Here is a 144,179-nt window from a genome sequence, read left to right on the forward strand (position 1 = left end):
TGGAATTGGTCCTGCTCTTTTGCATTATTTATTCCTTACAAAGCAGCCTGTATTCTGAGATATTTCGCTTGTTATATTGAAAATCAATATTTATACATTTAAGTCTTAAACATATTTTTGGGATTTGACATTTTACTAGCAAACTCTTACTTATGTGTTATATTGTATGTGTTATATCGTAAAGCGCCCTGGCAGGTTTGTACATGAAGGATGCTATACCAGTGAAACTGGAATGGCAGATTGGTATGCTAATTAATCAAGATTTATAATATCTATGTATACACTATAGTTTGATTGAGTCCAGGCCAGGGTTATATTGTTTCCCCAGTTCTCTACATTCCAGCAATGCCCCTATGGAAACCAGTTTAAACTAGTAAAAGCTATTAAGTCTAATGTCTGCATTAATTAAGCTTGCTAGGTTTTAGAAATCTGCCTGAGGACAGGTAGTTGCCATCTTCCATGGTCTTTTGTAATATAGCTAACATCTTATTAAAGCCTGTTATTTTTGCTGATGGTCCGTCCTTCATTTCTTCTACTTCTTGAAATTTTTTGGACAGCAGCCTATTTTCTTCTATGCTGTGCTGCAAACAAAAAGCTTCTCACATCTTATTAGAGCTGAGAGTGTGTTTCTTCACAGACAACAGCAGCATTGCCTTACCTCGCTTTGCTCACATTCATTGCAGGAGTCGCGTTAGACTAGTGCACAACAGAGATATGTTTGTTGTTTGATATGAGTGTCCGGATCACTGGATATCAATGTGGATTTGACAGTTTATTCCAGCTGTCATGTCTTTTTTAGGTTTCTGCTTTGATCGATCTGGGCCATTTCGCAAAAGCAGTTACAGCAGTGCCTAGAAAATGTAGCTTTTGGGTAAGGTGTAAATGTGTGTCCCAGGTTGTCAATATCTTCGTGGCCCTCCCCTTACCGCTACAATTTCAAAGAGTCATGATCTTTTCAGTTGGGGTTGAAGTGTGCACGACCCACAAACATGAACACTAAGCCTAAATTAAATTGTACACCCTAGCTTTGACCGCTGTTATTGTATCAGTTGAAATCAATTTGTTTAGGTCTGCTTTTAATAAACTATGCTTGATTATTGTTGTTACTTAATGATTTTTTTTTGTTAATGTTTGATTTCTGACTAGAAAGTAAATGGTAAAGTAGATTAGAGGGATGAACCTGCACAAGTAAGGTACGTGCACATTTTAAACTATGCGTACTTAGTGGACACGGTGTACTGTACTTATATAATACAGTTAAACACTATAACATAAGAATAGTATTTGCTTCCGGATTGCAAGCAGTACATTCGATCAAGCACTCTGTTTAAATCTGTACTATTAACTCTAAACCAGGGCTCTTAAAATAGCAGTCAAAGCATGACAGACTGTCATTCTATGGAGTAACTTTGAGGCAAGCAGGAAAAGACCACCATGCAATCTCATCGCCTGTCTGCTCTCCTGCTCTACTCTGACTTAATGAGATTTGAACCACAGTTGTTTTTTTAGAAAAAGTACCAGATCCTTAAGATTGTTTCACCTGGTGTACATGCATCAATGATGGCTATCTTGACAAAAAATCAAGCCACAATCGCTTACCAGCTACATGCAATATCTATGCAGGGTTCTCAGGGTCATATCCATATGGATAAAACATCTTACAGGGCACCCAGGACATCCATCTTCCAACTGTCTTCAAGTAGTTTCAAGATCTGTAAGGGCTTCCTTGGAGATTTTGGCATCATCAGTCTGAGCAACAATGTTCTCTTCTTTTCTAAAACTCTGATTTAAAGCCCCTGCTGATAACTGTTGTGCCCTATGTAGGATGCTCTTACCAGATGGATTAGCAGCCTGTTTCTGATTCCCCAAAGTCTTTTAAGTTATGATAAAGGCACACCTGTGCTCGCTGTAGAATTTGCTTCTATATTTTATCCCCACTCCTAACCCGTTGGTATTTCCCCTGCTATTGAACTTTTACTGCATTAAAGACACCTCTCCACTGATCATCACTTCACCAAGTATGCCTTGAAAATAGCATAGGAAAGTAAAACACAACACAACATTAAGGGTTTCCTCCGCTTCCTTCCTTATCAAAAGGCAATTCAGTTGTACTACACTAGAGTGGAATCGCACTGGTTGCACACGTCATCTACAATGGTATAAGCTACTGGTGATTGTATCATTGTGGAGCTATCCAGCCTTTTTTGGCTAAAAGAACCAAGTTGATAACCAGACAGGTCTTGAAGAGCTTGCACAGCTAAGTTTGTTTTATGTTTCTTTCAATTTGACCTGATTTTACCAAAAACCGCAGAATGTTCAGCCTTCTTCTCTAAATGAAAAGAGCCATATTATAGAGCTCAGTGATCCGTACATGTCTCAAGAGCCATTGGTTGAACATGAACAGACCTGTACTAACGTATTGTGTTTGTTACTCGTAAAACTGTGGTCTGTTAATCTGTCAAGGTTTTTTCAAGGTAATTCATTGGTATTATAATGGTACCCCATTACTGTATAACCATACAGATATTTGCATGGATGTTTGGGTACACAGTATTTCTTGAGAAAATTTAGCTAATCCTTTAGTTTTATATATAAGTCCATGCACCTGTCTCTGAGTATAAGTCTCCACAAAGATGAGATAAGTTTAAGTACAAGACACCAGCATGCTGAATTGTGATAGCAAAATTGATAAAGACACTAAAATGTAAATTGATTTTTTTTAAAGCAATTTTTCCCATGACATAAGCCCATGTGCCTGTTTGCACCGTTTAAAAAGTTTCTCTTAAAATGATCTTATTGTTTAGTTCCTTCATTCATCTGACACATGTATCAAGTCACTGACCTAATAATACAATTTAGCCTTCAAAAGTGTACAAATAAAAACATTTTATTGATAAAGAAACAAGCACAACATTAGCATACCTGGACCTTACTGCAATCTACAAAGGTAGGTGACATTAACATTGTTACAGTATGGGGGAATTTTGTCCACATAGCATAATTCAAACAAATGTTAAATCAATGCATGACCTCTGCCAACACTGGCGAAGCCGGTGCCAATATTTATGCCACAACACAAACTGCAGGACAATCTATAGTACTGTATATAACTTTGTAACACCATCCATGGTTTGCCAAAACCATTTATTTTCTCAGTTGATCTTTTTATTTGTTTCTTTTGTAAATGTCTTAACTGCATACTTCATACATGATTGTCATTGTCTAAGTCATAAAACTCAAACAAAATGTGTGTATCTGCTCGATCCCTTAATCACAAATTGAAGCAGCAAGCAGATTTATGAGTGAAATTAAACATATGCTTCTATCTGACAGTATGCATTTGGCTTAGACCCCTGACAGTACAAATTACCGTACATTTGTATTTATTCATATAGTGGATGTAGTGTACCAAAATGATGTAATATGCAACTGTGACAAGAATATTCTTGGCACAGTTATTGCTTTCTGTCAGTATTTAAGCTTGTAATGTATTTTCTTTTTTTTTTTTTTTTTTGAGGGAATTGATTGCTGTAAATTAAAAATATGCTTCTATAAATGTGATGGAGAGAACACAGCTATAAATTTAGTGTACAGTAGAGACATCTACTATATGCCTTTATTTGTTAAAACTCTTGAATGCTGGAATGTCAGTAAACAGCTCCAAATGAAAGTTTAAATGGAATATTCTCAGCTTCTTCTTTCATACTTCCTTCAGTGATTCCTCTTGCGTTCATTCTCCACGTGCAAGTGCTGATCGTCATTGTTGCCGTGTTTGAAATGCAAGCTCTCTCTCTTTATTTCTAAAACCAAACAGTATGCTACACAACTATAGGAGCTACTACCAAATTGCATCCCCATTGCTTCACTGCCCCAGGCGTCGCTCTTGCCTATATAGGATACAACCCTAGAGAGGAACCATTGTGCAGCACTGGCTAACGTAACAGTCAGGATGCAATTTATAGCTGCTCTAAAACTATGAAGCTTGCAAAAAGGCCAAGTGTATCAGACTTAAAAGGTTGAAAAAAATAATTAAATGCTTCACATGGAGAATAAAAACAAGAAAGAGAATAAGAACATGAGAAGCAACCAGAATGAAACATGAGAGCGTCTTCCTTTATCTACTAAAACAGTAAAGCAGAAACAGGTGAACTTGTGTGCAGGCTCTGAAAACCCCCCTTAACCACTTTGTTATCACCTTTTTCTTTCTTAACCCCAAGGAATGATGTGCCATCTTTAGATGTTGGAGATGTAAAGCATAAAAAATTATTATCGCACAAAATACCATCGTCGCCATTTACAGAAGTGTTTAACTGGGATCGATGAAATCATGACACCTTTTAATTACACTCTCTTTCAATGTAATATCTGGTTCTGTTCTAAGGGCAGAGATAGTGGTTTCCAAAATAAAGAATAGAAAACTGCATGATTGGAACATCGAATACCCATTGCCTTCAACTTTCCAATTTAAGCCTCACATATTCTTTCAATGTAATTAATTGATTCGATAAGCATTACTGAATTCTGTGCTGTTTTGTGTGCTGTATCACAGCTAAAAATTGGGCAATGATGACTGTCAATCTCAAATGTGGGAGGTGGGAGCACTATTTCAGGGACAATCCTTGTTAAATAAACACTGAAGCACTGAAAAGTAATGCCAGAATTGTATCTTATGATGGGTTTAGCTTGACTCAATTCCGGTGACACGTCTTATCTAATGTCAATAATCAACAGTTATTGTCATTAACAGCAGTTTTGTGGTCCTGTAAATTGGTTTTAACCATGCTTCCCTGGGATCAAAGGCTATCACTGCCATTATCTTTCCAGAACTAAGGTAAATTCAATCTCTAAGTCAACATTTCTCCTGCAGTTCAGAGCAAGAGCAAGCCCACCAACACCCAAAGCAACAAAGCCTGAAAAACAAGGCCACATGGTTAATTCGTATTGAAGCACAAATGAAGCACAAGCTATTTTTAATTATCCAGGTCCATGCTGGCAAAATTATAATTGGCACTTTAAGCTTTAGAGAGGAGGGATATGTATGCCATTTTGTTTTCCTGTTCTTGTACCAGTACTCCACATCTTGCCTTTAAACATCGTCTTGTTTTCGTACATAAGAAATTTTTACATTTGAAGGGAAACACTTTTTATCAATACTCACAGACAAAATTTTTCACATTGAAGTGGCAGCCACATACTGCCAACTTCCAACAAGAAGAAACTGACTGAAACATTGCCAGTCAGAAAACCTATTTCAGAATACCAAAAAGAAAGAACTGCAGGTTTACACTGTACCTGCATTATATTTATATTTATATTTATATGTAATAATACATGTGTACATATATATATATATATATATATATATATAGTATATATCTATATATATATATATATATATATATATGTACATAATTAAATTATTAATATGTTACACAATTGTCTTATTCTAAATATGGATTTTATAAAAAAAATTTTTTTTTCTTTATTGGAAAGTACCTTTATAAATAACCAACACGAAAAAAAAAAAAAAAAGCAAGCACAGGGCCTGTTGGGGTAGGAGGTAGGGAGGATGGGTGACTTTAGTGTTAAATAAAATAACCCTAGGGAAATTCTGAAACTGCTACACACAGATGAGTCTCTCCACTAAGTTGGGTGGAAGGGGTTGAGGAAAATGAAACAATATGCCACAAAGAAGCAAAGTCTTTCAGTCAGTGTTCCACGAGCATTGCACTTGAGAAGGAAACAAAAAAAAACATCCGGCTTTACCATCCAAGTTAGCAATCGATCTACTGAGCTTCTAGGAAGAGAAAAGCCCAAGTGGTTTGCACAGTTTGGAGTCTATTTGACTTTGGAATCTAGTGCTAGCTTAAACTAGAACCAAACTTCTCTTCCTAACAATGTGGTCTGCAGCCTTTGATATGTCTTCAAGGAATCTCAGTTTCTAAACGAAAACATGAGAGAAAGTAGTTTCTTGTTGGTTATTTGTTAGATGTTGTTTTTCTTCTCAACTTTTTAGAAAGCCAATTTCACCGTCAAGCAGGAAAGCAGCACAAACACTGCATTGCCGTAGAAGATGACGGCAACTGATCTGTCGTTCATATCTCCTGTCTTCGGGAAGCTTTCCGGTTCAGCAGGAGTATTTGGGTTTGAGGGACTAACCTGGGTTAGTGGAGAAGAAATTAATCTAGTTGAATTGGTTCAATGGCCATTGAAAAAAAAGTGAGTATGGGTGCAAATATTACATGAGGCATGCACATCAATTCAATACATTAATTTCTCATTACTCTAGTTGTGGGGGGTGGCAAAATGAACCTTTATGGACAGCAAGAAAGGGTTGCAGTGGAACGCTCCTAAAATGCAATGCTTTCAAAGTAAAGTGCATTGTTTTTGTTTATCGTCATACTTACTTCAGGTAGGCAGAACGTTTGATCTTTGGCGAGGTTACACTTTGGTCCACTTTCCTGTAATGGCAAAAGGAAAATGTATTACTTCTAATCCAAATTATATAAGGGTCCACCCAATGTTAAAAATCCCGCCTGTGACCTGGCCCTTTAAATATTTTTACTCAGGCACACTAAGAGACAGCCCTGCTTGGGTGGCACCGATCAAAAAAGGAGACTTGGGGCTTTCCAATGAGGTCTTACTCATCTATTTTTGGTATTTGAGGGTGTCAGCAGATAACCGAGAATGCTAGTGTTTTTCAGTGTCACTGCTGCGCTTTACAAAAGAAGAGAAATGGCATCACTGAAGACACAAGGACCTATCTTCCTATAAATATATAATTGTTTTTCGTGTTGACAGTGGATCAGATGCACGTTACAAGTCAGCTGTTAGGGTTAGGTTGCCATGGTCACCAGACTGAATGGCTTGAAGCCACAGTAAATAGCTCCATCTTGCAACACATGATCAGGGTCCTTGGCATGAATAATTTGAACATGTTTTTTTGTTTTGTTTTTGTTTTTGTTTTGCACATTTTTCAATTGTTCAGTTTTTGTTTCTTTTTTTGGTTGCTTTTGGTACCTTTTGTACATATGACCATAATTCCTTTATTTGTTATTTAAAGTGTTCAAAAAATAACAAATATCTTGTTTTTTTATGGAAGCCCAGTGTGTGCACACGCATTTCATGAATGACATGTCCTTGTAACCTCAAACCCTAAATTAAAGTACTCCCTCTACATTTAAACTGAGTTCCATTTAATTTGCATTGGGTTCAGCTCATGAGTGCGCCCACTCACACTTATGTCACTATAACAACACAAGCAAAAAGGACACCAGAATTGCAGCGTTGACAATGCAAAATACTCTGTGATCGATTGCAGGGTGTCCTGGAAAAACATTTCACACGCTTTTAGATTCCGCTAATTTTGCTTCAAAATAATACAATCAAAAAGACCTGCAGATGTGAACACTGCACCTGCGGTCTTTCTCTATTCTATTCTTTACATTATATTAATGCTATATCCAGCTTAGTTACACACTTGAAAATGACATACCTCTGGTAATTATATACAGGATAATTACATATAAGTATATAATCAAATTAAAAACATATTATTCTTTTTTCTTTAAGTCTGTCTCAGATAATTACATATAATTATTAATTTTGCCCCCCTGCCCGCCACCCATAAAAAGAAAAAAAAAATGCTATGAACATTCATATTCTATAGCTAAAATATACAGAAATGCATTATAGGCGTCAGTGGAGCTTTGGTGGTAAACAAGAAAAAACATTCCTTTCAAACAGAAAGTAGATCACTTATATTTAGACGCAGATATTTACCTTGCGCACATCACATAGCAACACGCACGATAGCTCAATTGTGCACTTTATTTAATGTTCAACACTTGATTGTACACCAGATGTATCAACAGTAGAAAAACGTATAGGGATTGCAGTCAATAGGGTGTAAAGCTAATGCTTCACTTAAACTGCAGAGAGCAGAGACAAACTGCAGAGTGATGGCTGTGATGTTCAACCATACCATATAGATTTAAGACCTGCTGTCTATTTAAACTACCTTTAGGCTCCCCATTCAAAACTTGCACCTGGGCTATGTCAATCCCAGTGGAAGCAGAAGGCCATTCCCCAGACACCTTTGCTAATCGTTGCATAAAGAACAATCCTGTTATGTAGATGGTCAAACAGGAGTGCTGTATAGTCTTAATTGTAGACCCTTGAACAAAAATACTAAATGAGGTGCAGAGGCCCTGTAACAGCCACCATTTCATTTGTTTTAAGCAGCGTCTTTAAAATATCTGTATAGACCCAATTAACATAAAAAAGCCAATAATGAGCCACATCTAACACAAGAAAATAGTATCTAATACAAGTGAAGAAAATTGTACAAATTGCATCAGTCGTCCAATCTAAAATATGTATTTTTAGATTGGACAATTGAGAAAACAAAACAAAACAAAAAATAAACTTTTGTATTACTCTATTATTATTCCTCTCAGTGGCCACATGGACAGTTGAAACCGATTTATTTATTTATTTTTTTCAAACATATGTCAGTTTTGATTTGGTAGTTTGTGTCTGCGGCTTGGAATTAAAATACTTAATGTATTGTAAAATGGTAATTAGAAAACACAAGACATGTAATTACTCAAGCATGCAGTTTATAATTAGAATTTGCCCAAGGGTGACATTGCTGGGCCTGTCTTATTCCCCAGATTAATGCATGGCAATTAAAGCTCATCAGACAGGTGCTGGCTGGATTTATTGAAACAGGCAGAATATATCTATTTTACCCATGTGAATATATAGCCTGCCCATACAAGAGTCATCTGGCATTTTTTATATATCTCAATTATATAAATTAAAACCTGATCTATTTTTGTTTTTACATAATACCAAAGTCCATCGTGCAACTATACGGTTAATGACAAAATTACCTCTGTTTGAATTCAATAGCCAACCAATCAGAGGTCTGTGCACCATTGTGGTGACCAATCAGAATACAATAAGGCCCCTTATTCTGAATAAACACCTTTTTAGATGCAGACTTTGCTCAGTAATGCAGTAGATATGTATTGAAACAACATTTTGCATATTTTAACGGCAGTGTTACATTTTTGGTTTTAATAATGTATTAGAATCCGTGGTATTATTGTTACATTTGTGTTGTTGATTTGTGAATATAAAGCCAACTGTAAAAGTATTTTGTGGTGTGGACTCATGTTGACTGGGGTCTAAGAGGAGCTTGTGGAGCTAGTGAAACAGACTGTTGGGTCACTTAGAAACCCTGATGTTTATGGCTTATAGATTGCATAATAATTAAGTAGGGTCAGGATTAGGCCTAATTGATTATTATTATTATTATTATTATTATTATTATTATTATTATTATTATTATTATTATTGGGTGTGTGGATTATGGGACGAACACAATAAGAACTGTCGTGACGGCCATGTGTCACACACGGTGTGCCCCCCCCGGGGGGGGGGGGGGGGCAGGGAGGGAGTTTGAACTGCAGTGTTTCTGGTCTCTCAGTCTCCTTGCCAGCACGTCCCTTGACAGTGGTCTACAGTTGATTGCCAGCCGTTGACATCAGTTGGACAGCTATTTTTGAATTGGAAGCTTTTACAATGTTTCTAGAGTGTTTTATTTTAAATGAGCTGTCTAATCTTAGACATGTTTTCACACTTTGCACCAAAGGTTCTCACTAAGATCTGTGATACTGCTTTTGTCTGGAACACGACAGTTTTACAGTAAAACATATAACAACTATACAGCACAGCAATTTCCAAAAGTTTTCCACAGATCTGAAATTTCATAAAGACATAACTTCCAAGTAAGGGCTTCATTGTTTACTGTATTTTCCAGTTCTGAGCTCACTTCTTTATTTTCACATACTGGGTGAAACAGCTTATGCATTATAGCATAGGCATCTTTATCTCTATGCAGATGAATGCGTAAGCCATTTATTTCATAATGTCAGCAGCATCCTGCATACTTCTGTAGCAAACCAACAAGTCCCAGCTGAGCAAACAGACGGTCTAGATTTCATAGTGACTGAGCAAACAGTCACTGCACATGAATGATGTCCACATCTTTAAGAGTTATTGAATATGCAAAATAATCACAGTTCACAAAGTTTTACATATGATACTTAGTAACAGTATTGTTCCTTATGAAATGTTTTCTCTATTCCCCAGATAACCAATGATCTTAAATGGCAATGCAAAGCAGTAGTTATGTTCCCTATATAGGTAGCTCAAGGACAGATACAATGGTATGAGCCAGGGGTGTCCAATGGATGCCTCTTGTTCTATAGTTTCAGGACCACTGTGTCTTGGTCCTTTAATGCTTCTGCTAGGGTACAAGGTAATATATTGGAAGTGTAATGTTATACCAATGGTATTTTTTGTAAGGATATGCTATTTCAGATTGTGAAGTTGGTATCAGTGTTTGTAACCATGTTTGGGTTCAAATGAAGAAAAATCACATGGTCACACAACCACACAGCGGCAGTAATTTATATAGAGCAACTTCTATTGTATATTGACTATTAACCTGATACAATGTATTGGTCAAGAGAAACAAACGTAAGTCGTATTGTTGCAAATTGAAAATCAACCAGAAAGAATCAACTTAAACCCAGAACACAATCTGTGCCTATTGTGATTCACACATATAGTTAGAACTGCTCTCTGTGTAATCTGTTGATTATAACTATACGTTTTTGAAGGTGAAAATCTGCAATCTACAGCTATCAAGTCGTTTTATATAAACAGCACTTAGTGTTTTAAAGAGGATTTTGCAGCACTAGGGGTAGATGTACTAAAATGTTGCGTCTGTTGCAATCACTGCACACCACATGCAAACTAAACAAATGCAATGCTGTTAGCCTCATTTTAATGAATGATTTGCAGGTACACCCAAGTACCTAATTTTAACTAAAGTCAGGGTGTACTTACAAGCCTTGAAAACACATTTCTATGACATTTCTAGTTTGTGTGGGGAGCAAATAGACAGCACACATGTGACACTAACCCCTCCAGCTTTTTGGGGGTGAAGGTTGGGGGTCTCACTATTGAATTAAATTGCATTTTATTTATATATATATATATATATATATATATATATATATATATATATATATATATATATATATATATATATATATACATATACACACACACACACACACACACACACACACACACACACTTATAGTAATGCTATAAAAAGTACATTCAAAACACCTATGCATTTCTTTTTCTTGAAGAGTATACATACATATTTTAGGGAGTAAGTGACCCATCCACTGGAATAGCCCTAGGGAGTATAGAAATACTCTTCTCAAAATATTGAAAATCAGGGTTTTTTTTATTATTATTATTCAAATCTTTAGTAATATTTATACAAAAGTGCAGTCCAAAGCCTCCAAGTATGAATCTACACCAAATTAACGATTCTGTTCTTTGTTAGTTGTGAAAAAATCTATATCTGAAGTTTGGCAATATATATATATATATGGCAGAAAACCAAAGGTACCATCAGAAGCAATGCACACACATAATTATAATAATTAAACATTAACCAAATGATTAGAAATTACTGTATAAAACTAATGCAATCATAAGCGACAATCTGGCAAAATTAAGGCTATTATCGTGTTCACCCAGACAGAGACAATCCATCCCCGTTTCATTAATCCTAAAAACTCGATTGAGTCAAACATTTAAATTCCCAGTTTATTATCCTTTATAGCAAACATCAGGATGACTTAATAAGTTCTCCGTTTTACAATTGAATGGAATTAAACCTCTGTAAACAATTCCATTTTTCTAATTATTTTCTTGTAACCAGAGGATTATAATAATTACTTGCTGTGCTTGTGCTCACTTTAATTAGAATGTTAGTCACCGCATTTAAACTTTGCCACACTGATGTGCAGACAAGTTAAAGAAAATAAGAGCTTTTTGTGTTTAATTCTGCTTGAAGCTCCTCTGTGTTACTTATGCTACTTGTACAAAGTTAGTTTCTGTATTTCTGTGTTTCTATGTGTTGTTATGTCTTGCTCTCAGGGAATCTGTTACCTATGAAATGTTTTCTAGGCCAAAGCATGTTACTGGCTGAAAGCTTGTCAGTCAATAGGGGAAGCAACTGGTTGGTTAATGATTGAAGGGGGTGGAGGCAATTTCAGATATTTTGTAACAAGTAGTAGACACAAGCTGGGACTGTGTTAACAGGTTCATGCTGTGACTCTGTATATGTTGTCAGGATTTTGGCATTCCAGTTTGGTTATCTAAATGTAGTGTACCCAGCTATTTTACCATTTTAGAATGTACAATTATGATCCCTCACGACAGCAACAGCTTGGGAGAATTAAAGGTCAGTAGGGAATCTCCAGTAACACCAGCAATCCAATCACCTCTTTATATCCAGACAATCTACAGACTATTTTGGCAAACTACCGGCCATTCGAGGACAAAGGCCAGCCCTGCAGGTGTCTTCTTTTAAGCTCACTGGGAGCCTGACCAGAAATGCTTTGACCAGGTGAGCAACTCCATTACCTCTAGATTTTACATGTCAGAGTGCTGAACAATGCACATAAGTGTGACAGGCTTACCTGAAGGTTGGCACACGTTGGGAAGACACAGGCATCATCTCCTGGTTTAATATCGATGGGGTTGACAGATGGCTTAGGTATGGCTTCGGTGACTGTTGTCTTAATTGACTGAGTTACAGAACTGGAGGGGGTTTTGGGTGCTAGATTTGTATCTGTTCCGTTTCCAAAAGCCTGAATTGCATTTCCTACAAGAAAAAAAAAAGTTTTGATTTAGTACAGATTTTTAAAGAACGACTTATGTATTTTAAAAAAGTTATTAATATTACAAACTTAAGCACTTGAGTGCTTAATTTCCAAGAGTCTGTAAATGAAAGTAGCACACTGCACATACCTCCTGCAAAGGATAAAAACATTTTCTCACGTAGAGTATGTGGGGTAATTCATTAGCTCTAAAGAAAATATCAGATGATGACAAATACTTCCTGTTGCGACTGGAATTTCCGTTGTACTGATTATCTTACGATCGAATGTTTAAGTTATTGTGATATGTGATAATTTATATTAAATAAATGTAAAATCCACATTTTGACGAATGGTTCTAAAATACATCTGGGCATACCTTAACTTAAACAATGTCATATGTTCCCAAACTTCTTGTAACATAAAGGCATATAAATTCATTGCATGTATATTGCATTTTTTTTTATTGTACAAAGAGTGTCCATGCCTATCTAAATTTAAGTAGGAAATAATAAAAAGATTTTCAGTTATTGACGAAAAATCAATATCTGTCGGTTGTATTTATGTTTCACTTTTCCTAGAGATTGGATATTGATTGTACTTTACAGGATGTAATTACCACAACTATCAAGTGCAATTTACTTCAGTAATGAATGAAGAAAAAGGAGACAAAGAGGAATCCAGTTCCGTTATTGGGTTAATGGATAACCCTTGAACACACTTGTAAATATAGTTAAGGTCAAAGGGAATTGTACAGTAAATCTGGTCAAATATGTGTCCAGATTGAAGATGTTTGCTTGTTAATAAATACTTTTACAGTGGTTTCTGGACTTTAAAAACTGCAGTATAAGAATTAAGTTACTGGGGATCTGTGTTAATTGTGATGGTATTTTTTACCCAGGGTGATTCATTGACCTACTTCTTAACATTAATATAAATAATGAAAACACAGTGAAATGACCTGCAACAAATCACATATTTTAGGGTTTCAGTTCCCCACTGTTTAGGAATTAAGGGCCTTATTCATAAAAGTACTTGCCGACTGCCGTTATAAAAATAAAAATAAATGTTTGACGTCCATATTGCTATTCAGAAAATGAAATGATACCACGTGACCATAATACCCCACAAACCTTAGGTTTAGGGTTAGGTTATTGTTATGAAATAAACTTTGTTTTAGTGCCTACATTTGTCACCCATATCATGTGATCGGGCTGTAGAATATAATGATCCTATTGCTAGTTGCGCACACAGCACAACCCTGTGTGAGCTACCCTGAGGGAGCCTTCGTTCTGCAGCAATATCCCTCTCGTCAAGCCTCTCACTGAGGCTCGATCAGTGTTTTTTGCACTACCAAGCAAGCCCAAATTTCCCACTGGTATGCTGTATATTGTAACACTCCATGAAAATAAACAGGTTCACACAGGCAGTATTCATCCAAACTGTTTATTGTAAACACAGGTAAAAGAAATAAAAAGAAAAGGACCGCTGTCAGCCACGGATCATGGCAAAGAAATAATAATAATAATAAAATAAATGTCTATTCTCAGCCTCTCAGTTGCTCTCCACTTCACCGCGCTATTTCAAAATGATTACCAGAGAATATGTTATTGTATTAGTATATATTTATATTAAACATTTTCCCTCAAATAAAGCTACAGCTTTTTTTTTTTCATAATAGGCAGAGTTAATCATTGGTATGTCAAACTGTATAACAGAGCAAGTGCAGTAATAAAACATGTCTTAAAAAAAAAACTGTCTGCCTAGGCTGTCGTTAGTTTAGACTTGACTGTAGAAAGAGTTCAATAACTCCTAGTTATCAACAGTATTTTGCAGTCGTTCACTCTTATGAATAGCTGGTTGACTCTCAGAACTGAAGAAAACCTTATGCTAATGAGGTAATCGTTAACCTTTCTCTCAATTCGTTAAAAAAATGCCTTCATGGATGAAAATCATTGGGGCTTCACAATGCATCTGGAATTATCTCTTATGAATAGCAACTGCCATTAAATAGGTGGCTATGGACGAAATCCCATCATGTACTCCTGTTTTTTTTTTTTTTTTTAACAACACTAGCTGAAATACAAAGTTTACATGCTATGATATAAAAGGTATTCGAAATGTGCTTTTGCAACTTTTGTATTAAATTACATTACTATTGCCTGAAAGAATGCTGGTTGGCAGAGCCTTTTCCAAAATATCAAATAATAATCATTAAACAAAAAAGGATACAGACTTCCAGGATCTAAAGGATTACAAGTCTGAAACCCAATGTACTTTTAATGAGGATTCTGTCACTACAAACACTGTATAGCAAATCTATAAATTCCTCAAGGGGTAATTGCTGAAGCGTTGCTGGTGTTAGAAGATAAAGTGGACACTTACTGAGACAGCTGTTGTCCCTGAAGTCCCTCAAGAATTTTTCACACTCTTCTTCCCTGTTCCCACTTCCTTTGCAAGAGCACCAGGGGGACACGGTAATGTTAGTGCTGCTGGAGTCAACGTAGTTTGGGGTCAAATCAAACCCTGTGAGGGATAGAAAGGACAAGCTATGTAAACCAGTCCAGAGGAGAATCTATTTTTAATTTCAACAACAATGGAGAGAAAATGCGAATGGTGGACATGCTTGGAAATTGAGTGGAGACAGACTCAGAGGCAACACTGCTCAGAGGGTAGGAGATAATTTTCTTGTACAGGTGGTGGTGACTGTATGGAATGGGTTACCAAGCCATGCTGTCTGGGATGGCTGTAGATGACGATCACGTTCACGTTCACTGCTTTTACATAGAATTGAATATTACAGAACATACTGTTATCATTATAGATTACTTGATCGGCTGAATACTATATTTCATTACTGTATTATTTATATATTTATAATGATTCTTTGAGAAAGACACATGATACATCCATGGGTAATGAATAGGGATGCAGCAATTATTCTCAATTATGTGCCAAAAGATTACATACCAATCAGTCCAGAATAGGAAGCCAGACATGCCTGGTAGTTGTCATTGGGACAGCTGGTAACTGAATATAATGATGTTTGACAGTTCATATGAAAATCTGCCAGTCTTGACCTAATCACAAAACAGAGAGAATAAATCAGCCATGAGTATAGTTAATTCAAATGAATAAGAAGAGATTATGTATAAAATGGAATAAATAACACTATCTAGGCATTTTTTGTATTCAAATATGCATTTTGATAGGAGATTTCTACCTACATCATTATCTATATATGGCTCAGCTATTCAAGTTTAGAAATACTGTAAGATCAATCAGTGTATAAGCGAAGCTTGTGTCTTCCTTTGAGGAGTATGTTCGCAGTGATCAAATCTGTTTTCGTACCTCATTGACATCTCACAAGCTAAGCAAGGTTGGACCTCATGATTATGACTTGAATAAGTGCAAGTGTAACCAGATGGAGGTTGAGCGGGAAACAGCAACCCGCACATCGCAAGTGTGCGCCTTGGCTACTGTGCAAAAGAGCCGGGCTCCTGTACATTTGTGGTTATAGAGCTTTTAACCTCATCTCACTGACAAGGGACATACAACAGTAACAGTAATGTATCGCTGTGCATTGCATTAATGAGCAGGGCACTGTGTGCACACCCAGTGGCATCTTTCAAAATGTGGCTGTTCCAGAAAAAAAATCTTCTCCCCTTGGCTACTTCACAAATATCAGGAGAATAAAGGAAATAGATGTTTCATCTCCACCTTGATAATTTAGTTTGAATACATTAACACCTTTTAAAGCTAAGAATAAAAAAAGGGCTAAAATCTATACATTGTAGTTAGTCCTAGAACTGAGAGAAAGCCCAGGGCTTTAATATCTGCAGGCAATCCAGTAAAGTCCAGAAGCTTTTTCAATAGTGAGAAATATTGAAGCTTTACTCTTTCATGAAGTTGTGTTTGAAGTGCAGGCAAAGGCAAAGACAGAACAATACAAAATAAGCTCTTTCTTAGGCAGCAAGCATGATACTCAAGTGGGTTTCTTCTGTCGTCCAAAGGATTTAAACCAAGGCCTGATCAAGTTCTTGTTTATGGTCTAAGAGAAGGAATCAAAGACCATGAGTGAAAATGGTTTGTCGATGGTTGTAAATGTTTATTTATTATGATCTCATTGTTTTCTGTTACTAATTTCCCATAATAAATTTTAATGTTGTCTGCCTATGTGATGGCCTTCCGCTTTATAGATGTTATTGCAGCTCTCTATGCATTACCAAACCGTCATACGGTAAATGCAACATACTCTGAAACCTTCATCAGTACCCCAGAGGAAAAGAACAAAAAAGTTAAATTTCCACTTCAATGAAAATTCAAAGTGCTAATGATATTCCTGGCATGATAGGAAGAGTGACCTTTGAGGTCCAGGGTTCCTTTAATCCCAGGTGAGACTGGCATGATGCCTCTCTTATTTATTGAGGCATGCCACCTTTAAACGCATCTCACCCCCTGGGCAGGTTCAGCATCAACTCTTTCAAGAGAAACAACAGCAGGGATGTTGAACTAACTTAACAGAACTGTGGCATCATGCTGTAGCATCCTCCTGGCCTTGGCAGCTAGATAAAGCAATACATTCTGCATGCTGTGAAACCCAAACAGAAGAAATTAACCCAATCACCACAGAATAACCTGAAGGTCATTTTCATTTATCATGCTGTAAGTGCCAGTGGACTGAACAAAAGCCTGATGGGAGACAGAGGGAGAGAGATGTACTGAGCTGTTGTTCAATAAGCCCAAACAAATTGCATGCCCTCTGTATACAGTATAAGTATATTAATATATGACCTAAGAAGTGAATCGCTCCGAATGTCAATTTTATTTATTTATTTATAATATGATTTTATTTATAATATGTATTTTGTTTTGTTTTTGTTTTTAGAAACACAAACTTGACAAACATGTTGTTGCTGTCCTCATCAAAAGTCATGTTTCTGCAACCACTCACAGCTGAAAATGGCGCTTGCATTAATCACAGTATAATAAGCCATTTTACTGCTTCTTGGAAGTGCATACATCAGTGATGGAGCTTCGAACGTGGGAGGATTCACTCCACACTTTGCACACACTGTGTCGGACACCAGACCTCACTCCCTCCCCATTTTCTTTGCATTTCTACAAATAGGTCATTTAGGCAGAATTCCGTCAACAGACGGAAAACTTTCACCCATGCATTAACATGTATGGGTCCTCAATTTCCGTAGAGCAGGATTCATTCCTACTTACAAACACCAGTTATTTATTAGGGATGCTTTTTGTTCTCTAGCTGTTTTGTTTGTTTGTTAGTTTTTTACCCAGGGAGAGAAAGCTGCTTTAATGAAATTTTATTCTACTTAGAATTATAAGAAAAGCAAAACATGTACAACTCTTATTATCAAGTGAGGATGTGTGGAAAAAAAACAAACCCTTAATGATTTATTTACAATCTCTTAAAAATGTATTTTCTTTCTCACATCCAGAGACATTGAATATACAAGGCAGACAATGAACAAGTGTTTGTTGTTTCTGGTGTATTCCTAATGAAGTAATGTCATTGGAGGATATTGTTTTGAACCTGGCCTTGTAGTGAAACCGCTGGCATGTAAGTGCTCTGCTTAATTAGCATCGCTTGTAGCAGTGTGCATGATTTGCATGGTTAATTGGAACAAAACAAAGTGCTTGGAATGACATATGTTATGCAAATGCCTTCCATTATCATACCTATGAAAACTGGTAAATGAACTTAATATTTATCAATTCATTATTTATTCATCATCTGCATTAATGACCCCCACAGGCTTCAAAACTAGGCTTGCCTACTGTAAATGACTACATGTGTTTGTTTTCTTTATCAACATGCATTTAGGGATAAGCTAAACTTGGGCAAAAAAAGGTTTATAGTCACAATAGTGGGTACAAGAATTACAATGCTGCTTTGAGCTCACTGGGCGCCTCGCCAAAAGGGTCCTCTGTAGTGCCATGAGGAGAAACAGTATCCTCCGTAACCCACAGACATGCCAGAGCCAATGCATGCCCTTCCCTGGCTAGCTACTCTGGGGACCCCTGAGATCCATTGGCTTAAACAAAATTATATTTGTTTTGTTAATACTTTATATTTCATTGCTTCAGAAGTCAGATAATGCAATGCAAGATCGATTTAGTGTTGGTTTTATTTGACCAGCAGCATGCGTTATCTGTCACACCCTTTCCTTTTGCATTCCCAGAAAGAGCTTCACATTGTTTCTGCAGCTGTAAAATCGTGAATTATTTGACTCACGTGTTGAAGCTCTAGTCAGTGGCAAAATGGTATACAGTGAAGGGAAACAAAAAATTACAGAAACAGCAGCTTAAAATGGTTTTCATTGCTGAATCATTTCTATAATGTTTTATTTGCTGAAAAGGACCGTGCAGCTATTGCAAACATGGCTGTTATGACGTATGAATTGATGATTGTTCATTATTCTTAAAGACAACAGGACGATTTTATCATGGCCTTTACACCAGAATGTAAAATGAAACGTAATGTTGCAAAACATGCATACATCAAGCCTGCTGTGTTGCTTTGTCATTAGTTTTGCAGAACCCTTCAGAAAAAGAATAAAAACGTGCACATTGCTTTTTGGTGTAAAACCCTTCATTAAACCTAGGCCCATGTGATACTGCGTGGACCAGCTGTAACATTAACGCAGGCATTCTGTATACAAATGAACATCTGAATTACGCAATGCAATCAATATGATGGAATGAGCCGCTTTTAAGCGCACCATTTTCTGCAAACATCCTTGGCTTTAACCTCAGCAAGATTCAAGATTGGGCCTCCATTCCGAATTCGTTTTTGATGAAGTCAAGTGTTTATCTTGCCAAAGCTAATTAGGCTACCTTGATAAAAGGTTAATATGTCACCCTGATGAAGCTAGCCCAGTCTCAATAACAATCATTAAATTTGCATTGCATTGTATTGCTACAGTCAGGTTATTAAAGCAACGTTACAATGTTATTCATCGCTATATTTGCTTCTATAAAATAATGCAAATACATTTGTACAGTACGTTTCCCATTCAGTCTTGCTATTAAAGCGGCCTCACAATTAATTGTTACGCTAAAATGAAAATATTTGGTCTCTGTTTATTACGTTGATCTATAGTTCAGTCCTTTAGCAGCAAACAGACTTTGATTTTAATGATTTAAATAGGGGTGGATCTAAATACCACCGTTCTCTGTCCCAGTGGCGATTTAGACCAACTTATTAGCATCAGTGTTTAGATTAGGGCTGTCCAATGGCTGTAAAGGGGTTGAAAAGAAATGAAGAGAAAAAAATGCTTGCTTAGTGGTAAATACCATAAAAATAAAACAAATGTTAATGTTAAACAAAAAAAAAAAAAAAAAAAGAAACTCCTGTTTGGGTTTGCAGTTTTCTGGCTATTTAAGAACTCTGGTTGTTGACTCAACTCTTAACCAGATAAGCTAGATCAGATGTATTGGTATGCTCACTATGGTTTACTGTATATAACTCCCTGAACATATTGCCCTAACTGACAACAAATAGCAGAGACCCCTCGAAAAAAAAAAAAAAAACATTAATAGATGCCAAATCCATTTCCAGCATTGTCCATTATCTTGGTTTGAAGACATCTGAAAAATCTGAAATCTTGGACCATATAAAACACACACACACACACACACACACACACACACACACACAAATCAATCACTATAGTAACTTGAAACACGGTCAGTGCATTCCCGACTGTGTGTAGATGAAGAAATTCTAATCTGTTCTCTTTCGGAAATTCATTTGATCAATTTTCAAGATTGCCACTGAATTGATTCTCCCACACTTGGTAGTAATCCAAAACCTGGATAGGAATTAATTTGATCAAATGTGTAGATCGTCACTGAATTGATGCTTTCTAGCTTCTCGTTAGTTAAAACTAGGACTCTGGTTAGTGCTCTAGACTTAAAGAACCCAACAACAGCCCAGACCACGAGTAAGCAGTTTATATCGAATACTTTACGGGGTGCTGTACAGCACAAGCTGATAGTCTTTCGCTGTAATTACTATCATATAATTGTTTGGCTTACAGGAGCTAGAGTGAGTTAAAATCAGCTTTTACCTTAGAGTATACTATACTACACTGTGGTAGGGAAGCCAAAGTGAGGAGACTCAGTCTGACAGTGCAGCGAATAAAATACTTTTAATTAAATAATAATCAACACACAAAACAAAAGGGCACGATGGCCAAATAAAAAGACACACAAAACAATCTAAACAATAACTAATAAACAACTAGCAAAAACACAGCTAACACACTCTCCCTCTCCCTCTCCCTCTCCCTCTCCCTCTCCCTCTCTGTTTGGTGTCGGAGAGTGAGAGTGAGAGTGTTTGTTTGTGAGTGGAGAGGGCACGTCCTCTCACTCTCACTCTCACAAACACTTCCTCTCACCCTCCCTCTCCCTCTCCCTCTCCCTCTCCCTCTCCCTCTCCCTCTCCCTCTCCCAAACACGTCCTCTCACTCTCACAAACACATCCTCTCCCTTTCCCTCTCACTCTCACAAACACATCCTCTCACTCTCACTCTCACTCTAACAAACACGTCCTCTCACTCTCCCTCTCCCTCTACCCTCTCACTCTCACTCTCACAAACACGTCCTCTCACTCTCACTCTCACAAACACGTCCTCTCACCCTCACTCTCCCTCTCCCTCTCCCTCTCCCTCTACCAAACACGTCCTCTCACTCTCACAAACACATCCTCTCACTCTCACAAACACGTCCTCTCACTCTCACTCTCCCTCTCCCAAACACATCCTCTCAATCTCACTCTCCCTCTCCCAAACACGTCCTCTCACTCTCACAAACACATCCTCTCACTCTCACTATCACGCTCCCAAACACGTCCTCTCACTCTCCCTCTCCCAAACACATCCTCTCACCCTCACTCTCCCTCTCCCTCTACCAAACACGTCCTCTCACTCTCACAAACACATCCTTTCACTCTCACTCTCACGCTCACAAACACGTCCTCTCACTTTCACAAACACATCCTCTCACTCTCACTCACTCTCACAAACACGTCCTCTCACTCTCACTCTCACAAACACGTCCTCTCACTCTCACTCTCCCTCTCCCAAACACATCCTCTCACTCTCACTCTCACTCTCACAAACACATCCTCTCACTCTCACAAACACATCCTCTCACTCTCACTCACTCTCACAAATACGTCCTCTCACTCTCACTCTCACAAACACGTCCTCTCCCTCTCACTCTCCCTCTCACAAACACGTCCTCTAACCTTCAATCTCACTCTCACGAACACGAACACGAACACAAACACGTCCTCTAACCCTCAATCTCACTCTCACTCTCACTCTCACGAACACGTCCTCTCACTCTCACAAACACTCACCGACTAACATTCCCAACCACTCTCCTTTTATACAGGTGCCTGAACTAATTGATTCATTAACATCTCATTAGTCCAGGCACATTCCATGCATTCCTCACACAAACTCATTTACTCACAGATCCACCCTGCAGACTCACTCACATGTATTTGACAGGGAGGAATTTAACCCCCTCCCTGCCGATCCAAAACCAAAAATAATCCAAAAATCACAAATTATAGGGGCCGGGTGGGCACTCCATGTCATATACCATAAAATAAGAATATTTCAACAGTATCGCTAATGTGACATTTCCATCTGATACAAACTACCTGATACAAAGACATTTCAGAAGGTTGCGTCAGTATCAGGGTGTACTATATATAAGTGTTGTAAGGCAGGTTTTGATCAGCTGCCTCGATTGTATTTCTTAATAGAAGGTTGGCTTGTTAGATACATTGTGTCTTGTTCAACTAAGCCATCTTTGTGTCACCTTATTACATGGCTGATGCCTTTTTTGTTACTTACTACTGTATGAGGAAATACATATATAATACATATATATATATATATATATATATATATATATATATATATATATATATATATATATATATATATATATATATATATAGCATGTGTATGAAGGGTTAATTAATGGTGTTAGACTATTGAGAATTGTGCTAACAAGCTTGGTTCACAAGAGTTACTGGAATAGTTCATTTTAGGAAGACACAATGTGCTCTTCATTCCTTCATTCCCTTTAGTCACAGCTGCATGAATTACATTTCCCCTGGGTATTAGATAGAAAATCAATTTGATTAACTTTCCACTTAATACAGCAACTATATTAAACATCTATATCACTAGGAGTATATGTACAGATGAATAAATACAGTAGAATAGAATAGCATATCAGTACAGATATGACACTTAACTTATACCAGCTAAACTTTTTCTCATTCATTTAGACAGTAAACACAGAGCATAACAAAAAGAACACGGCTAAGTCACGACCCCCACGCCACCCCCTTCGTACACTATACCTCACTCCTACTCACCCGCCCATCAGCTGAGTCTCTCACAGATAGGGGTGCCCCTTCGTAGCTGAATAAAAAGGCCACCACATACTGTTGTTAGTCAGTACACTGAAAAGAAAAAGCACTAGCCAAAACATTTGTCGATCGAGTGTCTTACACAATCTGTTTTACCAAGAATTTTGATTGCGTGTTTAGAAGTTTTATAGATGATAAAAAAAAAAATAAGATGATCGGGATGGGGGGGGGGGGGGGGGGGGGGGGGGGTATATGGGATACTTCAGGGATTTAACAAAATAGCAAGCAAGGGGTCTGTGAAGGACAAGGCCCTACCCCCTGCTGTTCTTCAGACAGGAAAAGGATAACAGGAATACAATTCAGGATCGTCAAGGTATTTGGTTAGCAATGGGTCTCAGTGTAATAAAAAGGGCAAGATAAAAAGGATTTATCCCCACGTATTGCATGTTTGAACACAGCAGAACAGCTTTCAGATATTTCATGCTAAAGTATAGGTTACCAAAACAGCATTGCACTCACTGCAGCTCCTCACTACATAGGGAAGAAAATGAAAGCTCTGGAAAAGTGGATTCATTTAAAATGTCTGATGGTTAAAACACAGTTATCTGCAGCATGCCTAGAGTAGCTATCTATTTCTTTCAGCTATAATGGGAAACCGATGGTTTTTAGCTCCAAAACTTTATGACTATTTGTGGGAAGTGGGCTGGTATTTGATGATCTTCTAATAGCCATCTCTCTGCAATGGGCAGAAGCAGCAGAAAATGCATCACAATGATTGCTTGGATAGAGACACAGTAATAGCATCCAATATAAACAGCAACATATTTCTGGGCTTCTCATTAACAGTAAAAGGCTGCTGCTATAGAATAACCCTGATTTTTTTTTTTTTTTTCGTTTTCCAAATACTCAAGAAGAAAACAAGCTTACACAGCAAACAGCAAACCCCACAATCCTATCTCAAGCCAAGTGAGTCCGTCTGATCTTCTGTGGTTGTTGGTTGCTAGTGCTTTGCATTCCGATTTGCCTGTCCTCCAGGCATCATATATTTTACAGCTAACAGATCTAATTTAGATTTTTTTTCATCAGGAATTGGATTCTGGTAATGTGGGTTACCTTGGTAGTAGCCTTTGAATGATCTGTTTTTAGAGAAGGTTTATCAGATCCTCTTTCAAAGAGCTATATAACATAAAAACACAAAGCATAACATGTTATGAATAATGTACAGTCATATGGGGGAAACACAACTTCGTACGTTAAAAAGTTAAGGGGCTACAGCCGCTGGGCTGTTCTTAAACGACAGGACATAGGGCTTTACATTGAAGTATGCCAACACTTGCATGGAATGGGAGTGTAACCAAATCACATTGCAAATCTGATGTTTGATTTTGATTGCCAAAAAGGTGTTGTGAAAACCTGGTTTGAGTTGTCCCATAATAGATGCTGCATGAGTGATGCCTGTGACAGTACAAACTAAATGAATGTTGTTCCTGAGGTTTTTGTAGGAGAAACAGCTTTTTTTTTTTTTCTTAAATACAAAGGTCTTGTCTGACAGGCTATCAGCAGTTTAAGATAAAAGGAAGACAATAGAGAAATAGATGACTTAAGAACTGCCGTGATTGAAACAAGAAAATGGCTTCCTTTTTACACCTGCCGCTACACTAAATGATGCCTTATACTCTTCCTGCCAAGTGAGTCCACCTGATCTTTTTAATAAAGAAAAGAAAAATGAAAGCAATGACACCAAATGCCTCAGGTTATACTTCATCACAAGGGAATACGTAATCAAGGCACTTAGGTTTGTCACAGATTTACGCTGCAGATTTGCATATATTTGCATGTGAGATTTTTTAAAAACAGCGATGCAGCTCTCCAATGTGTATACATCCCATAATGTATGCAGCACTCACAATTCTCTCTCTAAACTAGGAAAGATGCTGGGATGTTAGTCAATGTTTAGAATACTACTGTCAGAATTCTTTTTAAATTTGATTTTTTCTTGAAGATCTTTCGTGATCTTGAACCAACTTCAAGCCCAGCTGGTTCCATGTCTTTACCAGATGTTACCCTCCCTACCTGGGCAGCGGTTGGCCAATTGTGTGCCCCCCACCCCCAGGAACTCTCGGTCACAGCTGGCTGTGACATAGCCTGGACTCGAACCTGCGATCCCCAGGCCACTCGGGAGCCCACACAGAGGCTGGTTAAAATCAGCTGGGAGAGGGATTTTGGTTGCCATGCCCCTTGCCTAATAAATTCAATCTCAACTGGTATCAAGAAAGCCAAATTAATTCAATGTCTAGATTGAAGACGTATTTGTTTGAATGTGCTTTTTTGATTGTGGAAACTGATTAGAACCACATGCTAATGTTAAATGAGAAGCTTATCGTGGCAAATGTCAGCAAAAGGTAAAGGAATACACAGACAGATTGGTAGCCAGTCAAGCAGTTGACAACATCATAAGATCCACTCACAGTTCACAACATAATGAGAGCGAATGACCCATGTCTCCTTCCTACTGTTAGTAATCAGGAGTCGCAGGCAGGAATTGGATTAAACTTCCTGATGGAAAAGCATTTGGCATTTTTCTTGTTTTCCTTGGTAACTTTAACGTTACTGTCTCTGCAGAGAATTGTTTTCTTTATTTGAGCAGGTATCCAATTTTAAGCCTTAATATCTGATGCTATAGGCATGTCTGGCTAGAACAAAGGACCTCAGGCCACTTGTATTGTCTGCTGTGTTTGCTAACTATTCCAGCAAAAAAAACTCCTCAGGGCTTTATTGCAAAGTGAGGTGGGGGAAGCATATTGATGTTGCACAGTGCACTGAAGCCTGTGCAACACTGATATGTTTTGGCACAATCGGATCAGAGTTGATCCGTGAGGTTCAGTTCACATATCCAGGGCTGGCCCACTTTACAGATTAGCTGTTCAAACTGAACACAGAAATGGGAAAACAATGTATATTAAACTCAAGACTACTTGCATTGTAATGGTCCATTCTTCTAATAATTTACATATTTATTTTTCCTTTTATATAAATCTGATGCTATTTAGCAACATTTAACATTCTTCTGCAGCTGCTTTGCCTCAGTGATTTCTAATATATATTTAATATATACAATTACAGCACTCTGTTATAATTTCAAAGATGTAAAAATCAATTAAGTGGATGTACTAAAATGGACATATTTACAGCAACAAATGTTTGCATATATACTGCGTATAAACTCATTGTAGTAATTCTGATATGTGAAATGATTGTAAATGTCATGTTTGACAGTTATCCCCACTAAAGTGATACAATATCAGTAGGCAATGGCCCTTTACTTCTTGTGCCTTTTACTGAAAAAGCAAGCGGACATATCCAAGATGTGTTGAGAATTATTGCTTATCCTACAACTGCCACATCAAACAAACAGATTGCACTGTGACCTTGGGCCCAGCTTTTCCCACACCTCAGCAAATAATTAAACAATGACCCAGTTCAAATATAGTCAGGTCTACCAATCTATACTTTGGAACGTGCACTAGCGGATCTCTCCACAAAGATCAATATATGATTTTTCTGTTTCGGATGATGTATGAAGCATGCCTCGCTGTTTATCTGAAGCTATCTGAAATGCTGTGTGTTTGAACTCGTCCTCCTGCTTGCTTGGCTGCCTTCCGGCTCCCCCTTGAGAAAGAGAGAATTTGGGGTAATGATTGCAAGTGGTTGAGAAGGTAGAACATAAGCGCTCACTGGTGTCTATTCATGTTGGCGGGGAAAAAAACAAAGAATAAAGACAATGAAAACCATTATATTATGGTGCATTTTGTGTAAAATGGGTTGTATTGATTATTTTGTTATGCAAAAAAAAAAAAAAAAAACACACACTCAGAATGGTTGAAAACAGTATAAAAATGTTAGGGAGCTGCTATTCACTTCTAGTTATTTGACATATGCATATGAACCATAAGCTAGAGATGTCTTTAAAGAAATAAGGGTCAGCATTATCTAGCTGATCTATCCTTGGTTACCGATGACAGTAACAATTTACATTAAGAGTCTCTAATTACTATGTATTTACATAGTAGTTACTTAGTAAATATGTGTGTACTTACACATACTTACAATGTTGTTATGCATTGTTACAATGTACTTAATGTGTAATTTTTTTTTGCATGATATAACCTTAACTCTAAACCGAACCCCAACCCTTTTCTGATACAATTGTGTGCTTTCATATAGTGTGCAAAAAAGATTCACACGTTTAAGTACATTGTAACGATGCACAATACCATTGTATTAATGTGTAAGTACACGTGTATGTATTAACTACTAGGTAGATACACAGTAATTTGAGACACAATGTTAAGTGCTACCCACCTTTCTGGTCCTGAAGAGCAGTTCATGAACTCAAGAGAAAGCTTCTCAACAAAGACTTCCAAGCTGGAGCTCGGGGGGTGTCAGGTGTTAAGTGATGGGTGCCCCATTAAACCACATTGAAGTGCAATTAAAGAGATGTGCTTATGTTTCAGTCTAGCTCAATTGAACACCATGCCCTCAATTAAATTTACTGTTTCTCACTAATACATATGTTATACTGTGCTTCTAGCATGCAATGGACAGTACAATTACTCATTATCGATAGACTGATACATTTTCTCTAAGTACTTTTACTGGCCTAACAGATCGTATCCATACTATTCGTTTACAAATATGTTTTAGGTTTTTATTGTATGCAGTATGACTCAACACTAATGCAAAAAGTGATGGGACGGTTTCTACAGTATATTGAACACTGTTTGATCTTGCAAATATGGAAAACTCACTATTGAGTAATTGTATTTTATTGTAATTAAAAGTCTTCTGGAAGTTGGACAGAAAATTAAAAAAAAAAAAACAGCAAGTAGTAAACTTTTTATGTAATAACTTATTAGGTTTATTGTTGGAAGAAACTAACTCCGAGATCAAAACAGCTATGACCAAAAGTTTTGCATCACCTTATATAATTAACTCATTTTGCTTCATACAGTCCAAGAAAACCTGTTGAATAATGTCATGTTAACATATTGAACTGCATATGTATATATACACACACACACACACACACACAGCATCAAAAGAAACGTTTCACTATTATAAGGTATATGAATGATGGACATTGACAAATATTTTTGGTTTCTTTTTATTCACTCGATCATTCATCTTTGACCATCACAAGCTTGAGTGACTCTGACTGAAGCATATGCACTTAATCATCTAACTAGTGAGACAGTTGATTGGACACTGGATATGGAGTGATTTCAGCTGCTGAATGGCAAGCTTAAATAAAAGCAATAAAGAAAATCACAGAAAAAAAAAAAAAAAAAAAAACAATCGACTAGGTACAGTGTACTGTGGCTCGCTGTGTCGGGTGCTCACAGCCAGCAATTTCAAACCTGGTGAGATGGTATAACCAGACATACTCTGTCAATGACAGGCCATCAACTGGGAGACCAAGAGTCAAAACACCTGCCCAAGATCGACAGATCATTTTGCAGCATCTTCGTGATTTGAGTTGTTAATCAGCACAATAAAAAATCATTGCACCTGCTCTAAAACAGAGTTTGTCATTTTTTTTTATCACATTTATCACATTTTTTTTTATCACTTTCTTTCGATGGTGAAATTTAAGTGATAAGTTTCTTTTGATGCGCAGTGTGTGTGTGTGTGTGTGTATGTGTATATATATATATATATATATATATATATATATATATATATATATATATATATATATATATATATATATATATATATATATATATATAGATATTTCAGCTGATATTCGTATTCTAAATTTAAAAAAGAAAACGTATTGCTTTTCAAAAATAGAAAACCAAAAACACATACAAAAAAATAAACAAACTCTCCAGTATGTTCAAGATACAGAAATACAAGTACCTGCATAGATGATCAGTCCTGCACAAGTTTCTCAGGTCCAGGCAGTTGGGTTTTACTTTCTCCTCGTAGGAGCAGAAGGGGACGATCGTCTGCCTTCGTCTCTCGGCACACGCGTGTTCCTGGCACGAGCAGAAAAGCAGCCGATAGCTGTACTCGGTCGACACGCGATCAAAAAACTGCCTTAGGGCCTTGTGGCATTTTCGACGGCTGCAGGGTTCTGCCGGAGAGACGGTCTTCATGCAGGTGGAGATATAGGTGCTTCGCAGCTTTTTACAATCATTGTTTAAATTGCAGGCTTTTGCAGCATCCAAGCACGCGTTACAAGGTTTCCCAGTATCTGTACAGTGGTTTCCTTTTGCGGCAGTAGGGTCCATTCCTGATGGCATAAAAACAAAATGTACAGTGATTAATCTACCCTCTTTTCTGATAGGGGTTCCCTGCTTTAACATGCATGTAAACAGGTCTAGGGAAGAAAACTATCAAAATTACAGACGGATTAGAAGGGTCCAAAAACTCCACTTAGTATTAAACTGGAACTACCGAGGGTTATCTGGTCTTCAATGCGGCTCTTTTCAGCCTGAGCAGTTCATTTTAACCTCTAATTCATTCCTGCATATGTGTCTGAATAGAATTATTATTAGTTAATTCTTAATTGGATTTCTAGTTATAACTAGAGGCAGTGCAAATCTGCAGATAATGGAATTTTTTGGAAATCACGAAATTCTCAGTCTTCCACATATTCACCATATTGTGAAGTTACATCAGTCATCATAATCATCATAAACAGACTTCTACAGTGACCTAAAATATATACAGTAACTTAGTTGTTCAGTTTTAGTTTTGTTAAATTAACAGGTGAAAAGCAGGAGTTAGTTAAAGACTAGAGTTAAGGCTTTGAAAATGTGGCCCAATAAGAAGTATCATGTGATGTAATGTTTTTGTTTGACAGTTTCTAAAGATTATACTGACAAAAAATCCTTGACATATTAAATTGAAAGTATTTAACCAAGACATTGTTTGATATGATTATGTTTCCTTGATTCACATGTTGCACTCTGCAGATATCTACTTAAGATTTTTTTTTTTTTTTTGCATGTTTTCTCGAATATTGGGACTGCCTCTAGTTATAACTTTAAAACATTACCACAGATTCATAAAAAATATAAGCGGAGCACCACAGAAACCGCAGGTATTCCTTTGGCTTTATTTTAAAGTTAATCATTGCTGATTCCTTTTATACTGTTTCTGCATTCTTTTATATCTAAACTTTAGTGACTTCAATAAGGAATCTTGCTTTTTGTGTGCCTTTTGTAAATAAGCATCACTTGGTCTCTGAAGCATTGTGAAACTTAAAATAATGACAATAAATAAAACAGTCCCCAGTGATATCTCCGACCTAAAGCCAACTGTGGCTTTTTCTTCTTTAATACTTTGAAGATCTTCTGTAGTTCTGAACAAACAACTCTTTATGACGATTGGTTAAATTTAAAAGGTTAGCAAGATCAATGGCTAATCTAAAACTCTATATAACCAATCCCTGAAATAGATATGTGCCTGGTACTAGCCAGTTAAACACGTCTGAATACCACTGGGAATTATACCAGCAGGCGTATTACACTGAAGAAACTCAGCACAAGTAGCCTTTGGAACTAAAGGTGCTCAATATTCACAAGGCAATAGCAGACTAGCACTGGTCCCATACTGTATTGAAATATTATTATTATAATCTACAATAATGGTTAAAACATAGTTTGTACTATACTATAGCATATTTCATTGATTAATGCATGATGCTTTCACAATTGATACCAATAAACTGCTAACTGAGAAAATAAATGGCCCATGGAGCAGACACCAATATAATGCTGCAAATCATTATGCGTGGTTTGTCATTGTATGTACTGGACATGATCTCACTGTGTTCACACAAGACAGATCAAAGAGAGAGCACATGTACCAGGGATATCGACTATGTGAACATAAAAATAGGGATGACCTTAACACACTGCTGGGTAATTCAACTTGATTTTCAAGGGTTGTGATTAAAAGGCAACTGGACGCTGGAGAAAAAAAAAAATGTAAAGACAAAAAAAAAAAACAATGTTTCGACTTGGGAGTATGCATGAATAATTAAACAGGAATCTTTTCATTTCTCAATGGTCAGCAATTTGGCAGTCTCTCTATAAACACACCCTGTCCATTAGCTTCAACACAGACAGGGATGCAGGCTTATACAGTATATTGGATTGGATTGGAGGTATGAGGTAATTTGTGTTGTTGTTGTAAATAATAACTTTTATAAATCTGTGAGTTGGCTTCAACAATGAAAAGTGTTTTGCATCTGCCATTTTCTCCTGATGGAAGTGAACGTACAAAGCTTTTTACAAACCAGCTAGGGTGTCATTTCATAGCTGCTTAATTGATTTTCTCGGCTCTGTGTTCTCTGATGAAGATTTTAATTAGATTTAAGGCACAGCCCCAGTTTGGATATAAAGATGCATTGATTTCTATTTATTTATTTATTTATTTTAAATCGGACATTTATTGCAAGATAGTGTTGGCTTTCCATCTTCCAACAGAATATATATCCTACCCTTAAGTAGTTTGTGAACAGCTGCAGTCTGTTAAAATTCAATGTGTGTACCATCTACTCTGTATAATAGATCTAATAAATGTACAGTATTATCTAAAGTTACCGGGACCAGGGTTTTTTTTATGATGTCGATTTGTCTGTATGGTCGAACTACTGCAATAAAATAGTATATTAAATGTATATTGTAATGTGATGCACAGTAAAAGCCAGCGATTGAGGGTAGGCTAGTACATTTCCTATGCAAAAATCTAATGGCCTTTCACTGTCATCTTCATTATCCTAATATTAAATTCCTATACTGTTTAATGTGTCTGAATCCTTACCCATTATTTGCCATGCTTACTAACTACTCTTGCAGGAATGGCTTCTGAAAAGTCTGGGGAACGGTCGGGTAAAATCCTTCTAAACAAACACGACTTCAAACAGTGAAGTGCACAAAAGGGCAAAGATAGTCAACAAAGAGGTAATAATGTTATTTCTTTTGTTTACTTTTTTAATTATGTCCTTTGAATAAACCTTTTAAAAAGTTTCATGTCAATATTTTTCTCCTAATGACCTATAACATGCTTTGTTAGTTCACCTCAAGGGCTCTTTCCACAATTAGTGTAATGCTAAAGGTGTGAGAGCGACACTAATTTGATTATTAGTGTCACCTCTGTGAGCTAACTTGTAATGAAAGAAAAACAAACAAACATCAGACTCGTTAGCATCTCGTTAGCAGCAGCGAATTCAACTAGCCCATCACCATTGTCAGCTGGAAAGCTTGCACAGGTAAAAGTAAAAATAAAAGTGTAATTAGTCTCAATTTCATACTTTCAGTCCTGCTTTAATGACGCGAAAAAAGCCATTGTGTGGAAGTGGTTTTAGTGGTCTTTAGTAGAGAACATATTCCTTTGAACCAACTCAAACTGTTTAAAAATGAGATTCAAGGGTGTAATGAATATTGGATGCAACATAAAAATTGTAAGCCAAATACCATGATTATACATGGGTAAGAAATATATTTAATTTTTCACACTGTGATATGTGATAGGCTTTCAGCACACCAAACAAGTGTCACTTTCTTTATTTTGAGTTTGTTTTTTGTTTTTTTTAATAGGATTGACTAATCAGATTAAACGATCCATAAGCAAAATTCCTTTAAGTTTCCCAAAGGCTGTCAGACATTCTTCTCATCTTAGGAAGCCTGTACAGGATTGCTCCCACAAGAGAAAGACATTTTCAGACAGACATGATTCCTTCACTGTTTGTAAATTATACCTGTTTCTCTATGCTGACAACTAATTCTCAATACTTAAAGCCTTTCAAAAAGAAACATTTGGCTTAATCTGTTTAAATGTGGTGGAATTATATATTCCATTATTATTCTGCATTTCTATGTAAGCCTTGGGCATACTTTCACAAAGCAAAGGTCTTGTCCATCTGCTAATGAATATTAATGAAGCAGCGGGCATGCAAATAATGTGAGTGCTCTTCTGTGAATGTGTCACAGGTTACTGCGGTGGCTTGTGAGTGAGAAGAGAACTACTGGCGTGCTACATACACAGATATTTGGGAGCGTATATTTTAAGAGCAATTAGCTTCCAATTTCATTTTCATCCTTTTTTTTTTTACTGTCCCAACACCTTTATTATGTTTTCAATCATTCTGCCGGGTTGGTATTGCAAACACTCAAATGCTATATCCGTTTACTTTTTGATAAGATAGTAAGGTGCTTTCACCTTGGTTCAGGAGCTGCCCTTTGGTACTTGATTATTTCCCATAGATAACATAGGCTAGATCTTTATAGAAGTAAGAGTGATTTTTGAATAACATTTCCATGTGTTCTGCTGGCAATACACTGCAAAAACTTTTTTTTTTTTAATCTAAAGCCTTTATTTTTTTAATTTTCCAAAGCTGCATATGTTCTGTAGCTTTGCTGCCATAATCGCCAGTTTCTTTACTTTACTGACAGTTGTTGACTATATTGCCCGAGGCCTAGAATGACATTTACAGTATCGCTGCAAAAGCTTCACTGGGTTGCTAATCTACCCTTTCCACCTGCAGAAGCCGAATATCACAAGCGCAGTGAAACCAAGTGCGTGAAAGGCCAACAAGTAGAACATATGTTATATAAGGATTTTACTCTACAAAGCTGGACAACAAAAACTTTGAAAAGAAAGTGCTGTATGACTTTTTTTTATGTATTACGCCAATTTTCTTTCTTTTTTTTCTGTCTGACAATGCCGTTGTTCTATCTGGCTTTGCTTAAAATTATTCTTCTGGATTTTGATTGTTGAAGCCCAATTCCATTGACGGGAATCAAGCTGTGCTCTGTACATCCGATGCACAGCCAAGAAGCTGGTAATAAATAACTGATAGTCCCTGTTGCACCTTCTGTATTTAATATTAACAAACATGATAGCTGCTGATGCTTTGAAGCCACAGATTCCCAGAGGTTTCATTTCCCTAACCTGGTTCAGGTTTTTTTGTTTTTCCTCTCCTGAGTGCTAACGGTCCACACTGGCACCAAAGAGAACGAGTATAAGTGGGCCGAATGACCTTTTCTCTGTCTTAAATTTCTTATGTATACCTGTCCACAAAATAACAATCCAATGGATTTGGGTATTATTATTCACTGTTCGTCCATATATTTAAAATATTATCCAATTTTACATACATACATATATTCATCTTCTTACCAATATATGCACTGTTTATTCCTCAAATTAAGTCTTATTTTAATGTTATTTAACTTGTAGAATAAAACAAAATGTGAAAATATGCTTTAGTCTGCTATTATCCAATAAACATGTAGCGTGATATGAAAATCATAAATCTACATTATTCTAAAGGTTAAAGCAACAAACCAAACCAAAGGCATTGTAAATATTTCTATAAACCAGGCATTAATCCAATAATCTATCTCTGAACCTGTACCATATAATATATACATTTTTTTTATTTTATTTTAGCTCAAAGCTTGTGCAGATTTTCTAATTTTCAAGAGTCGAGAGCAGGAGATTTAAGAGGGGAGGGCGCTGCTTGGGTTATAAACCTTTACTTAAAAAGAAAGAAAAAAAGCCTGGATCTAAGAACATCAGTGTGTCAGGGGAGAGGTTGACAAGCTGCTAGGAAGGCAGGAATGATTTGTCAGAGGTGCTACCTGCAGTGAAATAAGTGTGAAAGCTCAGCCGTCCCTCTGTGAGACTCAATGCAGCATGCTGCCTCTCTGTGATGAATTGAACCCGGAAAATTAAAGCTCCTGCATCAATTTTGACCACATGCAGCTGTTAATTTAGGTCATTAGTGGTTCAGTATTAGAAAAAGGAGTTTATAGCTTTAGCCCTGTGGCAGGGCAGAAATAGTGTTTTGTTTACGCGATGTAAATACAGTTTGATTACTGTGAATTTCAGTTTGGCAGGGAAGGGGTTAATTCAATCCCTGCCAGACCCACGTGCGGAATGTGGCTGGGTCTTGATTGACTGATTGATGGTCAATCAAGCCACAGCCACATGGTACATTAAAGAGAACCAGGGCCGTTTAGAGAGAAGAAAACTGCTCAGCTTGAACAGGAAGGAGTGTTTGTTTAACCATTTTTTTATTTGTTCCTTGGTTTTGTTTGTTCCCATGTTTATTTTGTTGTGCATTAATAAACGTGCATCACAGTGTTTAAACTGTGTCTAATTCCTGCCAGTAACCAGCCTTGGCCACAACGTTATCCTGCCACAAGACCATTATCTGAGTAGCTGGAAAAAACTGCTTTGCACGTTGAGGCTTGAAACAAGGCTTTAATATTTGTTAAACACTTCCGTTTGGAGTCCTTTCAAGAACTTGAAGCATAGCTGCAGGTGAACATAAAAGGAAATCTTTGTGTGTTCAGAAGAAAAAAAAAAACAGACACCTGCTGCAAGTATAGAAATGGAGCAAATTGTTTTTGATCCCCTTTTCAAAGCTGTTTTGCTCACCTGTAATCGAACCGTCCTTTGTGTATAGTCACGCTAATAGTATACTTGGGTATATGCTGTTTTTGTTTCTTTTAAACTGTTCTCTTACTGCTTTTCAGTTCCAGTTACCTTCCAGTTTCATACGTAATGCTTGCTAGATCAGGCTAAGTTTTTTTTGGCAATGTAACCCTAGGTTACAAATACCTATGGCAGGCAACCAGTGCGCGGAACTCAAGTGCAGGCACCTTAATACAGACACAGTATTTAAGTACTGTAAAGATTACCTGCAGACATCATATAAAGGTAAAGGGGGTAACTAAAAAATATGAAAAAGGATGGCCATATTCAAAAACAACTGACTAGTTTGGCTTCTCAGGGGGGTACGGACACACACACACACACACACACACACACACACACACACACACACACACACACACACACACACACACCCACCAGTGATTTTATGCTGTACAGTTGCATACTTGTAACAATAAATAAATGCTCACTTTACTGTACTTTCTTAATATAATATATCATTAGAGTTATATGGCTATCTGAGGCGTTTCTGAATGCACATATCTCCTTAGAAGATAACGCTAAGAAAAAGGATGTTAATTTACTCTGAAGGGGCTTGGTAGGGTTAGGGTTAAATCACGTCCCGGTTTGTAATTCTGCTTGGTTTTATGAGTTGGCTGTGATTCTAATAGGGCGTTTAATTAACACACAGAGATTTGTTTTCTGTAAAACAGGGTCCATCTGCAAGATGAAATTCAGCTGAGATGTACTGCTTCAAATGTGTTATTTTGTCAAAGGCAAGCCATTATTTTAAATCCCAAACTATAAAATAGTCAATAGTGATATATGTAGTAATATTAAATGTGATCAATGTTAGCTAGATATTGTTTGTCAAGTAGGGAGGAGAAGAGAAATGCAGGACTACAAAGTGAAAAATGTATAGGTAAGAGAAAAGTTGAATATTTATTTAAGTGGGAAATATTGTTTGTACAAACTGTGAGATACAACAATGTGAAAAAAACTAATTACAACAAAGACAAAAATGTTTGTCAAAAGTGTATACATTCCTTTTAGAATTACTTGAATATTTAACATTGTTGAAATAAAGCCTTCACTGTGTTTTACATAATGTACCTTTACAGGCAAAACTGCACGAAGGAGAGTCACTAATACTATTCTCTTCAGGAACTTTCAAAATTGTTGTAATGGAACTTGGCCTTTGTTCTGGGTTTTAAAGAAAGTTTCTTCATGGTATCTAATCACTTCCTGAGTGACAGGTCACATGACCTGATTGTAGCTAACCCATTGGGTGAAAGTTGAACAATTGAACAACTTGCAAAGTTTCTGAAGTATCTGTAAGGAATACAAGACAAAGAACCAGAATGACTTGAAAAGAAAAGAAGGGGCACCAGCGATGTTAGTTCTAGTGCTAATGAAGAAGGGAAATTGATTTCATACTGTGGTTAACATCCTTTAACATTGCTTAATTATAAATGTAATTAAATGTAGTGTTGAGTGTATGATATATTACTGGTATTTAAATGTGAAGAAAAAAAATTGTAAAGAAGTCATTAAAATAGAAAACCAGTTTACACATTCTTGAGCTCCAATTGCATACTGTGACACAATTAAGAAGTATAATTTATGAAATATGACGGTATATGTGAACATTTGTATTTTAAAGATGCATATTGATTTATTAATTGTTATTACATTGAAGAAAAACAAGTCTGGGATATAACTAGTGAAGAAAACCACACTTTTATCTGCAATGGGTATTCATTTCAGTGTGTTATTATGGAAAATCTAACTTTTAAGCAAAATTTCTGGTGCTATTCTTACTTTTTGAATACACTGATAAATGGCAATTGAACACAAACAATCAAAATGTTATTTTTGCTCTCCTGTAAAACTATGAAAATGTCACTTATGCACCTCTGGTTCTAAACCCTCGATATTTTAAGTTTCGGGGAAAAAAAAGTTGGATATTTCAATACATTCCTCATTAAAAGGTCAGGTATTTACAAGTTTGTCTGAGCAAAGAAAACAAGAATTCCTTTCAGTGCTCAACAGTCAACCATGCACTAATAGAAGCATGTTATTAATAGTTTGGATACAGCTTTACAAAAAGCATTTGAATGGTTTCATAACAGTACAAGCAAGAATATATTTTTGCAGCATCAGGGTACAGAGGTTTCTCCAAAAAAGAGCTGCCATATTAACGTGCATGTTTGTTTAAATAGTTAATTACATCAATTGATGGAAACATAAAACATTAATTTAAAAAAAAAAAAAAAAAAAAACACTGAATTTATTTATTTGTAAGCCTTGGCCATTTGGTTTACTCAGGGGGAAAAAAGAATATTGTACCAGATTGAAGAAATCAACCCTTCAGGACATAGACCATGTTCCTTGATATATGTAAAACACAAAAAAGGGGCTTTTTGGAATGCACTAATCAGAGGAAACAGCCAGGCTCAGGCAAAATAAATATGCTGTTTGTAAGACAATGCATGACACAACTGGGTCATTTCCACCTATGCTTTACTGACCCTGCATTGCCACTTAAGACAAATGCCTTTTGAGTTTCATTTTCATATTTCAGCCTTGAGTTTCTGTGCCTTGCAGGAGAAAAAGCAAAGGTTTTAAACAAATTTATTTTGTGTGATTTCACTTCTACGTTAAAAGCCTACTTTTTATTGTATGCATTTTATTATATCTATTTTACTGGTTTAATATCTTATTTTGAGTAAACAGCTATTCTTGCTGGAATAGTGATGCTAGCAGAAAGGAAAAATAAAAAAAGATAAAAACCATTACTAATTAAGAAAATGTACCACTCACCCAATCAAAACTCCACTGTATGGTTCAAATCTAAATGAAATTATTGTATTGTAGTTGGAATCTGTTAGCAGAAACAATTTCTTAAGGGATACTGTAAAGCGGTGCTCCTATCAGACAGACAACATAATATAAAACTCTTGTCATAGCACTGTTCTGTAAGGTGTTTACTTTGGGATATATGACCATTCCTCAACAGTTAGCACCTCAAATTCCTTCAGGGAAATATGTGTTTTAGAAATCTGCTGTGAAGCCTTTTACAGCTGCATTGCTGGTGTGAAATTTTCATAACTGAATTACAAATCCTCCTGTTTTCTTCTCGGGGTGGGGGAGGGAAGGGGAAGGGAGCAGGTGTGGAACTAGGACTGGGTAATTGGCATCATACTTCCTTCAGACGGAACTCAAAGGATGAGCCTTATTACAAAGAAACAGATCTGCAATGCAGAATATTTCAACACATTTGCAGTATAAACATATTCCAATGCTGTACTGAGATTTATATAAAAATTACAACAGAAAAAAAGTAAGAGGGAATTAATTTTCATCATCCTTGGCAATGCTCAAAGGGACCTGTTAAACAGCCAGGCCACCCCAACCCATTCTTAGCTGCCTACACAAGCAGGTGCACTGTTAAAACAAATTGGAGCATGAGACCCAACACAGGGGATATGGTAGGTGGTGTTTGAGAGGCAGGGTTCTGTGCTCAATCCTCAAGCAATTGAACTCAATCCTTCTAGTGTGACAGATACATTGACCCATTGTCAGGGCTGCGGTGGATTCAGGCAAGTTTAATAACCTTGCCCTGACCCTGCAGCACTGCTTCTGTGATTTCTGCATTCACATGCATCACTAACAGCAGTCTGGAATGACATTGAAAAACAAGCAGGGGGGAACAATGCTTTATTCCCCTAAGAAAAACCTTGTTGGAAATTCATGTCTATCCTGGTCAGGCCTCCTAGTTAGCTGGTTTTAAATCAGTCATGTTGGTTTACAAGAGCCCCAGCTCCCCAGTGTGTATTTAGAAGTTAGAATTTAGAGTGTCCCATTCAAGACTCAATGGGTTTGAAAGGATTACAATTTGCAGTCTTTGGCAGAAGCACGTGCAGTCAAAATTAATATAAATTGTCCTATAAGATGTTACGCAAGGGTTTCGATATCACTGTGTAACAATTATTATTATTTTCTTTTGTTCCTGATCCTGTATTTACAGTATAATCGTAAATCTCGAAAAACTACTCACTTCTAAATCTTTTGTAGTCATTTTTGTATTACTTTAGTATAAATACATGTTAGTTTGGATTCATATGTTGTTTTTTTCTGACTTTATGTGAACGAAAAGACACACATTTGCCCGTTTTCCCACTGGAAATAGTGATATTTTGAAATATCACTGTCCTGGTCACAAAAGCAAAGTTTGTGGGGAATAATAGCCATTTTCTATACTTTTGAGGCATAAGCAATTAGGAAATAACACCTACTACCCAGGAACAAAAATTGTGTTACATAGTGTATTCACATGCTAGGTCTAATGAGACGTCTATATCAGATACAGGATTCCACAGATTACAGGTAGAGGTTTGACTATGAATGCTAGAGCTGCTTTTTAGCTCTACTTGCATGCCAAAGACATGGAATGTGCAGCCAACGTTTCTTTGTGTTAGTAAACGGCAGCTGTGTATTGCTAAGCAATACAAAGGTTTAAAAGCATGTCTAAAATGCAAATTGTACATATGTGATGGGTAATGTGGATAAGCTGCCATTCTTCAAAATGAGCAGGACTCAGTTTACCTATTTTGCAAACCAGGCCAACGTATTATCTATTTTGTATAACAGGCAATAATTTCAGTTATTGTATAATACACAATAGTAATGTATCTATTTTGTATAACAGGCAATAATTTCAGTTATTGTATAATACACAATAGTAATGTGTTGCCTGTTTTTCAAATTATTTATTACATTAGGAGTATTTCCCGAACTTTATTTGTTAAAGACACCTCATGACATCACGACTGAGGACCACTACCCAGATAACCCACAGAAATGTGAAATCTGATCTCCCCTGTTTTGATGGCTAATGGAACAAATTGTTAGCTCAATAGAAAATTAAGATTATACTAACTTAAATGATTGTATGATAGAGCTAAAACTCTAAATAGCAGTGTTCAGTAAATCATTGCCTCCCCTGAATTTGGGAACATTGGGAACATTATTTTAGAGAACATATTTCTCAATGGGCTATGTACCCAGCTATGTAATACCAAAATACTTGTATTCTGTTTCAAAGGCAGCTAAGTACTGATGTTCTGTGCAAAAAGCACCTCCCCTTGGAATACAGAACTGTTCCCCACATCAGTGGAGCAGAGACGTGTTTAAACGCTCTATTCTTGATTCTTGTCGGTTCAGAGCAGGATAAAATTATATTCAGCGATAATATATCTTATCTAAAGTTCAATAAAATTAGCACCTTCCACAGTTGGGCCTTGGAGTACCTATTAAAGGTAATGCAAGCAGTAATAAACTTCCCAGTATTGATGAGAGACACAATATGATAATATGTAAATTTATAACAGCTAAAAAGATAATAGGGTCTCTTATCTAAAGTGTAACCACTGTTGATGAGACTTTACTGTAGTCTTTAATTAACGATCAGCGATAGTAGGATTGCAGATGGTCGTGTAAAGTTAAACGCTGGTACGTTTTTGTACCTTCCTGCTTGTCAACGATTTGTCCATAAAGAGATGTTTGTTTGTTTGTTTTTTTAATGTAATTAAATTAATTAAGGGAAATGTCTTTTATATGAGCCCCTCTATTGTGGGTGTGAGCAGTGATGTCTTTATTTTAAAAAACGTTTGAATGAAAAGCAAATATAAAAGTGAAAGCTATAAAAAGTCACACTAGATTTGAGTTTTCAAAGGTTCAGAGTTCTGTACTGTAGCTATGAAGGGAATGATGAATCTATGCACATTGTTTCCAGCGGGTGGGGGGGCTGCTCACAATGAGTCTGGTAACCGTGATGCATGTACACCCACATATAAAAATATAATAAAAGCTTTCCATGTGTAATGATTCATTTTCATTTAGAGTGCTGCTTGCATTCATCGCAATGTTTTTCCCTTTGCAAACAATGCATTCAGAGCTGGCTGCTAAGTCAATGGCAGGAATTATTTCTGATTTGCTAAAGAAAAGTAACAAACAATATCAAGTGCCGTGACTCCCAGTATATATATATATATATTGAATAGGCATGCAGAGTGCAACAGAGGCATATTGAATTCAAACCAGATTCATTAAAATGACTACTTCTCTATATTCAGGCCAAATGGATTTTACTTAAACAGCCTGCAGAGTGTTATTTGTCAGATGTGTACAGTCAGTAGACCCACATCAATCAGTATCTACAGATTTGCAAATTCCTCAACGATTACCATTTTTTATTATTATTTTATTTATTCATTTTTTAAAAATTAAATTTAGGACAATTTGTCCAATTATGTTCCCTCACCCGCAAAAGCACAGGACAACTGAAGGTAAGTTGCCTTCTTCCGGTCCCACCACTAAGCCGATCACCTGTTTGCACCCAGGTACTCAGCAGAGAGCCTCTGTTGTCAGCGCTGTTATCAGCCCAAAGCCTGTCAGATCTGATGTCTTGTTCATCAAGACTGAAACTGATTTGTCTATCATATAAAAGTAACTGTAACTAACAAAGACCCCGTTCACACTGCTGTGCTGGCTCAGGGGCCACCTCAGGGGTGCCAGATATTTCGGTCTGCAAACCAGTTCACATTTGTGATTCAAGGCACCGTTATGTTTTCACATATATGACTGATAAGCAGGCCTAAAAGCAGGCCATTCTAGCCTGCACAATGGAAGAGCTATCGGGATATACAGTATTCTTTGATTTGCAGCAGAAGTATCTTATTAATATATTTTTTAAATGCAGCACATGGTACATATTAAAAACTATATATATATATATATATATATATATATATATATATATATATATATATATATATATATAAATATTTTTTATATATATAAAAAATATATAAAAACTATTTATATTATATATATATATAGATATATATATATATATATATATAATATATATATATATATATATATATATATATATATATATATATATATATATATATAAATATATTTTGACTTATTGTTATGGTGCATCAACAATCTTAATATTTGTGGACGAGAACAATATTTTATGTGTGTGTAAAAGCAAGCAGCTAAAAGAATCGATCGGCATTTTAATGTAAAGACACACACTTCTGTAGCAATGTATATTATTGCATGCAAAATAAACAATGGTGCCTGAATATGCCAAGTTGCAGCATTATTGATCATTATTGAGATCCACAGTCCTGCAGTTTTTCTATTTATCGCTTAGTTACTAAATAACAGGAAGAAAAGGTAATTGTGACAAATTAAGCTGAATTATGAATGCACTGCAGCTCGTATATATTATGTGAAAGAAACAACCTGAACGTTAACCCGCTAGATTTTTATTTATTTAATATTTTTATAGTTAAAGTTATTTGATGTACAAATAATTACCATTCCATATCGATCTACTGTCGTCTTGGCTATCAGAGCATTCATCTTTCTACTTACCTTTTGCGAGTATGGGAGTACTGAGCAACGTAACCAGATTGGTCACGTGATACGAAAAGGTGCCCCGAAGTCTGCTTTGCATTCGTATGTATATGTAAAGACCGGCCCTGTTCCTGGATTGCAGTCTTTGGGCCACATCAAAACGGTAAACTAAATCTAGGCTGGCCTTGGGCTGCCTTTTATTTTTTTGGGGCGTTCACATATGAGAAAAGGCAACCCTGTGCCACCTTAAATCACAAGCGTGAATGGGGTCAAAATAATTCCATAAATCTTACCTGGTTTGCACTTCTATTAGCTACATAGGTTTGAAATGTGCAGGTCTGAAAGAAACGCATGCCATGTCTGGTTCTGCATGAGGTTAAAGAAAGTCCTCAATTCCCACTCCTCTCAGGCAATCTGTTACACTTGCTCTTTCTAAGTCAATTCGTCAAGTCCCACAGGGCCTGAAAGCATGTCAAAAAGCTGTCTGGTTAATTGCAGGAAAGAAGCTGCTGATCAAGTAAGTGCAACACTATCTGAAAGCATGGCTTGCAAAGATTTTTTCAACCTGCTGTAGTACTAGCTAACGCGTTTAAAAAAAAAAAAAAAACTTCACATTGTAGATCTCTAGAGCAAATGGAAGTGCACAACAAATTCATGGAATTATTTTGTTAATCACTTTAATCAGTCATGTGAGGGACAGCTATTAATCAGTCTTTATTTTATATAGCGCCTTTCATAGTGGATCACCATCACAAAGTGCTTGCAGTGTGCTGCAAACTGCAGGTATTCCCAGGTTTCTGGACTAACCCAGTGTCTTCTATTCATCATCCCTGCAGATGTCTGTTGCTAATCTCCATTTCATTTGCTAGCCTTTGTCCATTTCTCTTGTCAATAGCCTGATCCATCTTCTGTCTTTCTTTCCAGGAAAATAACTTGACGAACCCTCATCAATTTACTCCCAGTCACCTTTCCACAGATGTCAGATACTTTGGTTAATAGAAATGATTAACTCTGATTAAAGGGTTGCAACCCTGTACAGAGTACAGTGAAAGAACTGATCCAGCCAAGGTCACACCATTGCCAAGTCATTGCAGTAGCTGTGATGAGCAAGAAGCACCCATTAATTACCTTTTCAGCGTTACAGAAACAACTGCTTAGCAAGCACCAGTTTGAGTTGTTTCCTCCTTGAATAACAAATACATGTTTTGGTGGATAAGTAGTCAATGAGCAAACAGAACATGGTATTATATTTCATTGTGCTTGGTAATAGGCTTTTACTGTTTTTCACACACCTTTTACTCACAAAACTTTAATATTTACTCAACTGGTTAATTTCCCATTGCTCCTCGTTACCTTCTCAATATTAATCCAGAGCTTGCAACCAATAAAACATAATTTACCAACAAAAAATGTTTGGCATTGAATTCATTAGATCGGCACAGCAGCATAGCTGCCAGTAACAAAGTGGCATGGGACAATTTGCTCTTAAAAATAGAAAAATGGATTTGGCTGTGTTTGGAGTCTTTTTAACTCTGAAAATGAAATTCAAAGTTTATAGCCTTTTTAGTAACGTGATCTGTATATGGATGTGTCTGCTGTTAGTATTATTTTTGAAACCCTCTTTTGAATCGTTCTTTGTATCTTCAGTTTCAGGTTGTATTTATTTTTCTTCAGTTAGCGTTGCAACCAGTCCCAATTAAACAAATATTCACTGCGCTCATCCTGAATGCAGCCAGGTCTCCATCAAAGACAACCTAGCTTCAGGCTCTTATGTACAATTCACGCTTGTGGGGTCCACAGCATTATCATTTCAGTAGCCCAGGCAGCTCAGGGTAACCTCTGGGTTCATCCTTCAGAGCTTCTTTATTTCTTGTGTTACAGTGTAAAATAAATATGTGATTAACGACACAAAACAGAGATCTCATTATTTTAGCCCCGCAGCTTTAACTGGCAGTAGAAATCAAACATTTCAAAGAGATGTGTAATTAAAAATGATATAAGTGTCTAAACAACAACTAGAAATGTGTCTGTAGCGCAGATAACCTGGAGGTCAATGATTTGTGACACACCAAATTAACTGCCTGCTTTAATTAAATCCAAGAAACGGTGGTTCTTTGACTGCATCTTATCTGTTTGTTTACCAAACTGATCTAAAGAGTCACTTCATCAGAAATTCTTAGGATATAAAGCTCTGTTATGCTAAGAATAAGAATCATGTTACATGCCACGTAATTGAGTATATAAAGACCACAGCATTCAGTTAATTAGTTTTAGAGAGTCTTTTAGTCCTACCTGGGTATGCACTGAACAGCAATGCTGTTAAAATATTAAAATAACATGAATATGTTTTCTGTACACATTACATTATGTAAAAATATAGATATGTACAACAAGTTTAAATAGTACAGTAGTAAAATCAAATGAGAAGGCTTTTTTTTTTGTCTATCCAACATGTAATACAAAACAAACCATTGTAAGCTTCACATTGTTGTAGGACGCATAAATAATAAAATATTATTTTAAATTGAAACTAAATTATTTCAGCATATTTTCTTTTTATATTTGTCTACTTACAATTAGCCTAAAGTAAACGATAGTGTTGCATGAACACATTCTGCATATACAGGACTTTAAACATCTGCCATTTCAAATCAGTACACAGCTTCTGCTGCCTATGCTCTCCGCTCTGCAGCAGCATTCAGTCAGCGAAATTTTTGGGTCATTTTTGTCTGCAAAAAATCCTTGTCAGAGACCTTTATGAATAGCTCATGAATGTATGGCAGCTCATTATCTATGTTTAACATGCTGCTTTGCATACCTAAACATCATTAATTCAATGCAAATGAGGGGGCAGTGCTATTCCGCCCTTTTCATTTAGCATCTTCTAAATCCTTGTTTTCCACAGGGAAATGGAAATAGTATACAGGACTACACACGGTCATCATGTCTTGCGTATGGTAAAAGGAGGCCCTTAATTTCTATTGATCAAAATATCTGGCATCTGTGAAATGGCGAAGTGTTGTTAACTGCATATCTGCTGTAAATGCACTAAATGCATGATGTGTTATCCTTTTGTATCATATGATATGTGTAGGTTTCCTATCATTCTAGGCTAAAGAAAGTTCTCAGTGTGCATTCCTTATTTTCAAGTAGTCTGTTGCACTTGCACCTCCTTGGTTATTTCATATCAGCAGTGCCTTCAGTGTCAAAACATGTCAATCATTTTGTGAAGTAGCTGGTTGGTAATGCCAGGTAAAACATTCAAGGAAGTACTGGTATAAAGTACAGCTTAATTTAGCCTAATAAGGCACGAAAAGAGTTATGATCAGTTAGAGTAAAGTATTAAAAAATGCTTCAGTAAAACCAATTGATGTAACAATGCCATCTTAAAATAGGCCTCTTACATTTTTATAGTCTGTAGTTTGATTGGCTCTTTAGACTTTCTCACCACAGTTTTTTTTTCATCCAAAGAGAGCATAATAATACTGAGTTGTAGGCTTGTATCTGCAAACAAATGTGGTTTTAGTAGTTCAACTAATTTGTTTTTAAGTATTTAAGAAAGCACTTCTATGGGCAATTGCCTGGGGTTATTGCACTGAAGATGAAGCTATGAAGCATGAAAAACAAAGAAGGTTTTATTGCAATTGGATTGAATGAACTGAAAGCAGAGTTAACACATCTAGTAGAATACTAATATGAACTGAAGGCTAGGAGCTTAACACTTTCGCTTTCCATTGCTTTTTTACTGTCTCCTTATCTTGTTGCAATGTTTGCAAACATTCTGAGTGGCTCTTGTTGCAATCACTCAAATTCTATCTTTGAATTCTGTGTTAAGGTGCTTTCACCAGATTTGAACAGCCAGTTCTAGTTGCTTGCATTAAATACAGTGTGACTGCGTCAATGATGAACATGTGAATTCAAAAATCACAAAAGTCAAACTCCCCACTTTATGGGGCATCACCACTGTCTTAATTTCCACTTAACTCCCTATTTACATTGATGATGGCAGTATCTGAAATGTCTGTCTACTTGACTGTCTTATACCCAGGGTCGCCCACCACCGGCCAAGATGTCATGATAATTCCCCACAATTTCCTGACTATGCTCAGAGCCTGTGCAACACTGAAATGCCTCCCCACCCAACAATCTGCCTTTGATTTTTCAGTAACACATTTTTGATGGAATAATAGGCATAGCAACTGAAGCAGAAAACAAAGTAGAAACAACAATAGACAATCATACAGAACTAACATAATAGGATATTACATAGCAGGGAAATACAGCTGATCTTTTTAATACAAAGGCATTTTTGCTAGCCACTACAGAAGTGGTGTTGTACCGGTATTTGAGAAGGAGTAAGATATTACATGACATCTCATCTAAACCGCAAGAAAAATAATCCCAGAATTTGTATTTGTATTTTGAAGGTTGAAAAATGAAAGCTCAACTTCTAATATCCCTATCTGAATGATACTGATGCAAGCTTCTATATCCCCTATTTTATGACAATAATTTGCACTGCATTAAGCTGAGAAGTGCTTACCCAGCACAGCTGGCAACATAAATGCAGGGGCTCTGTGTCTGCTGAACAGACCTGCATAAATGAATGATGAGCCTGCTGAAATAAGCAGCAAATTAAGTGTCAAAATTTGTATTCAAGGTTTCCCCCTTGAGTGAGGCTTGCAGTGCAGTGCATTATTAAAATAGCATTAAAGTTTAATTAGCAATGCTATTCAGTGCCCTAAAAGCATTAGGGGATTGAATTGATGTCACCTAACAATAATAAAATCACTACATTATCCGTTAAGTTGCTAATACAGTGTACAGCTTTGGCCAAAAGTTTTGTATCACCCTATAAAATTAACACATCTTGCTTCATAAAGTCAAATGAAACCTGTTGAATAATGTTAGGTTAGCATATTGAATTACTTACTGTTTTGCAGTCTTCTATATACTTAACAAAAAAAAAAAAAAAAAACTGACAACAATTGAAAAATGTGACATTTTGAAATCTAACATAAAATACTGTACTACTGTGGTTATGGCTTCCTGTAGACTTTTGCGAAATCATTTTATAGTTTCTTTGATTACATTAGTTAAATAAAAGGCTTAAATCATGTTACATTATAAACATAACACATATGTACTTATAATGATTAATTAGTCATTTAGCTTTTATCCCAAGCAGCTTACAGAGACTAGGAAGTGAACTATGCATCAACAGCTATTACAGAATCACTTACAATAGGACTTTGGTTTTACGAACCATTCCGAAGGACGGCACACAAGCAGGTTAAGTGACTTGCTCAGGGTCACACACAGAGAGTCAATGGCTGAGCAGGGATTAGAACCAGGGATCTCCTGGTATTAAGCCCATTCTCTTTAACCACTAGACCACCAAAGTCTTTTGCGATATTCTGACAGGTGCGGAACATTCACTTGTCCTACACCTACTTAATTAGTTTAAGAGTCAGCAATCTGCCCATAAATCCATCGAAAGTAACTAATGAAAAAAAAAAAAAAATAGTAAATAGATGATTTTTCAGGGGGAAAAAAGTCCTTACCTGAGGAGATTGAAGCAAGTCGGAATATATCAGTAAGGCGGAAACTCGCAGGTTCGTAAGGTGAAGTTTCATAAAACTGTTCTCCTGTAGAAAAACAGATGAAACAAATGAAAATGCAGTTAGTAAAGTTAATGATCTGTGCAAATTAGGGTAATATTTATAATAATTTGGTGTTACGCTCCAGAGCATTTTTTTAAGTGCGGATCAGTAAAATGTTGACATTTAACATGCATGGGTCTGTTTCATTAATCTAAACGGTGATGGATGGTAATAGAAATATAGTGAAAAGGATACTCAGAATATCAGGTTTGTTAAGATCTGCCACTGTTTAGCTAATTACTGTAGACCACATTACTTTAAAATGATGGTTTAACATAATCCGTTTGACAAGTTAAAGTGTTTTTAAAGTGTTTTAAAATGATACCTGCCTAACAGGGGTTGGCAATAGGGTTGTGAGGTTACTGGTGTGTATGCTGCAGAACTAGATTCATCATGGAAATGCTGCCAGCAATGCTAGTTTCCACTGGCATTGGGTTGCAAAACAGACCCTGCGAGAGGTGTCAAAGTTTTTTTTTTTTAAGCAGTTAACCACACTCTAGTGCTCAGAAATGATAGCGCACTGGCATTAATTATATACTGTGATTGTGGCAGCACCAGGGATGCATACCAGTATACCAGTAGACACTGGTGTGCATATTGGGTGTTTACACATTATAAGTCTTAAGATGCACCAAAGGTACCTTTTTTCATCAGCAGCCTTGAGTTAAGTACTGGATATTTTGGAGCCGTCGAATATTACAAACAAGCACCTACTTTATATGTCAACCCCAAATGGTTTTTGTAATGCACAGTTTAAAATTCAGAACCATTCTGCTTGATTTAGACAAGCCTTCCCTGTGTGTAATTGTCTTACTTTCTTGATCCCAATGTAAAAATAGCAAATGCAGTGTCAGAGAGCACAGGTATTAAAACTACACGTAGATGAAAGACCTGCCAATCATTTAATCCCAAAGTGGAGCTAATAAGCACTACCCCCTAAACATATTCTATACAGGACATGCTTTTCACATTAATTACCTACCAGGTCAAAAAAAAAACAGCATTCTGACTTAATATGGGACATTGCCTAAGGATCTGGAATCAATCATGTGTCTTATCACGAAAATGTCATGGTGTTTTAATGTATAAGCTGCCAGATGTATATTTAATAAGTTATAAGAACATAAGAACATAAGAAAGTTTACAAACGAGAGGAGGCCATTCGGCCCATCTTGCTCGTTTGGTTGTTAGTAGCTTATTGATCCCAGAATCTCATCAAGCAACTTCTTGAAGGACCCCAGGGTGTCAGCTTCAACAACATTACTGGGGAGTTGATTCCAGACCCTCACAATTCTCTGTGTAAAAAAGTGCCTCCTATTTTCTGTTCAGAATTCCCCTTTGTCTAATCTCCATTTGTGACCCCTGGTCCTTGTTTCTTTTTTCAGGTTGAAAAAGTCCCTTGGGTCGACACTGTCAATACCTTTTAGAATTTTGAATGCTTGAATTAGGTCGCCACGTAGTCTTCTTTGTTCAAGACTGAACAGATTCATGATATGAGTACATACCATATACAGTAATTACAGCATATGGATCATTTTCACTTCAGTCCATATTAAACAGATACAAATCCAATTAAAAATCACCATTGCACTTGGAGGTTTCCCCATGCTGGGTAATTGGAAAGGAGAGGGCTTCTGTAATTGTTTATTGTAAAAACGAGTGTTGTGATTGTATAAAAACGAAAGTTTTATTGTAGAACCTGACGTTCTGTGCGTAGCAGCCTGCCTGCTGTGTTAGTTGCGGGAACGAGCAACGTGTGTGTGTGTTTAGCAGCTGCCTGCACCTAATCAGCAGCTAGGCATGGAGCAGGAGCGCACCAGGAATAAAAAGGTCCTGATTACACAGATCAATGCTGCTGGCATTCAGAGCGCTGCTGCTGCCGAAGCATCGGTCAGTCTGTGCCGCTGAGCGACTGGGTTCAGCAAACGAAGTGACCACCTCTAACGGAGATCGTATGTATACTCTGAGGTCGGGAGGGGGTCAGGGGTTTTGTGTGTGTTCGAGATTGGAGTGGGTGAACTGCCCGAGAGTTATTTTTGGGATAGTAGATCCAAACCAGTATAGCATGTGGAATTGGGACCTTTATTAGTTTTTGTACGGTGTTTATTTTGCCTTTTGTACACCGGGCCATATGTCACACGTGAGCTACCATTGCCAGTATCTTCATATGTACATCTATGTAAATAAACCTGCGCCCCTGTGGGGAATATCAATCCCAACCTTCTAGTCTCTGTCTCCTGTCAACCAAGCAGCGAACATGCATCTATGTCATCTAAATGGTCATCCTTCAGCCACTTGTAGCAAGACCCCTGTTACAAGCACAAATCTAACCCAAGCCATGTCAATATACTCTAAACAGTGTAGTTATACTACACCCCAGGATGAAACTAGCAACACAATAGAATCAGATGTAATTGAAACTCCACATTTCAATTCAAACAAGGTCTTTGTTACTAGTTGTAAAGCCAGGGAGGCGCCACCTTCAACCTGAGCTCCCTAGAGCTGTCCTTTCTAACTTTAATATCCAAAGGATTGTGTAACATAAATAACTGAGCAGAATCACAGGATAACCCTGGGAATGATTGCACTGGCCAACGCAAACGCAAGCCAAATCCCCACTATTTCAATCAGTGAGCAATGTCCCTAGTGTTCTCCTTTGCTTTTACAGCTGCTTTAATGTAGGAGGTCACGGTCATCCTAAACTACGTATTGGGCGATCCTCTCACTAAGCTGTTTACAATTACAAACCTGTTACTTCAGAACCATTTTCTGCAAATATTTTGCGGGAGGTTGTCTTGATCTCCAGAACATTCATTTAACAATGCGTAGATGTGACTACCGTGTATTGAATGAGCACTCAAGGTTAAATAGGGGGATCTTATCCTATATAGCTAACACTTTTAAGGGGAATACTGTTCAAAGCACCTTTTGATTGCTGCTTCTTGATTACAATTAACTTATGAAAGAGCTCTTGGGCTATTAAGCTTCCATTTAAAATTTCTTTCTCTTGCTATTTTGTGAAATGACTTGCCTGGGGATGGAGAGCTTATCAGAAGACGCTCAACTCTATTTCCAAAAATGGCCAAAGCTGGGTGTTTTGCGTATAGCTGTTTAACTAAATCATGAAAACTCTTCTCTCTTCTTTCTCCTTCAGAACCAGACATGGTGGTAGAATTATACATCTGGGGATTGTGGTTCAAATCTGGTTTTGAATTTTGTGGTTAACAGAAGTACATACTGTTTTGTTTGTTGAACTTCGGAAGGGACTCAAATGTATCACATCTACATATGTCAAGGACAACCATCAAATGTGATCTTTTCAGACAGTGCCATAGAGGAAGTGTGTTAAAATTTCTGAGTTTGGATGCCATGAAAAAGCAGTTGTTAAGATGGAGATTTCAACCATGTTGAAAATGCTGTCCTGAACTGATTACCCTTTGTACCTGATCATAAGCATTCAGATTCATAGGTTAATTCAGGATATGCAAATATTTCAACCTGATACCACATGGCCTGGTTGCCACTAGACTACTGAAGTGAGTTTGAACGACAACACATGAAGTCATTAGGTATTAGGAAGCCAGAACAACTTTTCATCAATAACATTGCCTTTAAAATATTCTAAACTGAAATGTAAGCAATGAAACAAAAGATCTTCAGCAGAAGAACATGGATTTTAAAAACTTCGCTGGCACTCCTTTAACCTTGCCTACCACTGCATGTTTTTAAACATTAAATGAAATGGTACCTGTTTCATTCATTCTTGCAAGATTAACAGGTTACACTGGTAATTTCTTAGAGCTAAATGTGCCTGTTGACATATGGGAGGTCTACAAAAAAAAAGAATGATCTGTTTCCAGAGGGAAGCTATTAACATTATTACACTGTTAAAATGGATTTATAGCCCCAAAATGACCCACATTTCAGCCCTTTCACCCCTCTGACCTTAAAATCTGTCGACACTGCAAAAGAAAAATGGGACGAGATTAAATTATCTTCATTGCGAACCCTAATTCCAACAGCAGCCATTCACTTACCGAGTACGACAACTAAAGAATCAGCTTGACAGACTGTTGAAGAGGACTTTGTATTAAATTATCCTGGCTGCGGAGACCTGCATCATTAGCAATGTCTTCGCTTAAACAAACTGAGACGGCAGCAAAGGATTTAACTTCCTGTTTATTACTTCTTATTAGTCCTACTGACATTATCACCTCCCTGCCTTTCTTTATCCTAGAGACCCTTTTGTTTATTTGCTTGGTTTTTATACTAATTTAGGATATGAAGCTATTTTAAGATAGTTCAAATACAACACTATTGGTGCAAAGTTGTTGCTGCTTCATGGTGCAACATCTCAGACAGAATCTGTAATGGCACTGCATCACACAACACTGCCCGTTGCACTAGCAAGTCATGTGCTGTAGTTTAAACTCCCTGGTCTAGCTGCAATAAGACATTGTGAGCCACAGCAAAGGTACAGGATGTATCAGATAACACCGTGTTACAATTTTTTTATACAAAAATGCAATACACATTCAATACACATTCTATTTCTGATTACCATAGCTCTTTAGAAATAAACCTAAATGTTCTCCTCTATAATTTTTCCAATGACATGACTGCATTAAGGAAAGAGTCTTGTCTCCAATTTAAAGTGAGTTATACAATATACTTCAAATCTGTGCAAAACCTGTGTCCACTGTGTAAGCATCCATGCTTACATCCAACTTGCACTTATTCAGTACAAGAAAAGCATGCATCCATCTGGCTGTGTTTTAAAATTAAATCACTTGACACTGTTTATTTTGGTGCTGGCAACTTATGGAATAATCACCAGCACACTCTTCTAAAATAAGACTGTAAAGAGCAATATCCATTAATATCATTGACACCACTTTGTGAGAGATCCAAAAATAAAAGGGAAGAAGAGTTATTTCAGCATGTCTGTGTGGGATCGTCTTTATTCCATCATCAAGAATCAAGGGCCACAGCCACAAATCAAAAACAGAAAAGCGATAACCATGGATGTTTCTGGGTAACTATACATACACTGTTTTTGTACATATACTTATGGTTAGGGTTAGGATAACAATATGACAAGTTTGGTAGATTAAATAACAATAGTATAGTGGTACATAAAGAAAAGACTGCAAAATGACTTTCAGGGAAGTTTAAAAAATGCCCCAAAATGTGAACATAACAGCTAGATGGTCACCCTTAATATTGTCAACCTAGGAAAGTAGACGCCAGAGCCAATGGTCCCTGTGGAATGCACAGCAAAGATCGGCAACCACCCAGTTAGGAATCAGTGGTCTCCTGCACAGCACTCAGCCATGCCTTTCCCAGGCGAGCCACTTTGGGACCTGGGTTTTGCTGCTTTGGTCACAATAACAGGTTGTTTTTTCTTTCTGTCCTTGCTTTGCCACAGACAGCTCTGTAAAGAAAGTGCCAGGTTGGGATCAAACATCTTTGATATTTGACAGTAGGTTTTCCTTTTCTTTTTTTCTTTTTTTCGATTTCTTGTTGTACAGCAGGTTGTTATTTACAAAGAAGTGGGTAGGAATAACTTTAAATGCACCGGTAGTTTTCTCCCCTATAGAGAACAAGTGTGATTCTCTACTGTTTGTACACAATCAACCTGTAGGTGTTCACACCCATTTTCCTTCCACTTATTGTCAGAGCTCTGTTTGATCAAAGAAAAATGTATGACGGCAAGCAGATTTTAAAAAAAAAAAAAAAAATATATATATATATATATATATATATATATATATATATATATATATATATATATATATATATATATATACAAATAAAAGCATAATGGAAAACTGAAATAACAGAATACCAACAGCTGACACATTGCAGCAAGCATCAGTAACAATGTGCAGGTCTATTAACCCAGCTGTCTGGTATTTATTATGTAAAGGACAGAAAGTGTTGAGTCGTTTAAATGAAACACTGTATTAATCTGTGAATTAAAGAGGGACAGAACTGTTTTAATGGTACACACAAGGCCCTTTATTTTGTTTTATTTTTTACTGAGAAATTGCTGATTTTATAAGATTTCCGCTGAATTTTGGTGCACTATGAAGCCATTTACTGGGAAATATTTTGTTAAGATTGAAGCCCATCCCCCCTCCCTCTCTTTTTTTTAAAGACAGTTAAATGAATAGAAATTATGTAGCATTAAAGACACAATAAAACAGTTATCAATACCTGTCGTGTGGGTTTTTTTTTTTTTGTTTTTTTTTTGCTATTTGTTTCTGTTACCTTTTTTAATTCCTCTCAGACAATTAGTTTGTACAAAACAGACTTTTGTTGAAAAGCTTGGCCCCCACTCCAATTAAACCAAGTTTAACAGCTGGTGACACTTTCAAATAATGCCGCAAATTCATGTAAATCCCAATGCATTAGCTGCCATTGCTGTGTTCCACATGGATTGTGATTTTTTTGTATTTAGAACTAGAGCATGAGTGCAGATTACTGCAAAGCATTTGTAATTCAGATGTTACTCTTTTGCAATCCTATCGAGCTGAGATTCATATGAATTTGCAGCCATTACCTAACAATTAAGTCTCTTTCGTAACAATTTCTTCAATCTCTGTTTTAACTTCTAATGATATGTCTCCTTATAGTTATTGTATGTGTGGATTTGTATTTATTTTATTTATTTTTTGTTTGTTTTGCTTTATTATAAAAAGGGTTAAACAAGTAAATTATTAAATTAAGGTAAACTAATTGCCCCCCAGCTATATCAAAGTGTCTTGAAGCAGTTTGGATAGCTAGCACTAAGAAAGGGTACTGACAGAGGATCTGCTAAAGTTCAAAGCTCCCTCAAAATACAGTACTTAATTTGTGAAGTAAAGATTTGGTGTTCCCAACACTACACTTAACCGAGAACTCAAATTCTGCCATCGTTAAATTTCAGCTGGAAAATGTGTAATTAGTTGGAATGCTTCCAGTGGAACAGTAGAATTAACGTATGTTTTATATGGTTACATTCGCTGTCTTTTTACATTATTATTTATATTATACAGTAGTCCCCCATGAAGAGAACACCCTTTGGAAAGCAAGCAAAGTGTTCTCTTAACCAAAGAGTTCACAGAGTTGACCACCGGACACAATATGAATCAATAAATAAATATGTATTGCTTGTCATCACGCACATGCATCAACATATGAAATTAACAGAATAAGTAATAGAAAAGCAATAGGCAAGTGTATGTTAATAAACTATAATAATAAACTGTCACATTAAATTAACACAGCACCCTTACACATGTTAAAAAATGCAGCAGCAGCTCTAGATTTATTATGAGTACATGTACAATAATGAAGACATGCACAAAATGATTTGAATTAATGGTGAAGCAATTCACCAGAACAGGATAACATCAAATAGCTAGGCGACTTGTATTTGATTCCAGTTTTTTTCAAGAGCTCAAACAATTTACAGCTTTTTGTAGCAAGAGAAACAGTGGCCATTTATTTACGTGCCATTTTGTAGTGACGAGGTGGACTCATGGGACTCGGAATACAAAAAGAGGCAATGATAAATAATGGTGGTTCTGGAAAGATTTAATAAAACCAATCAGTGTGCCTCAAGTCACTTTTGATACTGAATAAACCACTTGAATTTAAGTTTGATGATGATGAGTTATGAGGTTACAAAACAGTATTGTATCTGTTGAGAACAAATCGCTAGTGGTGCCGAAAAAAGGTGTTGTTATTTTGTTCCTTTAGGCATCTGTTTCCCCACAAGGTTGTTCTCTTAACTGAAGTGTTCTCTTAGGAGGTGTTCCTATATGTATATTTTATAGAAGATAAAGAAGGGTACTGGGTAGGGTTACCATGTGACTCCATTGGGACCAGTCAAGCTTTTTAACTCACATTGCAATGCATTCTGGAACGTTTTACCTATCTTAAGTACCTTTCACAGCAGGACTACACTTACCAGAATGCATTGAGGTGTAAGTTGACAAGCTTGAACAGTCCCAAACTGTCCTTGTGTACATGGTGCCATATGATAAACCCATTAAATTACCCACCAGGTAACAAGGTAACATCTAAAACACTAAAAAAAATAACTATTAGATTATGTTCTATTAAATTATATCCCATTTCAATGGGGATTTGAGTATCAAGCCTCGTGGTTTAAGATGCTATACAATAGGGCTCTTATTTTTCAAATTACTCATGCATAGGAAATGACCAAAACTTCTTTGCTGTTTCATAGTTTGCACTGTATGAAAGCCTGCACCCTACTGTTAAAGAAAGAACATACCGGCAAATCAATTGAAATGCATGAACCCTCTGCCATATTCCACCAATCAGAAGTTTATTCCTGACTGCAAACCCTGTCATTACATGCAGTGCCTTTTTTGCTAAATGCCTGTCATTATATACCAGCACTTGAATTGCAGAAACCTTTTCTTTGTTGAACTGAGCGCACACTGAGGCATTTTTAATCTACACTGGTAGAAGACAGGTGTTCAATTTATTTTCAAATGCTTTTATATATAATGGCTGGTTTGTGGCTTTGTGACCCAGTGTGTTTGTGTTATTTCGGACTGAACTGTGGTTTGACAGAACACCTGCCAGATTACTGTCAATGCCGTGTCTGGATCATGGTTTCTTCTTTGGAGTATGGGTGTTGTTAGAGTGCATCATGACAAAGCCATGCAATCCCTGCCCATTGAGGGTATTTTCTGTAAATTATGTTGAGGTCAGGGAGGTGAAGGATAATGTTGCAACTCAGATTGCATCACCAACAGCTATGGGAGTTTCTTTGAGCCCTCATGATTCTCCCCTGAATCCCAGCCTATACTTATAATAGGTGCACCATGGGCAGCCAGGATGGCTCTGATTGGGTGTGACAGACAAGGTGTTTAAATTGTTCTGACAACATCCCATTGATTACCACATTAGCACACTTTCCTTTATTAAGCTGTGTTGAACATTTTAGGGAAAATATGGACCAAGAATGGTTGTGTTCAACCACTTACCTCAATGACTTGAGTCAATTAATTAGCTTTAGTATCCCCTGAAACTATCTGTAAAATTATGCCAGTCTACGTCATTCTCAACATGACATCAATGTCATTATTTTTTTACCACCTTCAGAACCCTTCTCACCATGTGGAAAACCATCTGTGCAATATTAGCAGAGATTTTGATGTGTGAATTCAGTTGTAAGGGAGCCTATACACAATCTGGTGGATATCCATTTTTGTATAATGGAATTTGGTACACTATTTCAAGGTCATTGACACAGTCAACACTTTAGTTTTTTTTTGTTGTTGTTGTTGTTTTGTTTTTTTTTACAAAGTCATGTTCCAATGTACACACCTGCAAATCATTATGACCTGAGCAGGACTTGACAGTTCCCTTTGCTACCAGTACGCAGTTTCTCAAACTGTTTCATTGCATCCTTCTAAATCAACTATTGATTAGGGATAGCAATCACAGATATACATTTTGCTCCCCAATATCTGGGACTACTGTTATTTCAAACATATGCTGGAGAACGTGTCTCACCACAAGCAGAAAACGATGCTCCCTGCATTGTCAATAACAATAATAGAGTAATCTCAGAGACTTACAAATGTACCTTACAACCATCTGAAAAAAGGAATGCAAATAATGTTAATATGTTCAGTTTTCAATCTCCAGATAATATTGGACTGCACTATAACTGCGCTGCTCTATGTTAGGAAATTGCATTTTACTTACATAACAAGACAGTCATATTTTGGAATACATTAGCAGCTCGGCAACAAAATACCCCATTAACGTAATGCATGACATGCAAATGGAGGTAATTCTAGGATACCTGATAGATGAGATAAAACAATGCATGTCATTTTGCACTTTCAGTAAGGTCTTTATCACAGTAAAGATTCATCAGAGAACTATAAGACTACTGGTACATATTAACTTAATGACTTCTCGTCTTATGGGCTTAAATAGAAATCTGCACAACCTAAGAGAATATTTTTTACACACAGTTTCAATATAATGACTCTGGTATGGAAATCAGCCATTACTATACATAACAAAACAGTAAATGACAGCATATATATATATATATATATATATATATATATATATATATATATATATATATATACTGTGTATAATTTATATACTGTGTACAATTTCATCTAGGGTTTCTGTGATGTCCAGGATGTAGTTTTTTTTTTAAATGTATTCTCATTTTGTTGATCATTAATGAACATTTCTGTACTGTGGGTGTTGTTGAGTGATTGAAAGTAAGACATTTTGTGTTTGAATTGAAAGTGATGGTCTCAAGGAGTCGAATGGGTCAAAGTTCAAGTATATTTTCCTCTAGAGGAATTACTACTTTGGTATTATGCTTTTTTCCCCCAGGGGTCAGAGTTGCAACGTTAGCCATCGGTACCAGTGTGTGTGGTGTTATATATATCCCATAACACACATATATATATATATATATATATATATATATATATATATATATATTATATATATATATATATATATATCCACTAGTAAAACAAAGACTGTAACATAACACGATTTTGTTTTCTTTAAGAAAAAAGAGAGAGCTGTAACCAGATGGCACTAAGACACAGTTTGTGAGTATGTGCTTATTACATGTGTCATGTGTCATGTCAATGCATCTTCTGTGCTTCTACCAAAGACTTGGATTATCAAGGCAGTCTTGCAAACCAATTAAAACCTTGAATGGGATACTTCATTTCTAAGTCAAGAAATCCATATTGTGATATTCATGGAGTCAAATATGATCCAAAAGACATCCATTGGACAGCTGGCTAAATTCATGCTTCTTAAAAAGCAATCCATTTTGATTATAAAATGAATCCATCACCCATCGTGAATAAGAATTCCAAAACATGTTGGAAGGTGACACAATAAGTGCCGGACCAGATAGATTCATGGCACAAGGAGTTAATGCGTGTTGGGTCGCACGGGATCCAAATGATGAACAGTATGGAAGAAATGTTTGTTTTAAAAAAAAAGAACTCTAAATACACATGTTCAATAAAAAAAAAATGCTTTCTAGTACCATGAGTACCATGAGTACCATAACAACAACAGCTTAGTTTTGGAGGCTGCTTAGATAAAGAATGTTTACTTGTATAGGGATATCTGGATTTCCAACTCAACTCTTCAAATGTTATATATATAAAATATCTTTAAATGCAGATTTGATCATTTAACTGGGTGTATACCAGTACCGTATAATAGGCAAATGCACGTATCAATAATAAATAGAAAAGGATATTATAAAATGATAACAGGGATGGTAATAATTCAAGCAGTTATATATATATATATATATATATATATATATATATATATATATATATATATATATATATATATATATATATATATATATAATCTATGATAGACTATGTGAAGAAACATACACCAAATGCAAAGTCAAGCATACTGGACCCAATGCAAACTTGCACTGATGCAGTTTCGGAAACTGAACTTTCAGCACCACGTGTGCGAACAGCTCCCATTTGCTGGGGAAACACCTTGGTGGCTTGAGTAAACTATAAAAGATGTTTACAAAAAGCTACACCCTCGCTCGAAATCCGCACTCCCACAGCAGATATACTTTACGGCATAACCACAGACAGCATGTAAGTGAGCAGCTGAACTCAAAAGTGCTTCTTCGTACTCTCCAACTGGCCGCTCTTACCTTCAGTTAAGCCAAGGTGAATGCTCCAATAAATCTGCAGGCACTGCAGCTCCCTCTTCATGCCTCGTTTGCAGCGACAGTCGTACAGAGGGCTCTCCTGCAGCACCTCCAACGCAGCCTGGCACTCTTTGTTTGCAAGCATGGTATTCCTGTCTCGGCCAGCCAAGCACTGGCGCAGGGTCCGGTAGCGGGAGCTACATAGTGAATCCACAGCGCACTGCTCGTTTGCTTTGACACAGTCCACCGGAGTTCTCCATCCATGGGTCCCAGTGCTAGATAGGACAGATGAACTGGCCAGGGAATGTACAATGTCATCTACAAAGAGAGCAGACAATAGTGGGGTGTTATTATTCCTGGCATGAAGAAATGGTTCCCTGTAAATTTGGGGTTATCACATTACCAGATTCTATTAATGTCTTTAGACTTGATTTGGTTGGGTTTGGCCAAACCTAAAAGCCACAGTTTTAAAGTTTTAACTTTTAACCATATATGCAGGCATCCTTTCTGTAGAATACAGTATTTGATTTGTAGCACTATGGTGGTGTTTATAAATAGTATTCAATGGCCCCGCTCTCTACTACGCTGAAGTAGTATGGAACCAATGACGAAAACTGGAACCTATACGCGTTAGGTTAAAAAGGTGGAGTACCGACCTGGCCTAACAGTTCTTTAAAAACTACATACCGGTAACGTTAATATCCATTAAAGCTATAAAAAGCTTTGAAAATATAAAACACAGTCCTGAGTCAACCTGCTGTGATACTTTTGTAGTCTAAAATAATGGTGTACTGCCTAGCTATGATCTGTAGCCTACCTCAAAGTGCTCTGTATTTAACAAATCGCATTATTCTCCATTAATGCATGCGCTACAAAGAGGGTAATACCATCCTTAAACGAGCATAAACGATATTTACAATCACAAATACACCACCTCGATAATATTTTACCAAACAGCATGGGGCTATTGATTGTGTATATAAAGATAATAAAAGGGGCCATCTGTAGCATATCTAACACTTTACATGTTCAGTTCTACCTGCTTTCATTTTCAATGACATTTAAATTTAAAACCACGGTAAATGCAATTAGCAATTTGCTAGCTATGCCCTGTCATAATCCTTATGGGAAACATAGGGGATACAGTGCGGTTCTAAATTAGACATTAGTCATCTTCATTTTGTCATGGAGGTTTTAAACTCCTTCTACAATCTCATTAAGTATTTTTTACGAACAAACGTATTTTAAAAAAATCTGTATTTGCCCACAAGTCCCGTCTCTCTCTCTCTCTCTCTCTCTCTCTCTCTCTCTCTCTCTCTCTCTCTCTCTCTCTCTCTCTCTCTCTCTCCCCTGCAGCAGTATACGAGTGACATCTACAGGCGGCAAACAAAGCATCTTCCAATATAATTGCCCTCCGCTATTAATAATGAGCGTGTCAGTGTCACCTGAGTTGGCTAATTAACAGAATACGGTGACAAAGCGACATCAAACTAACTGCCTACGCTGGCCTTTAAAAGTAAAAGGTGAAATGAAAAAAACATTTTTTCAGTGGACATACAGTATAGCTGATATATGTCAAACAGAACGACAGTCTGTATCTGATCTATAAACAGTATATAAACAAACAGTTGTATGACTTTGTCATAACAATATAGCAAACTAACAGGCAGACATCTAATTTAATTCTGCATGCAACCTGTTGGGAATTACCATATATATATATATATATATATATATATATATATATATATATCTCTCGGTCATACGATATATATTGTATGTTAACAAAGTACTATGAAATATCATCAAAGCAACTTATATGTTGGTGGTTTATTCTGCTTGATTTTGAAGTAGGAGATGGAGAATTATGTGTAACTTGGTACAAGGAGGCTTTTCATTACGACAAGCTTCTAATTTCACGGTTAATTTTTTAAATTGCATGCATCAATGCCTCAGCTGGAAATTGGACTGTTTCGGCGTTTGCACTGTCTCTGCCAATTCTAAAGCAGTGTGAATTGGATATATAAACAGGCTAGTCCATGAACTTTTTATATATAGTCTTCATATATATATATATATATATATATATATATATATATATATATATATAGAGAGAGAGAGAGAGAGAGAGAGAGAGAGAGAGAGAGAGAGAGAGAGAGAGAGAGAGAGAGAGAGAGAGGCATAATCTTTTCTAAACTTAACCTTAATTGTATCAGAAAAGTTTATTTTTCAGCCCGTTGGCTGAAATTGCCTTTATAGAGTAAACATGACTTCATCATACTCATGTGATTATATTTTACAAGACGGATTTAGAAACTATGAAATGTATAGTCTATACACGGTCTAGGGAGAACTCTCCATTGCTAAAACATAACCAGTGCGGACATTGTTCAACAAATTAAAACCTCGTGTTTCTTAAATATTGACATAGCAGTCAATTACAGTAAATCATTTCTGCATAACAGGCATAGTAAAAAAAAAAAGTACACTCTGGCTGGTTTAGTTCATACACTCAATTCCTTTAGAGGAAATACAATCCCATACACTGTATCCCATGCTTACCTAACAGGAGAAAGAGTCCGAAAATATTCATTACAATCATGATAAATCCAACAGCAACGTTAGCCAGACAAGCTGAGAAACAATAGTAACCCCTTTTCGGTTTATTCCTCCTTCTGTTGATAATAATTTACCACGGCTTGTTAGCACTGGTACGGCTTCAGCGCTTGTGCAATTGTGAATCTCCAATCATTTCTCCAGGATGTTGTTCAGAGATGTATACAGCATTGCCTTTGAATACTCCAGCACCGTGGAAAATATAACCATTCCACTGTTTCCAAAATGTGTTACTCCCTCAGTCGGTAGGTTAAGCCCCAGTTGTGATTTGTTTTTAGTTTTCCAAAAGGAAATCACCTACATCACCTAATCAGACAAGCTTTCTAACTTCTTTAGCACGCTGTGGTCTGTATCGTTCTTCTGCCGGTAATGTCCACTTCCAAATGACTACACACGATTCTGGTAGCCAGGAACGTCGTGCGCTGGCAAAGGGACACACTGTGCTGCGGGAGGCGGGAGTGCAGCAGGGAAAGGGAAAACTATAACTTGTTTTTTTTGTTTGTTTGTTTGTTTGTTTGTTTGTTTTTAAGATCTCTCCTTCAGAATTTAAACCTCGACCTCTCCCTGAACGTGTGTGATTGAGCCCTTTTAAAGTTTGGCAGCGATTGAGTTAAATGGAATTGTTAAAATGCCAGAAGGGTGAAATCTGGGCGCACCCTTGTTAACAAAAAAAACCCCACCCCCCCTCCAACCCCCACCACCCCTAATTACGTGTTCTACAAGAGTTTAAGTATTTTCTTGCGTTAAATTTTCGTTCTCTATAATCCGGTGGGAAAAGGTCTTTGGGGGTATCAGGTCGGAGAAGAAGCCCGAGTCTTATTTTAAAAAATAAGAGCTGTCTAGTTTTGTTTAAATGCAGTTTCTTGCATAAACGATAAGATTATAGGTTAAAGTGACATTGCTCCGGCAACAAATCCAAAAAAAGAAAAAAAAAAAAAAAAAAAGAAAAAATATAAATAAAAGAAAATAGTATTGGTAGCGAGTCCTGTTCCCGCTGATTTTGTAACCTGGACCTTTCGCAGCGTCTTTGCTGAATGAGCTTCTGCAGCCTTCTGCGGCTGTCAGAACAAACGCAAGGAGAGCTGCTTTGTTTAACCCTAACACAGCCAGTTGCGATTCCAATCTCGATCCCAGCCCTTTGCTTTGACAGAGCCACGATGCCTGTCCTGGCCAGTAAAATATTAATTACTCAAAATAAATCCACTAAAACACGAGTAGCAAATTACAGATAGACAAGGGCGCTCTGTTTTTACTATGCATAACAAACAAGGCTATGTTAAGATATCATGTCATACGAAGTGGTGGTGGTGTTTTTTTTTTTTTTTTTTCAATGCATCATCACCGATGTTCGGACCGAGGCAAGAGGATCCCTTTTGGAAATGAATGTTGTTGGAAGCATAATTCCCGGATAGAAATCAATTTTTTTATAAGAAAATAACCCTTGTTGATTGTCAATTACGATTACATTCCCCAAGGTGTATTTCGTATGATAAACATTTCTTGCCCTGCCAATGCAATACTATGTAACGTGGTGACTCACGTCATTTTATTTTGCCATGTTTGATTTTGTTATAGTAGTATATTCACGTTTTGATTGGTCACGTTTGATTTGAAGCACGTTTATTTTGGCACGTTACTTTGTTGTAGATTTGCACCGATCTCACTGGCACGTTGCTGTTCTCCTGTTCTCAGCCCCTATACGTGCTAATTGAATAATGAAGAAGCTGAGCACCTGAGAGATTGGATTTCGTCGTTGTGATGTGAAGCCGGGTTTGTCTGGAGTGTTGGTTGGACGCACAGTCAGCAGGAGCGGAGAATTAATTCGACTGGTTTGTGTTGGGGAGAAAAATGAAAGAAACAGCCGCTGAAGTTTAGAGAGAGGCTCCTGCTGTACTTACTGTCTCCCTCCGTGTGTGTGTGTGTTTTTTAACGGTTTTAGAAATTAGTATTTTAAAGTCGTTGGGGTTTTAGGAGTGCTGGAGACAGGGAGATTTTAAAGTATTGGTCTTGTTGTTTTAGGAAGCCCCGTCTCCGCTGTTGTCTCGAGCAGCACTGCACTTTGTTTTTTATTACACTATGTAACACAATTTTTGTTCCTGGGTAGTAAGTGTTATTTCCTAATTGCTTATGCCTCAAAAGTATAGAAAATGGCTATTATTCCCCACAAACTTTGCTTTTGTGACCAGGACAGTGATATTTCAAAATATCACTATTTCCAATGGGAAAACAAGCAAATGTGTGTCTTTTCCTTCACATAAAGTCAGAAAAAAAACAACAACATATGAATCCAAATTAACATGTATTTATACTAAAGTAATACAAAGATGACTACAAAAGATTTAGAAGTGAGTAGTTTTTCGAGATTTACAATTATACTGTATTTAGATACACTTTTAAGGGAAGTTACTGACAGAACTATAGTTCTTGTACCATATTCCCAAACTGTTTATCACCATTTCTGATGTAGCGCAAAATCAAACTGCTAATGTTACAGATCTTGCAAGAAATTGGATGAGTGCTGGAGCCTCTAGTTCAACTTACTGGGGTATTTTTTTTTTTTAAATCTTACTGAAGCTTGTTGTAACAAATATGTTTTATTTAGAAAAAGAAACAAGCGGTATCTAAGCTCTTGGTTCATGATTTGTGAATATCTAGACTGCCCTGATAATAGGGGTCTGCTCTTATTTAGGATTGCAGTGTATTGCAGTTAGCAAGCTCTTCAGTAAAGTCTACACTGTTGTTTCTCTCCTCTGACCAGTGTTTGTTCTGGGCTTACTAGATTCCATCAACCTATCCTTGCAACTCATTTGAACCCTGGGATAGACTGTTCTTGTTCTACCTATGGCACAGCAGCCTACTCTTGGTCTCACCAGTACATTATACGTGTATGTGTTTAAATACCTCCTCACTTTGTCTAGTTGTTGTTCGATTCCTAGCTCTTTCTTCAAGTGGACTGGTCTTAGTTCCCTACCAACAATTTGGTATGTATATCCTACATTTGAATAATCAGCATGCAACATTTATTAAATAACAAATCCATTAAATAACATTTTCTACATTTCCACCCGATTCTCTATGCGGTTTAAATCCCTGTGGATTTCCTGGGCCACTGCATACTGTACGTGTTGTGACAGCAAATTTTGCAAGCTTGATAATTATCTCCCTGTCTAGGTCATTTATGCAAATAAGAGCACCGATCACTGTGGCACCCCAGAGAGTACATGGCCCCAACTAGAACTCCCACCTTTCAAGTACGTGTTCTGTAACTTAATACGCTAATACAGATTAAAGTGGCAACAAACTGATACTTTTTTGTGCCCCAGTTGCACAGCGAAAAAGAAAAATCTGATTATCGACGTGTCATCAATATGAGATGGATTTTTACTGATGGCTACATGACGCTGTGATTAATGCACTTGTCTTTTTACTGCTGATGGACTTCTCAATAACAGGAATTTAGTGGTCTCAGAATAGCAACTATCATATAGCATCAGTTATATGAGGTTATAATTGCCCTGCTGTGACCACACTGTTCAGTGTTATCCTTTTATGAGAATACTTTTCTGAGGATACTTGACTGATTAAGACCTGGAATCAGGTTAAATTAAGTAATTACTGAGACAGATTAAATAAGGAGGGGTCTGCACCTTGGAATTGTGTACCCTCGTTAAAGGATATTTGGGATAAAACAAATCCCAGACAATAATTAAAGCAGATATAACATTCAAATGCCCTGTATTAAACCTTGGCTTATAAATATGCCAATTCACGTATATGTCTGTACCTGAATCATTTTTTAAATGTCTTCTACATTGACAAAATGCAGTATTATTAAAATTGCATTATAGCTGGTTATATTAGTTTTTTTTTACATTAAGGAAAATATCAATATCGGCAATAAAAAAGGGGCAGACTGTCTCAAAAGCCATGCAGAGAAGAGTAATGTCACCCCAGAGTACTGTTCTGTTTTGAGTCATTACAGGACACTGTAAACGGTGTTAAAGCATTAACCGTAGCCTCATAGAAGTCAGTAATTTCCTTGGGTTGCTTTTTATTTCTTTTTACACTCCTAATCCTACGCTGTGCTTATTTAAGCATGACAATGTACAGTAAAGTACCTGTAACATTTAATTTGAAAAAAAATCTCCAGTTGTAAATGCAACTATTTCAACACAAAGGGACTCTAAACTCCAGAATAGTTTAGTACTATAGGAAATATCACTCCACTCGGAACAGCAAACTAGTTGCTAATAATATACTAGTTTGTCATTGTTTTCAGTATAAAGCACGGGTAGTAGTTATCTAAGCATATATTCTGTGTGTGTGTTTGTGTGTGGTTCCACAGAGATGAATTTCTTAATTGTGGTGGGGAAGCATATTAGCATTGCACTGAAGCATGAAGCATTGTGCACATAAACCTGTACAACACTGATATGCTTCCCCACCTCACTTAAGAATGTTTGCTAAGAATAGTTACTGAATAATAAGCAGAAGCAACAATAGAGAATTATTTTGAACACACAAAATAGGATGCATATTAGGAAAATGTAGGTGATTTAAGCATTCCCTTAACCGGCAGTGGTTGTCACGGAAGGGTGCTGCCCTCTACAGGTAGGGTGGACCTTTCGACATGGGGGACTGTTGCTATGTTTACTGAAATTAAAACATACGAATACTGTGAATCTTCTATATACATTGGCCAGTTAAACTGACATGTTAATTGATTTAAGACTGACTGATGGTAATTTCACCAGCTTCAGAAAAATCCATATCTTATAAAAACCTGTGTATGTGAATGGTATGGAAAAGCTAGATTTATATATTACTGTTGGTTATAAATGATTGTATTTTGTAGAAGTTGGAACATTTCTTGTGAGAACATATGGAAAATTAAACTACTTTTACTGTACAAACAATATGAACCAGTGAGCCAGAATCTCCCTTAGAGATTAATTTGAAACCTCAGCATGTACCAATATTTTCAGACTACAGTTTTCAACAAAATTATCCATCAGTCTAAAGCATAATTATGCAAGCTCTGTGTAATTGAAAACATGGGCAATTCAGTAAATCTACAAAGTGGGAATAAGAACATGCTTTAAAAAGAAAATAATTATCGATCTAACGTGTCATTTTGTCTTGTCCAACACAGAGCTGTTTGCTAAAACTGCATGAGCCTCAAACTGATCTTAATCCTGTGTTCAAGGATGCCTTAAGAAGCGGAATGCATTGCTGCATTGCTTCCAGCATTTTCCTGTGTGGTTATATATGCAATAGAACAATGCAGTTCTAATTCTATAAGGACCTTTGAAAAAAATTAAATTGAACTGATTTGCTCAGGAGCGATGAGATGTTGTAACCTTTCGCTCAGTATCACCAGTTCATTCAGATGCCTCTCAAGCATGCCTTATGTCTTTAGCTGGTACACATGTGGTATTTCTTCATCTACTGGGGGTGTTACACTGAGGGTAAGGTAACGGTTGCACTCTTGTGTACCAGCTGAACATAGAGAAGAGACATATTTGAGATCTGGACTGAGTTAACTTCTGAGTTTAAAAGAAAACTGACACAAAGTGATTCTAAACAACTTGCACTTCCCAAGTGATTTCACTGCAGTAGCGCATTGTGGGTCAGTGTTACTGTCTGAAAGCATGTCCCTCAATAGGGCAAGAAGCTGGTTGGCTTATGAAATGAAAGAAGCCATTGAAATGGTAGCTATTGATTTCACCCTCCAGGCAACCAAGCAAGTGCAACATATCTGAAAGCATGACTTGCAAACGGAGATGTATTTAAATATGTTTGCTGTAACGTGCTTCTTTCAAAACTGCACATCTGAAGTCTATCTAAGCTATGAACTTGCAGTGAAACGTCCGTGGAAAATCAATAGTTCAATCCGGAATGCACCTGTGACATCTGTCTGCTGGAAACAAGGAGCAAGATTTCACATGTAACAAAAAAAAAAAATAAATCTCATTTTCTCCTGACCTTTCGTAGCCGTCAATTCTCATCATCTGGGATTTTTGGTGTGTTACTTCCTACAGGATTTCTTATCTTACTTATTAGGTTATAGGTGGGTGGTTATTATCATATAATTAGGGCTTCTGTTTTGGGGTTTTTATTAATTGTATTTCTTGTGTGAAATTTACTTGTACTTGTAATTTAAAGTACTTGTTGTCACTGACACAAAGGAGAGAAAATCTAGAATTTAAACAACTAACAAAATAGGCTTTAAAGCCAGCTCTATAAAAAGACCAACTCACAATTAGGGACATTGTTACAGTCCTTATTTGCCAATTGTTAGAAAGAAAAAGTCACCTATAATGTTAAGATCAATGCCAAACATATCAAGCCATTGCTAAATTATAGCATAAGATCCTATAAGCTATCAAGGTCTTTTTTGCTTTTGCTTTTTGCTTTTTCAAACAAATCTCTACACAAGTTGGATTAAAAAATTTGCATATTTGCACATCTGTTTAAAAAAAAAAAAAACAGTAAATGAATGCTTAAGAAATACCTAAAACGATTCAATAAAGTGTTACTCAGTTACATAAATTGGCATAACTAATCAAAATGGCATTGTTTTGTTAGAAATGATAAGTGTGTAATGAGATTACACTGAGCTTGCTCTTGCTTGTTTAGTTATTTCACAAACCATACCTATCTGTGCGCCAAGAATCACACACATGCTTATAATCTATGCTGGATGTTGGAAAAGCAGGTTGTGATTGAAGCACAGCTTGGGAAGCAATCCCCATGGTGTTCCTCAAATCTAAGATAATGTTCTCCGGAGTGTACATTATTGCTTACAGAGTTTACGAGATGCTGATTTTGAATATGGTTCAATAATAAAGCTATAAGGGAAATTCATTTTAAAATATATTGGTGTAGGAAGAAAACCTATACTAGTTTCATAATACTTGACCCTTTGACATATGCAGAATCGAAACCATATTGTTTTTGTGTATAGGCGGTTCATTGATCCTTGGTGCATAACTCACCTGGTAATGAAATTGTCTCTGGTGATCCTGCAGGTTACAAAAGAAAAATTAGTAGAGACTGAATCACCTCACCACACCTACTGAACAGGTACCCAGTGGGCTCAAATAAATGCAGGGTTTGTTCTCCAAGGGTTGATAGCTTGTTGACGTCCGCTGTGAAGCTTCCGGGTGTAAAGAGACGATTGGCACAGGGATCGGAGGATGCCCACTGACTGTCCAATGAGTAATTGCAGGGTGGGAACTTAATAACTTAATTCTAATAATAAGTGGGCACTGTACACTTAATAATATATATATATAGTTTTTGGTTCTGATTTTACTGGGACAAAGCCTAAAGAGCTTTTGGTGAAAGAGTACAATAAAATGTTGTGCTGTTTTGAATGACAATGAATAGAAATGATCATGCTGTATAGCTGCCTCCTTGGTACAATCGTTTTATTTTATAAAGATCAATGCAGGCAGAAATGACACGCCTCTGGAACTAATCCATTATCCATTGCTGGAATACTTTGTTTGGCTAATGTCTTTGGCTGCAAGGCATACAGGGAGTCCCATGTTCTTGTTTATTTGAATAAGATTTGCAACACGCTGAGGAGCTCCGCCACATGTCGCCTCGCCACAGAGGAATGAGCTTGGCAGGGCTGCTCTTCTCGCTGATGAGCAATGATTCACCTAATGACTGTTCAAGCAAGTTGCATTTTGCTTTTAGGTTCACAAAAACAACAAGTGCGACAGAACTGAGAGCATGACAAATCCTGTGCTGCCCCCCCCCCCCCCCCCCCCCCCCCCCCCCCCCCCCACAGTTTTTGTATATGATAAGTATGGCGTCAAAATAATCCACTGAGAATACAAGGATGCCAAATTATCAAATCTACTCTCTTGCCCATTGAGCTGAAAATAGAATTAATGAAAAAGATATAGCCACTCAATAAGGTTTTAGTGGTTTGTTATTTATTCCGGATTTCAAACAGATTGAGATGGAATCTATATAGGTAAGCTAGTATTGGAAAGTATTGGAGTTTTAGAGTCACTGACCTGTTTTAGCCAATGTTTTTTTATTGACTTTTGGTTGTCAACTGCAAAAATGTGATGACCTGATTTTCTTCTTCGTATTAATAGGAGGGAACCCATTTAAGATGTTTTTGCTTACCTTTTATTCTAATGCAGGGGCGCTGGAACTAGGGGTGCTAGGGGTGCAGCTTTGCATGGATTCCATCACGGCTTTCAGCATCACCACTAAAACTATTCCAGCGCCTCTGTTCTAATGTGATTTTGTGCTGAATAGTACAGCAATTTAGTGTTCATGTCTATTTTATTAGTATTTTAGTTTATTAACTACTAAGAACTGTTGTTAGTTTTTTGTTAAAGGAGTCTGAGTATAAACTGGCCTGCAAGACTTCATCCCCAGCCAATACTTGGAGGGTAGAGTATTTCTAATTCACTCCCTGAAGGAAAGCATGTCAATGTAAAAGCTAAATGCTTTCAGATAGAACACCACGTGAGTCCTCCAGTTCTGAAGGAGTTTAGCATTCAATTTTTGCAATGCCAGAGGACAAGTGTCATAGCCAAGCTGCAGATCTCAGAGTGGCTGATCCTGTTAAACCACTGCCGCTGGGAGCGCATACATCTTGGACGGCGCTAGTTCACGTCCAGGCTGTGCATAGAGGCCGAACTTTGCTGGGAACTCCGAAGGGGCATCGCATTGGCTCTGATGCTCCTGGGGTGGAGGATTGGAAATCAGCAGGAACTCATTCTCCTCACTGTGCAACAGCAAACCCTACTGGCCAGATACAGAGCACATTCGGATTGGATAAAAGCAGGGCTGATCTCTGTTCTCCGAGATTGGTAGCCCCATCCACCTCGGCATAAAAGCAGTTCTGGCTTCAGGCTTGTGAGATCAGAGGACGCTCGTACGCCCTCAGGACATCTGTGCTGTGTGGGGACCTGCGGCGGTGAGGAGAAAAAATATAATTAGACATTTTCAAATTGGGAGAAAAGTAAATAAAAATATTAATTGGTCACTTACTACTTAATCAAATGAAATACAGCCCCAGGACTAAATTACTATAAAGCCTTTCAATTAATAGCACAAAATCCTCCTAATCCAGCACCCTGTTTAAACTTCCACAGCATGAGGGTGCCCAAGTTACTCCCCTGGTAAAGGCATGGCCAAGTAGTGTGCACAGGTTCACGCCCTGGCTGTGTCACGTTGCATGTCGGAGAGTGTTATGAAGCAGGTTATGGTGAGCACAAGCGGATACCTGTAGGGCTGGCCTTTGTCCTGCAGAGGCCAGCAGCTCCTCAATATCCCCTGTGGACTGGCTTGCCGGTGGAATCTTGGTGGTTCTGTATCACTATCAGTAGTGCTTTCCTATTACAGGAAACTGATGTAGATTGTGTACTGGAGTAAATGCTTTGGGCCCTTGTGGTTTCACTGCTAATGCACAGAGCTTCGCAATCCACATTGAGGTATCACAGGCTAGAGAACTGTAGCCTTGTCCCTGTAAGTAGTGTGTGTGGGGGGGGATGTAAGGTTGGCAGGGGGAGGGGTTAAATTCCTACCAGCAATCACAGGTGTGGCCATTTCCCAGTCAGGTAATTGATGTTAATTAGGGGTGGCCAGTTATATATATATATATATATATATATATATATATATATATATATATATATATATATATATAAAGAAAGGAAAAATCCTTTGTTGGGTGGAGAGTGTTTGGACCTCTGGAGTGAAGGCAAAAGCCCAGCCTACAGGCATGGCATGGTAGTGTTGTGCAATACGCTGCCATTAAAGATTCTGTCCTGTCCCCTGTTGGTGAGTTGTGATGAGTTTAAAAAGCTCTAGAACCACAAATGCAGATGAGCCTGGCTCTTTTGCATTGTGGTTAAGATGTTCACCTTCAGTGGGCAGGGTCACTGGTTCGCGCCTAGACTCCGCCCTGTTAATCCTATTGGTTAGGATTAACACCTTTAAAAAAAAAAAAAATTCACAAAGTTAACCCAAGTAAATATTTTAAACATAGCACAGAAACCAGGACAGAGCTAGAACGTGGAGTGTAATACTACCAGGCAAAAAGGATTGTAGATTTCTAACACTGTGTTCCGGTTTATGTGTGTCCCTTCTTTAATTTAGATAAGCCATCTGTGTCACAAAGATGCTGACTTATGGTGTTCTAGCCTTTCAGTGGAAAATAGATAAATGACTTTCCATTTGTAGGTGGGTGGGTTGGGGGCTTGAAACAAAAGAATAATTACATTTATATCCTAGAACAATAAGTAAATCCTTTTGTTTTTTGTCCACCAGGCTTCTTATGGCATGTCATTTATCATTGTTATTTATTGTTCTAAGTTCTTGAGCACTATTATGACTGTAATTATTATTGAATAGTAGTTGATTTGATTGAGAATTTTATATTTAACAATTTATCTGAACTATCAAATGTTATGAACACCCCTGATCCCAGTTATCAACTGAATTTGCTTTGGTGTTCCAGATACTAGTTGTTCTTTTCAATGTTTTATAGTACAGCACTTAACAATGACTGTGCCATAACCCTTATATCAGTTTGCCATGGTAAATTGCAATGGTGATTTTGCAATTTTCCCATGGTTGTGCTATACCTTTATCACAGCTTACCATGGTTTGCCATGTTTTTAATATGCTTTACCTTACCCCTCAGGGATTTACAATGCTTAACTATGCTTTAACTGTGCTTTATTACACTCTGCTTTATATTTTTACAAGAGGGAAGACACTATTTATTTCTATGATTGTATTTATTTGAACAGGGAATAGAACATCTTGGAAAATTGTCAAAATAGACAATTTAGTGATTGTCTAATTTAGTCACAGCCCCACAGATTGTAAAATGTAAGATGCCTAATTAAAGCACAAAGTAGTCTAACATTTTTCACACACCAGTGCCTACTGTTTCTATATCACTGATTACTGACTGAAAATTGAAATTCTCACACCCAGAGGTTTTCATGCAGATAGGTATATAAATTACTCTGAGGTGTTCAAATACGTTTGCACACTGCTGTAAGTCATATAGCAAAAGTTTTACCAGCTTCGTGAGAACAGTGATTTACAGCTCCTCCCCATATCTTTACAGACAACCAGTTGGTTCTTGGTCTGTGTCACTTTCAGAGGGGAAGCCGGGACACCAGGTTCAATGCTTTCACAATTAACATAAGTTTGTTCTCTTTTTATTAAAGCCCATTGGATTTTTTTTTTAAAAAGAACATTGCCCAATGTGCAGGCAGTGGAGATCACAGCCTGTCAATACGGCCGAATGAAAGCACATGTACTGTGAGTCTTTGAACATCCAGCAAGGTCGTTCCACACTACACAGAAACCGATGAATTCATTCAGTAGGTCAATACCTGTGTGTCTTATTGGCAATGCCTTAAGATCTCTAGAGGACAGCTCTCTCACTGTACCATCTGTTGAGCTCTTCTTCTATGTTAAGGGGCAATGGAAGCCCAGATGCCTCTACAGTGATTATGTATTTATTTTTTATCACTGGTATTACAACTGTATAAACTGATACAGACTCCAAACTCCAGAATTATCTAGACAACCTAAACGTATGTTCAGCGCGTCAATGTAGACTGCTCCCACACTATCTTCCATTTAATCAAAATACAGTTCCAAATGCACCAGAGGCTACTGGAATATCTTCTGTTTAAATATTCCCTTAACCTAATCTTATACATTGTTAATACAAAATGCCTGTTTCTCTTTCTCTTCACAGAGGCCGTTTTGAGTGGATGAATCGAAAACCTTTGACAACTTTGAGGCATTTTATTTATTTATTCATTCTTTAACTAGGAAAAAAAACAATTGAAACTCATTTACAAGAGAGTCCTGGCAAGATGACAATAAACAGACTAATTTCCAGTCACAAAAAAAACATCGCTCTAAAAGACAACATCATTCATTCAATCTGGGATCAGAAACATTTACAGTTCTTTACAATTCTTGGAAAATACTATTAAAATAAATGTAATAAGTTGTTATTCTATGTTTAGCCGATACATGTGTGTTGTTTATGTAATGCACCACCCTATCCCGGATACTCTGGTCCAGACTATTCCATGCCATTAGGGGGCGCTGTAAATTGGCTTCTGGACAAACTGCTTTTATGTAACAAAAAATATAATGTAATGCTTCGGTAAACTATACTTTGGTGTATTTTCTGAACCTTCTCTGCCTTAAGCCAGGAGGGAGAACGCATGCACACATACATTTTCATCTTTCCCAGAAAACATTTGTTTGAACTGTCAAACTCGCTTTGTGGTAGGTCCAACTTTCCAGCCAAAAAGCGGGATAACACCCTGTAACGTGTTTATCTCTTATGACAGATTACAAAAAGCTTTAGCACTGTAGGTTGTCAGTGCAATGGGCTCTTGCTAATCCAAAACTAGCTGGCTCTTCATATTGGTGAATTGTTCGGAGTAGTGATCCTAATCTCTGCCATACAGTGCAACAAATCAGAACTTTCTTATTGTTCTCCTGCTAGACTGGAATCTGATTTAATAGGACAGATTCTATTGTTTTTTTTTTAATGTTCCCAGTATAAGTTAAACTTCTTTATCTGAACAATATTAACTGCTTCGCATGTGAAATGATGATCATTACATTACAATTAAAGGGGACCTGACATGATTGAGACCATTTCCATTTTATTGATTCCAATATTCAAGAGTTAGATGCATACATTTAACATTATCGTTGTCCTCAACAATGTAGCAACTAGTTATATAATTATATAGTTATATAACTATATATAGTTATACATACTTTAGCACCCCTCCCCCCCCTCCCCCCAAATGTTCTTGGCATCCAGCCAACAGGTTTTTCCAAGTAAGGAAATGCTTATCATATAGGGACTTTGCATGGCTAACCAAAATAGCACATACACTCAAAACTGCAGACCAGTAAACAATCTACTAAACTATAATAATAAACACATCTTGTTGATTTTAAAGCTGCGGTTATCAGAACTTTAACAGTAAGCAATGAATCATTTTGCATTTAAAAGCAATAGCTCTGCAGGTTAATGAGAGGTCCAAAATCAAAACTCCCAAAACAGACACTCACACTCAAAGTGTTCACTACAATCTGGATGATAAATGCGCTGTTTGTGTAACAAAACATGGCAAGGTTACATTTAATGGGATCGGGGCGGGGGGAAGACAGTTAAGACCATGACAGTTTATAGTAACGGAGGGAAATTAAATAAGAAAACTCCTTGGGGTATTTCTAAACGATGAAATATAAACAAAATCCAGCACTGAAAAATAATGATGGGAATGTGTTTTGTCATCTCGGCTGTTCAGTGCCTAAGAAGCCAGCACTGTCTTTCTTTGTAGCGCAAATTTCCTATTGAAGATATAGGTGCTGGCCTTAGAAAAAATGACATTGTACTAGGTTAAGCCGGCAGTATTGCCACTGTCCCTGATTTGAGCAACTTACAGTGTTTTCTCAGGTTTACAGAAGCAGTGGAAAAGTGAGCTGTTAAGCAAAACCTCATGTTGCTTCACGCTGGCTATTAGGCATGGTTCAGCATTGATCTCCCTGATCGATGGGACTCTTCAATCAGACTTCAAGATCTGAAAAATATCGATGTTAGAAGAGGATACGGAAATAACATTTGTTAAACACATTCATTTTAGTACGTCTACATAATTTTGTAAACTTGGTAAAGCCAAGCAGTTCTGAATCTTGAGCTGCAACTCTCAGGTTCGTTGCCCCTTTAAAAACCCCTGACCCAACATAGGAACTTGCAGTTTAGCGTGGTTGAGCACTTTTAATATTTACAAAAATAAATAAAACGAAAATAAACACCTAGCTCGTTTTCAAGCGCTAACTAAAACGCAAACTGGGACACCCTGACTACAAAACAGGACAGCTAAGCTGTTCACGCATTTTGCATGCGTGGGGCTCCCTGCCCTGTCACACCTCTCTACGGCAAAAGGTAGAAGCAGTTCATTGGCTGCTTGAGTGAGTTTAAGAAGAAAAAAATATAAAAAATAATATAAAATCTGTTTTGATTTCCGTTTTTGTTTCTGGCCTTCATAACATTTTACTGTTCAAGTGGAAGTAGGGACAATGCAGTCAGCAGCCCAAACAACACATAGTTTGGGGGATTTTTTTATTAAGTCAATTAATTCAGGGATGATTTTAAATGGAACGACACAAATGAATTCCACGCTACCCAGTTTGTGGTATAAATTGTGATCAAGTAGAGATATCATGTAAATAAAAAATTTAAAAACCCAAGGAATTACATTATATTTCAAAGTTGTAAACTGAACACTCTAGAACAGGGGTGGGCAATTCTGGTCCTGGAGGGCTGGTGTCCCTCTTGGTTTTTGTTCCAACTGTACCCTAAATTACTTTAATTACTTAACTAAGTGCTTATTAGAAGCTGAATTGGACTGTTGAAACAAACACCAGGAGGGACACTGGCCCTCCAGGACTGGAACGACCAACTCCTGCTCTAGAGTACACGGGCTACTGAAGCTTAAGCAGCGAGCTAGCCCAACTCTGTTTAATAACTGCATGTTAGTTTCTCATCGCCAATAATGGGATGCTATTCTCCATAGCATTTATTATAAGCAGCTTGACGCTCAGTTTATTACATCAGCCAATAATTGATCCCAGCAGGAATCGGTCTACGGCAAGCAACGGGCATCCCTTAACTAGGACATGTCAATTAAATGAAGGGGCTTTTTCAACACAACTTGGAAAATGAAGAATCAAGCCCCCAAAGACTCACAGCTCAGTCCTGACCTGAAAAACACATTTGACCTCCATAAGAGAGTTCATACTGTGACCACTAAACACTTGGGATCGGAAGATGAATCGAAGCCAGTCTGCTGTGGTGAATACTGTGATGCCCCAGTGATTCCCCTGAGCCGCCTCTGGATCGCCTGTAGGTCTTCATGAAAGCAGCCTGACACAGGCATAGCTCTCCAGTGAAGTGTCTCCAGTTCAGGAGCTGTGTTTAAAAAAATGTTTAAGTCATGTATGTGCATGAGTAACTATTGAGGCCCAGACTTCTCATTCTCAATACAGGATATGAGAGGTTTCTCTATGGATTGCTTTCAATAAAAAACAATAAAAGCTAATGCTACCCTGAAACTTCCTTCCCATAATTCCCCAATATAGCAACGCAATCCCCTTCTTAATAAAGTGTTTGTAAACGCAGTTTAAATAACCAATTAAAACCAACTTATTTTTTTAGAATGTTTAACATTATTTTTAGACGAGTTTCTATGTAATTATGTAACAGGGCAACATGCATCGATTCACGGCAATGTACTGCCAGCTGCCATTTTAAAATAGATTTTTAATAGAGCTGTCAAGCGATTAAAATTTTTGATCGGTTAATTTATTGGCATTAGTGCCGTGCGTGTTTTTAGTAAAGGTAGTGACATTGTGGGAGAAAGAGACACTGCAACAAAGGGTTTCTTTGGCGCTGGAAAGGCTGTTTATTGCTGAATTGGATTGCTGCTTAAAGTGCCGTTGGCTTTAGAGGAATGAAATGGCACGTATAAGTGCCGTTGTTTTAGCTTGCAAATGGTCGCTTGCTGCTGTCACTCTCTCAGCACGCTCCTCAAACAGCACGCAGGCTGCACCCCCAGCAGTTCAATGCAGCACCCAGAGTTGTCAGGTCCGTGGTTTTCCCAAGGAATTGGGCTACTTTAAATACACGGCCACAGGAAATATTAAGGAGTCACCGGTTGATAATGTAATTAGATTAGTGGTATAACTTTAAAAGATTAAACTGTTTTCATATTTGCAAAAACTTATTTTTATTCCTCCAAACCTTATCTTATCTCTATTTCAAAGCTTTAGAAGAATTAGTGTTATTTATTTATTTTTGCATCTTGGGAAAACGCTTTGATTTTCCAATTGGAGTAAAAAATTATTCTCCTGCTTCAGTTTCAAATCCTTTATCTCAACTGAAAAATTCTCAACTGAAAACGTTATCATTTGATACCCAACAGAATGCCAAGGTCTAGGTGCATGTGGACCAAACGAGAAAAAAAAAATATTTTGATAACATTAACATTTTGTTTTTACTCTCAGCAAAAATGTTGCGAGATCTTGCCCTTACTATCGCTAAAATCCTCTTTGGGTAATGTAAACAAACTGCACTGTCAAAAAAGTCCTCTTTCTTATAGAGTGAAGGGTTAAATGTGCAGCAATGTGAAACAAGCAGTTTAAGTCTTGTTTTAGAGACCCTAATTAGCACTAATCTTGCCTTATGTTAGGTAACGTTCAGTCCAAGATTAGAGCTAATCGGGGTCTGTGAGAACAGCAGCTAGTGTACAATTGATTGTGGGTCAGCATTATGAAAATAATATGGAGAATATTTACTTATGTTTTCCCTAGTTAATGGTGGTGACTTAGCAAGTTAGGGACAATCTATTTCAGTTCTGTATATATCCAATATGCATGCACAATTATTGCATGTGCAGTACGGTACCAACAGAAAAAGAAGATTTTGATTTCCTTTTGTTTAATAACAAATAAAACATTATACAGTTTTGTTTTTTCCAATGGCCAGATATAAATCTACTCGTTTACCTTCCGACAAGATTTCCAGGTCCACCTGGCGATTATCTATCATGCCGGTTGTGCAGCTCACATATACACTGCGAAGGTGATGCTCCCAAGCAATTACTTATAATCAAGACATCAATTAAGGCATTGCCTCATCGCTGCCAGCTCTACTTGGGAATGTGCTGAAGTATAACAGTGCACTGTCAACATAATTAAAACACACATGAATATTGTTATTGAGTTTCACCACTAGCGGATTAAAAAAATAATTAGCTTCAAATGTGATTTTCTTGTTTGTTTTATTTGACACTGCCGTTGCCTTTTTTTATGTTCTGAGTGATTCCGGTAACACTTTACACTGTCTCTAATTACTGTGTATTTATATAGCAGTTACTTAGTAAATACATTACACATAATTACAATGTTATTATCCAAAGTTACAATGGACTTAATGTGTAAATTGTTTTTCACAATTAATGTAATTGTATCAGTTAGGGATATGATCAGGTTTAGAAGGTTAAGTACACATGTATTTACTAAGTAACTACTATGTAAATACACAGCAATTAGAGACACTGGATGTAAAGTGTTACCTGGTGTTCTGAATGAGTCATATTGTATTGATAAGTTTGTGTTAAGTTGTTTGTTCCAGAGCTGCTCTTCAGTTTTGCCTGCCATAGGTATTTGCTACATAGGCTGAATCAACCAAAAGCATCTTTATAGAAGTGACCTGCAGCTTTGAATCAAGTTTCCTTTTTTTTTTTTGTTTGCTGGCAATACACTACTGTGCACACTAGATGGTGCTGTCTTTTCCAATGCCGATCTAGCCTACATTACCCATGTCTATGACAGGCACCTGGAAATGAAGAGCAGCTCTTGAACTCGTAGTCAAAGCAACGTAACACAGGCTTACTGCAAAAAGAGGAGAGAGAAATGCAAACAACTGCAGAGCTGAGTGGACAATGGGTTATCTTTTGTACAAGTTAAACAGAATTACAACTGCTAGGCGTTGTCGTCATATATGCTGTGTTTTGGGGATGGGTGGCTCAGCTGGTTGATTGTCTTTCACCTCTGGGTTTTGACCTGGCGAAATAAAAGCTAAATAAACATTTGACATCAGTTGCAATGGCCTGGCTTAAGCTTTATGGCTGTTAAAAACAAGGTTTCGAGTTGTAGTTTAATAGCAGCATAATAACATTTTATGTCCCATGAAGGTCAATTTTCAGGACTAATAAATCTAATTTAAAACCTTTCAGTAACAATAACCCCTTCGCAAACTCTCGCATAAACTATACATTTAGAAAAACTGTTTTTTTTGCTGTTTTTTTTCCCAAACATGTTGACAGGAAGTGCAGCAATAGAAAACTGTAATAAACAGCTGCTTCTTTTCTCTGTAAACAAATTGCAGAAAGAGAATATCAATTTCCTATAAACAGCGTAAAAGGCTAATGGCATTAGCTACTAACAAGAACTGCAAAAGAGACCTTCTTTCTTAACTGTAAACCTAACCTGACATTACTCATTGCTAACTCCTGCCTCCTTAACTCTCGATGCCTAAAAGAGAATCATGTTGGGGATGCAAGTATGATTAGTGATGTTAGATTCTGTTTTACACAAGTTTAAATGTTTAAACATTAAGACAGCTGTGACAGGATGTCAAAACATTATTCAGACTCAGAGACAGTAACTGCTGGTTTAAGTGCTGGGGTGTGCATCTATTAAACAAAAGCAAATCAAAACACTGCCCACAGAGCATAATAATAAAAAAAAGATCAAACAAAACAAGTCACGAACACAGAAATCCACGAAAGAAAATCCCTCACAGCGAGTTCTATTGTTTGTCTCTCTCCACATGGCAGTAAAAAAAACTGGAGTTTCTAGCTCCCTTTTTATAACATGTGGCTGTTCCCAGTTAGCACCAATGATCTACTTTGAGTACAGCCACATTCTCACATGTATTTGGCAGGGATAGGAATTAACCCCATCCCTGCCAACCACCACCACCAACACACAAACCAAACACTATTGGGCCCGGCCCTGCCACAATACCGGTTATTATTTTGATCGCGAAAGCCATCAAGAGAAACCCTGCATTAAAGTGCTGATACTTTTTCATGATGCATTGCAACATTAATGAGGATGAGACTACATATGAATATAATTTAAATTTAAAATCAAATCTTATTCTGTCCACATCCTGTTGTGTAAACACTGCAGCTGTCCTATATATTTAATAGGTGTATCTTTAATAATGGTTAAATATTTAGGATAATAAAACTGTTTAAATGTTTAAACTCAGAACTATTAACATTCCTTAATATACTATAGAAGACTTAGAAATCCAAACCCTGTTAGTCTAAACTAACCTATAATCTGACTTGTGATCTCATAATAAAATAATAATATTGGAACCCAAATTACATTTCTGAATCCTAGGATAGGTACATCTACAGCAGTCTCTTTATTTGCTATTTTTTTTTTTTGCTGAAATATAAGCATAAAAACATTACAAATCTTTAGTGTTGGTACATATTAGGAGAAATACTCAAATTACAAAGTACTCATATGAACAGGATCCCAGTTTAATTTAGCAAGCGTTCGACTGTATTGTACAGAATATTTGACGACCTCAGCACACAAATTAGAATTTTCTTTTCTGAAACCCAAGCTGAACCATTAGCAGACCACGTCATTTCTATCAACAGCAACACAATGACTCGAACAGTGGCCTAATACAGATGTGATACTGTATGTATTATTCCATAGTCCTTATGACAGCATCAGAACTTAAATGTTATTACATTTACAACCTAGGAAACTGTTCTTTTCAAATACTTTACAATTGCTATATCATTGTTTTTTGTGTAACCTGAAAAAATAAAATACTGTATTACTCTGCTAAACTGGGACTAGTAAAGAATTACAGTCCTTTACTGCTGTTCTGTAATTTGCTTCACCAGTACCTTAGAGAACACAGTACTGTACTTTCTGTGTGTGTGTGTGTGTGTGTGTCTCGCCGGACGCCGTTTTCATACTGTCAGGCTTTTTACCTTTACTTCAGCAGCCTATTTCTACCACTCCCCTTACAAGGGCAATCTTGATAAGCAACAGATAAACTTGTTTCCTACTGCAGAACTCCCTGAGCTATTAATCAGAAATTCAGGAGAGTTCTTATTTTGTAATACGAACTGGGTGCACACCTGGGGCCATTCTGAGCGAGTCCATTGAGACAATAGCATCTTTGCAGCATTACGGCTCTCATCATATATTGCCTTGGCTCTTAAGTTATAGCCTAGCATACTCAGGGCCAATAATAGGTGTAATTCCGCAGCAGAAAACATTCTCTACTGGATCGAGTACCAGAGGATTCTGACCTTCAATCCATGCACAGTCCCTAGCGGTACACAGAACTAAAGAAAAAAAATGTGTGAGACTGATAAATGTCTAGCATTACTATGTACTGTAATTCCTTAACTATAATGGGGTCTATTCATCTAAACACCGGTAGATCTACTTACCACAATTCCTAAGTTCTCTCCAAAATACATTCCCTGCTGTTAATGTTTCACATGCACTGTTAGATGTCTGATTTGCATAGCAGTAACCATTTTATATGAGCTCAGTGGCAGTGTTTGGAGCCCCAGATGTTTAGATCATTTGTCACTGTCTATTCCTGTAGAATTGACAGTTCGCTGTTTCCTGCTTGGATATGTTTTGCAAGGAGGAGTCTTTTCTTCTGCAATACTGTAGTTTGTAGGCATAACAAATAATTATCTAATCCATATATTAGGACTTAAACATATAAGAAATTAAATATTAGGAAAATGTTGATGAAATGAAGTATTGGTCACACTTTACATTAAGCGTCTCTAATTGCTAAGTAGTTTCATTGTACTTCACAACCACACGCGAACTTCCACATAATTACAATGTTATTATGCATTGTTACTATGTATTTGATATCCAAATATTTTTTAACACTATATGTAAGTACACAATTGTATCAGAAAAGAGTTCTGGTTAGGGTTGGGTTACAATGTATCATGCAAAATAATGACATATTAAGTACATTGTAATTGAATAATAACATTGTGATTCCGTGTATATGTACACATGTATTTACTAAGTAACCACTATTTAATTACACAGTAATTAAAGACACAATTTAAAGTGTTAACATATATATATATATATATTTTTTTTTTCTGTAAAATGTTTCACAATTTTTGGTTAAATTATTTAATATTTTGCTCCAATATTGAGTTGTGCTTTTTCTCCATATAAACCCTTACCTGGCTTATCTGAAGATGTGCCCATACGGAACAGTCTTCAGCATTCCATTCAATAATGTGACAAGATTCCCTTTCAACCCTACCAGCCCCAGAGAGTGGGTGGGGCGGGCAGGGATGAAAGTTACTATATTTCTACAGACAATGTATCAACCTCAGCACAAAAACTACCCTAATTTGACATTGACATTTTTTTTTTTTTTTTTTTTTTGTCTGATACGGATTTTTTTTTTTCTCCCCTTAACACATTTGACATATAATTCTAAACCTTGGGAAAAAAAATGACCAATTAAGTGCAATCACAGTTACATCACAATCAGCTACATCCCGTGAAGGATTGATTGAACACTAAGGTGAAAAATCTGAATGTCGAAACATGCACACAATCAAGATTAGTGAGGCTGCATGCTGTGTGTGTAGCGGTTAGGACTAATGAAAATAATATGTTGAAATGATAGGAAGACACCTTGAACTCCAGAGTACTGTTCATTTATTATAGGCAGATAATGGATGTATCCACCATGTATAACAGCAAATCACACATAGCACAGCATGGGCAGTATGCATGTACTGTATGGTATGCTATGGTTTAATTTATCTGAGAGATATAGAGGTAAGAACTCTGGTGTAATGGATCATTTTGTAAAAGTGGCACTGGCAATAGACTGGCATCCCCGCTCATTGAAATGATGCAGATGCAGAAGCTGCATGCAAATCATTAACCGCACTGATCAAAGTCAAACTCCTTGCCATTCAACTAAAGAGGAAGCTCTCTACTCAAGAGGTAAGAATGTGTCTTAAGCAGATGTTGATATTGTTAACTCATCAACCACTAGGATCCATAACGCAGTGTGGGTCACATACTGTCCGCCACTGTGTAATTCTTTCTTCTGTGGGAGATTGAGCGAGCACCATATAATCTACCAGCTGATCTTCAGTGGCTATAAAGGTGTGCTCTACTGGAAATGCACTACAGTGGTCTTGAATATGAAAGTTAAAGCACAAGGAAATAAACGAATAACATGATCACAGTAATATTTTAAAGATCTAGATTATGCTAGGATTTCATAGCAACCCATAGGTCTCAAATGTGCAGTTTGAAAGAAACACCCACTACAGAAAACATGCATTTTCATTTTAAAACCTGCTAGCTGGTTCTACTTTAGGTTAAAGAAAGTTCTCAGTTTCTATGCCTTATCCTCAGGATATCTGTACTTAGATAATCTCTTTAAGGCTAATACACATGGACTGTAATGGTATCCCAGTGGGAAGGATACCTTTTGTATTGGGTCAGCAAAACTCCCTCCTTCATAAGTGTGTGACTGACCAGGCGTTTCTGGTGTCCTCCTGCCAGCCTTTCTTCAGGGAGTCAATCTGGCTTGCTTCCTAATTCAACTGTCATGAAGTGTGGTGGCACTGCCAGCTTCCCAGAGCAATATTCACATTTCCTTTGCCAACCGGATTCCCTAGCCAGGACCTTTAAAGCATAACATCTGTTCTACTCTCTACAACAGGCAATGACTTGCAGACTAAAAGTTTTTCATTCTGTAACTTTTCCCGGTGCCATTCTTACAAATGCACAACCCACATATTGTCGAAACTAAATATGTACGATAGGGAACAAAATTTGCTGAAAGGACTCTTGGCAGCACAGGAGCAAATGTGGCAAAGGCAGAAATAAGATCCAAAAAAATGTTGGGTTTGAAAGGCTCCAGACTGTATATTTTTTTAAATCACAGTGCCGTTTATTTCCTGAAAACTGTACTTAATTAACATACTTGCTTGTTGTCTATTCTATCATAATGTTTTGGTTTACCTTTATTACACACTGTAGGTGCTTAACATGTGTTATGAAACACAGGGGAAGCAAACGACACAGACATAATAACGAACTGGAGATTTGTGTAGAACCAGGTTCTTGGTCGGTCAGAAAGTGATGCATTTCCTTTTCTAGTCCAGAGGTGCATTGAATCTTCAGACTATGCTAGGGGGGAGCTGACAGCTGACAGGTGAAAACATTGAGAACTGCAGAACAAAATTATTACTCTAGTGGCAATGCATTTCAGTCATTTTTCTGGCCATCACAGATTTACCCCTGTGTGGCTGCCCCACTCGCCCCACTCTAGTTACGGGTCTGACTGTACGATTTTGGTTCTGTTATGTTCTGGAATTGCTTTGCGTGCTATGCAAAGTATTTGGTAATTGTTTTCTTCCCCAGAAACTGGGCTCTTAAGAAGTTAAGCAATCTCGAATGGACATTTTGTTTGTGCAGTTACTTGGGATGAGAGCCAAACACTTTGGGGAAAAGGCATTTATCACAGCTGGTTGTGATCTAATTAGATATTGCCAAATTCATCCTAATTGAGAAAACAACAGAACAGTAAATATATATTCATGGTCTGCTAAAGTTACAAAAACGTTTGATGTGAAGGTCATTCTTTAAGGGAACCTGTCATTTTAAGATATTTAATTTTAAAAAAAAGAAAGAATATTTGTTGTCATGGTTACCTATTTCTAAAAGGCAGAAAATGACTCCTTTCATGTGCTAGATAAGCTTAACATGGCACTTTTACCTTTTCACATATTGACTGGAATGCAAATGCATTGTAATTCTGCAAGAAGGCACTCTGCAGCTTCTCTTTAATAATAGGGTCAACTGGACTTCTTGTTATGCCATGGGATTGCCAGACAATGAAGGTACTAAGCTTTCAGCTGTTTGTTTTGAATTAATGGATTGGTCTCAAAATACTGATTTTGTTTAATTACAGTAAGACCCTTAGTGGACCAGGGAAGAGCAACGTTTAGATCGCGAATGCTATTTTTGCTCTTTAAAGGTCTTATAAACACTAGAAAGTGCTTTGCTTTCAATACCAGTACATAACAGCTTATTGGAATGATTCAAAACACATAGATAATGACATTGAAGTAAAATAAATGACGAATCCCTGATAAAGTGGGTATGTTTAAATAGTTTCCTAAAAACTTAGATACTTATAAACACTTTTTTTATGTTAAGTACCAAAACTCCCAATCGAATCCATTTTGATTCCATGTTGTATCTCAATAAAATGTGTAAAAGTCCAAGGGGGGTGAATACTTTTGAGAGCCACTGTAACAATATAACTATTATCCATTGCAGAACACTTAATGTAAGTCTTCTATTATATAGCTATGGCCAAAAATGTGGCATCAACCTAAAGAATGAACTAATTTTGCTTCAGAAAGTCAAATGAAACCTGCTGAATAAAATTACGTTAACATACTACATACCACTTTCTTTTTGTCCATATACTTAACCAAAAATGTGACATTTCGGAATACATGAAATACTGTATTACTATTATAGCTTCTGGCATGCTTTTGCAATATCATTTTGTAGTGCCTCAATCCTCAAATTCTAGATGATATCAAACCTTTGGCCATCACTGTAGTCAAGTAGATTGTGGTCTTGTCCATTGTGACTGAAACAGACAGGGAGATCTATTCATGAATCCTATTTTTTTATGTTTTTTTTTTTTCCGATGTTGGTTCCCTGTCGGAGGTCAAACTTAAAAATTGCTCATTTTGCTTTCCATACCATGCTGCTAAAGAGTGTCAGGTTGTCCAGTTGTCACTTTCAGTGCCATGAATGAACCTTGAAATTAGCTGGCAGAATGTAGGACGACTGACTGAAACAGGAATATATAGAACACCAGGTTCTGTAATTGGCAAAAAAAGTTAGTTAAATGGTTTTGATCACTTTGTAGCTAATCCACAATTTATCATTGTTGTTTCGGTTTACATTAAAGTGTATACATACAAGAACAGTCTTACCAACATGCCAATGTAAGTTTAATGGGCGATTTGTGTGTGCATTCTACACACATGCCAGTTCTAAGCTCATATAAATATAGACCATTATATAATGGTTCCAAAGTAAAACAGTAAGAGAATTGTATTTAACCTGGTGTAATTGGTCCTCTGTAAGACGGAGTACCCCAATGACAGAGACATCTGAGTAAAAATATTTTTCTTAGTTTTTTGGTACATTTTAGTATTGCAGTGGCCTGTATGTTTCACCCTCTTGTTTGTACCTGCTTTTGAAATGTAAATTCTATGCTGTCATTCAGGTTTTCAAATGGGCGTGTTCCTTTGTTATAAACACAGGGCTATGATGACATAATGCAGTAATTGCCTGGTTCATATCATGTAATGTTCATGTAACGCAGACAGATGCTGTGACATGGTCAAACCATGATACTGCAGAAGTATGGCATCATTATCTAGTTATCCAATTCAGATAGATGCCATTGCCAGTCTGGATTTTTAAATGTTTAAATGCACACATTTTCTGTATTCTGAATACCCTTTCACATAACCATAGAAGTATGCACTAGTCATGCCTTCCTGAAGGCTAAAAAGGTTTGTGCTATTAAGTGTAATTTCAGAAAATTACCTTTTGCCTCTAGGATTCTTTCTGATCAGAATGTATTGCCTCTCAACTCATCCCCTAACCCCAGGCACTTTAAAATAGTGTGGCTTCATTGCAGCACAGGATACCCTGTTGTGTGTGTGGCAATACTATTTTAAAATATATGCTGGAATAGGTGTTAAGGCAGACATTACCTTCTGCTGTGTTGTTTTTTTTTATTTTTTATTTTTACCAATATCTGCAATGTTTCCTAGGACACTCTTAAAAGCAAGTTGCTTTCATCTTCTTCATACATATGTTTATTTTTTTATTTAAATTATTAAATTGATCTTCACTCTGATTAAGCACATCTTGAATGTAGTTGACGGGCAGTGTATTTTAATGGTTATTGTTATTTCATCAATGAAATGGTTTTTACGCACTTGATCCGTAGAGTAAACTTCCTTTTTGCGTGGGTCCCCATTGGCTCACATAGTAAAGGCACTACTGCATGTAACGCAGGGGGAGTCATGCAATCTGGGAAAGTCCTTTCAAATCCCAAGTTTGGCTAGGGCCCAATAGGGAGCTCTACATTTACACTCCTGCTGGTGCAAATAAAAAAGGTGACCAAAGGCACTGTTACATATTCTTCTCAAAGGTCTATAAGTGTCCATAGCCTTGACCCTTCAATCCAGGGCCGCTCTCCAGTACAGACTATATTTTGCAGAATTGCAATGGTGGATTATTATTAAGGTGGGCTAGGTAGAAAACTCTGCATTACTATTTGTTTTTAATATACATGACAAATGGTATTAATTATTTGCTTAACAGCATGGGCACAACCAGATTTCAGATAATATACTATTGCTTTCTAGAATCTCCACACTGCCTTGGCCACAGAGGCATCTGGATGGATGTTTAGTTCACATGGGGTGGGTCACCTCTGGAGTCCCAATCAGCTATCTTAATTAGAGCACTTGAGATCAGCACTGACCGTATGCTCACAGCAACCAGCAAATTCATTTGCTAATAGAGTTGTGTTCAGAAGCCCAGCTTTAAATTGTGCTAAGGATGGAGTAAACACTATAACTCAGAGGTGCAGGGTGCATTTACTTTGCTTAATGACCTTATTTACAAGCGGCTTTGTAATTCTGAGAAGAAAAAACACAGCACTCACCCCCTCGCTAGTTTTTGAAGGAAAATGACCCTTTGGGAGGATACGGCTGTAATGTTTAATAAGATAATCAATGTTCATGAATGTTTCTCAAGCTTTTCATATGGGAGGTGCATGGGTGCGGGACTTCCTGTGGTTTAGTTATTTTTTGTATATATGTTCATTTTTAGAGATTGACAGTTACCAGTAAAATAAAAGTACATGTAAAAATAAAAGTGTGCTGTTTAGACGGACAGGCTGAGAGACACCTCCTTATATCAACACAGTCTGATGCTCACGTACCAGTAACATAATATTAATATCAAGTTTCATGACAATTGTATAAGCCATATTAATGACGTTACTCAGCACAGCATGTTTTGAAACCACCCGCTGCATGGCTTTTATTTCCCCTGTCTGCTCCGCCAGCGGCCCACTCCGGTGCTTCTAATTCAGCAGTCAGCTCCACTCACTCTCCACTCCACTGCTAGTTGGGGGGAGTTGGAGTGGGAGTGGGAGAGGTGCCAGAGGCTTTCCACTCAGGCACTTTACCCACTCCACTCCACGCTCTTAGCAAAATGGTCCCGCCCCACTCCTCGCTCTGCTCCGCTCACATGCTCTGGTATTCAGGTAGGCGGGTCAAACAAGCTCTTCAATGGTAGCTCTGTCTCTGTCCCATGAAAACATAAAATGAAAGATCTTTTAGAATCATTTTGGACTTTGACCGGGCATTGTTGGGCACTCCTAGATCTGTCCGGGCAAAACCCGGAATGAAAGATCTTTGTGATTCATTTCAGACTTTGCCTGGGCAATTTGCAAATCACCCAGGCAATCTGTGAATTGCTTAGTTTTGGGGTTTGCTCATAACAGATATATATATTTCTGTACAACAAGGATTTGAGTGTGAGATGTTTGTGATATGTGGAGAATCATCTTTAATATGATATAATATTTCACTGTGTGCGTCCCTTTCTGTAACGTGCTTATTAGTTTAGAAAATTTCAGAAGTTGAAGACAAGAGGTCCAATCAACAACCAAAATCTGCATTGAATAAAGAAAGGTAATCCAATGATGCAATAAGAATCCCGTATCATTTTAAAACAAGAAAAGAGGTCCTATTCTGAGTGGTAGGGAGTGTTGAGGTCTGCATTGAATAGTTATTTACAGGAAACAAAAATGTTTTAACAAAGAGTATAAACGTTGTTTATTTAATTGCCTTCAATATAAATGTGCTTGCTTTTGGAGGCTCCAACACCGCATTTATAAATGACATCTCAAGATTATTTTTTTCTTAGATACTGCATTTGCCATTATTACTCTTGCCCAAGGATAACCAAGCAAAAACACATTAAAATGCATGAAGGATTTTTGATTTTGGAACACAATGTGTCATCTGATTAACATTCTGTTCCAATCCATGTACAAAAAGACAACAGGATCTGGATATTGGATCAAAGTAGTTACATTCTGCACTTTTTTGTGAAAAGTTTTTTTCAGATTTACCATTAATGAGGCAAAAAAGTTTACCCAAACAACTGTCATTATAACAAATATGAAAACTCATAAAACCAACTCCTACTCTCTCTCATTAGTTACTAAAGTTTTGAAATCTGTAGCATGCATTCCTTTGATAAATGTAGCGTATGCACCATCGGTGTTATAGAAGACATTTGGATTGTAATTACTCTTTGGCTTGGACTCCTAACAACTGAGACTAAGGATGCAGTCGGGTGATATATAAGGTCAAGGAACAGGTTCTGTTTATATATATTCTGTTGCCCATTGACGTCAACGTGTTTGTTATCCCAATATGTGCGTACTGGATCATTTTCCATTGCAGTTTTTGTAGTTTCTTCTATTAAAGTTTGCAGGCTGTCTGTTCAGTTGATTTTGGAAAACCCAACTCCAGCTAAGTCTAGCTTGCCCTTGCAAAATAATCATCAATGACAATCCAATGGTTTCATACTGAGGAGCAATGGTATGGGAAGACGAGTTTAGCAACAACAGCATGTGAGCCATTGGTGGAATGCTACCACAGCTGTGGGTTTTAAAGCGCTTTTCTTTGGATGCATTTCCGGAACAGCTGTACCAATACATCTGTAAACTGACAGAATAAAGCACCCATGGAGAAGATGTTTTGAATGTCATTTTGAATGTCATTTGAATGTCATTTTGAATTATTGAATGTACCGTTTATAATACATTAAATGCAATATGTACTGTGCATAGCAATGTGTTTTTAAGGCATTGTTTCAAGCTATTTTGCAAGCCAAAGACTGAATCATACCAAATCCTGAATTATTTGGGATTTTACTATAATTAGCTGTGTTTAGTGTGTCTAGCAACTGCCAGCATAGTAATGAAGCAAATTAATTATGATCATGCATGCTAGGAATATGTTTGATACAGAATAATAGAAAAAACTTGAATTTTCTATCTTGTCAGAGGATTGTTAATGTTCACTTAAACATGTAACTGCCTCCAGTGGACAGTAGTTCATAAATCAGGCTTTTCTGATGATGCGTAAGCATACCAATAACTACTCCCTGGGGTAATTGTTATTTAAACAGGCTTGTTACCAGGTGGTTTCAGGTTCAATCCTGGCCACTGCTCCACAATAGCTGCCCTTGTGTTGCTATGGAGCCTAAATACAGAAGCATTGCCATGCAGTGGCATTGTCTGAATTGCTACTGAATATTTGGTTAAGGATACCCATAGTATTTAACTTCTTTGTATTACTCAAATGTTATAAGGAAGTCTTTTTGATATAAATTAAAAGCCTGCCGTCCTCTATGCTCTCCTGTTGTGAAAAAGCACTTAACGCTATTTTGCAAGTTTCCAACTGCTGGCCCTTTTCCTGCACCCCGGGTCAAAGCATGTTACTGGCTGAAAGAATGTCAGCCAATAAGGGAAGCAACTGTAGCTGATGATAGGAAAGAAGATGCTGAAGGCGGAGGTAATTTCACTCTTTGAGCAAAATGCCCATGGGAGTGCATCACTATCTGAAAGCAGGGCCTGCAAACAGAGATTTATTTAACTTAGTTTAGTACCACATAGCGTGTTTTTGAAATGGAAAGTACATGTTTATTTCAGAACTGCACACTTGAGACCGATATAACAAATGGAAATTCTCAAGAGGTAGAGTTTATGGATCTATTGTGTTTGCTACAATAACTTGAATGTATATAGTATACTCTCAATTTGCTAACAGACTCATATTTGAGGAGGAAAAAGTATGGTATTTATTTTCATTATTATCAATGGTAATATCATACCATTACGAAATAAACATAATGATTGAAGAAGGGACAGATGGCCAGATGTATCATTTTAAGTAAAATGCAAATTAAACTGTTGAACTGTATTAATTTTGTAACAGTTATTGTCAGTAAGGCCCATTAAACTATAAATACAATTTTAAAAAAATATATCAAGGTGTGACATTAATTATTGCTTTTAATTATCCAGTCCATAAATGATACTGATCAGAATGATCAGTATTTTTATTTTATTTTTTTTTGGTTGCGAACAATATTTAGTAAATAAAAAGTTCCATGGCTATAAACAAAATGCATTTTAATAGATGATTACTCTTGTAGATCTCTTGATCTACCCCTGCTACTATGCACTGTACTTGCTAATATTGTACACTGTACATACACTGTACACACACCTAATATAATTTATTTCAATGACTTATTACTTGATTTCAGAACTGTACTATTCTGGCTTGTTTTTGCATGGAGACTGCAATTACGGTCCGTATCAAATAATTATGTTTGGCTCGAATTATGTAGCATGAACAGCATTTTTATCTAAATTATTTCTGTGAACAATTTGGAATGCGTTGTTTCACAGACAGACTGCAAAATGCACGTGTCCTGATGAAACATAATGCCACCTTCTGGGAATCAAACCCCACAGAGTTCCTTTCCAGAAAGATATTTCCTCCCATTACCTTCTGCATCACTTCAAGGCGCCTCCAATTACTATACCTGTTTGTCATGTCAGCAGCTCAGGGTGCATTCCACCTTGCAAGAAGCTGATCCACGCCAACGTTGAAGAGTCAAGCCTGGGAACTCCATAAAGACAAGGCACTGGGCCAACGGTGCAGATGTAATCATTAAATCACCTGGCACCTTCAGCTACTACATCATTTTCATTTAATTACTTGTCTGAAGGCTCTTTTCGGAAAAATAATACATCTTTACCGTGTACACTTTCTTGGCTGCTCTACATTTTTTTTTTAGCCTTTGTCAAAGCCTTGGACCTTGCATTAAACTTGAATGGGCCTGTCTAAGTCTGGGCTTGGTTTTTAATAAGTAGGCTGTTGGATTAGATCCAGGTGTGGGCAACTTGGTATACATTACATTTGATTTGATACGTAACTGTTTTAATATGTAAGGGAGCTCGTTGGCTTTTCAACAACATAGCAGGGTCAGTTCATTTATCATATACAGTGACACAGAGAATGGGTGAGTTTTGAGCACCATAAGATAGCAGCATCAAGAACTATTACAGTTAATAAATTGAGTTGTGTTTAAGTTATTTCAACATCAGTGTTTGCTTTGCAACAGAGGGATTTTGAAACAAGGTCTGACATGTTGAGTGAGCAGCAACAACTGCATATTAGGTTTCCCATACAGGAATGGCCTTAAGCACATAGTAAAACTAATGGTGTTTCACCCATGCTTGTGTTTTACGGTTCAGTACCTTCTTTTCCAATTTATTCTCTCCTTTCCTGTTGGTTCTGACCCCTATGTGTTTAAATGCTAATTGGTCTGACTGCTTGGCCCTCATTTATTTTGCACTTGCAAATGTCCTCTCTAAGACCTTGTCTGGTAAAGGCTGATCATTAATCCTATGTGGAAGCACACGGTAAACGGGATTATTAAGGTATATTATACAGTACATTGTCCTACTTTTCTTCTAACTGGGAGATGAACTCATTTAGAATAGCGTTAAACTGGCAACGTTTTTTGCAGCAGTTTTGAAAGAACAATGCTTCAAGCAAGCAAAAAGGCTTGTAATTCACATCAATCCCTCAATAAAATGGCCAAAATAAAACAGCTGATCCGAAGAGAGTTCAAGTATTTGGTAATAATAGACAGTGAGTCAACCTCCCGTTTCTTTGTTTTTGTATTTTTCTTTTTGTTTAAGATACCCCCGCGTGCTAATGATCGTTAAAGAGAAACAAGGTATGGGTGTGAAATATCACGGTTATCTTAGCTGATACACTTTGTATTTCATTTTCTGTCTCAGTCCTCACATTCTGGTGACTTTTTAAAATTCAGAAGTTTAAAGCATCCTTTGATAGGGCTCTCGGACGTCCACATTGTCTCTTTAAATACAGCTGGTAAATCCTGCAACACTTAGCCATCAATACATGTAAGAAAAATCACACTTGTTCCACATGGTATTTCTTCCATTCACAAGGGCAAGTGGTTAGTGGCTACACTCTGGTGTATCCACTTTTTAAGAGCCCATTTAAAGCCACAGGGGTTCTTAAAACTTCTGCGTTTTGAAAAAAGTCTCAAGAATGTGATGACTGAAATAGAAAATGATATACAAACTTAGCAAATCTATACAACAAGAATGCCTTATGACACCTGGGGTATTTCATACCCATACCAAATTACGCTTAACCTCCAAGTCAGTGATATCAGTGAAACAGGCTAAAAGGATTATCTTGATTATCAGCTGTTTTGTGCCTGAGTAAGATTAAGCAGGAACCACTTTGGTTGGACTAGTATTTATTGATTTTTTTCTCTCCAAAAAATGACGCATTGAATAGGGTGTCATGCCATCACTGACAGCGAGGACTGCACCAGGATTGAAGACGAATCAATGAGTCTGCAAAGTATTTGAAACACATGAATCGATACACACAATAACCAAAACACTGAATACAGGTATTGAGCAAGTTATATCGACCAGGACAGCACGCGGGGGGATTTATGCAGGATGGATTTCCCATAAGAACATATTCTTCCTGAGAGACACTGCACAATGAAACCTTGACCTTAGAATGGCATACAGCAGAAATATAGTGTAAGAACTCTCCTTACAAATGTACTTTAGCAAATTTGTACTTTTGCTTCATAAAGTAGAAAATTAAACATATTGAATTACACGCTGATTTGTAGTTTCCCATATTGCTAATGAAACACTGATAAAAACTAGACTTTTGTGGTATCAGTTTGAAGTTTCTTTGATTACATGATGTTAAATAAAAGATCTAAATTATGTTCATATAGTTGTTGTTTTTTGTCTCACCCCTAAAACCTTTTGGCAGTAGTTATATATTATTTAAATGATCAGGAGCCTAGAGTTTGATGTTAAATAAATGATTTCTCAAGTAAAACTACAGGAACAACTCCAATTGGTAAACCTGGGCACAGGGCTAGTGTGAGTTTCAAGCCGTTATGCATTCAGCTTAGTGTTTTCAAAGAGTTACATGTATGCAAATGTGTTATGATCTGAGGGACCTTACAATACTCTGTTGAAAAATATTGATGTTTGGGCAAATTACAAGACATTGCTTCACCTGAGTGATTTTATTTTTTTTACCCATTTTATGCTGACTGCCTTTCTATCTTTGAAATTCATCAAAAAACATTTTTTAGTAGTAGATCAAAATTGTATTTTTTGGTTCAGGATGCTCTAGAGAATATTATACAATACTTCAGGCACTATAAACGACACTTATTTTTCGCTAAAATAAGCAAAACAAAAACAGATATTTTTCAATGTCTTACATTATTATTTAGTAGATTTGAGGGTTTCATAGTGGTAAAGGTATCTTATAATTTTACTCTTAGCTGAAGGGCCCTACAACACTCTGAAAGTTTTGTTGAATATGGGTAAAATATAATACATCCTTTCACCTGAGTGATTGTATGGATTTAGAGCCTTTTGTTTAAATACAAAACACAACACATGGTTTAGAACTGAACATTTATTATAAAAATAAATAATACTGTGAACACCTATGTTATATAAATTACTAATCTAATCGTTTTGCCATCATGAAATGAAATTCTGTAGAATGGAACCATTTACATTATTGTGTGCATATCAATTTTTGTACATAAAAGTAAATATATACAGTGAATATCTTATTACCAAAACAGCAAGAACAACAGACAAAATAATGCTAACTACAAAACATTAACTATTGTAAGCAAACATAGTACAGTTACAATTGCAATATTTATGTGTATAATAGTTTGTCACTCAATTATTATCAGTAATAATGAAAAACATTACTGATATACATTTAGTTCATGAAACAGTATCTGCTTATATCCACTCAATTCTTGATATTTATAAATGCAGCAAAACCTGTACATTAAAACACATAAGACAGAATAAATGTTCTAATATAATTATGTCAAATACATCATATTAAAGTGTTTTCCCATTTCTATCTTTTCTCTAAACAAGTTCCTGTGGTGTTTTATTTCTGTGTGTTGCTGAAACTTTCTCCGCCCTTTAACATGTAAATGTGCATCTTAGTGACATCACACGAAGAAAGAAACACTATCAGGGAGTGAAATGCGCGATGAGCTGAGGACACCCTGGCCCACCTAAGCCCTTCCCCTCCAGGCGGCGCTCAGCCAATTGTGCGCCACCCCCTAGTCGGCAATAGAATAGCCCAGACTCAAACCGGCGACCTCCAGACTATAGGGTGCATCCTGCACTCCAATCGGAGAGCCTTTACCAGATATGTCACTAAGGAGCCCCTGAAATGAATTCCACTTTAAGCTGATGCAAAGTGATACTTCAAATTAAATTCAGTGAAGTATTACAAAATAAGAATATTATGGTTAATATTTAATTTACATTTGATTGCTATGCTCATTAAAATAAATATGAAATGTAGTTTAGCTGGTACTTAAAGGCACGTTTTGTCTTGTTGTAAAGGGTTAGAGATCACAGACTGACTTCTGTAATCACCTCCCTGTTTACTGGTTCTGTCTCCTGTGTACAACATTCTTGTATTGTCACAACATTTTATCAAAGGTTTTGGTGTGTTTATGTCTTGTATAATTAATTAAATGGGACTTTCTAAGTAATTCCATTGGACTCCATTGTTCTGTTTTTTAAGAAGTCCTAGAGTTCCATCTGAATACCAGAGTACAACATACTGGTGTGTAAATAATTATGTTGAGTGGGACTTTTATACTACAGAAAGGTGTCACAATATGATATAACAGCAAAATAAAGGTGTCAGTACGTGCTCACTGACAATCTCCTGGGAGCAATTACCAGTTGAAAAATGACCCTGGGTAATGCACTTGACAATAAGATTAAGTAGTGAGAATGTCTTAAACATTTTTAACAGGGCAAAGAAAGAAAATGTTGCCATCCTTAATTGCAAAGGTATAATAAGATTGGCGGTTGTAAATATAATTTAATTTTAGCTGTAAATATTCAGTGCAGTTTAGTGGCATTGCTGTTTAACAAGATTATTATTAAAATTATGTAAAATACCTTTTTTTTTGTATTTTATTTAGTAAAGTATAGTTATAAACTGAAGTAACAACATGTTTCAGCTTATGCCTTCATCAGTTTTCCTGTGAGGTCTAACAGTTTGCAATAGTATACCATGGTAAATACATAAAGTATACCACAAGCATAAGAAATGCAGTCCTTTTTTTGGTGGGTATTTTCTGTCTCAGCAGCAGTATTCCAAAATAAGCTGTACATTATTGTCACTGAAAATAAGCTGTACATTATGTCACTGACATGAAATAGCAATATAATACGAAAAACTGTATTTCATAAATCTGCTGACTGCTGGTTGTTATTTCAGAGTTTTCTTTGCTCAGCCCGTTCAATCTGTTACATGGGAGGGGAATCGAGCACAACTGCTGAAGGAAGAAGGTAGAACACAAAACAAGTAAATCTAAAGTGAGAAAAAGGCACATGAATATGTTTGGCATGTTTAAGGAACAGAGAAGTGACTGTATGAAAAGAGATCAAAGAAGGGATTTTTGCTGCCTGAAGGCTGGATCTTAATTCAGCTTTGAGAAGGTGAATGTATCTATAGAGGTTGCCAGAGAGTTTTAATAAAGTAATCCCAGAAGACAGAGAGGGAGACAGGGAGGAGAGAGCTGCTGCTTTAGCCCAAAACCTGTTAAGATCTTTGTCAGTTCGCATCAACACTGAACAAGCTTTCATATAATGTAACAAAATTCATTGCACTGCACTTTGTGATTTACAGCATATTTTTCTGTTTCCAGCTGTGACAGGGTTGCCGTGTGATGACGTCAGGCCAGAAGCAGGAAGAACAACAGACAGTATTGAAGGGCAAAAAGATAGGGTTAAGGATATTTAATAAAAAAAATTTAAATGATTGCCGTAAAAATTACTTCTGTTAATATATATATATATATATCATCTTCAGCCTTTTTCAGTCCTCTGCTGGATGAAGGCTCTGCTGCAGCCCTCATCCATGTTGCTCCACTGTGTTTCCTAATTTCATCTTGCCATCTTCCTGGAGGTCTTCTTCTTCGTCGCGTTATATCTCTTGGGATCCAGTCTGGTATCTAACATCAGTAGCTGGCTACTAGTGTCTGTAGCTAAGTATTGTATTATTACACTTAACATGATGTGAATTGTTGCATCCGACACATTCATCATTGTTATTACACGCACATAAACAATCTGTCCAAATTGTCAGTGATATACTAATCAGTGATAGACCAATATTAACATTACTGCTATCACATGGTTTTCAGAATCTCATTATATGTAAACTGCTGTGTATGTACTATAGGCCTAAACGTACTGTCCAGTATTTTGAAGATAACATGTCTACTGTATGGGATTGTAGTTCCGCTAGTTAAGAAGCTGTGATCTAAACAATATCTTAAATTTGGGTTACTGAAGTCAGGCGTATACCTTGAATATAGTTAAACCGCAGCCTTTCCTAATATAAAAACCAGACACACTTTTTAAAACACTTGGCTTTTATTCTGAAACCTGCTATTACCTTATGGTACAAATCTGACAAGTGATGCTTTAGTTTTCCATAACTGTTATTATGTATAGCACATGTAATCCAAATGGCAATACAATTTTTGATTTAATATATTTTTGCTAACCGTTATGAATATTTATCCAGTCATGCTTGATAAAAACCAATTGAATTTATAGAAAATACAGTATGCTATTATAATTAAACATTAAATACCATTTATAAGAAATATATAAATACTGACATGCTGTAGAAGATTGTATAATAATTGTAAATTTGCTTTATATATAATTACAAAATTGATTCACATGGAAGGATTTTGGACCAAATGCCACTGGGGGTGAGCTTTAACGTTGATCATAACAGAGATGTAGGTTAGGATAAAAATTGGGTAACACTTTACATGAAATGTCTCCAATTACTGTGTATTTGTGTAACAGTTACATAGTAAATACATGTGTACTTAAACACAATTGCAGTGTTATTATGCACAGTTACAATGTACTTAACATGTAAATCCTTTTGCACTATATATGTAAGTGCACAATTGTATCAAAAAAAAGTTAGGGTTAGGGTTAGAGTTAGGGTGAGGGATAGGGTTTCTGTGCCAAAAAATTCCACATTAAGTACATTGTAACTATGCATAATAATGTAAGTGTGGGTATTTATTAAGGACGCCGATGCAGACTCTCTACCAACAGAATCTGTACAGTAGACTACTGACATTCCAGCTCATAGAATCCAACAGTATCATTAGGAATTTTAATGTGTCTATCAAATGAGGAAAAAAAAAAAAAACTTGAAAAGTACATCTTAAAAGCACGGATTATTCTAGAATCAAGTATGCAAGACCATAGTATAAAGCAAGAACTATGCCTGAGTGATACACAGATAAGGAAAGAATCCATGCATATCTTGTTTAAAGCTAACATAATCCTTGCAGTAATTTTTTTTCTGAATTCAAATGTCTCAAATTGCTTCGGTGATCTCTTTGTGAGGGGTATGACTGAAACTTGTCCTTATCCTTGGATCACCCTGGTTTTAAACTGCAATGCATGGTCTTGCATGTCTTGCTTGTATTTGTATGGGTAAGAATAATATGGTAGAGCTTGCATTGTGAAAACATAAAAGGTGACTTCACACTTACAAATGAAATGAATGCGACTGTTCTGGCCTCCAGTATCGTTGCACGCCTGATTAAACTTTTTGTTTGATTAAACTCCATTAATGTGAGCAAGTAATAGAAAACATTAAGATGCTTGATTGTGGGCAGCCAGATGATAATGCGCTAGTTATATAAACAAGCCTTCATAGCATGTGTTCTGTTTCCAGCAATGCAAAGTTTTTTTGGAAAGGTTCTCCAGCACTTGTAAGTTCAGTAAATCAAAGCATCTTACAAAAAAAAAAAAAAAAGCTGTCATTTGCACATCAGACAGGCAGAGTTTCATATGGATTTTAAAGGAGGTGGGAATCTATTGCTGCAGAGCTGTCCGCATATTTAAATGTCTGCCTGTGACTCAAATGGAGGGTGGGCAATGAATAGAATGCTAATAACCGTCATCTTCAGCATACAGAAGAGACCCTTGGCTGGAGCTATTGAACAAAAAATATTTCAAGAAAGACCAACATCCTTCTGAAAGAATAAAGAATCAGTAACAGGGGGCGAGTGGAGTTCTGTTGAATGGCTTAGGCAATTTCAGATATGAATGCAACAGATTATAGAGTGACTCAGAAATGATGGACATATTAGATTTATTGCAGTTGAAATGCTCTGGTGGCATTATCAAGAGCCGGAGCTGAGTGCGCCAGTGTATAAAAGATGAAGCTTCTGTTTTACTTTATCCCTCTTGCACAATATGGAGCCTGCTAAAATTATTACATGTATTTCACCAATGTTAAATAATATCTGAATGGTTTGCATACTTACAGGTTATTAGTCTACTGTATTGTATACCATTTCTGGAAATGTTAATTTTGTACTTTAATATACTATTACAATAAATGTCTTGTATAGATTATCAGATAACAAGCTTACTGACTAGGGCCTTTTTCAATTACAGGGGCTGCTTTTTAAAAAATGAATTACTGAAGTGGTTTTAGAAATGACCACTAGGGTCGTGCGATTTGGGGATATAAGAATTGTCTTACTATTTCTTACATCCACTAGGTGCAGAGTGTTGCAGGGGACAGGTTAACCTGACATACTGAGACCTGATTTAGATATGATTCTAAATTCAGCCATGATTCTAACAGCTCTATTGTGGACGCAGGAGTGCTTTAAACTTCTGTGTCGATTAGTTACAATAACGCTGGTATTTCATGATCGTACTGTATTGTGCTTAAAGAATGTTTTCAGGACTTGTTTTCATGTTTGGTGTCTGTCACATATGCTGCTGTGACATTACCCAAACATATGAAAGCAGTAATTGACTTCACCAAGCATTTTGTGAAGTACAATTGTCTCCCAAACAGTCCTCCAACACATTGTGTAATCAAAGAAAAAAAAAAATCTATATCAGAAACTATTTCAGTAGCATTTAGGTGTCTGTCTTTCAGCCCGAATTCAGAGACATGTTTCAAGACAATTGACTTTGACATTCCTGTAATTGAGAATCACAGATGTTGCAGCCATTGTAATCGAAATATTCTTAACTTTAATTGAGGACATTATGAGTGTATTACCAAAAACAGTATCCCTAATTACTTTAGATGATTCCTCTATTGATAAAATTAGCCCTTCATGCTTCTAATTGATTACAATGTTGCCCTGTCTGAAATCATTTCTCCACCAGCCTCCTATAAGATTAACACAAGCCTGCTGTTTTAGACCACAGAGTTCAGGTCACAAATACTGATTAAAACTGACAGTTACAGCAGAACCCACTGTCTGAGGTTGCTCAGTGAAACTAAGTGGAAAATAGTTCTACAGCATTCTCCATTCTCCAGAAAAGAAACCTTTACTTACCAGTTTGGACGTATGGGTGTCGCTGTGGTTTCATTTTTGTTGAGGCAGAAGCATTTTTCAATACTCTGTTGAACTCCAACCCATTAGCTGTTACATATTTAGGAATACAGAAATCATTACGACATAACAATAAAATGTGTGTTGTTCATATGTTATATCATTTTTTGGTGTATGTATCAAGGTGTTTTCTGTTTATTAGCGCCTGCATCGCTAAGCCAGCGATGGGCCTAATGGCCTCCTCTCGTTCGTAGATTTCCTTCTGTTTCTAAAGTCAGCTGACCACTGGGTTGCCTGTGGGTGAGGGAGGCAACATTTCAGTGACTCACCTCACTGTGCATCAGCGGCCTCTACTGGCCTAGTTCTTAAAAGTAAGTAAAGGTCTTGGAAAAAAAAAATGTAATTGCTGGATTACTTATATCCACATTACAAATAATTATGCTTATGAAATTCATTTTGTTTTTAAAGTAATCTCGATCACAAAATCTAGGATTACAAAATCTGGATCACTTGATCCAGATTACGTTTTGAAAAACCAGCCCCTGGTATATTTATAAAGTCCAGACCAGGTATTTTGTTGATTTTTTAATTTTTTTTTCTATGTGTATCAAATCCTTGTAGGTCCAGTTACAACATCCATCGTGAAACAACTTCAATCTTCAGTATGTTTTGCATTTTGAGATGTCATAAACATTGAAAGATGATACTGTTTAAAGATGGACGCAAAGTAGGAAAAATTAGCAACATTTCACAAGTGGGATACATAGCATACATATGAAAAACAAGAATGTGGCAATGTGTTCATTTCTGCAAATATGCCCTGTGGTAGTTCCATTAAAAGTGCTGAAATATTTCATTTGTAGCTGTCAAGTTGTAAGCAAAAATTCTCTACTTACAGGCCCTTGTCCTTTCTCACTATAAAATATAAAAACAAAAATTGATTTGCTTTTTTTTATTATTTTGAGAGATTTATTAATCAAGATGTAATTGACATGTTAGAAAGCTTTCAGGATGAGGCTCTAGTGTAGGCCCCTGCACATTCTAACTTCCATATCAACCTATTTCAAAGCTTATGAAACTCTTCTCATGCTGGAATTAATCCATCAAAGCTACAATGTAACCACATGCTGCCATTTTCAATTAGAGTTCAATTGTTCTAGTTTGATGAGAACACAAGTTGTTTATTTTGAAGAATAAAGAGGCCTGTTTTTCATTCCCTACTGTCTGTTTCAACCTTGTTTTTTTTTTTTTTTAAATAACTCAATTCATAATGATACAGACTGAGCAGCTGCGGTATATTTTTTGGCAACTGCATTTAATCATCAAACATAGATGATACGTTGTTGCTGACAGGTACTTACTAAATCTATTTTTAATATACCTCATTGTTTTTTTACTATTAGTTTGTAACCTGCACCATGGCAACTGACAGCACACCGATCAAGAGACTTGTATGCATCTTTCGTAACCTTGGAAATGTATTACTGTATCTTCCAATAAGACTTCTCAATAAATAACATGTTCAGTCTTAGTAGTAAATCCACTGATCGATTGATGTAGCAAACCAGCTAGTGCATCAATACAGCACTCAGAAGTCATTTATGGAAACCTCTGTTCAAAAAAAGGAATTATAAACAATGCACTATATGTGATACAGAGGGACGAGGGACAAGGGTCTGAAAAAAAAAGAATTATGCCTACATGTGACTGCCAAAAATTTGCTATGGAATTTGTTTTGCCTTTAATGACACTACCACAGGGTGTGTGCTTGGGAGATGTATTTGCCCATTGCCACATTCATCGTTGTTCAGGCAAATTTCAAGACTGATGGGGATATATACAGTAGAAGCAGTAACACAGAGCAGGCTATGATATGCATAGACCTCAGTGCATTGCATGACATGTATTACATGTGTTTCTATTCTTATAAAATGGCTTTATGAAATGTCCTAGACCTAAATAACATGTGGCCTTTATGGTAATAGCGCTATAAGGCAAATAAATTCAGTCTAAAATATATGTTTGTGAATTGACTGCTTGTATTTGGCAAAGAGGATTTGATATGTAACAGGCTAATTACTGTATAGGGTACAGAATATTTTTTTCAAATAAAAACAGTAGTTTGCACAATCAGTCCTGGAAAGATTTTAGCCTAAATTACCATTTCTGACTTCAGTAAAATGTAGTGTTTGTCACAAACAAATTGGCTAAATATTGTATTGTCTGCTTTCCGCTACTCTTACTGAACTTTGGTGTCATAACTGCCGTTGAATAAATCTGCATATTTGTAATTCTGAGACTCTTTCTGCTTCAGTGCTCATGTCGCTTTCAGTAATGGCTTTGCTGAACTGAGTATAAAAACAGGAATAAGACACATGCATGTGCTTTTCTATTATATTCCATCTATAGGCTTGGTCCTGAATTATTCAATGAAAGGAAATTAGAAAGGGTCTTAGTATAAATTATTGTTCCAACCTCTGTCATTTGTTTTATAATTATTCTGAAACCAAGCAAGTATACATAACCCTAATATATATATATATATATATATATATATATATATATATATATATATATATATATATATATAGATAGATAGATAGATAGATAGATAGATAGATAGATAGATAGATAGATAGATAGATAGATAGATAGATATGAATGATATTGATGTAATATAGCCATTTGAAGGATGCAGATTGAAATGCTTTACTGTTCAATTTAAGTGCTGTGTGATGGTGGTCTGCTATGAAAGGCGCTATATAAAATTGATTGATTAATTGATTTAATTAAGCAATAATGAGCTACAGGCAGGACATTTCCTGTCCATTAATGCCCTACCTGGAGGTAATTATTGCTATTATTAACTGTCTTTATGGTTTTAACAGCAATAACATTAAGATTTATAACCTTTTATTATTATTTTTTTATGTCCTGCGATGCTCATCTGCTGTGGCTGCAGTGGTTCCTCTACGGTATAATTCTGCTTGTGAACAATGACTATTTTTTCTCAACAAACAAACCAAGCATTAAAAAATCAAAATACAATTTATTTTTTAATTTATTTAATGGTAAACATTTAAAACCGTTGTGTTTCGTCTGCTTTTTCGAAAAGGGAAAGTTACAGTTTTAAGTAGTTAAATATAACAACGAAATATATATTTGTGCCTGGTGAGATCTAGATATCAAGAAAATGCAATTCATTATTTTATTAAATGATTTGCGTAAGTGCGCTGGTAAATTAAAATACTGTATTTACACTTTTGAGTTCTCTGAAATAATATTGAAAAAAACTTAATTTTAAAATACTGTTATATGTATTTGCAGGGATGAAATGGTTAAATAGATATTAGTGTCTATCTACAGTGTTCTTTTTATTAATCTACTAATACATGCTTTGTAGTAATGGGATGCCCAATTCAAATGGTTAAAGTACCGTAATGGGATAATTGTTTAACGATTTCTCATTACATGGCTTACGGTGGAGGCTATATCGACATCTTGTGGCTGGAGGACTGAATTACAGGTTAAAAGACAAGTCGTGTAAAACTCAAGGCCCTAATTATATATAGTAAATCCTGATATTGATGTGATACAGCCATCTGAAATGTATTTGTATCAGACAGAAATTACAATTAGCTGTACTGTTATATTACTGTTGTAATTAGCTAGACTGTGGTTTAAGCGCTGTTGCGCATGTTTATTTACAAAAGCAGGAACAAAACTAAAAACGGGAACAAATAAAAAGGTTTAAACTAACACAAATCAAACACGCAAGCTTCAGCCATCACAAAGTATTGTACTGAACTCTTGACTAAACAAAGGATCTGGCTCCTCTTATGTGCCACGTGGCTGGAGCTTGATTGACCATCAATTAGTCAATGAAGCCCCAGGCACATTCCACACATAGGTCTGGCAGGGATTTAATTAACCCTTTACCTGCCAAACTGAAATTTAAAGTAATCAAGCACAAAAGCACAAAAACACATTATTTACATGCAGGGCGTCTGCCTTGTCATAATGACCCATTTGCATTCAGTTTTACGGTGCACAGAAACTGTTTTTAGATCGCTTTAAATAACATTGCGAGGAAAAAAAAAAAAAAAAACAGGAAATTAGTGATTTATTATCTTCTGACAACCGCAACCCAAATATAGACACCAGATACCCTCCATAGTTATTCTGCTCTCAAACTGTGAATTTGATCAAGTGGCAATAACTTTTGGAATTGTTATAGTATTTTCCCTTTTATTAAATGTATCTATTTTTAAGGTACCTATTTGCTTCTTCCTGCCACAGTAATATACGATACCAGAGAGAAATTAAATTAAATTAAAATTAAAATATGTATACAGTATATTCCAACAGCTATTCTGTATTGCATCTATTGCTGAAGGGCCTGGTGCACATGACAATTATTCAGGTGAACATGAACATGATATTTTAGAGACAGTATAATTGCTGTGATAGATCAACTGCTTTCATTTGAAGCCAATTTACAATGACTTCAAGTTAAGCAATTTCTTGCCACTGAGAGAAGCTCATTTTAACAGAATACCGGTAACTGCAATTGTGATCAATGATGTGTTGGAATTGATTAAAGGGTAAAGGGAATTGGTATTGGAACTGGGAATTTTAAAAAAGGAATTGAGAATGGAACTGGAATTGACAAACAGGAATTGACCCCAGCCAGGTTTGTCTGAAGCTAAGTACTCCCAGATGATTATCCTCCTTGTGAATCCCAAAGGATTCACCCTGCACTCAAACACAGACAAGATAAATGCATGAATCATGAAGCCATATGTACGGGTCTTTTAATACAGTTTTGACTAAATATAGTATTGTGTTCTTTACAAAAATGTTTGTTGAATTTACAGTGACAGCTTTTGCTCTTAATGGAGCTACCTAGAAAGATCCCTTCAATATTAAGAACCGTGCTTGAAAAGTTTTGCTTGAAACCTTTCTACAGTAATTGGATCACTGGTATGAGAACAGACTGCTGCTTCAACTAAATGAGCCATGCCCCTTTAGCCATAACAGTGTTTGCTTGGTTGTGTGCTATAGCAAGTGATTACTGCTATTGCTAACAGTGTTTTGCATTTTGATTATTATGATCAGTAATTGTGCGTATAGTAAGAGTTGCATTAATCTCTGTCGCTATGAGCTTTTAGTACACTAAGTGTTCTGAAAGCCGTATGCCACCTTACTGTATATCTACTGCTGAAACAGTATTATATTAATGGAAAGGACAACATTGAAAACCTCTCTCTTTGACTGCTGTTCTTAATTGTTTACTGGTACATTAGGTCCATCAACATGGAAAAGCACAGTTCAATCAATCATTTCTTAATTAATGTGCCGTATTAATGATGAATGGTTGTCAGACATAACAAATGATGATGTATCTTCATAATAAATGTTGTTCTTGTTTATTGAACTTGTTCTATTTCGAATGTTAGAAAACATTAAAATGGTTTTAACTGATTAAAAGCTAGTTTATACTGTACCACATTTTTATTTGAATTCAATAAATCTTAAAAATGATGCTAGATACCTGATAGCGAATCTTTGAGTAAATGATGAAAATATCAACTTGGCATGGGTTTATATATATATTTTGTGTGTGTGCATATTTTATATATATATATTGATTGATTATATATATAATATATACTAATAATACATATAGCATAGATAATTACAATATATATATATATATATATATATATATATATATATATATATATATATATATATATATATATGTGTGTATATATATATATATATATATATATATATATATATATTATATATATATATATATATTAATATATATATATTGTTATAACAGAAATGGGAATACTCCAATGTTTCTAGTAAGACTCACCAAGACACAGAGGTTATAACTATTACTATAACTTTTCTCTAAAGGTATCTCAAAACTATGAGCTGCTCTGAACTTGTCTGAAGAATCCTAACTGCTGGGAATGCACACATATAGAGAGAGTAGGTGGGGCTGGTAGAGATGAAACATCAAATTGTCACATGATTTGAATCAACTTGGGGAAAACTGTTGAGTCCCAGACAAGCTCAAAACAGCTAAGGACAGGCACCTAGGTATTATTCTTGACCCCTCCTCATTCTTTCAACACATATCCATGGCACACACTTGCCATTTATTCAAAATCTACCGAAACCATCCTTTTCTCATTACCTATTCCACAACTCCTGGTCCAAGCTTTTGTTGGACTACTGTAACACTCTTCTTGCTGGGCTCCCTGCTTCAGCTATCCACCTCCTTCAGCTCATTCAAAATTCTGCTGCTCGTCTTGTTTTCTCCCAACCTCACTGCTCTCATGCTATCCCTTTGCTTCGCACCCTCCACTGGCTACCTACCCCCCCCGCCCCTCACCCTCTCTGCTCCTCCTCTACTGGCCAACTGGTCATGCCTTCCCTCCACTCTCCATCCTCCAGTGCTGCTCCTTCTCTTCCCTTACTCTTCTGTGGTGGAACCAGCTACCAGAGAACTTCAGGATTGCTCCATCTCTCACTGCCTTCCATTGCTTCCTCAAGCACAACCAGTTTATCTCGATCGCTTGATCTACCCCTCTTACCATGCATTTGACTTGCCTGACCTAAGCACCATGTTATAGACCCTCACCTAATGCACTATCCTTGACTACTACTATGCATTGTAGATATACTCCTAACTTGTTGCCTCCTAGTTCATATTGTATTTCCATCAGACTATTGCACTTACCGTGAACTTCAACTATTTAAATATTAAGCTTGCATTGTAACCCTGTAATGCCCTGTAAGTAGCCTTGGATAAAGGTGTCTGCCAAATAAATAAATACGTAATTACATAAATCATTATAATTATTAATTAATAATAATAATAATAATAATACAATAGTAAGGGGAGTATGAAGAGGCAATAATATGACATTTAAAGCTACTTACTCATTAGATATTTGCATAGTAGTTACATAGTAAATAGATGTGTATTTACACATAATTACAACGTTATTATGCATAGTTACAATATACTTAGTGTATCATTTTTTGCATGCTATCACCCTAACCCCATCCCTAGCCCTAACCCTTTTCTGTAATTATGCATAATACCATTGTAATTCTGTGTAAGTACACATCTACTTACTGTGTAGCTGCTATGTAAAACACAGTAATTAGAGGCACTTAATGTAAAGTGTTACCTAATGATTGGATTGTTTAGATGGGGATTGTTGATAATGTATTTTAGTCAACACACCCGGATGACTTTAAAACCATGTAAAAGCACAATTGTTTAGATAAGTATAAGAAAGCACAATCATGATGTTAAGTGCATCACAAACTGTTAAATTACTGTGCATACACCAAGAGATATTTTACATAAGGGGACAGCAAGCCACTGTAAATAAATAGCTAAAAACACATGTATTCATTTTAAACCCTACCCACGTTTCTAGGTGTAAATGTATCACTACAAAACATGCAAAAGATTTCATAATAAACATTTTGCAGCAGCAAACTGTAGCAAACACAGTTACGTCTTTAAAAGAAAATAATAACACTGCAGATAAGATGGTTTTTATTTTTGTATTTGTATCCACAAGGATCTTTAATGCACAAGCCATGGTTTTCTGAAGCTGTTTACTGAATGTTAACTATCTTGCCAGCAGCTCAGATTAAGGAGCTAAAGTTATTTATCAAACTATATCAAGTGCAGGGCCATTTATTTTCAGAGCAGCAATTGGAAGAATTACATTTAGTGACACAGCATTATCCCATAACAAGAAGCCGTTTAAGTCCTTGTAACAAGTATTATAGTAAAGAATGAAAAACACCCCATACATAATCTGCACCCATCGTTCTAATCTCAGCTGCTTGTTATGTTGTAAAGGATGCATTTGTTGGAGTTGGCACAAATTAGTACAGAAAAGGGGAGAAAGAAAGGATTAAAACCCATGGATGCTGTCACTAAGAACTCACATTAGCTAAGCAGGTATTACAAAATAGCCAACTGTACAGTAATTCTTCTTGAAGGACAAGGGTCTAAGAGATGGGGTTTTTTTGTCAACAAGCAAGTGCCTAAAACTACATATTTACTATGGAAGTTGTTTCATCTTTAATTGAACAACCATAGATTATATTTGCAGTTGTCTATAACACTCTACAAGATACTAATGGCTGATCTTGTTTAAAGATCACATTAATAATAGATGCAAAGTAGGAAAGAAAAGACCTTCAAATGAGCAAAATTGCACATGGGCAATACACATGGAACAAATACAACAGTGGCAATAGGCAAGGTAATTTCTGCAAATATAATATATATTTAGTTCCAATAAAGGAGAAAATAACTTCCATAATATATTTGTGTCTAACCTGGGTAGTTTCTTCAGAAACATGTGTTATATGTATTTTCTGATATCTGATGCTACACTAAGACCATAAAGCTCTTTTTGAATGCAGTACTTTCAGGTGGTTTTCTGCCTCAGTCAGTGTAATTATTCCCTCCTCCTCATCGCTATCTTTACTCTCATTACCAGCTGCTTCCCCTTATTACGGACAAACTTTACAGCCAGTGAACAAAATACATGGCTGAAGTGGTGGTGACTACCAGAAAATAAGGCATGCAAATACAGAGCTTTCTTTAACTGAATATGATACCAGATTTCTTTAGAAACCTTTTAACTACAACAGTTCCATTTTCACAAGGGATTTATTAGAAACTTTATGAATAACACATGATCAGGATGAATGCTGTAATTCTGCAAACAGTAAATGAGATACTTTTAATAAATTTCCATTTAACATTTTAATTACCACTCTAGGAGAATAGCCCATCTCGTTTTCTGTTAGATCCCAGGGGGTGGCACACAATACATAAGATACTCCTAAACTAGCACAATTAATCTGGCTAATTAAAGCTAATTAAAAAAAAAAAAAAAAAACACTGAATGCATCATAAAATTTAACAATGGATAGCTAAAATATTCAGTACTCAAATAAATCATTAAAAAATACACCGAGTGGTGTGCCGGGTGTAAAGGAGTGCAGGGTGTGCCTTATAGCCTGGAGATCGCCGGTTTGAGTCCAAGCTATTCTACTGCCAACCAAGGCCAGGAGTTCCCAGAGGGTGGTGAACAATTGGCCGAGCTCTGCCTGGGTGGGGAGGGCTTAGGTCAGCCAGGGTCTTACCGTGCACCAGCAAGCCCTGTAGACTGGCCAGACGCCTGCGGGGCTGCCTGTAACTTGACCAGAGCTGCATGGTCCTACATGGCAGACCTGCAGAGTGAAAAGAAGCTGATGGCACACATTTCAGTGGACGTGTGTGTCTGTCTTCGTCTCTCTCGAATCAGCGCAGGGGTGGTAGCGGTGAGCTGGGTTGAAAATAAATAAATAAATAAAAACACATTCTCTAACGATTTGGTCTAAACCACCAAGCTGTTTTCTGCAGCAGTTGAGTGTTTCAAGACTATATAAATTGCATTCCAGCGTAGGCGATGCTTGATAGGCTATCTGTACTCAATTTGGAGTTGCTTTGGAAACTAGTGCATAACATGTACAAAAGAAAAAAAAAAAATAATGGGGATATCAATCAAATACCCTGAAGATGCGTAGCACAATGGATCAAATATAGCACAGTGGTACAGGTAGAGTACCTTGATCCTGCAATGGATTATCACTATTGGTGTATACTACTAGGGTATCATTAGTATGTCAAAAAGTCTTGCTGTGAAAATTTCACTGTAGCTGCCCTAGTGCTTCCATAGCTTCAGAGTTAAGTAATGTACTGTACTGTAAATGCACATCAAATAGTAATTTTCCAAAACCACCTCATTTCCGTCAGGAAAAAAAAAATAGGGATAACAGGTCGCAATACAAGAATGTTACGCAATAAGTTGGCACACTGGTCTCTCCAGTCTGGTCCTTCGGTAGGAAGCCAGGGAGCTACCAATGAGCAACCCCACTCAAGATAAAAAGTGCTGCGAGGTGGAGGAAGGGGAGGTGATGGGAGAAATGAAACGGGACGATAGCGGGGAGAGTCAGGGAAGAATGGTTGCCTGATTGCCAGTAAGATAATTTAGTACCCTTCCAGAAATAATAATGTACTGTTTTTTATAAGTAAAACAATACATAGCCTAAGCAGAAAAAGCAAAACCCGCATATAACAGGATATTGAACAAGTAAGAAATTAAATGTTATTACAATGCAGCAGTATTGGTTTAAGTCAAATGGAAGTCAAGAGCTTACACTGTCCATCTCTAGTCCAGTTAATGGATGATGTAATCAGATTTTAGGACTTGAAAGACTAGTTTTGGCCCTATCTTCTGAAGCAGAAAAGTTTGACTGGATCTTTATAATTATCAAATGTTATTTATGTAATATAATATGGTAAAAACCAGGATAATTCAGTTGGGTCACTTTTACTCAACCCTATTTTGTATATTCCAATATTTTCCAGGAATGAGAATTAAAACAAGCTGGATGTAATGTGAAGCCGCTGTTGAAAGCAACGTCGCTGTTTTAATTGCACTCAATCATGTCTCTGCATCAACTTTGAATTAAAACAAGGTACTTAAATGTCAAATGGTATTGATTAAAACTTACTCGGGGGCTTTTCAGTAGATCGCGTAAAAGAACATAATTGCAAAATTGAATTTCTTCATTTACTGAGTGGATACTCTTAGATTTAATTTCCATTATATGGAAAGGTTCCTTGTGGCTCAGCTTCCCAGTGTTGGGTAGTTAGAAATACAAAGCAAAATGCATAATATTTGTTTCTAGTTCCACAAAATAACAGCCCTCACTTTCATTACCTACACAGGTCTCAAATCTGTTAAGAAAATGCCTTACACTCAGGAGGTCATTTTATTTCAGCAGTGTCACTATGGGAAGCAGCTGTTGGTTAATGACAGCAAAGTAGCTGTTGAAGGGGTTGGGATATTTTCACCCTAAAGGAAGTGCAATGCTATCTGAAAGCAGGGTTTGAAAACAGGCATGTATTTATAGCGTAGGACCAGATAGCATGTTTTAAAATAACTTCCCTTGACACTTTGAGAACTAAGTTGCTGATTTAATCCTACACCCTGTTAGGATACCTCAGAGCTGGATTGCACCAATTACTTGGTGCCTGTATGAATTTGCCATTCTTGGCTGGTAAGCTTTGCACTCTGGCTTTCCCGCGAGAGAGAGGTAAAATAGGCAGGCAGTCAGCGAGCTCAAAGCGAACACCTGCAGAGGTGGCCCCTGTCCTCTAGGGGCCGGTAGCTCGCCGATATCCATGGTAGAGCTCCTGAGTGTAAAGAAGAGACTGTGGACCGGAGGAGGTCCACTGATCTTCAGTTCTCCTGATGTTTTGTGGGAATTGCTGGAAATTTGAGGAAACATAGCAGGACATTCTAAATAACAAATACATGAAAGAAATAGGGGATTTATAATCCAAATTATTCATAACTGCTTGTTACTGTACGACAGATTTGTGATACCACATTTTTACGTGCCCCTACCCAAGTCTTTATTCAGTGTTATAAAAGGTGCGATTGAGGTTTTAGTCCACGCTTGACTAGATAGTAAAACTATGTTAAAGCACAGCATGCTAATACTTTCATTGCAGTACTTCACTGAGCTGCTGGCAAACATTATGCTGCTGATTTGTGAAGAAGCAAGCGCACAGTCACGTGCTCTGCTGTATTAAATCGAAACCACATCAGAAAGACAAACGGATAAGTTGAGTGCAGGTGTTTTGTCCTACAATCTTCTGCTGAACCCTTACTGCTACTCCTATCTCACTTCAAGTAATTGATTTTAGATTTGTGGCATTCAGACTGCAGCTACTACAGCTGGTGCCAGTTAAAATAAACCATGTGCACGGCTGTGAATATTCCGATGCCATGCAGTGTCACCACAACTCAGGGCCACTGCATTCCAATGTTGAAAAAGTTTCCCACTGAGCAGGAGACCAGTTAAATTGAGTGCCAATCAGATCGAACTTCGAGAAAGATTGATTGATAAAACAAACAGTGCTCCACGGTTCTTCGGGAAAGATAAGAGAGTTTTAGTGTGGGGATGCAGGCTTACAAATCTTAAACACTGTTAAAAGACATCTGTGTGACTTCTGAAGTGAAGCTTTTGATTTTGGAAAACATATGGATTTTGTTGTTTATTAATTAAAAATGCTACTATTGGAAACAATCTTTAGTTATAACATTATGTAAGTATATGACTTATACAGTGGGGACTGAACTAAAGCTTCTTGTGACAATGTGTCAGACCCTAGTTTTTATGATAATTAATCTGAACAAGAACAATGTTGTACAACAGCATAGTTGTAATACTGTAATACTTCATGTTAAACGGCAATTAAATACTTGTTGAGTTGATTATCCTATTAAAGGGAATATTGCAATGTCCAACCTGTATTTAGCTGCAGGTACCAGGCCAATGCTAAAAGCCCATACAGTCATTGATACATGTAAGCAACAGCAATTATATATAATTGAAAAAGCGCTTACATATTTGAATATGTAAATTGTAATGAACCCTGTTTCATTGCAGCATTAACAATTTCATTGCCTATTGGATAGAAAAGGGAGTAATTGTCTACTGTGGATTTGTTGATTGGTTCCTTTCTTGAATCAATACATTTTCGAAAGAACTGGAAAATTAGTGGATCAAGTGTGACATCACAGAAGTGTTTGAAATGATTATATTGTGCGTTGTGGACATTTGACTGTGAAATTTCAGATTTAATTGCAGTTAAATTGAACAGGCTGGCAAGGGCATATTATTGAACGGGTTTTCTTTTATCTTGTTTTCCGCATTATTTAGCCCTAAATTTCTTTGTGAATAATAACTTCTGATGCATACAAGTAAATGGCCTCTACTTAAAGTGTGATCAATATCTTTGATTGAGTGCTTTTCAGTCTCGCCCTACTGTCTCTAATCTAGATACAGGGAGATGTAAAGCACAAGCCACGCTACTCCAGTTCCATATATATATATATATGAGATTATGTGCACAAAATAAAATACAGACTGTAAATCTCATGGCAAGGTGTTTATGTATTAATTCATTTATGTATTTATATGTATAAAGAGTGCTGCCGTCCCAAAAAAAAAAACCCATCAGGTTATGAAATCCAGGATTCCTGCTGCAGCAGTGTTCCATTTAGCTATCATGGGACAAGCGGTTAGATAGGGAAACATAGCTGTAAAGTGCTGTACACTGTTGTACACAAAACAAAAGTATATAATAGAAATAAACAAAAGAAAAAAAAAACATATTTTGACTTTGCAGAATTTGATGGAGCCTACTGTAAATATTGCATTCATTTTGGTAGAAAAACAGTACAAAGCTTGACAGGTTATACACAAGTGTTTTAAAAACCTGGGCTTCAGCAGTTACAGAACTGAAAGAACATCAAGAAAAATCAGAATTCCACAAAGCAACAGTCATAGTTGGCAATGATTTCTGTGATGCAACAAACTGAAACACCTGCACCTCAGCAGTTGGATTCAGCTTATAGAGAAAGAGTGGAAAAAAAAACCAGTCAGAAGCTATTTTTATATTTGAGTGACTCCAAGTATTGCTTATTATAGTTGTACTCTTAGTGTGTTACTTAAATTTACTAGCAAATCTGTTCCAAACTGCACTGAAAGGAACTTTTCCTTAAAGTATGTTATACATTTGTTGAGGTGAGGTGGGGTCACTGGGAACCTTTTGTATATCTTGAAGAATTTAATGAACCCGTCAAGCTACAAGGTTAGATCCACCCTGTTAATCACTAATTGATTGTGTCCACTGTTAAACAAAACCAAAATCCTACAAGTTATATTCTTTTGTGTGTGTGTGTGTGTGTGTGTGTGTGTGTGTGTGTGTGTGTGTGTGTGTGTGTTTTGTGCAACAGGGAGGGGGCAAATAGATTATTAAGAAGAACAAGTAGATTTTTCTAGCATTTTGTCCCTTGGACAACAAGTTTTTTTCAAAGATTGCACACCCCTGGACTTAGCAAAGCTAATACATGGGCTCTGATGGGATCGGCTTTGTCAAAATCTCTACTTTTCACAAAAAAAATAAGTGCCTTCCTGGCAACCCACAGCGACGCTGCACCCAATTAATAGTGCTTTGGCTGATGATGTCTCTCATTTGTGTGTCCGGTAGGATGTTATTCATCATCTGTATTCATGGTCTAACAACTCGGACAAGAGAAGCAAATTGATTAACACATCCCAAAACCTCCTTGACATCTTCAAGAATGGAGATGATTTATATACCATGCAGTAGGATCAGATGATCTCTACACATTGCAATAGGTTCTGATGATCTCTACACATTTCAGTAGAATCGGATGATCTCTAAACATTGCAGTAGGTTCAGATGAAATAATAATAATAATAATAATAATAATAATAATAATAATAATCTGTGCTGGTTCCAGTATTCAGGTTTGGCTTGGAATCTAGATATTTGCACTTGCAGTACACATATTGTTTTTTCACATTTACATGTGTGGATGTTTGTTTCTATGAAAGCTTATTGGATTGAACAATGTGCCTTCACAATGACAGCTGTGATTATACATCATGCTAGTAGCCCAATGCAGAGCGCTTTTACTAGATGTGCCACTCAGGAGCCCCAAAACTGTGATTTCTAACACTCACAGAGCTATGATAACAGACTGTTGAGATCATAGAACATTGAGCACAGAATAGGAATGTGATTATTAAAAGTAACACAGTAGCACTGCTACTAGTACTGAAATCCAATAAGCATACATATTGCTATGACAAAATCATAATACAAAATATAAGTCTAGCCAAATGAAAAAGTTGTGGGAGTTCATTTATTTTACAATTTTGTTCGTGAGAAAATGCACTCAAGAATATTTACTGGGAATTGTTTTTCCTTTTACAAGAACTCAACCTTGCAAAAGCCATTCCCCACTTTGTCTTCGACAGTGCTTTCCAAATTAGACACATTTCAGTGTCGACTGCAATCCTTCATGATTGGAATTCAGCATTGAAATATGTACAAAGATGTTCGCCCAACTAAAGGCTATTAAAAAATACCATTCAAAATGAAACACCCATTTAATGTGCGCATCTTTCATTTCGGAAAATGCAAGATCTATGAAGTGAGGGTAATACATACTAAGTAAGATTTACTGAAATGATGTGTTAGCTCTGTGTAGTTAAAGTTTTGAGCTTGTCAGTTGAGAAGGCTTGCTTCTCCAGAATAGCAATGCAGTTCTGCTGTACTGAAGTCTTGCACATATGATGAAACTTGTTTCAAGACAAAATATTTCCTTGTGTAATACAGAGAAATGCATAATACATGCTAATATACATGCTATACAGTAAAAAAAGCATAATACATTAAATATAGTGGAAAGTGCATAATACATGAAATAGTAACAGCAATACACCAGATAATAGCAGATATCAGGCTTAAAGAGCATGGAAAGCAAGAGATAACAGGTGGGTCTTGAGAGTTGATTTCAAGCGGGAGATGGCAGGAGCATCACACACCAAAGCTGGGAGAGAGTTCCAAAGAATCGGAGCCATGAAGCTAAACGAGCGTTCTCCAAGTGTGGTGCACCTTTGGTTGGGGATAACAAGCAGGCCAGAGTTGGAGGACCTCAGCTTGCAGGCAGGAACATAGCAGGTCAGCAGGTTGAGGAAGTACTCCGTACCTGTGTGAGGAAGGGCACTGTAGGTGAGCAGGAGAGTTTTGAAAATAATCCTGAAATTTACAGGTAGCCATTGCAGCTCGGTGAGGCGAGGAGTGGGTGTCGATATAGAGAGTTGCTGTAGTCGAGTCGAGAGGAGACAAAGTATTTCTGCATCCGGGACGGAAAGGTATGGATGGACTTTGGAGATGTTTTGAAGATGGTAGAAGGAAGATTTGACCACAGAGGAGATGTAGGCATCAAAGGAGAGGTTGCTGTCAAGAAGTACACCAAGGGGAGAACAACAATCCGTAGAAATTGTGAGCATGAGCTGTCAATCATGTGACTATGCAAGACTATGCTTCTACTATGCTTCAATTGTTTTTTTGACATGTACATTGATGCATTGTACTGTAATTTCAGGTTATTCCTATACCTCCTCATAAGAATCTGGATTCATACGAACAAAACTGTGGTAACTCAAGAGCAGTTCATGTAAAAGATTATGGTCTGCTCCTCTCTCCTTCCGATTTGGGACCCACACAACTCTGTTGCTGTGCTCTTCCCTTCCTTTACAAAGTTTAGTGCAATTATAAGTGCAGCACCACTTTTTTGGTGCATGCGCAGCAATGATAATTTTTGAAGAAACATTTTCCATGTGTATGCTTGGTTTAAGGTGCAATGTGATATGAACCACTGGAAAAATTATATCAAAAAACAAACATTGCAAATTGATGGATTTGAATAGTTCATATGTGTCATTGTATCAGAACCACTATGTATTATTTGTTCAAAATCCACTGTTTTGCCATTACTGGTAATGCACATTTTAAAAAGGGTGAGTTCCACATTCATGGGTTTCCTGGATAAAAAAGGGTTAAATAAGATAAAATATAATAAATATATAAGCACTGCTGTACATTTCTGTCAAACAATGTTCAATTAAATATAGTGCTAGTTCTGTTTATTTGTACAGGGAAAGTTCAAGGTGATAATCAGCCCACATGGGATGTTATATATTTGTTATATATTTATATATTCTCTGTAAATTTGGGCTTGCTAGCAGCTGAGTCATTCTGCTAATGGAATGTCACTGCTATTAATGGGACATAATTGAATGCAATGTAAAGGTGACCATGAATTTAAATATGTATATAGACATTTGTGTACATAATTGAGCGCCCTGTTTCCCTGCATATCTTAGCAGAATGCATAAAGTGTAATAGGTGCTTTGGTATCAAACACAAGACAGTGAGTAATCCTATCTCAGGGCATGGATGACATTTGAAACCATGAAACCAAATGTATCCTTTAACAAACAGGGTTTGAATACTAATGCATGTTACTGGGAAATACACCACCCACTAGTCCCTTAAATAAAAGGGAGACAAGACGACGAGTCTGTTTTAAAATGGAAGAGTTTATTATGATTAGGAATCGCCAGTTATGTACTGTACATCAGAATTCATTCTCCAAATCAAGAAATATTAAAAGAAATACATTAAATTGCAAATGTTTTGACTAGAAGCCTTTTTCAAGACAAAGTCTGTCATGGAATTTATTTAGTTTTTTGGTTGTTGTTAATTTTTTTAAATTAAAATAACGGTTGTGTTTTTGCATTAATGTTGTGCTGCATTTCAATAGAAATACAATGCTATATTTAAACATGACTTGACCAGGTCTTGAGTTCTAACAACTCATTATCAACAATGTCCCAGAAACATCCAACTAAACAATGGGGCACAACACACATGATATACACAATACTGTACACACAAACAAAGAAAGGAAAAAAAAAAAAAAACTCACTTAAGACAACTAACAAAGACAACTAACATAGTATCTTAAGAAAACAAGAAGCTTCACTTTCAATTTTGGTAGAGAGCTTTCTGATTTAACATTGTCAAGAAATTCTGTACACTTGGAGTAAGATATGGAAACAAGCCAGTGTCACAATCTGTTTGAGAGCAGAGAGATTAACAAATATGTAACTGCCCCTGGAGGACAGGAGCCAGCACTGCAGGTGTCTAGTTTGAGCGCGCCGGGCCGGTGGGGTCCGTTGCAGTGTGGTGAGGAGAAACAGTCCTTAATAACAGTCTTCCTTACCCACAGGAGCATCAGAGCCAATGCTATGCTCCCTGTGGAAACTCAGCAAAGATCAGCCCAGCCGAGAAGATCACATGCACTTGCTGACTAACTGACCAAGCACACCCCACTGTGTCTTTACCAGTCCACTAGGGGGAGCTTTGAACAGACTTTAAAGTTGTAAGTGTAAAAAATTGTCAGGATGTTAACAATGAAAATAAAAATTACAGGTACGTTATTTAAACAGTTGTAGCAGCACATGGGGTCATATAACGCTATATTTTTCAGAAACCCACTATTTACTCCTTAATGTCTTCCTGTCAAATAAAATAGCATATTGTGACAGTCATAAGCTCTGCAGGTGGACAGTGATCACATTCAGCAGGTTAAAAATGCACAAGAGGCACTTTTCTGTCAACATGAAGCACAGTGACCGTGAGGTACAATGCAGCATGCAGAATGAAGAATTATTTATGCAAGTTTAATTTAAAGCAATTCTAACAGTTCTTTTAGATGCTTAAAAGCTTGTGTCAAATGTGCCCAATGCATTACAGCTGTAGTAGCAATTAGAAATGCTTTATAAATATACTTATAAGCCAGGGCTTCCCAACCCTGATCCTGGGGACCCTATGTGTCTTCTGGTTTTCATTCCAACTGAGCTCTCAATTATTTAACTAGACCATTAATTGAATGGATCTTTTGCTTAATTAGACCTTTTTAATTGTGCTCAGCTACTAAAATGTTGCAGCGTACAAGTTATTTATAAAATGTTATAGCTAACTTAAAATCTGCAACTGTTTGAGAGCTAAAAACAAGCTCAAAGGTTAAGCTCAGTAAATGAGAGCTCAGTTGGAATGAAAACCAGAAGATACATGAGTTCCCAGGACCAGGGTTGGGAAGCACTGTTCTAGACCCTTGAACTTTTGCCATGCGGCCCATAGATCCCACAATAAAACACCCCTTGGTTTAAATGTTCTGTTTTCTTTATTCTCACAATCTGGGCACGACCTAACGACCATTCATAATCTCACAATAATGTGGCTCCATATTTTAGAAATATAGGCCCATATACTACAGAGTGTTTTGTCCATTCTTTAATTCACTCTTGTTAATGTTACAAAATTAAAAATTAAAAATAATAAATTTAAAACAAAAAAAACGCATTGAGAGTGTTTCAGAGGACTTGAAATATATAATAACTTAATTGTTTGGTTCATGTTTTATGCCACAACTAAACAAGACTGTTGCACAGATCTTCAGAAAGCCATTGGGCTTGGAATAAGCTCTCATAAAAGCTAAGGGGATTTGCAGAGTATCTAAGCAGTGGCATGCGGACGAGCGCACTGCCTTTAGATTTCTGGACTGTCACTGTTCATTGGGTGTCAGTGTGATCCGTCTGCTGCCTTTGCCTTGCAGCCAGGTGCACAGTGCGTGACAGCAACTGCTGGTTTGGAAAAGAGCTCAGACTCCTCCAGCATATTTGATGAAGGATCAGCTCCCTGACACAATAAGGTGCTATTGTTGCTTTGTAGTTTCTGACACAGCTGTCAAGGTTTTGAAGTGTTGCCTTATTGTTGTTGGTACTGCACTGTGCTGTTCACTCCATGGGTAAGAACCAGTATGAGTTCCGTTCCCATCTAAACATACAGGGAAGTCTGGTGGGCATCACTCATCGGATCCTTGTCTTCTGGTCTTTGTCGCTTTGTCATAAAACATTTACAACTGTTACACTGTGTGTTACAGGCAATGGAAATGTGCACTGCATTTTGATTTGAATTTAGTAACGGTTAACTCTTTTTTAGCAAATGTATTATTTGCAGAACATTTTGCCCCATTTTGGGATGTGTCCAAGCTTCATCTGAACACTAACAACAGGAAAGGTAGTGGCTTCTTTGAAACGTTTGTCTAACTTTATTTCAAATGTTCTTTTTACTTAGGACTGCGTAAACGTGTCCAGAGTACCAGATAAGTCCACTCAGATATGCCTATTCAGATTAATCTGACAATATACACCAGCGCAGGACAAAGTAAAATGTGTCTCATAACACATATCCTAAAGTGTATACACCCCTAGGACATCTATGCTAAACATCTTCTAACTAATTTAAATAATGGCCATTCTCCCTTGTTATTTCACAATGTGATAATAAATAAATGTATTTAATTCACAATTAGGAGATGTTAACAGTATATTGTAATTCACTGGGTACTAAACCTTCACTGATTCAATGACCTGAACATTTCACTTATATTTTACAGTATGTGTAACAGGATGGCTCAGTACAATCATTTTCACCCAGAGGGTAAATGACTTGGCCACTTTATTTCTTACTGTCAACCACGATGTATTTGTACAGGTAATAAAAGCATAGAGCTTGCAACCTACTTTATTTGCATCTACTGCAGTGAAAATGCCACAGGAAATCAAACGCAGTCAAATGCTTGCTGTGTGTCTTTCACTGAGCTCTATTTTAGCTATCCAACAACGTCGGTGGTCTTAAGGTGTCTACATTTAATTTGACACCATTGTTGCAATCAAAAACTATTCAGTTTTGAAAAGCCTAACAGAATGAAGTATGGGGGGGTTTAGCGTCAAATCTGCTTGACAGCCAGCCACACTTGACTGGTCATGTCAGCAGGTATTAATGCATCATTCTCTGCCTTTTTCCTTCATGTCAAACAAAATATTGCATATTGGTGTTGCCAATAAACTCTGGTCAGAACATTGAAGATAAAGCGAGGCAAGGGAGTGTTTTAAAAAAAATACAGTATGGTTTAGGGAGTGTAACTGAGGTTTTCTGTTACAGTGTCGGTATCCTCTGAGAGAAAGAGAAATACACAGAGGGTTTGACATTGAAACGCCACTCAGGCATCCAGGTTTTAATTAATAATACAGGCAGTTGTTGCAGTTGCAGTGTTGGTGGCCACCACTAGGTGGTATCCTGAGTGCAGGAGGATATATATATATACTTGTGTACATTAATATTTACAAAAAAGGCAAAACTAAACACTGTACAAATACAACTAAGAAAACAAAAGGTGGCCAAGCTCGGGCCATGGGCCACTCCTGCTATACAAGGAGGTCCTGCACCTTACACAAACTAAATTAAAACATTGGTGGGATTAAAATCCCCTAAATGAATCCCCTAATCTAGTAGAATTTATCCCGGTTAAACACACAGTCATAATTAATTACCAGAACTGTCTGAGCTACATAGTAGAGTCTGTTAAGTGAATAACAGGTCATTCATTTCATTGTTTGTTTTTTTTTCGTTATAAAATTGTGTTTGAGTTCTTCAATCACACAAAGCTTTGTTTTAAAATTGCCTTAGGACAAACCTATCACTGACACCTGGTAATTTTGCCAACAGGTAAGTATTATAAAGGAAGACCACTAATTCTCCCTGTTCCTTCAATCTGTACATGGAGCAATTCACGTTGCATTTAGAGATATACAAAATAGCACAAGCCTTTTCATGGATATAAGTCAGACACTGCAAGCAGAATTGGTGTGATACTTTTGTTCACCTGGCAACAAACACTGCCAGCTGTGCCCGCTCCCATCTGTATGAAAACAAAGTTGTTGTTTTTTTTTTTTATTCCGTGAAGTTAAACATTTAATAAAGCAGATGAAAAGCAATCACATTTTGAAGCGTCGCTATTAGAAATATTTGAAAAGTAAACCAAATAAAATTAGTTTCCTAACTTTTCTTAAATTGATTAACAGTGTAGAGACATAGACACAACACAGTAGAAAGAAGGGAAACTAAATCCGTAACTTCAAGAGTGCCGGGGGGGGGGGGTAGTAAGTTACTGCAAATTAAAAACTGAATCGTCAACACACCCCCACACACAAGCCAGTGACCTCTTAAGAGCCTTTATAATAACATAAGTATTTGGTCATACTGTGCCCCAGGAATAGAAAGCAGGCTTGTATTTGAGTTTTGCAGAACTGGGACTATCAGGAATCACATCTTACTGGAGGGGAGATTAACTTTTAATACTTGAATGTCCTTTAAGGGTATTAAGATTGGTGGCCTTTTTTCACTCCTCAAAATGACGGGCTCTATAAAGCGGAAAGATTATCTTTTGCTTTTCAGTCATGCGGGATGTTATTTTACCTTTTTGACATTTTCTATTTTGTAAGTGTGCCTCAATTGCTGACTCTCCTTTTCTAAAGTCCGTCTTCTGTTGAACAAGATGAATGGGTTTGTCTTATTGGAAGATGGGTCCTGACTTTAATCTCCCATCAACCAGCCCCCCCATCTTCCAGACAGCTAACAACACTACATTCTTACACTTCTCTAAGCAATATGTTCTATAGAAGATTTTAAAAAAAAAGAGGTCATAATTTTTAATGGCTAAACTTAAACAAGCAGTTTCTTGACCTCGTCACAACCTCTTTACAGATTATTATCATCAATGGGGAACCAATTGCAGCCAGGCATACCATATCATTGGAGCGCACAGATATGAAATAGTTTGGGATAAAGAAAGTATAAAAGGAAGAGGTGTAATGTGGATTCAAGATTAAAGCCTTCCCATATTGTTTTCTTTAATAATATTTGATTTCATTTTCACACACTGCAGTATGTAAATAAGCTTGTAATGCTAAGTGTACAGCATTGATATCAAAGCATAAATTAATTCAGTTCCCCAGGCAGGCATAGTGTGGTTGCCAATCACATTTCCATTTATTTTCGGTCCTGTTGTAACAGGAGGGACCCAGTTGAGACAGAATGTTGTTTAATAAAAATTACTTGGATATTCAGTCGGTCTTCTATTGAAAATATAACTCTAGATACATTGCATTACAGACACGATAGCTCAGGCTTTGATAATAATAATAAAAAAAATGTATCTCCATAAACTGAGCAACATTCTCAAAGATATCTTTGCTGTAGCATTGTTTGTATATTTTTGACTGACCTTTGAGACGTCAAGGAAACCATGAAATTACTTGACATTCAGTTAACGAATATTATTATCTCTAGTGTTATCTCAGTAAAGAGCCAAAATGGGTCTGGATATTCTCTTAGACTCTTTACTATATCAAATGCAATTCACAAAAGCTGTACATTTAAAGTACTTCAGGGTTCTGGGGATAATTTGGTCAGACCCAATTGAAATGTAGTTAGCAAAGTTCACTCTATCAATAAAGTATCAACTGGTGTGTAAGAAATTACACCATTAATTACATTTGGCTAAGCCTTATTCCTAATTAGGACTTACTTATTCGAGGCTGACTACAATGTTGTGTGGATTCTCTAAACTTGTATAACCAATAGATTGCTTCCCATCATAATTCTTTAATGCAGCAGGTATAGTATTTATAGTACTGAGACCTTTGGGACAATCTTTGTTGCACTATCCTTATATCTTCTGCATGAACAAAGAGCATGATTGCTGCTTGTAAAACACCAGAAGAAAAGGGGTTTATTATAAATGAGTTATATAGACTCCTGCAAATTATATAATGTGTGATGTATTGAACTGTGTAAAGATGTAAGAAGTGTTCCAAGCATATTCACACATGCTGTGATTTAAGCAGACAGATTGGAATCCAACCTCCTTTGTGAGATCCGGTGCTTCTGTCACTGTGCCTAATGTAGGACTGCTTGAATGAAGTCAAGAGGGACTAAGCTAAATATCAATATATCTAATATATATATATATGCAAATACATTTTAATTCTAAATATTCTGAAAGTTGAACTGTGTCATTACCGTTGAGAGGCACTGGATCTGCTACAGTGTTTTTGCGTTGCTCTTGTGTTGCTTCAAGTTAGATTTTAACTTTTTCCTTGCCTTTTTATTATATACACAATCAAATGTTTTTTTGATGAATTCAGGTTAGGTCTGGATACTGCATGTATAATGCACCATTAATTAATGTTTAATTGTTAACTAATTTGCATTACTAGGAAGTTCTAAAAAAATTTTTCCCTCTGCTACTGCTAGAATAAAGAACCATTATTTTATTTAGAAATATTTCTTTTGAGAAAATGATCCTGAGATAAATGTTTATTATAGCATTGCAATTTCACTGTCTTTGGTTATAATAGTTAGTGTTTTGTAGTTAGCACTATTTATTCTGTTTTTGCTTTTTGTAAAATACTGCTTTGATAATACAATATGCTGTGTATATGTTTACTGTTTATGTACAGAAATTGATATGCACACAGCAATATACAAGTTTCCACTCTACAGGTGTGGAGATAAGTCAGGCAGAAATGCTGTCCTCTGATTCTGGGGAATCAGAATTTTCTGACAGTGATTCAGTGTTTATCTTATAGCTGTTCTCATTATTATTTATTTTTAAAATAAATGTTCAGTTCTAAACCATTTTTTAAAAAAACAAAAGGCTCTAAATTCATAAAATCTACTGTATAATCGTATGCTTTTGAAAAACAACTGATTTTGTTTTGTACTTGTTGGAGCAGGAAATCAATAAAAGTACTTGTGATAGCTCCTGAAGTATTGTATAATGTTCTCTGCAATAAATTTTTCATGAATTTCAAAGCTAGAAAGGCAAAGTCAGCTCAAAATGTATAAAACAAATTAGGGAAAACAATGTCTTACATTTTGCCCAAACATCAATATTTTTCAACAAAACTTTCAGGAAGTATTGTAAGGTCCCCTAGGTCAGTGTTCTGAAAAAAAGGCACCAATTCCAAGATGCTGCTGTAAAAAATACATTTGTATTGAATTGTATTGAAAAATACATTTGCATTGAATTTCTTAATTAAACTTTTTTTTTTTTATTTCAATGTTGTAACATTTTTTATTTAGACTTTTAATTGTTCCAGTTTTACAAACTAGCTTTTTATATTAGTGTTTCTAATGTTACAATTAAAACCATGTTTTAATTTACTGTTTTTAATTTAAAATTGTTTAATTGTTCTTTATGAAAGGCACTATAGAATTGTGATCCGTATTGTATTTAGGTGATGTTTTTGTGTTGGCTATTTATATAGCTCAAATTCTCCTTTGAGAGTCGTGGACATTTGTAGTCATTGCAGAGAACATGAATAGGCAGGACCATCTATTGACCACCGGAGGAATTATTGTTTCTATTTTAATGAGAATTATAATAGCAATAGACTTAACCAATTACATTTAGGGCTATAAAGAGATTCATAAATATAATGTGCAGTATCTTGAAATTGTGGTAAGAAGAAATTAGCACTTCTGCCGTAAAAATGATCCAGTAAAAAAAAAAAAAGGTATCAAATGTGAAACAGAACCCAATACGAACTATTAGAAACCAAGTCAAGTAGACAAACATTTTGGCTAAGATTGGGATGCGTCATCACTAATGGGGAGATCTGTTGCTATATCTGGAGGTACCAAAGCTGCATCACAATAGAAGTAGAACTCCACATAACACCAGACTGACCAACTGTTCCAGAACTGAGTCAGATGGAACAATTTGACCGCTGTGAAAGTCGTAGCAGTCTTGGCATTCATGGTTGCAAAAAGACAAAGAAAATATTGGGACAAAATCAAAAGCAATGTCCTAGCAGTCATTCTGCCTTGGTAGTAAATAGATAATGCTTCACTTGTGAGATGGGTTACCTTTGCAAGTGTTTGCAGTTCCCTGTCTCGCATTCATTAGTATTTTGCATATTGCAGTATGCTGCATATGAGTGTGTGGATAATTCCCTGTTTACATGCAACCTGGTGGAATGCTAAATAGCATGAATGTGGGGAAATCACATGTAAACAAATGCAGCTCAATTGCACCAGTGTGCTGCAGATTGCAAAATGTTTTTAAGTATTCCTGCATACAACTGGCATATACCCCCTAGAAAATGCAGCATATTTGAAATATGGCTGATCATATGCTGAATATTAAGTTTGCACAGATTGTATATTCTACGTATGTATTCTGCATACTCAGTGTTTATTTATTTATTTATTTATTTTGGCAGTATACAAAATACTAATTGGAATTTAAAATGCACGTGATTGTGCTGATTGTTTGAAAACTTAGATTACCACAATCAAAAAACTGTCAAACGCTGTCTTTGTAGTAAACACAAGGTTCAGCGAGCAAAAGGTTTTTAAAGGGCTGTAGCCTATTTGGTTCAAAAAGACTATTCTTCAATATGAAAAATTCTTCCATATGAAATTCACTCTGTTCTGAAATAATTCATCCGGCCACACTCATACTGTTTGTTTGAATAAAAAAGAGGAGTAAAAGAAGACTGTTGAAGAGGGTAGGCAGACTAATAGAAATTGGCATTGTAGAGTTGCCTTCAGTTTCAGTTTGATTCACAATGGTATTAACATACTGCCTTTGACATCTGCAGGGAAAGACTCCTGCATTAGATTTCTGGTCTGGTTGTAATATACTAAACAGTCCCTCTTGTACTGTTTGGGTGATATTGCAAATTCGGAGCGACGGACAAAAAGGGAAAACAGGTGGATGTGTAGGCTGAAGCATTTTAATTCTTTTGTTGAAGTCTTTTTTAGATACTATATAGGACAATGTCAATCATCTCAGTGGAAAAATATAACAATATGAAGCGTATAATGATAACAGTTTTCTTAATCAAATAACACATTGCTGCGTCATTTATGATATAAGCTGCTGTCATGGTACAATACCAGGGTTCAAGAAAAAAGTTTCCTTTTAAAAATGCAATAAACAAGCAAAATATTGCAAAGGGTGTCACGCAACCGGCATGCCAAGAAATCTGTGGGATTTATTTTTGTTTGAGAATGCTCATTGAAACACTATGGGAGTTTTACTTCTGTATGTTCCAGCCCATGGTGGTTCAACTTAATGGTTTATACAGTAAAACCTGTCTAATCCGGCATTGATTGACACCAGAACGTCATGCCAGATTATACAATGTGCTGGATTACAGAAGTGCTGTAAAATCTAACAATGTTCAACCTGGCTCACCGTTGCAACACCCGAACTAACTTGGGAGAGACAAAGAAGAGCACTCGCTTCCTCCGAAACAAGTGCTGCCAGCCATCCGCTTCTTTTCGCTCTGCAAGCCCGCCATGCAGCCATATTCAGAACTTATAGCGTCATAGGACCACGCAGTTCTGAATGGCGTACTGGCTGGCCTGCAGGAGCCCGGCCAGCCACAGGGGTCACTGGTGTACAGTAAGCCAAGGACTCTCCAGCCGGCCTAACCCCTACCCCTCCTGCGCAGCACTTGACCAATTGTGCGCCGCCCCCTGGGAACTCCCATCCACGGTCGGCAGTGGCATAGCTTTAATTTATTTATAAATAAATGCGGACCAAATCAGTAATGATTAGATGAAAACTTACAGGCAACATCAATGAGCAAATAATGTATATTCTGTCTCTGAATCTCACTGTTATTGAAACACAAACACACTGTGGCCTAGATCCCAGCTTTTTTTTGTATTGACTATATTTTTGCTAAACTGTGTTCCCTCCGCTTAATTCAAGGTAACACAGTGAAAATCTTGCATGCCATGGCCTAATTAAAAAGAGTGGGTTTCTTTATGTATACTTTATATATACTGTAGTACTGTAAATATCACAAGGCTTAATCCCTGCAATGTTTTCAAAATTAAAGAACTAATAATGTGACCTCATTTCTCTTTCAGGCTTTTTTAAAATTATTGTTAAAACATATTTCATCAGATAACAAGTGGGAAAATGCTATATGCTTAATAAAGGTAAGCTTTGGTGTGGGTTTGCTTTATTTAGTTCTTTATTTAGCATTTACTAACATTTACTAAAGCAAACACACACTCAAAAGCCTTTCATATAGGCAATGACTGCCTTGTCCATTCAATTTGAATAAAGTAATGTGACCTTGAGAAAAAAAAAATGTTTATAATCTTATAGAATTAGGAAAATACTAAGGGAGCTAGCAGCACTTAAAATAAAGAAATCATCGGGGTCTGATGGAATCTGTTCAGGAATCCTCAGGGAAACTAGAGAACAGATTTTTTAACCAATGTCTTATATATATTCAACAAATCTACAAACCTATAAATTTAACATCAATCATATGGAAAATCAAGGACCAAACGGGGGAACATATGGTTTCATAAATGGTTACAAGATAGAAAGCAGAGAGTTATAATTAGAGGCCAGGCCTCAAACTGGTGTAACGCAACCACAGGGATCAGTATTGGGACCGTTGTTAATCATATAATCTACATGCATGACCTGGACCAAGACATAATTAGTAAGATATGCAAATGTGTAGACGACACAAAATTGGAAGGTGTGGCCTCCCAATTAGCAATTTCAATAATACAAAGATATTTAGGCAAGATTCAAGCTTGGGCTGACTCATTTGAATAAATGCAAAGTCTTGTACATTGGACCCAAAAACATTAGCAGCAAGTACAAAATGAACAGAGGAAGCTATGCATGAACAGAACTTGGGGGTAATAGTGGATGAAACTCTATAAAAAGGCAAATAGAATGTCAGGTTATATAGCAAAGACAGTTGAATTCAAATCTTGACACGTCATATTAGAATTGAATGCACTGGTAAGACCAAACCTAGAATACTGTGTACCGTTCTGGTCCCCATATCATAAAAAAGACATAACGGCCTTGGGCAGAGTACATAGGAGAGCAACACGATTAATTCCAGGATTAAAAGGCATGTCACATGAAGATAGATTGAAAGAGCTGAATCTATATAGCCTAGAAAGAAGGAGAGCCAGAAGTGACTTAATAGAGGAATTTAACATTCTCAAGGGGTTTTTAACAAAGCAACTGCTGAGAATTATTTTTCACAGGTCATAAAAAACAGAACCAGGGGCCACGGCTGGAAGTTGAAGAAGGGTGGTGAACCATTGGAACAAGCTTCGGGACCGTTTTTTGAAGCAGAGACTCAAATCCTTCAAGAATAGACCGGATGCTGTCATCAACAATATTGTACAACACTCTCTCTGACCACAATAAGACCTTTAGCTAGCTGTCTGGAGGAAGGGCAGTCAATCTAGCCACAGATTCCCAGAGGTATCATCTCCCCTACTAACCTGGTTAGGTGGGCTTGTTTTATCTCTCCTGAGTGCTAAGAAATCACGCTGGCACCAAAATGTGAGTGCATAAGTGGGCCAAATGGCCTATTCTCATTCTTTAATTTCTTATGTTCTTATGAAAGGGTTAGGCTTAGGTTTAGAGTTAGGGTTAGGGTTGGGGGGAGTGGGTAGGGTTAGGTTTAGAGTTAGGATTATGGCTGGGGTTAAAATTAGGATTATATCATGCAAAATAATTACACATTAAGTACATTGTAACTATGCATAATAACATGGTAATAATGTGTTTACTAAGTAATTCTATGAAATACAAAGTAATTAGAGACATCTGATGTAAAGTGTTACCGGAATTAATTCCCTGTGTTCTTTTCCATTCTCTCAGAAGACAACCAGCACCTCTTCGGAGGATATTAAATTCCATTTGCTTGTTTCTGTCACCTCCCAGTAACAAACCATTCATAACAAACATTGTTTACAAAGTGGCTTTTCTATCTTGATGATTCCACTGAAACGATATATTGATGTTCTCAGAAAATTACTTCTTCCCAAAGACATGAACCGTAAGCTTTTAATATAACAGTTATTACTTTTGTGGCGCAATACCAAACCTGGAAAAAATGATGGAAAGCAACATGACTTTGCAATAAATGGGTTTCACTCGCCTGCTCTTTATTGTATGCAACGATGTCGGCAGTTTCATCTTCTGAAATGTAATCATTTGAAACGGTGTTCATCATCAAAAAGTGAGGAAACAAAGTGCCGAAGGAATTAGCATCTATCCATAATGCAAGTTTAACACCCCATGTGTCTACATATTACAAGGATGTGGCCTTGTTTAGTGGTCATGTTTTGTTATTCAGGAACGTCACAATCTTTAACCCTTTATTGCTTTCCCGTACTAAAAACTTTTAAAAACATCGTTAGAATATCTGTATTATGAACAATGGCAACATCATGATTTTTTGCCCTCATATAATTGGACTGGCCTTAATATAAAGTTTGCAATTCCGTCTCAAGTCATATTAACTGATTTCTTTTGGTGATATCATGTACAAATAATGATATTCCTCATATTGTTTCTTCATATTGTTCCAAATGTATTATGTTTAAATCCCACTCCTGCTGCATAGTGAACCGGTTGTTTAAATTCAATGCAAACACCATGAATGGGCAATGCAGGTTTTTTTTATTATTATTTTATTTATTTATTTTTTGCATGCAGTTTCCCTAGCAACTGTGTGGCTGTATAATTATTTTTGAGAGACCACTATACAGTTATTGTTGTCAGTTTTGAGACAAGAAAAGAACTGTTGACTATCTCCTGTTTCGAAAATGTTTTCTGCTGCTGCATGAAGGCTTTAATTAAAATCCATTACTGTTTCTTTTTATATATTAATGATCTGCTGTCTCTCAGCTTCTCTGCAGACACCAGACTAATCATGTTTGCTGATGACACTACTCTGTTTAAACCTATTACTAATCCAGCAGACATTCTGACTCTTCAGCAAGGCATTTCTGTGCTGCGTGATTAGTCTGTAGCAAATTATCTGCTACAAAATATTGGAAAAAAACAAACAAAAGCCTCTTTATAGCCTCCAATGGAAAAAGCTAAACAATTACTCTTGGCTAGTTGCTCTTCTTATCTCTTGGGAATATGGGCGCCTGTCAATGTGCTGTGGTCGCACTACATTGATTAACCTTGGTTAAACCTGACGGGTTGTATACTGTAGCAATGCCTCCCTTGCATCTGTTTAAGTGCTTGGTTAATAGGAGCACCTTTGTTTGCAAACCTCTTTCAAAGTTATGTGATTGAGAAAATATACTGCCTGCTCACTTTATTAGCACCTGCTTACCTGATTGAATTTGACATTGCCCTGCATTAGAGATGCAAATTAGGCTGCTGTAGTTTACTTATGCATGGTTGCAGATCAAGACCGCCCAACAATGCTGCACTGGTGCCAATGGCAATGCAGTAATGCTCCTATCCACCCTGCCAGAACTGGGTGCGAATAGTTTGAAGAGCATGACTTCCTTGATGACCACCAGATCACACCATCTCAGATCACATTAAGCATGTTTGGGATGGACATGCATCATCAGGATTCTCTCTGCACACATTGCATGAAATACTAATGACTGAATGGACTGACATGTCTTGTCACGGCTGTGATCAAGGTAAATGGTGGCCCAATCTGATATCAGGTACGTGTCTTAATAAAGTTTCCAGGCTGTCAATCCCTGTCACTTGAGGTACTAGGTCATTATGTATGTTGTTTTTTTATACTTGTATAAGTATAGCAACCCTTTTTTAATCCTAGCCAAGATTCTTGAGAGTGGAAGGGAAAGTGGAATGTTACATTAGTAATGGAGCAGGTTTGATTGTCTTATTATTTCCACTGCGCTGAAAATGAAGTCAAGCTGCTTGATTTCTTTTAATCCAGGCTTCAGCTCTGGGTGTTTATGAGAAATCAGAATGCATTATCACGTTGCCCAGGAGTTTTTCTTACTTGTTTTTCAGGACTGCACCCAATGTTTCACATTGAATTAACCTGGTAGGGTACTTGTGAGCTGTGGTAGAGCAGCCTATTACTCTGTCATCTTTATTTTTCTAAATTTCCAAACACAAAACTTTTACCATTAGCATTTACTGTATGGATATATGTACAGTCTACCTAACTACTTCTACGATGATCAAAGTTTAAGTATGTTTTCCTCTAGAGGAATTATCACTTTTTGACGTCACTGCTGTGGTATTATGCCTTTATTTTTACAAATGAATCAGGATGCAAATATAGCCTTCATCCATATATATATATATATATATATATATATATATATATATATATATTAATCTTCCTATGAAATGTCATACATGTATGTACGCGCGTATATATATATATATATATATATATTTATAATATATAATTATGTATATATATATGTATATATATATATATATATATATATATATATATATATATATATATATATATATTTTATGAACTGGTTTGAACAATATACCACTACCTCTTGTTTTACGAACACTACAAAACCCTACGGAACACTACCAAACCCTAGGGAACACTACTGAACTCTACGGAATCCTACGGAACACTATGGAACACTACCGAACCCTAGGGAACACTACTGAACTCTTCAGAATCCTACGGAACACTATGGAACACTACGGAACCCTAGGGAACCCTACTGAACTCTACGGAATCCTACGGAGAAAAATGACAGATGTGCTATTCACATGCATTGCAAGTCACATTCGAGCTGTGGAATAGCCAGGTAATCTCCAGCATAATCTGTGACATTTTTCTTAAAGAAATCACCTCACAGTAAATATTTTGTTAGACCAACAAAGATATTACAGATGGTTTTGACTGATTTTGAAAACATGATTCTTTGCTCCAATTTTGTATTTAAAGATTTACAAGAAAGCTCTTTGAGGAGAGAAGCATGTTTGAGATTAAGTGACCGTTTTAGGTGTCTCCTTTTTTAAGTGACAGGCATAAATGGTTACCTTCAGTCTTCAGTATAATAGCATTTTGTGTGTGACACACAATACACAGGGAAATAAAAACAAAGGCAGCGTTTACATGCACAAGTCATGACAGTTTTCCTCATGACATGTAACCCTTACTTTCCAGGAAATTCTAGTGTTGAAGTAGTCCATAAATATACAGTGTGTGTGTGTGTGTGTGTGTGGGGGGGAGGTTATGTTTTGTACAGCCTTTCTGCTGGAGATTACGTGCTATTAAGTCAGAAAAATTGGATCTTGACTGCTGAAACCTCGTGAGCCACAAGCATGATTCCTGCTCCGGTTTACATGGGTTTTTACAGGTATTTTTATCGTGAGAAAGCAATTGACCCTGCCCTTAAAGTCGAGCTGCCAAAAGGACGTCCTTTTGCTGTTTCACGATGTATTCGCTTGACAACGTCACACAGTCATGACTGTAGAGTCGATTATCAAGTGCATGTAAACCAAGCCAGTGAGTTCCTTTCTGCTTAGCCTATGGTAGTTCCGTTAAAGGTAAAAACAACTTGAAAAGTTAATTTATCAGTATTCAATGTAACTTAATAAAATGATGAAGCCCTGGAAGTAATGAGTTCTCTGTTGACCCTGGCAGGAAAGATTGACAAAAGCTGATTTAGAACCACACACTCATGATTACTCCTGCATTAACCCCCAATACTTTAAACATAAATAGATATTGCAAAATGAAGTTGATGAGTATGCATTGCTAAATCTATTAATATTTTTGCATTTATGATTTGGAAAAAAAAAACGATTGCGCATACTAGCAAATATAACTGTTCTCAGTTTGCAAAACCGCCAATGATATGCAGAACGCAAACGTTGCCATATCCCAGCAGTTCAAATTGTTTACCACTTTGGGAACGCTTGCATTTCATATGGTTTACTTTGTTATCAAGAGATATTGCCATACGGTCGATGTGCTAGGCAGCACCTATGTGGTTGTCTTAGAAAAGAGCTGCAATTAACTGACTCGGGGAAAAAAAAAATACCCATACTGTAAATGCCTCTATGGCCCAATTAGAAACATGCAGTAATGTAAGACTTATTAAAAACGTATACTAATAAATAAAAGGAGAGACAGGACAAATCTAAACTACTCCTTAGTGTCTTTTAAAAGTTGTATCAATTAGTTCATACCGTGAAAAGAAACACACATGATATGCCCCAAGGACTGTTCTCTAACCCTTTATTGACTTCCCCTTTGACAAATGAGATGTGTTAAAATAAAAGCAAACTAGGGAAATCAAAACTGTGTAAAGTTCCCAGTGTGTCTTATTGAGTCTGTGTTTGTGCTTTCTTACTCTGTAGCAGAAGCCTGTACGCTTCTATCATGTGATCCTTAGACTTTCTAATTGACTCATTATACAATGCAGCTGAAAACTGTGGCTTCGTCAAATAAAACAACTTGAACTCAGTAGCCAATTTGCCATTTGGAACGAGTTTCAGCTAAGTTAGAAATGTCTTAAAGACAACCAAGTGTTATCGATGTTGAAATGCAGTTTCATAGGGAATGATCAGCTAGAAGTGCCCTGATCATTCATGGTGCCCTGAGCGAGATATAAATCCAGCACCCCTCCCTGCCACCCCCGGAACTTGCAATCAGCGAATTAAAAAAAAAAAAATAAATGAAAAAAGAGGGTTCAAAATCTTTGTAAATGTCAATGGAATACACCAACAGAAATGAAGCCTAGAGCTTACAGATGTGCTTTCCTTGCCTTCAGTGAAGTAATTGATGACATGGTCATAATTCAGGGTTAATGGATATAATGGCTAGATTAGGCAAGCGTTCAATTTCACCTTTCTGAAACTATGTTGGATTGTTAGTGAACTTGCAAATAAATTACCCTCCTGCTTGAAAAATCACACTGTCAATTTAATTCATGCAATGCTTTGGATGTAAAAGTTCATGGTTGTTTTTTTTCTGTGTGGTATTAGAAAGGGCAGGTGTTGTTCTGGTTAAAGTAGGCGGTGCTAGTGACAAAACAAAGCTGTGATGTTTGATCTGAAGCATGGTGCATACGTTGAGTCTAATTCAATGAAGCCATTTTTATCCAGGGTTGTTGTGTAACTACCTGTCAATCATTACACACTTAGCAGTATGTGCTCCATCTGGCTACCCTGAGTGTTGTACAGACACAGTTAATGTGACTAATGGCACATGAAACTGGGAATTATTTCACAAAGTCAATACACTCATATATCTCCTACTAAAATCTCCTACTGTGAATCCTAAAAATGTATAAAGGATATTGCTTGTATTTCTAATCTGTATAATAATAATAATAACAATAATAATAATAATAATAATAATAATAATAATAATAATAATAATAATAATAATAATAATAATAATAATAATAATTTATTGCTCCTTTATTATTTCATTTAATTTGACAATTTACAAATCCAGCCATGTTCCCAGATACATTGTACTGCATAAGGGCCCTTGACTAATTCACTGTTTTTAATATTTCACATGTCTTTGATGTGCAACAGGCAAACGGCAGAATAACAAGGAAGCCCTATAGTATAGAAAGCACGGTTCAATGGGTTCACAAAAAGCAGACCCTGAAGGTGACTTTACATTGCACAACCACACAACTGCATTTGCATGTCAAGGTGTGAGGGATGCACGCCTGTGAAGTGCAGGCTTAAGGGAGGATAGACGTGTGCAACTGTGGAGTAAGACTGTTTGAATAAAATCCCTTCTAATGCAGAGCGTTGTGTATTGTTAGCCCTTAATGTGCCTGTTATACCCAACATTTGTAATAAATTACCCTGTTTAACATAAAAAGGGAAAAATGGGCTTCTATTTACCAGGATGAGCACCTGCTGGGAATTGCATCTCTTTTTAAGGGGGTCCTGCAAAACTGGCTACCAATACAATAATAATAATAATAATAATAATAATAATAATAATAATAATAATAATAATAATAATAAACACACTGTAACAAATGGATGGGTTTTATTTTACACTTTTTCTCCAATTTTTTTTGTATGCAAGTTGTACGCATTGTTGTTGTCTTTGATTTATCTTTGAAAAAAAATGGTTTACTTTTTTGAGTCTCAACATCAAAGTGAAGATCATTTAGACAGTAGGTAGCAGTCTATTTTACGCTTAACTCATTTCAAACACCTCTATAGAGTCAACTCTCACACGGCAAGAATCACCTCTTGCAAATGGTAAAGAATACATACAGTACAAGCTTTTGTTTAATCACCATATAAACAAACAGTAAAAACAGAATGCATACTAACAAAATAACTTGGAATATCATTAACACTAAACAGTATAACTGGATGGAAATTATCCAATATTACTCAGTTTTTTCTAGTAGACCCCCTTATGGCTTTAAAAAATAAATATATACACTCTAAATCCATATTATATAAACAGGAATATGAATACTGATGCTGTTTAAATGCACTAATAGGTCTGCTTGTGAAGTGAACCCCTCAACTTTTCCTAAACCACTTTGGCATGAGTGTGAATCTAAATGATAGAATTCAATATAACCTGTAGTCTCACTATAGCACCATTTCTATTCAGATGGGAAGGAGGCAGTATAACGTATTTACACAGTTAGTGAAAGGGGAAGTTGGAATCTGCTGTTACAACGGAAAGTGGCAAAGCCATGAAACACTTGTGCCAGGAACATTTTATTTGAGCTGGACACTGATATTGATTTTATTATTTATTTTTTTGCATATCAGTAGCGCAGTTCAAAAAGGCTTCTCGTAGCCCTGTCCATTACTGTTGTCATTGCCGGCATTGTCTGCGCAACATCATCTCTGTCTGATAGTTTTTTTAAATCACAAGAGGAACGACTGTCAGCGATTTCCTGACTGGAGAAGCGTGCTTTGATCTAAAATCAATGGAGTGTTGCTTGTCTAAAGTTGTGAAGCATCGGTCAAGGACTCTGAGTTCAAATTGCATGGGGAGACAAGTGTATCTGACTTTACTCTTCTTTATTGCTTGGTACAATTCTTTACATCTCTGTTGTTATTGTTGGAAAACATGGATTGAGAATTGATTAGCAGTTTGCTACGCATGTGGACTAGCAGAGCTATACTGGTGTTCTTTTCTGAAAAGAGACTAATATTGCAGATAGCAGACTGTTTGGTTCAAATTGCATGTACTGCTAACCACTGATAGAGACGATGCGTCTACAAACTGCCCAACAATGACTGCAAGCTAACGAGATAACAATGCTGTGGACTAGAAGGGAACAGGCTCTAGACTTCAGAGAGATCAAAAGAGATAATCCCACTGGCATCAATGGGGGTCGCAAGGAGATAACAAAAGGCAGATGTATGGACCTTTTGTCTCCAGGAGTGTGAAGAATGCACTGAGTTCAGAGGTTGTCACACTAGACTACACACACAGACACACACACATTAACACTCACACAATAAATTAAATTACCTTGACCATTGGTTAATGTCAGAGAAAGGGGAGGTGGACCATCTATACAGAAGGGTATTTAATGTCACGCAAACATTGTAATTTTGAGTATGTTGTTTGTCCTGTACCTGGCACCAGACTCCCTGCATATTTCAATAAACCTGGCAACTGATTGAAGAATTTTGTGCATTTTCTTGAATCTACTTAATCACCATCTATTTTTTTTTAACTACTTCAGTTATATACATCATGCGTCTGAAACACGCCGCCACATGTTTATATTTTACAAAAACACACAAGTGTAATCCCTGTGGACTTATCTACCTGGTTTAAAGAGTCAGTTGTTGCAACAAACTGCATTAGCACATTTGAAAGAGAGAAAAAGAGAAACAAATAATATAGTTTGCATTTACTAATAAGAAAACCCTTTTGCACTTGATTGTTTTAACCCTTAAAAGGTCACAATGCCTTTGTGCAAAATAACTTTGTTTTCAATTGTATTTATTGCACATATAAATCAATATGGAACATGTTTGTACAAAACATATTGTACATTATAGTCACGCAAGCTCATCAAAAACTGGAGAACTCCACAATGCACTCTTGTTTTCTGTTCTGCCCTTGGCCTCTCTACACTATTGCCCCTTAAGGATCAACTTTTGTTATCTACAGCTGTCTGCTTCTGCAATAACTGCTCAGCGCCGGCTTTCAGCACTTGAGAACTCCGTGAGACAAAACAGACCATGCAAATCTGTATCTTAATAATCCCAGAACAGCACATAACAGCTGGTTGATCTTAAGATGGTCCTCCAGAGAAAGTTTATACAACCAATGGGAACATATTTTAAGACTAGCCATCTCTACAGGACTCGAGTCACTACTGCAGTCTGTAATTTTCCACCAGCGGCTTCTATTCACTAACTTGATAGCATAACCCATAGCAATTTCACACAGCAACCTATCTACTTAGGTATATACCATTTTCTATGCTGAAACAGCGATAATTAGATTAATGCACATGAAATCATGCCTCAATTAACATGAAAGATTGCTTGTGATAGATGTCAGCTTTTAAAATCGGTTTACACAAACCAATGAACCAGATGCCTGTATAGAACTAAAATATTACCCTATATGGTGCTTGCCACAGTTTAGAGTGAGCATGGTGGTATGAGGGAACTATTTTTTTTTAATTCTACAGATGTATTTCCTGTCAACGTTCTGGGGTCTGTTTCAATTGTGATACAATGTCTCTAAAACTTACATTACTGAGAACTCTCCCAGTCACGTTTCAGTTGTACAATAACAGCAGGGTAAAGAAACTATTTTTGAAAAATAAACCTCATCAGGAACAAAACACTGCTTAGATCATTACAACTATGTAAATACGCAGTAATTAGAGACACTTAATGGAAATTGTTACGCTTTTGTTTTACATTAAGTTCTGTTTCATTTTGAATTGCTAAAAAAAACAGGACACTAAAAATATAATTCTTCGCCCACAGCTAAAAATGAACTCAATCCCATTCAGCTGTAGTTGTTGTCCGCCGTTTTCTCTCCTGCCACCTTTTTCCTTGTCATTTTCCATTGAATTTAGGTCTCAGCATTGTGTAGTTCACAGAAGGGTATTGATTGTATTTTGTTTGAAGAAAGAACATAAATCATAGCAATGTATAGCTGGTTCCCGCAGTTTCATATATGAGAAGAAATTGGGTTAACAACCGCTGACTGAATTAAAAGCTGTTATATGATAAAACTGAACCATTGTTCAAACTGAGTATGTGTTCCTGTCTAGTGTTAATTAGGAAAAGTTCACAAATTAGTACTTTAAAAAGACTTAAGAAGCCATTTTACTTCAATGGAGTCATTCCGTTATTAAAAAACAAATCTTTAAACATTAAAACAGTGTGTTATAATAAAGTAACACACTGACTTACTTGGCAGCTGTAATTTATGTATTTGTAACAGGACTGAGGCATGATGTATACCGGTTACCTTGCACACCTCAAGCAGGCTCTTCTGAATTCATGGTTATAGAGCTTTTAAATCTCGCTGACAGGGGACAAGATCCGTAATGGCTGTGCATCACTCAGCACTACCCGGTACATATTGATCAGTGTCTGATTTTGTAATATCAGTCGTACAGGTGGATCCTGTAGAATCAAATCATTATACCAAGCAATCCATGTGCTTTGCGTTCATGTGTTGCAGTATTGTACTTCACAGGTGATTTCACCTGAGTCAAATATTAAGCGATCACATGAAGGTAAGGCAAGCTGAGAATGAACATTGCAAATGGAATAGCACGACGATCTCATTTATGGAATTTTCAACATTTATAATCCCTTCACAATGCTTTCTTACTCTTTTTTGTTCTGAAAAATGCCCTCACGCATACTATGCACTAAGGTTCACGTGAATTCCCCTTTAAAATACTGTACTTTGAATGACAGTCAAGACATTTCTAATTATGTGCATTTAATTAAAAATCCACTATTCAAGGTTTAAGGGCAATTTATCATTGCGACACACATTCTTTTTTTGAACACAGCAGCAGAAATCTAATTGCTTTGAACAGCTCATATAGAGATGGGGTTCTGCTATATTATGAAATGTAGACATGACATATCTACATCTACAGTGTGCACTAAACTCACAGGAAATTAACTTGAAAATATACTATGAACCAAATAGAAAAAAAGAAACAAAAAGAAAAACAAATGTGCTTTTCAGACATAAACTTTAAATTACATTTTCTTAGTGTTTCTCTTCCTTTGCATTTTTGTGCAATTTATCATCATTCCGAGTTGCACATAATGAAATTTCTCAAATATGTTTGTGTGTGTGTGTGTGTGTGTGTGTGTGTGTGTGTGTGTGTGTGTGTGTGTGTGTGTGTGTTTATATTTGCCTGATATAATGTAGGCCAGATCATCCAAAGTCTATTGCCAGCAAAACAAACAGAAATCATTAGATGATAAGGGCTTGAGACAGGATGGCACAAGAAGCCAGGAAACTCAGAAGCCAGGAATCTGCAGTACAAACACTGAAGCGCACTTTAATAAACAAACATCACACACAAGTACAAACAAAAAGGCACAAGAGCAAAATAAAGGTTTAAACAAAAATACAAAAACTGTTCTGGCTGGGCAGAGCCTTCACTGAACTTTTAAAGACAATGCAGAGATACAAAAACAACACAGGTTCACTTGCCAAACTCCTCTCTTCCAGAGCCCCGGGCTCTCCTTTTATGGGTTGTGGCTGGAGCCTAATCAATCAATCATTAGCAATTATCTAATTAAGGCTTCAGCCTCATTCTCTCATTTTTTTGGCAGGGAGGAATTAACCCCATCCCTGCCAACCACCACCAAACGCCAATAAATATACATGGTCAGAGCTCTTACTTTTAAAAAGATTTGTATTCAAACCCCCCAAAAGGTTTTTAACATAAGGATTTGTGTTATGTTACTTAAAACAAGGTAACATAAAGCTTAGAGCACCAAACTCATTTCACATATGACCTGGGCGATTGTGATTACCTTCATCATAATTCAAATATACCGTGTCCCTTCAAATTTAAGCCGTTCTGAAAATGTTTAAAAAGTGTGTCTTACATTGGAAGAAACACAGTAATCCTGGACCTACAAGTGACAGGCATCCAGGCCTCTGATTCAGCTTCCTGTGACATCTTGCCTCACCTTGAGCTCTGTAATCGTCTTCAAATCTTGACACAGTATTTGACCGAGCCTTTTCCCCAATTGCTTCAGCCATTGCCCTTGATTAGTTTCAATCTGTCTCAAACAGATGGTGCTTTCTAAAGCCTTTAGCTGTAGCATTGATACCATACAAGAATCGTTCCCTGGCACGAAAACACTTTCTTTCATATAATCTGTTAGAGCAAAAAAACCCACATAACACATACTAATAGCAGATGTTTCTAGCTTCATTGTAGTATAGAGGCCACAAGGAAGTGCCCTGAGCACAGATAAAACCTGCAGGGGGAAATCAGATCTTAAACTTAAAGGCAGTTTTCAAATTTTTTTCTCCCTCATTAACATGACTATATACAAAAAGTTGAATCAGCGGGGTGGTTTTATAATCCACCACTGTTTAGATCATTAAAATAGACTGCATTTTCTTTTAAAGGTTCAATATAGCTCAATGACACCAAACTGGGTTTTTCCTCCATTTGTTGTTGATGCATAAGCCACATGTGATAAAGGGTTCCAGGGTAGATGTTGTGTGCAACTCATGCAACACATGGTGAGAACGTGTCTGAATTCCATGTGGAGGATCCTAGACAAGAAACTAAAGATAATTAATTGTGTCATCGATGTATTGTTTGAAAGAAGCCTGCCTTGGTCTGTTTGAGCTGGAATGACCCAACTGGTACAGCACACCTCTTTTTATTCCACACTTTCTTTCATGGTCAGAGTAAGTGTCATTTTGCTTTACTGAATCTCAGACAGGTGTCCCACAGAGTTCAGTATTTCCTCTAAAGTCGCCAAATGTTTATGTCAGTGAAGGCATTAGCTGTAATTACTTGTGAGATGATTAATCTATTTTTAATAGACTAACCCCCTCACAGATTCATCATAATTAGATAAAACTGACCTGATTCATTACTTGCCTGTTTCACCTTTCCTGTTCTACAAGTCTGCTTCTGCAGTATGACAGCCTTATAGATATTAGATCATCAGATTGTAAGCAGCGTCAAAAGCTGTTGTGATCAGCAGGCTGGATAAAATTTGTCTAGCTTCAAGCCTTAGTTCATTCGATGAAGCCCCAACGTTGGGGTGTAATGCATTACTCTAATTTGAATGCATACATTGTAACTATGCATAATAACATTGTAAGTCTGTGTAAGTATGGAAATACTATGTAATGCATAGTAATCAGAGACACAGTGTAAAGTGTTACCTGTTTTTCAGTAACTTGCAACTGTAAAGGTTCCTTTTTCAAATAGATAAGTAAATGTGGCAACGTAACAGTTACTTTTAGTTACATTT

The 144,179-nt window shown here is 36.7% G+C and overlaps 1 protein-coding gene across 2 annotated transcripts; it reads right to left on the reverse strand.

Moving 5' to 3' along the window:
• Positions 1-5,523: 5,523 nt before the first annotated feature.
• On the reverse strand, positions 5,524-63,736 carry LOC121302242 (GDNF family receptor alpha-2-like). Of its 2 annotated transcripts, XM_041232082.1 has the most exons (10): positions 63,046-63,736; positions 60,487-60,801; positions 48,669-48,752; positions 29,110-29,485; positions 15,732-15,841; positions 15,147-15,287; positions 12,582-12,766; positions 11,246-11,284; positions 6,408-6,461; positions 5,524-6,159 (listed from the first exon to the last, which is right to left on the reverse strand). In XM_041232082.1, the coding sequence occupies exons 1-10, from the start codon at positions 63,083-63,085 to the stop codon at positions 6,013-6,015; spliced, it is 1,491 nt and encodes a 496-aa protein (XP_041088016.1). In that variant the 5' UTR covers positions 63,086-63,736; the 3' UTR covers positions 5,524-6,012. The 2 variants fall into 2 exon arrangements, with proteins under 2 accessions (XP_041088016.1, XP_041088017.1); XM_041232083.1 differs by lacking the exon at positions 11,246-11,284 and having other exon boundaries at positions 63,046-63,733.
• Positions 63,737-144,179: the final 80,443 nt, after the last annotated feature.

The sequence above is a fragment of the Polyodon spathula genome, chromosome 29 (genome assembly GCF_017654505.1).
Source record: "Polyodon spathula isolate WHYD16114869_AA chromosome 29, ASM1765450v1, whole genome shotgun sequence".
NCBI lineage: Eukaryota > Metazoa > Chordata > Actinopteri > Acipenseriformes > Polyodontidae > Polyodon > Polyodon spathula.

Coding starts and splice junctions, on each gene's coding strand:
- LOC121302242 (XM_041232082.1), bottom strand. CDS start 63,085: ATGATTGTAATGAATATTTTCGGACTCTTTCTCCTGTTAG. Junction 15,288..15,731: donor TTCCTATTCTGGACTGATTG/GTATGTAATCTT, acceptor TATCCCTCACAG/GGTTTGATTTGACCCCAAAC. Junction 11,285..12,581: donor CAACGTGTGCCAACCTTCAG/GTAAGCCTGTCA, acceptor TATACTCCCTAG/GGCTATTCCAGTGGATGGGT.